Consider the following 110,488-nt stretch of genomic DNA (forward strand, 5'->3'; position numbering starts at 1 on the left):
TATTTTAGGGAACCGCTTAGCGGCTTTCATATCAACTTACCAGTTTATTGCTTAGTGGACGAAAGTTTCAAACTAAAATTTTATTAACTGAGGAAAAATGCCGATAACAACCAATAGCTAAGTCTTTTAAGAACTATGAAATTTAATTCTTAAAGAAATAAATTCCAGAAATGAACTTCCGAAAATTCGAAGCCTATTCACATTTCTCGGAAAAACAGAATGGCAGTTGTTTAAAAAATAGGAACTTCAGCAAAGAACTAGGACGTCATTAACAATTAATAAGTTGAATTTTAAATAAACCATCTATTTTCATAGCGACCATCAAAAGGAAAAAATATCAAAATAAAGAAAGTAGACGAATTCGAGATTTCTACTAGTACCAACATAAGTAATTGGTATGAAAATAGCATTACGATTTCCTAACAAAGCAATTCTAAGAGAATAATGTACACCCATCAAAATATTGTGCTGCCCACTGTTAGTGCTGCGATATTGACAGCCTTCAATCTCATTCTTTGTTACAATTATTCCACGTGCGTTTGCTGGTCATTTTGAACGTATTCGTGAAGGATCTAAGGTAAGGAGTACTGTTAAAATTATGAATAATCATTAGAACGAAGGAAGGTCATATCTAAAACTTACGATGCAAATCGACTGCAACCATAATATAAAAAACCGGGTTTCAAAACCATATAAACTTACTTTTACTATTTCTTCTAAATCCAGTACCTCCTTATGCTCCCTTTCATACCGTCCCTCAGCTTCTTCTAACTGCTTTTTAAGTGCCTGGAACATCAAGAATACTGGATATTATGCAAATACAAAATCTGTTACCGTTTTTATAGCACGTATTCGCTAAATGAATTGATGAAATTACTTATACCGAATTTCACATTTAAAAATAAAAGTAGATAACAATATAAAAATACCTCAATGAGTTCCTCTTTCTCATGCAGCGAAGAAACCAAAGTTTGTTCATTAATTACACTTGATCCAAGACTACTAAAATCATCTGAAACTTCAAAGCAACAACTCTTGCATAGATACTTCTATACAAATACAAGGAGGTACTGCATTTTGAAGCATAGTGAAAGTAAATAGGGAACAAATGATCACAAAACTGAACAATAAAATACGCACCGCTACTCTGAAGCTGTACAATTGTGGTCTGCAAAACTTTGATAATGTCTTCGCGCTCAATTTTGCTGGCAACCTCCTCGTCTACTTTTATCCTAAAATTTATTAGAAATTCCTAACAAGCCTGCTAAAGCGCTGTAACCCGAAATGCTAAAAAAAAAAAAGATAACTTGCCTGCATTCATTAAGAACGCGCTGAGTTTCTTCCAATTCCGCATTAAGCTGAACTTTCTGTGCAACTTCTTCATCCAGTCTGCGACGCAACATTTCAATTTAAATAAGATTATTATTATAATTTTCGGAAAATATACAGACGAGAAAAAGCTAGGAATGAAACGGAACAGACAAAAAACTTATCTGTTCATTCTTTTTTTCACACGCTTTACGTAACAACTCATTTTCCTGCTTAGCTGATTGCTGCGCTGCTTGATAGTCAGCTCGAATTGACTCAACTGTATTGATTGGGTCTTCTGTAAAATCGTCTTTTAAATTTTTTATTTAGCAGAGGCATCCGCTATAAGAAAAGTTTTTCTGCAATTCTCAACTTGGATATCCCATTGAGATTTGGAAGTGCACCTACTGGACAGTTTAAAATAATGAGGTACTGATCAAAAGCTATGAGAAAGAAAAAGTGTTTTTGTCCAGTTAAGCAGTTCGAAGTATATCTTATCAGAAAGACTTTAAAAAACTTTTTAACACTAGTTTTATAAGGCTTTTAATACTATCTTCTGTGCACTGCACTCAATTGACTATATATAGGGATGGTAATTAAGGCATTATAAAAACCCATCAATTTCGGATTTCAAAGAACAGTTTAGCATTTCTGTAAAACTACCGTGGAGATGCAACGGAAGATTTGTACGATCAATTAATGATGATTTAACAACATTCTCCATGAAAATATCAGTGTTCCGATCAATGTCATCGCTTGACATCAAATTCAAACTGTTATTCGCTAGTGGTGTGCTTTCATCAACCTCTTTATTGGCTACAACAGCTGCACTAGTACAGTTTTCGGCAATAGTGTCATTACGGTTACCAATCTCTATATCATACAGAGGTATGCCTGAACCAGTTTCCAGTGATACCGAACGAAGTGTATCACTCAAACTACCGATTACCTGAAATTGATAATTTTGGAATTTGCAAAGGAAGTTCAGAAATGCATAAATTAGCGAGAAAATCACATCATAATGAATTGCGCTATCAAACTATGTAACAGTGTATACACGGTTTTAGGGAAATTAATCATTGAACAAAAATGAGTTTGAATATTTCTGATACCTTTCGTGATTTGGAAGTAATAATGTTAGGACATGTCGAAACAAAGAGTCAACCATTCCATGATAGAAACCTTCACAAAAGTTGTGAACAAATCCAAAATACAAAATCTGGTGCGGTAGTTAGAAATGAATTAACAAATACCCAATTAATATATAGATGAAATGGTGATACCTGCCATATAAAATACTCATGTAATATTTAATGCAAGTTCAGTTTGACATGGAAACACAAAACACGATATCACAAACCCGTTGATACAAAACAGAATACCAGGTCCCAATAATGCGAATTTATTTTAGAAAGTTTGATTCTTATTATCTTAATGTCATGTAGTGACAATGTATGAGATCTCAAAAGCTTCATGCAGTCCAAAAAGACGTTGTAGTGCTCAGTGGAATTTTTCAAAAGCTGTCCTAAAGCACTAAAATTTCAAAGCGTATATGCAACTATAAGGTCAAAAAAAAAAGTGAATTTGGGACGCATCTCAAAATTATACATTTTGATGCTCGACCTCGAAATATTTCAAGTCATGAAATGATTGACATAATGTCTCAATATCGTGATGTAGCGTAAATTTTTATGGTGGAAATGAAACCATACGTTTAAGAAATCAAACCTCAAAATCATCATCAACCAGGGAACTGATATCGTAGCTTGTAATACCACTCTGTGCGTTAAGGTCAAGATGTCTCTGACATATATGATTGGCGTTCATCCTATTCTACGTTACCTGAAACACTTCCATTTAATTTTAGGATTATCATCATAATGCAGCATTAATTTTACATGAGATACAGAATAAGAACGGAAACATCCATGTAAAACAGATAAAGCAAGCAAACAGACAAAAAATTACTTAGAATTAAGAAAATTCTGCTCTAATTGAGCGATATTATTGCTACACGATTTCTTCAAATGATGTCACCTTAACTAAATATTCCTGATTCATGAAGAGAATTCAAAAAAGTCCGAAATGTAATATGGAATTGATTAACTAAAGGAAAACAATGTCTTTAATAACTACGGATCTTCATGATCTAAAGAATGCCTTCTCCAGCGTCAATGTTATAAATTAGCACGAAACCATGTTCAGTGCAGTGCAACTAACTCCCAAAATGCAAACGAGCGTAACACAGTTCACAGAAATTATCCTTTCTCAGTAAATCACACTCATATGGCTTGTATGCATGCATACGAGTCGCTTTTGTATGAATTAACGTTTGATGCGAGTAAAACATTAATGAGTCATTTAAGACTTGTATAATTAGTGGCCGTCTCCAACACTACTACTCAGCTTATATTTCCATTCACATCAGTACCGTTGTGCTCATTTTAATTGCATTGCACTAATCGCACTTAATTAGGGCTATTGAAAATAAGTCGAGATTCTTGACAATCGTCTTACTAGAACTTCCAGACGCACTAGAGCTTGGTTAATTTAATCTTAGTCTATCATTCTTCCTCTCCTCTTCCATCTCTATCCACTACTCTGGAACACTGAAAAACTGTACTAGTCACAGTGTTCATCTTCAAACTTTAGGAATGCTGTTTCAGAACATCACAAGAAAGGTTAAATTCAGTAGCAAACAAAAGCAGGAAGTATCTAAAATTCTCAAATCATCGCCCTTTCATGGCAAACTAGCCCAAGCAATCATAAGCTCAGCTGTATGACTCCAGCACGTAACTAATAAAAACTATCTGAGGTTGTCAATGACCATGATATCCCGATAATAAGGTTGCTGAAGATTGAAAACAGCATTGGACAAAAACCTAACTTCAGTATTTCTAAAAACTCGCTACTTTACTGATCTTCACCGAAACTGATTCTGGGAAGTATAATTCATTTAAACCTTTGCATTCAAACATTTTTTTCTCGTACAGCACAAGGACGGATATCTTTTACCAATATTAAAATATATTGATTAATAACGAGTGCATTTCTCGAATCAAAATTTGCACAAAGGGGATTCACAACTCAATGCACACTCAGATGTATGAAATCCTAACATTTTGTAATATCCATCATTAACTAAGCATCCGTTACATTACTTGAACATGTAGTTAATTAACTGCTATAATCAGAAAGTTAAAACATAAAATAACAAGATGATACCACAAATAGCCGGTAGAAATATAAATAAAAAAACATAAACCTACGATACAGCAAGGAATGAAGAATGAAGAATGAAGTACTGAAAGGCAATTATGACATTGGTAACAATTCTTACAAAAAAACGAAAATTTTCATAAAAGGCATTTCCAGAATTCCGGATTTTGTTGTAAACGTCGGGAAAAGTTGGTGTACCAGTTCTGCACCGCAGAAGCTGGGATAAAATCTGTGGATTCCCCAGGATTTGCTGGCCGAGGTAAACGAACAGCAAATGATTGCAGATGGTTAATAAAATTTTGCAACATCTTCTCTGTGAACTCCATGAATGATGACTGCAAATCCAAAAAAAAAAAAAGTTACATGGCAATGAATGGAATAACATTAAACATCAGGCCATTAAATCTGTCCTATTGATCAGACTAACAGTATCCCAAACCACTTACTTTTTAACAATTATTTATTAGCCAAAATGCATCAGTGTTTCCTTGGTCTGCTGATTATTTTGCCATTATTGTGTTTGCATATATATATCTCAACATAGTTTAACCAAGTCTAGCAGCATTCACTCCCACATTCTGTTGTCTATTTCCCAAGGTCATAAATACCTGCTGACTACTTGTTGCTCCTTCAGTAGGAAGTTTACTTGCAATAAGTGCAAGCGGTTCTACACTGATACCAATCTGAGCATTGCCAGCTGCATTTCCATTCTTCGGCAAGTTCGATATGAATAGACCACCATGTACAGCATTCATTTTATGAAGCTAAAACTGGAGAAAGCATGCTAAAAGAAATTTCTAAGGATATCTAGTTTCCTAGTACTGGTCTCCATGTATAGCTTCTAAACACCTCAAACACAACCATGCAAGTTACTATCTATGGACAAGTTTATTTCTCTCAAGAAACCTTTCATAAACTATATCGCATAAAGTATCTGTGAACACCTCCTAAGAATATGAACTTATACTTGAGCAACTCGAAATATAGCACTCGGCTTATCATTTGCAATGTATCCGAGGTAATGCCAGTTCGTTTCCGTTCCGATTTTCGGCCACCGAATATAAACTAAATATTATGGTCAAGCAATTAGGAAATATAGATGTGGGACCTTCTCTCTCTGGATGAAATTTGAAGCGACTTTTTTCTATGCCACGATGTTATTTTAATGCAAAGCAAAGTACAACCTGACATAAGATTAACTAAGACCACCAGCTCAATATAAGGAATTTAATAACTATAAAATTTACCGCGACAAATGTGACCACATACCGGTGCCGCCAGTATCTGCAGGAAATGGTGCAACGCCTGTCAAGAACACCACAACATGATTCACTGAACCAGAATCAGCTACCTCAATAACAAATTCCGTTCTGCTCATTTGAACAAAATCTGTTTGGATCTAGAAATTTGACACATAACAAAACTCTAAATTCCCCGTTTTGAACAATACCCAGAAAATGAAAAGGTAACTCCGGTAATACGGGTAATTTAGGCATTATGGTTTTAAGCAAACATCATTCGACAATCTTTGAGAAAACCACACACCTCAGCAATTAGTAATCTAGCTAAATCAGTACTACAACTACTTTCCCACTGGTAAGTGATGTAAGGCATGTGGAACGCGGGCAACTCCATTACTGTTGAAAAGATGCATATATCTTACCGGGCGACCAGCCACAATCACTCCGAACACTTTTAGCTGTTGATTGTCCATTTCACAAAGAATAAGCTAAGATAGTACTACCATGACAACTTGATCGCCATTACCTAAAGAAAGGTAGAAATGAGTCCGCACGAGACCCTCCAACCGTAACCATGAAAATGTCTCAGGACCAACTGGAATTTGGGGAACTGTGCAAGTACTTATGGCAAATCTTGCAAATGTCCACTCACCTATCCCTCATCGCTGTGTTCTAAGTCTAAATGATACACCTTTGTTGTTAAACGCTACAATCTTAAGCTCCCGTTGAATAGGTTCCGGATGATCTAATCACATGTTGTGTCCCTTTTAATTTATTTTGTCTCATCATGACTGGACAGTTTTAAATTTCAAGTTTCAGTTGATAGATTTGCAAAAGAAACATTGCGATCTCAAATTTAACTGTTAACAGTCACAAAAAGGTTGCAAAAGGAAGTATTAACTTTTATCCAGGGTTTTAACTCACCAAAGAAAGAATATCGTCTAAAAAATGAAACTTTGTTATTGCATGAATTACAACCATTTCTTGCTTGTCAGTTATATTTTTGTTCTCACTGTCAAGGGCTAAATTTTGTTGCCTGCATTGACATTAAAATGATACTTTTCCTAAAATAAAAGGGACTCTCACATCTTCCTTTTTTCTTTATCAGCTCTGATTTATTTATTAGTGAAGTGAATCAATTTTATTAATAAGCATATTTGCTGGTTATCCAATTTTGTGAAGAAAAGATTAGAAAGCACATCAGTCTTTAAGAATGAAAGTGTTTGGTAGCCATGTGTTATATAAAATTCTTATTTAAGAAAGTGCCAGATGCTATTTTTACCTGATACTCTCTGTCGTCTAATCGACAATCGTTACTCATTCAAAGTAATTTCACATTAGTGTAACAATAACAAGTTGAAGGAGAATTGCTTTGAATGGTTATTTCCGGTAAGAATGAAGTTTATGACTCGAAGAGAATATTTTGAATAAATTTCTCGAAGCAATAAGGATATGGAAACGGACAAAAATGCATGGCTATTATTACATTTATATGTTCATAAATTGTTTAAATAATCAGTTGAACTCTCCAAATATAATAATGACGCGCTGAGAATTTGTCTTCCCTGTCAAACAATATAGTTTTTTATTTGACGTATGTTAGCAGATTGAAAGGAAGGAAAAGGGAAAGTCTTGCTGACAATAGCAGGATAAAATATAGTTCGTCAACTATTTTTCAAAAGAAAAATAATGAATACTTAACACTACACCACTATTTACCACTTGGTTTCAAAAGAAACCTTTCAGTAATATGTTAATTTCATGAAGTAGCAGTTGGTACTTTTTAATTTTATCACTTTGCACCAAATGGTAAGTTTCTGCTGTGGAAATAAACAATTTAACATTCTAGAATTAATAAATTTAAGTAAGTGTCGTACACGGGTTGAGTGTTATTTTCTAACTGATGTCCATTTTTCTTAGAAACTATGTATTTGTTTTCTATTATAGCTACTCTTAATGTTTTGAGATTAGTTATTTTTTTCCAAAATATTTTGAAGAACTGTTGACAGCCTTTGCGTTTTCCTCTGCTACTTTAGAAGAGAATAATGAATAATATAATATTCCATATTAATTACTTTACTATTTTCACTTGTTAGCGTTGTTATCCACTTCCCAAGAATGAAGCTCTTTTTTCACCTATTATTGGATATAAATTTTCTGTCATAGAATCCATTTACATCAATAAAGAGCTGCTTTGTCATGCATTTTTTTTCTTCACAAGATTTAGAAGTGATTGAGATAAGCTGTTGAAATAATCATAGGGAGCATTGTAACTATCGATTATCTGCTTTCTGATGATTTTGAGGATTGTTGTTAACTCGCATGAAAATATTAATAATGTCTTATTGGGCATTTGATTTTTTCTCAGTAAGTTGGTAAACTTCCCCCAGCGATCGCTGCAAATTTTAAATGAGCATGAAACTTATCAAAGAGATCAGAAGAATTCATTATACAGCTGAAAATGCATATAATATTTCTGCTTGATTTGATATCAGAAGCACGACCTTAGAACAAAACTAGCAAGAATTTCTGTGTTTTATTGTGCTCAGCCTGACAAGAAGTTGTCATTGTTGAGTATTCCTGAATTTGAGACATGGTGAGAGCACTTCGTAACATACAACTTGCAAATTCAAACTTCAGCCTAAAACTATCCGTAAAGTGAGGTTTTACCTAAAATTCAACAGGTAGAAAAGAATGCCGAGACTGATGAATGCAAAAACATAGAACTGTAAATTATATTACTACATCTTAGCACTAACCACATAATTGTTCACCTTCCATTCTGAATGAAAGTAGTACTTATATATCTGAGGTAGAGTTTTTGGAACTAGGAAATCCAAACGAATAGAGGATTCTTTTTCGTAGAGCAGATACCTAAGCAAATCCAAAATTCCATATCACGCTTCGGTCTTTCTCTGCAGCATTTCGACACACCAATGAACCGACAGATGATACCACATTTATATTGTCCGTAATGATCCGATAAGACAGTCATTACTAGTTATTGTCCCCATTAACTATTATCCTCATTTTACCATGTTTCTTTTCTTAATTACGCCATACAAATTTTATAGAATTCTTTATTGAATTCTAAACATTCTTTGAACAAAAAAATTTTGAAAATATGATGTAACTGACAATAGTGTAATTACTCATCTTTTACAGCTGATTTAATTGTAGACTTCTTGAAAGTTATTTAAAAATTTTCATCACTGAGTGAAACGACTGATGAATACAGCAGAACGTGGTGGACATGGACAATATGCTGCATCATTTCCTGGAAGGCCGGGTCCACCAGGTAATCCAGGTTTGCCTTCTTCACCGGCATATCCATCTTTTCCTGGTGGGCCGGCTGGTCCTGCAGGACCTGGTTGTCCGTCTGCTCCTTTTTCGCCATCCAAACCAGGAGGGCCAGGTGGTCCTGGTGGTCCGGGTGGTCCTTGAGGTCCTGGTGCACCTTTTCCTTTCTCTCCGTCTTTTCCAGGTGGTCCTGCTTCACCAGGCGGTCCCACTGATCCTGGTTTGCCTGCATCACCGATTGGCCCTGGTTGTCCAGCTTTACCTTCGTTTCCTGCTGGTCCTGGCAATCCTGGTGAACCATCGGGTCCTGCCGGTCCTGGCTCACCATTCACTCCTGGTGGTCCAGCTGGGCCTGCTTCACATTTAATACAAGTGGTATCAGCAGGAGGACATTCCATTGGTGGGTATGTTACTGTGTTATCTTCTCCAGGAGGACCAGGTAGTCCAGGTGCTGCAAGTGATCCAGATGGATGTCAAATTGTATAAATAGAATTTATGAATATATAAATGGAAGAATGGACCGTCAATGTCCAAGTGGAAGACCTTGTGTATAAGCAAAATCCTAAATGAGAAAAATAGTTTATAAATTTAAAGAAACATAAAAACTTACGTCCATCCTTTCCTGGTTCACCAACTGGACCTGCTGGTCCAGGAGGACAACTAATCTTGATCGGTTCACAATGGCAATAATCCGGCAAACCGGAAAAGTCCTGTCTTTTCTTACGGAAAATGCTTTTGAAGGGGTTTTCACGTGCTTTACTAGGTGGTGTCACGCTAATTTGCACGTCCATCAGTTCAGTCCATGCTGAATCGGTCTCGATGCGAAAAACTTGCACACCATCTATTACCGCATCATGTACCTGTCAAAACAAATTCTGTATTCTTAGAATAAGCTAGAACTTAAGTCTGAAGCATTCGAGCCAGCCTTCCCGGTAGTATAGAACTTAGCTGAGAAACATAAGAAACAATCTTGCGTTTTTCGACATTTGATTCATTATAAAAGGTTGGATTTTCAAAATGGAGAAAAGTACTTTGAACCTTATTTATTTAAATCTAGAAATTATTATAGAATTATTTAAATTCAGAAATCAATTGTAATTTGGTTTATTAGAATTCCAAATGGTTAAAATTTTTTCAGGGCAAGAAAGGAAGATGCAAAGATCTATAATTCTTCAACTCAATATGTGAAAAAATGGGTTACGAAAATCTTCACGTGCTATGGCAGAGCTCGCCAATTACTAATGTGTACTTCTCCACTACGACCCACTTATTGAAACGAAAATTTTGAATCAATGGTTTTAGAGTTTTCAAAAAGTTTGTTTTTCAGCGTTATCCATTTGGAATTTAATAAAATTTGGCTTAATGGCATATTAATAGGGTGTGCTACGAGCAACGGTTTTAGGCAGGATAAAAACTCTTAAATTCCCAAGCAACAAACTACATTCATTGAACTCGAAATCCGTAACTGGAAACAGTTAAAATTTACTTAATCACAAAATAAGGGAATGCTATTTTTCGCCGACAGGATTTTTGCAGTGAAAAAATGCCAAAAATAGAAGTGGAAATAAAAAAACGTGTCCGTTAATGTTTTCAGGTATTTAACATGTTTTTAGAAAGTGGAATAAAATTTCCCGCTAAAGACAACTAGTCTTACAATTCTGTTGAGGAAAGTTTACAGTCAAATTAAAAGTGATAAAAACTGCTTCGCTGACTGAATTGCAAAAGAGTAACAGGTTGCATTAACCGAGTGATAAGCGAGATGAATGAAGATGATATTAAATATTTTGTGAATGAATTAAAAATTGTGGTAATTAAAAAGAGTTACCTCATTGATAGCGTTGTAGAGTGATGGTATCACCACCACGCATGACAAAATTGCCATAGCACTGCAAGCTGCAGCAACTAATGCGATGATTTTCGCCTCATGCATGACTTCCGAAAGTGCTGTTCGACCACTCCAGTTATCCCATTTTATAGCATTTTGCGGCGTTTCACTCTTTTGTCTGTATTTTGCTCTCCGCCCCAAAAATCTAGCCGACAACTCACCCTCACCTCAAGGCCCTCCCACTTTTTACTACAATTTAAACTAACCAACCACATCTCTCCTTTTTTTCAATGTTCAAAACGGTGAACAGAAGTACTGATCCTTTTTGAAAACTGGTTAATTAATCATTGGGCTATTCTCATGCAGCAAATAGTCACTCTTTCATTTTGTGTGTCCTGCCACTGTTGTATGTATGCCGCCGATGTGGCGTACTGGTGAACATCGATGAAAGTTACAAAAGCTATATTGGAGACTGCGTATTGGAGTAGGTGTGGCTGCCTGCTATTTCGATGCGACAGTTACCATCTCACAGCGCTCCTGATACCAGTTTTCCAGGAATGTCAACTGGCAAGACAAGAGAAGGGGTCCAACCATACTACAAATGTAGAAAGAAGACAAAGAGTTAGTTAAATACGTACATACATATAGCTTGATCATTCGGCAACATACATATATAACACACACACACACACACACATGAAGACGTACTTTCAGTCTCTCAGTAATCATTGATTGTTTGTGTGAAGCATTAAGCTGGTGGGCTGAATTTAGAGGTGAATTACTTAACTTTACCACAAATGAGATTCTGACAGTCATAAAACATTTTGTTAAATAATTCATTGAAATACTTTCTCCTCTTCCAATAGATATGATACATTCCTTTTTAAAAAGAAATGTGTATTAAAACCGAAGTTCACTATGTAAATTTAGCTAAATGAAGTTCGTAAATAATTAAGAATTCAATTTTTTTGATAAACTTAATTAGTAAAATCATGTGAATAGGTAGGTAACTTTGGCATATTATAAGCTATCTCATCAGAAATGAGTATATATGGAACAATGGTCCTTTAAGAAATACACTTAGTGGGATCGTAGATTATTGCAATTGGGAATTAAATGCTAGCTTAATTCGTGCTGACCTTAAGAATTGTCCATCATAGTTACAGTTTTTGTTTAGAACAATTTATATAATTTAATAAAAAATATAGGAAGTGAAGCAAATTGATATGAAAAGATTGGAATGCATGGTTTTGTATTAGTTCTTTCATTTTTGACAGAGAAAAAAAGCATAAAATGTTCGCTAGTTATCGAAGGACGCAGTCACGGTTTTTAACTTCTGAAGTTATGCTTTGCTGTCTAGGAAAAGATTTGAGGAATTTTCAAATTATGAGGGAGAAGAAATATTGACGAAACCAGTTCATTTTCGGATCGGATACATATTTATTCCGTTTGTCAATAAAAATTCGAAACTGGTCCTTAATTAGCTATTTTTACCATCAAAGAACATACGAGCATGTACACACAATGCATATACATCAGTACGATGTTATTACATACTTTATTACATTTTTATTTTGAAATTTAGCTGTTATTATATTCTCTTTGAAGTTTCAATTTCGTTTTTCTATTGAACTTATATTCGCACTTGAAATACGGAAGTTTTATTGGTTCCACCTACTGCTTCATACAAATTTTCTTCAAATTTAATTTCTAGTGGTTTGGTTTAGGGAAAAGGAAGCTGTGGAACAAATGAAGAGGGAAGGGAAAAGAGCAGTTTGACTCTCTTCTATTCCTCTGAGAGCAATTATTCTAATTTTAAAGATTTACTTTTTGGAAGAAATTATCTCACTTTCCGAGCTTTTTATTTTTAATGGACAATCAGTGAGGTGAAAAGGAATTTACATTTCTTTAATCATGAACGCAAAATAATGATGTTTAGTAATAGGAAACTTGGGTGTTACAAATCTGATAAGGTTTGAAAACGTTAAGTTTAAAATTGATTCCATCACAGTTACCACAAAAAAATTCTGGAGGAAAAACTTTTTCCATTGAGCCACACTTCCATTGTAATAAAAAAAAGATTTTTATTAGTGGTTGGTAATAATATCCTGCCTAATCATTTCATCTGGATAGAAACAACGATTAATAACTAAACATTACTGATAAAAATGAAGATTACCATAATGAATTTTTCAGATCTCAAATATTTTTCATTCTTGCTCGTAATTTTTTTTCACCAAATCAAGTTACTACCGTTGTTCAAAATAAATCCAGCGATAAAAAATGCCTTTTTTGAAAATAAATTCTCTTACTGGCATCCATAAATTTCTTTTAACTTCCTCTTTTCTTACTCGGTTATAATAATTCATAGTTTCTACTTTTCTCTTAGTAATTTTCCTATTGAGCATCTTACCTTGCTGCTATGGTACCAAAAAAAACTTTCCGACCCTTTGAAAATTGTTTGCAGCGTATTAAAACGTGGGGCGAACAAGCTTCACATCTCAAAACTTAGTTGTTCATCAGACGATAATTATGTTGTGACTGGGTGACGGAATCAAATTTATGTTGTGTTTGCAAAACTTTGGATGAGATTCATCTTTGTTTCAAATTAATTTTATTTTTTGGAGGTGTACTGCTTTCACGCACTGATGATTAAATGAACAACAGTGTACCAAATTATCCAGTAAAGCACATGAAAACGTGTTCGCCACTCCTCATAATTAGTAATTTCACAACGATCAATCAATATATTTCATTTTAGAAAATATCTGGGTAGAACAAATTATGTTTTCTTGTTATTTAAAATTCGAAAACATTGCCAAAACATCTTAAGAGTAAACTTTTTTATTTCTATTGACTTGTTCAATATCCTTCATGAGTAGCACTGATCAGTTTGGGTAAGTTAAAACAGGAGGAAAAGTGAAAATTAATCTTGTGACAGCAAATGAAAGAGATAAAATTGTAAAAGATATCAAGTGATTAGCTCTCAGTGAAATCCTTGTAACTTAGGATTAGGTAAATTTCTTCAAATTCCTCAATTTTTTGTACTGAAATTGTGTTGAACTCTTCTTTTCAATCAAAATTCGTTATGTAACAAGGGTGACCTTGTAGGAATGCCTTCTGTTAGCTACCGTGACTCAATCAATTATTCATTCCAACACGCTTCCGCTTGTTTCATCTCGATCATGAGTAAAAAACGAGAGCAATTTCTGCAGTCGAATTCTCTTCATAGTCATAACCCTATATATGAAATTATAAAATTACAAATAAAAAAAATCAGCAGCGAAATTTTAAAGCACTCTTCGACGGTATATGAAGAAAATTCGGCTCCATTCTGGAGTGATTTGCAAAGGAATTTCCAGATTTAGTAACTTCCAAAATTTGATGTTGTTCGAGATATGTCACTGCACAAATTATGTCAGAATTAGTCTTTGGTTACTACTGATTTGAATAAAGGGAAACAGGTGTAAACTGGAAACAGTGAAATAAGAAATTTATTGCAAAATAACAATAATAATAATGTAAAGCTGAAAATGGGTACTGTCCTAAATGTCTTCAAGTGTTTATTTGAATCTCATCATTGGAAATAATCTGAAATAAGTGATATATTATAATTATAAATGCTTGACCATATATTGCCGCCAATGGCTCCATCTTGACGATGTAATAAATAGAGACGACGGCTGTTACACTGATCAATGTCCACTGTATACATATATTCTAGGAGATACAGAAGACTAAAAAAAGACACTTAGGAATTCTAAAGTACAACCAACAATGAAAGATTTATTGTACTTACATTATTGCCTTAACTAAGTGAAATGGTCTAGTAAAATCTGGATGGAGTTTGCAACACATTTCACGAAAAACTTCAAATAAATAGTGCAGCAACTGTTTCTCAACAAGATTAGGTAAATGCTGTAACAAGTTTAGGCTTTTTTTTCTCCTTTTTAATTCTATTTTCTGCAGATTTTCGCAAGTCAACTTCAGAGCAAGATAAACTAGGTCATAATTTACAATTTCTTTTATAGTTTATTGAGATTGAGATTAGTTGTCAGACAAAAGGTAATGACATTACTTTTGGAAGTAGGAAGGAAAAGATGTAAAGAATCCCAAGATAAAGGACTGAAGTTTAATTTCTTTATGATACCTTTCGAAGCAGATTAATCTCTCTGATTTAATGTTTGGATTTGATTATTATAACCTACTAAGTGAATCGTAATGTTGCAAGAAAAAATCAGCATATGTGATTCAAAGTTAAAAGTAGATCAGTGTATCAAAAAGTCACTGGTTTCAGGAAAAACTTCAAATTTCTGAGTGTTTGAGTATTTGGATTATGATTATTCAAAAAATAAAATGGATATAATTTTTAATTTTATTAAATATCATTTGTTAATGTCATGACTGGATGAAGTTCCTCCCTATATTTAGCAAATTCCTTCAACTAAAAAAAAAATCTTTAAAAAAAGATATACAAGACATCGGCATTTCATCAATTGTTTTAGAACTGTCTACATTTTCCCTTGAGAAGTTTGCTCACAAACATCTACTATTGGATTTTTCTTCGTCGTTCAACGGATCATTTAATATTTAAAAAAAAAAAAAAAAAAAAAAAAAAAAAAAAGGAAAACTACATTATATTGCAATATTTTGGTTCGTCAATTAAAGCACTGAAAGAACTCAGTGAGTGATAAATAATAAGTAAATTTCAACAAACCAGCTAATGGTTGAACACTGGTGAACAGTTTAATATCAGACGAATTTTCGCATAGAATGTGAAGTAGATATTAAAGATATCAAGATCTTATTAGCTAAGGCATCGATAGTTATTGATTCTATTTATTTCGCAAAATTAGAAATTTAAACCTAATTAACACAGTAATTAATAATGATTAGATCACAAATGAGAATAACACCAGTGTTATATGGAGCAGGAATTTGAACTTATCATTTAGGCTAAGATTTGATAAAATAATAAGAGCAATAGTACTTAGAGTTCCCACATTTTAACAATATTCTAAAGACCTGTAAAACCTGTTTTGTTGCTCAAATGAGAAATTATATAAAGTTTATTTTTAAGTCGCCTTCAAAATTTCAGATCTGCTGCTTAACCACTTCTTAACTGAAATATAAATGCATTTTATGATTGCTCTCGGGAATTGGAATTAAACTGCACACTTTAAAATAAGTCAAATTTGTTGATAACTTTTATTATTTAAGCTTAACTGAAATGAAGCATCAAATGAGAGTTGTGAAAATCAAAGTTGGAACAGAATTTTTTAACCAAATATAAAACAAGGATTTCTTGTCAACAGTAAAACGTGATACTTTAATTGAATTTTGCGATTTAGTTCATCATCTCAAACAAATTTGACAATATAAACCAATTTCACTCTAGCATAGTAAGTACTCATGCTTCAAGGACTACTTGCTAAATAGCTCATTTTTATATGTTCAGCTTTATGTATCTAAAACGAGATCTAAAATGTCATTTTCGGCACTCATACATGAACAATCTGCCACCAGCAGTTACTCAGATAAAATTAAATGTTGAAAGCATTACTTCTACTTCCACAAGTATATATTTTATTAGAGAAATGCTAGCAGAATTACTTCAAATAACCATGAAGTCCTAGTGAATATGCGAGCATTTGTCAAATAAATTCTAATGTATTAATATACTTTCATACAGTATATATTAGAAAAGTGTTACAGATTGGATTAACTTTCCTTTGTATCTTTACTACCTAAAATACCGCTCATTTGAATTTTTCTTTCATAGAGTGCGGGAGAGAAAGAGAAACGTTCTTCATTCGTTCCACTTCTCTACCAATCCAATTTTGCAATTCCTATTTTCCAATTAACAACTGGGAATGAGATTTAAATTGTTTGAAATGTGATCCTTTATTCACTCAGACGTATTTTGGAGAATGAATAAACCATTAGGAGGAATCAACTTATACATGTAACTGAGAAGCTCTTAGATTAATATAATGAATTCCCCTTTACACATGTTATGCGAGGTCATAGATACTATGACACCACTAAACTATGGTCCAGACAATCCAAAGTAAACTACTGACTAACTCTCCAGTATTTCTATGAGAAATGAGTTACCAAATTTAATGAAAAATGAATGGCAAAATTTGATAAATAAATATGAAATCTTCAATTTGATTAAGACTTTAGCACTGCAGCTTCATTTCATATTACACAATTTTAGTCTATAATACATAACGCGTGAATTAAATTCCTGAGCCACAGTATACGTGAAAAATTCATTGAGCAGTGAGATCAACATTAGAATAACTGACACCAAGCAAGAAAATAAAAAAATAAATAATAATAATATAAAATATCAATAAGACACGTGCACAATTTGGTCGAAAAAACGACATAACTTAAAAATTAGGATACAAAATATGAAAACAAAAGGATTTGACAAAATGAAAACATGACAATATATTAAGGAACAATTTAACTGAAAACAATCATCGAAAATACTTAATTTGCTGAAATAAGTTATTTCAAAAAATATATCTGCAACAATTACTACTTCAGTGTTATCTCTCTCTTTCTTTTCCTCTGATCTTTAGATCAGGCCACTTAAGATATTTGTGACGCTTTTTTAATCCAGTAACCATATTTCCTCATCCAAACTCTGACGATGTCCATGAAAATTTTACCATCTGGAACACGATGTCCTTAATCTACTGTTCCTATGAAAAAAGGAGACTTCAATTCTCACAAAATCTCTGCAAAACGTTCCAATTTTCAACATTACACTGTTACAGATTTTTCATTGAAGGGAATCTATTCAGCCATGAGCGAATATTAAACTGCGGATGTTTGACAGGGTTTGATCTCCAGGATGGAGATGATCATTCAATAACATTGGAGAATAAATAAACAAACAGCTAAAGAATTTTTAGTAACACAGTTACGGCCCTATTAGTAGCAAGTCAATTGAAAATTGTTATCGATTACAAATACATGAAAATGAAAACTGTGATTTTTAAGATTGGAATAAAAATAAGATATCCGGGACATAAGAATAACAATATATTACGTTATATAATACGTCACCAGTTAGTTAATGTCATGAAAATAATAAGAGCTCAATTTAAGAACCATTTTTACCGGTTTTCATTTTCCACCACACTTTCACATTTTCATGTCCTTCTTCTGTAATAACCATCAACCTCTGTACATCATGACACCATAGTAAGATATCTAAAAAATCCGACATTTTGCATGGGAAAAAGTGTTGAAAAAAAAGAAGGCGTGGTCGGGCCAGAGATAAATACAAAACGAATAAAAATCTCTATGGAAAGTAGGATGAAAAATCAGATAAATGATTTCAAAATATTCTTAGAGATACTCTGAGATATGACGTATCCTTTCAAACCGAAATACTCTTTTTCAGATTCAAATGACGAATAAACAGCAGCACTGCAGAATGTTAAACGTCGCCTTTCGTCTTCCCAAAGTTGTATCTGATCTACCACAGTTATGGGTACACTCTGTATCATTCTTCCATATTCAGTTGTTACTGCACAAGTTATTGGATGAGCATTTCTACTCAGAAATGCTATAATTTGTGCTGCTGTTATACCAACCTATAAAATATTATGTCTCTTCCAAACATAAATCTTTCAGTAAATTCATGAAGTGATAAAGAATAAACAAACTACAATTACCCAGTTGATATACCTGAAATGCTCTTCTTACAGCTTCACGAGAAAGCACACCCACAGACATATCGCTGAATCTGAAATCAAAGAAAAATTTCTTGAAAAAAACCAAGAAAAACTACCAACAAGAACATCACTAATTTGTAGGAAAACCTGTAAAGCATTTCTGTAAATGTCGAGAGTATTGCAAGCTGTAAGTTTGAATCTGTGTATGCATAAACACGATAATTTGTTTCCACTATCACAAAACCGTTCTGATTACGGTTTTCCATGCCTGCTTCAGATGTATTGGAAATACCGGTCAAATGATTGAGCAAAGGAGTTAGAAAAAAAAACCTGCAAAGAACAATAAATGACAAAAACTTGTTATAACTAATCGAATAGTACTCGTTGTATAGTTGAAGAGAAAGAAACTTTTGAATATGACTATAAATTACCCGTCTTTTCGCTTCCTTATAAAAACTAATCCCAATTCCCTGAGGTGCATCAGAAAATCCTTGATAGTTTCAGGCCAGTTTTCATCGATAATAAATGCCCGACTACCGGTAGGTCGCTCTTTATCCGAACCATTAACCACTCTGGTACCACCACATGTACTACCAGAATATAAAGTTAATCTAAACACCTCTCAGTTACTGTTATCGAAACCAATGAAAGAGTGAATGAAATATTTATGGAACATTATGAAGAAGGAAGGAATTCAGAAGGTAGCAGTAAAACAGCTAAGGAAGATACTTGAATAAAAAATCAAGTTCCTTGACGATATCGATACCAGCTACTTCTTGCATATGAAAATAATGTAGGAGGTAGGTCCAAATTTGTTCCGGCCGATTTAATAAAAGAAATTGAAAACCGGCGGATGTTATTTCTATGTCGCCATCATCTAAAAAAGAATTGTTTTTTTTACAACATTCAGGTATAGATTAAAATCTGTGAAAAATTTTAACTGATTTCTTGATAAATTCTTGAAAAATTTTAACTGTTTTTTTGATAAATTCTTCGTACCGTTCTGTTTATCACTGTTTGAATTTCAGTTAATCTACCGCTCGTTCCTATTCATTCTGGTCCCCTATTATTTTTATTTTTCACTGCAGACCTTATAAAAAAAAAAAAAAAAAAAGCATATAATGTGCAGAATGCCAACTAATGCAAAACAACTGCTCACCGTATGCAGATTCCCACCACATACAATTTTCTCATAATTATAGCCATGATTCCGATATAAAAATTTGAAAAACAACAAAAAGAATAACCATTTCCACTGCTAGTTAGACCCGCAGACCTAAAAAGCCTTTTAGTAGTACCACTGACACCTTGTTCGCTTTTCTGAGACGGTAAAGCTAAATAATGTAATATGCATTCCCATCTTTCAACAGCTTTTTTTCCGAGATCTTTATTTGCCGATTTTCGAGTTTTCTCATCACAGTCTGTAACTACACTGAGTTCTGATGCTTTGCATAATCCAATACGAGTTGCCTTAAGGTATGCACGACGATATACCTGCTGGAAAAGTACATTTCATCAATTTCGACCGACCATTCAATGTATTAAACATTATGTTTAGAATAAACAGTTAATCCACCAAAAGAAATTTATTAAGACATCTTTTGGCTATACTAACTGTGCTATAAAATCTGTAGCTATAAAAAATTTAATAGATAAGACTTTCAACATATTTAAAACATGCATTTTTCCCAATCAATAAACTAAGAAAAAACAACAAATAAAAAGAGATAAACGCACATTAAGCATGACTTCTTCATCTCCAATAATTATCTTTAGTTTCTTCAATGCATTGATATGATTTATCACTGCTGCTTCGAAATCTGGAGATGACCACGCACGCCAACCGCTAAAAAAAGTAGTGACTATTTCGATTCTGGTGTCAGGAAATAAGAATCATACTACTGTTAACATGTACATCCAAATACATAGCTTCTGCAAGCGGCTCCAATCGTACTTTTCATACGTCAGTTTTTAGAACCAAGAGATGCAAACTGCACTGCAACGGAGATATCTGCAACTAGCCTTTACTTGTACTCGAAGAGTCCATTCCATTAACTGCTTATCTTGCTCAATATCTTCCAAAGCATTGGATCAAGAAAGAATTCACGTAGAAATCGGGAAACTCTTTAAGACAGCAAAACTTGGGCCCCTTTCAATTCGCATACCAAATTCGAAGCATTCGAAGAATCGTTTCGAATGCAGCGTATCTCCATGTTTGGCACAACCAGTATTCGTGCTTTGGTGATTATCTTCATTGATTCTGTGAATTTACAACCGAAATATCAAGGCGTACAAATAAAACCCGAAAGATCTAATGTACAAACACTTTACATCCCATTTTGTCGTAAAAACATCTCTCATCTCAAATTAGACTAAACTGATCTAAAAATGAATACCGTTTAGGCCACTTCAAGAAATGAAACTGCATTTGACTTAACCATCCATAAACGAAAGCGGCAATTCTCGAGTCAAGGATTTACAATCTCAAAGAAACATTTCAGAACGATGTCCATACTCATAGGAACAATTACAGTCACGCGATTGAACCCCACCAATATACAAACAACAAACACAAACCACAACCGAAACTTCCCAAATTTCAAAAACTTACCAATTCCTATTACTGCCACTTAACCACAGCATTTTCAGGATAAGCTGTTGTGAAAGTTCCGGCAAAAGTCGGAAAATGGCAAATGACACTGCGGGATACGAATACAGTTTATTTAGTTGGTCAGTGGCACGGCTACTCAGGTATTCCAGTAATGGCTGTCCATTCCAGTTCGACATTTGGACCACCTCATAAAAATGTGAACCAATTTTTCGAAAAAAATTAAGAATAGTTCGGAATTTTGTGATCATTAAATTATTTAAATTGTGAAAAATTTTTTCTTTTAAATCCGTATAAACGTCAATACCATACGCATCATCTTTACATAAAATTTATTAATTTGCAACACAAGTGAAGAGTTACAATCTTTAAAAGAAATCTGATTTGTAAGATTATATATACATACATCCGTATGTATATATGTATATATATATATATATATACATATATAGAAAACAAATACATATGGCCAACAAAATAAAGAAAATCAATTTATTCAAAGAGCACCATTAAATATAGACATAAAAAGTTAAAATATACAGCCATGTACATATACGATCATTTATTTAATGCGAGATAATATTTCTCAACGTACACCAAAAAATTAACTATCTCTTCAACAGACACAGCTGGATGTTGTTGATAAAACTGTCCAGGAAAACCTAACAGCCAAAAACTGCAATCAAAACATACGAAACTCCTCAAACTTATTTTTGTATTGGTATATATTTTGCTTGCAAAAAGGATAATTAATAATTTTAAAGTAGCATAATGCCTATTTTAACAAATTTTTTGAGCAGAACATAAAGCAGTAAGAGGACATGAACAAAAAAAGGACATGAACAAAAGCATAATCAATATACCGAAAAAGCAAAAATATTGAATCCCTCGGTAAAGATCCTCTAATCAAATACAAATCTAATTCAGATTAATTCTAGTTTCGAAATTTCTGTTGAAAATCGCGATAATACACCCATCACACAAAAAAATCCAACAAAAAAAAAAAAAAAAAAAATTGAAATCCAACATAAACTAGCGTGATATTTTTTTACTTGAGTGGAAGAGATGAATTTTCAATCCCTATTCTATTTCCAAGAAATCTTTAGGAAGCAGAGGATAGCTCATCAGTTTCAAAAACTGAAGCTATCCTATGTTTCCTGAATATACATACAAAAAACAAAAAAGTAAACTATTAACTACTATAATATGACGTGAATGAAAAAAAGGCTGGGATAACAAGTCTACAGAGAAATAATTCTTCACATGGCAGTGAGCAAATAACTTTGGCAAATGGTATAATAAAGTTTTTGTTTTGGTATCGATTTGGATTTCGAGACTTTACAAAACTTCCTCCAAGTTCAATCTAACGAACATTTAGAATATTCAAAAAAGAACTGTAAGTAACAAGAAACACTCACCAAAATCAATGGAACATAACAAAATTTGGTAAACGACAGCTACTCAGTTATTGCGACGACCATCTCTTCTGTCGACAGTAATTAGTTCACCAGAATTATTAGGAGTCAAATTCACCGCGATATTTCCGGATACTTTATTTGAAAGACCATGGGAAGAAGCAGAACAATCTGTCGTCGAATCTACAGATGGCTGAAGTGCCATTAAAATAGCTTGATATAGAGAAGCTGCTTCACGTACGTGATTAAACTTCAGAACAAAAGCTTGCAACTCTACTGATAACGGCTAAAAATAAAAATTTAGTCGAATCTTTGGTACAAGGTATTGCAAAAAAAGAATTTTCAACTCTTCAAATACACTCCAAACATTTCAAGCTATCATAATCTACTGCATATCGAGATTATGAGATTAAAATTTTTAAAATTAAAAAGTTATTAGCAAAATGCAATTATAACAAAAGAACATACACGAACATCCCAAGTACGACTTCGAATAAGTGCTGAAAGAAAAACGCACACCACCCGTACTTGACGGCACTGCATGAACGGTGTCTGATCTGGTTCCTCACAACGACGTACACATGTTGCAATATAACTGTTGAGATATTCTTGTGGAAATTCAACTTGCTAAATTTTTTGATCAGTTTTACATAAACAATGGAAAAATAATCAACTAGCAGTATGAGCATTCATAAATATTAAGCTCTATTTCTTCTGCGAAGGAGATGATACAAATGATGCCTTAATTATATTCTATACCAGTTTTTAGCCAGGTTTTTTCTAAGTCGACACTCCAATTACTTTCTCCACTCTTTACATTTCTTTCAGAAAGCTATAAAAAGGCTTATGTTGTGTGTGTACATTATACACACAAAACATAAGCCAGGAACAACATAGACTTGCGTTTTTGTTCTTATGTTGCTCACGTGACTCCTACAACCCTTATTTTTTGATCCGATATAAATCCTACAGCAATCATGAGAAAGACAAATTATTGCAACTACAAAATTCGAGATTACATAAGCTAATTTTCTATATTTCAATAAGCTGATATGCAAGTTCAAAGATTGAAAATGATCTTTTTTTGCTTTTATTCAAAGTGGTATATAAGACGCTCAACAAAGATGAAAAGTGAAAGAAATTGGAATAATATAGTTGTAAGTTAACAACAGCAAAACTGTTCAAGTTAAAATTCCAACCACAACTTTAAGATTTAAGACTATTCAAGTTATTAAATCTTAAAACATACGGTACACAATCTGTTTACTACTTCCATGGCTTGTACTGAGATCTTCATTCCAGCAAGTAATTGAAAAAACCTGTAAACAAATACAACAATCAATAAATACGATACAGAACTAAAAATGAATAATAAACTTCAGAAAAATAATTACTGAGGCAATTCGCTGCAGTTTTCGGTGATTCGGGTTACAATAATAGCTGCTGCAATTGCCGGGTTATCATCAATATATTTATCAAACTGAAATTTACAAATTTGGACTATGAGAACTATGATTCCTGCAATGTAAAATCTAAATTTTTAAAACATAATTTAATAATGGATTAAATACAAATGCAACCTTGGTTAAGGGGATATCTACAAATTTGGCCAACGAAGGATCTTGCGCAATAGCTTCAGCTAATCTCTGTGCTTCTGTTCTTGCGATGATTGACACCAAAGATTTTTTTAGCAGTTCTGTAGCCTCCTCACACGTCATCGGTTGTTTTTTTTCGGATGAAGATGATACAGCCGTTTGACACTGCAGTAGTATTATAAAAATATCATAATCGAAAAAGAAAAAAGAACTTCCATTTTGACTTAAATATATACTTCGGAGGTTGGAGGCGTTGCATCCGTTTCTGGCTCTACCAGAGTAGCACTGATGAAGGCATCAGTTTTTCCTGACATTAAGAGCGCTGAAGACGTGCGGCAAGGCTCAACCAATTTTTTATTGTCTGATACAGGCGTCACAATACCGGGAAATGAAGAGCCAATCTGCAAGGACAATATCATTTTTGGATAAAATTAATAAAAGCGAAAGCTTAAACAAACAGAGAGCGAATCAGAAGCATACAATTCAAATACATTTAAAAACAGATTACTTAGAGCAAACCTTATGAGAAGCATCCACAGAATCAGAACGTATTTCCTTAATTCTAACAGGAGATGTTTTCAACTCAACATTTTCTGGTTTCTCACTTATTATCCGGTTTTCATGAACAGTAATCATTGGGTTACAAACTCGAGAGACGATGGATAACGCTCGTACATTCTGTTTCTCAACGCTCGTTTCCACCCACATCGGATCCAAAATGAAAGGATACAGAAACTGAAACTGAAAAATATCGGCGTAAAACAAGAACACATATTACGATATCTTGCTATAGGATTAAAAATTTTCACACTGATGCTAAAACTGGAAATAAAAGATATGCAAACTTAGTCCTACCTCGTCATCTGAAGGAGGCATTAATGTAGGTGTGACGCGATGAAATGAAGGAGGAAGAATATCAAATAAATAAGAATTTGTTAACAAATTGGGAAGCAACATAGATGCCAGTGATTCGACGCCAATTAACTTGTCTCTAAAAAGGTAGTCCCTTAATTAAATCCATTTTTGAAGACTAAAAAAGATAATTTACTGAAATCACTATACTTTGCTATATAATAATAATACTGCAAATCTCATTTAAAAGTAAACGCAAACCATACTGATTTTTCATTCTTTCGTTTAATATTCTGATAACAGCTGGAGCAGTCACAGAAGCAACCGAAGGATACTTTGCTTGTCGATTTTTAAGCGCCGTTATATGCTGCGTTACATCAAAATCCTTAAAACAAGCAAATAAAAGTTTAAAAAAAGCAATAATAATTTATTTCAGTAAAAATACAACCTGCTCTGGAATTTTCATCATAGTAATGTCGACTGGAGTACGATTGGTAATTTTGTCCAACATTTCTGTTAATAAACAACCAGTAATGTATTTCTCACGAGCTCCAAGTTTTGGACAGCCCATCATTTCGACTTCTACAGAATTATCCTTCGAATGTTTGTCATATTCCTGAAAAATGTAAAAAAGTGCAAACTATGGTAAATTAAAATGTTTCAGTTTTTTAATTACGCGTCAAGCACGAGAAATTGTCCACATTACCATAATGGATAGGAAAAAAGAGAGAAAAGGATGTTGAAGAATATCGCCCTTTGTTGCTACGCCATCCAGTTCAGCAGATCTGGAAATAATAAGAGAAGACAGAATGAACATCAGAAATAACAACATAACTGAAGTGCTAACTAAGTAACAGAATTATCCAATATTAGGTGTCCTTTCCAATATTTTATACCAAATACTAATAAAATATTAATAAATACTCATAAATGCCGATATCGATACTATTAATAGTACTCACTACCAATATTAAAAACCACGAGATAAGAAGAAACCTGTACAACAAATAAATAAGGACCACTCGATTTCTCAAATTTTCAATACCGTCAGATTCTCTAAACGCCAACAATAAAGCATAACCAATAGAAAAACTACTGTGCTTTCCATTGAAGTTCTGGAAATTCTTGCTAATAGCAGATTCGTACGGAAAATCACTATCAAGAAGAAACATTTAATCAGACTAAGACGTTAGAGGTTTGTCAAAAAAAAAAAAAAGGAAGAAAAGGAAAATATGAAAGCCAAAAAGAAATGGTATGCATAAATTAAAACTTACAAAGAGAAAGACATCACCGATAGATTTAAACGTTTGTACAGTGCTACGACACAATCTAAAAAACCGCAGTTCAAGAAGTGCAGAGCTGTAGAGAAATCATACAATGTAAAAAAAAAAAGAGAAAAAAATTACTTCATTATCGTCTCCACATCCTTTTCTGTTATTTTAGGGCAGAATCGCTTTCTCGGTACCATAACTTCTTCCAAACATTTAATTATCTAGGCAAATCAATATCTGTAAAATCGTTAAATATTTAATCCTTTCTTGTTCTTGCCATCAATTCGATATTACCAACTAACATTGTACGTAACATAAAAAAGCTTCCAAACATCTTCATATAAAGTATGGATGAGAGTCTCTCGACGTCCAAAAGGTCGCCATCACTGACTCTCCAGACCACTTCAAACTCAAGGAAAAGGCAACTTATTCAACGATAGGAATTAAAATCAACCTGAAAATCGACATACAGAACTATCGTTCATCAGCACAGAAAAAGCTGAAAGTTGATGAAATCAAAACTTTTAAATCCAAGACTATAAATGCTAAAAAAAGGTACTTAAACTGTGTCAGCGTATCGAAACACACAAAATGAGCTCGTTTCCACCGCACACAACCATTCGTCACACACTATCAGTTTGCAACCACATTCGCGAATCGGTCATAAACCGAAGTGGTCATTTTAGGGGGTACGACTAGGCTGCTGAAGATAACATTTGCAGTAGTAAGAAAGCCTTTACTGCACTTCTCAGTTTCCACGTAGCATTTACGACTTTTCCTGTTTATCTTCGACACTGCGTTACCTTGTCGCTCCGTTATGTTTCTAGCAGATTATCATCACCCTTGCTCCGCACTTCTCTTCCGTCTAGGAAGAACAACCGACTTTGATTTCATAACATATTTGAGATGAAACATTGGGTTCATTCTCGTAGGTTTTTCTAATATCCATTGCCTGCGAGAAATCGAGTTTCTGGTCAAGATTGAAACAACTAGAAAAGTAGTTTACCAAGCTCGAGTAAGTTAGAAATCGGGACCTTCCTTCTTTGTCAAGACCGCATGCCGTGGAGATGTGGACATTTAGGTCACCAATTGTGACTACCAATTCATTTAGCTATTTTCGAACACAACTATGAGCTTCATTTTTTTATCATAGTTAATGATTACAAAGAAGAGAAGTAGATGCATGAAAAAGGCAAATGGTAATTTTGATCAAATTCGTCAATAACTTCAGCAAGCACGACCGTTTACTCCTTAATTGGTAAAAGGGATTAGTTAGAGATCCGAAATCGGTATTTTGGAATGGAATTGTTACTCATTTAGTTATGAAGGAACCAGAAACAAAAAAGACGAGCGGAGCGGAAGTTTCTTATTCTTATTACCTGGTTAATGACAGAATAAAACTGTATGTTAAATTCGGTGTTCCCTGAAACAATCGAAAAAGTCGCCAGATATTCTTCACATGTAACGAAAACTTCCGACCTTGGTTTTTCTTAAAACTGCAATTAAAATGGGAATTTTGGGAATTCTTCATATTTTGATTTGACATTCTAAATTTAATTGGAGGTGCTGTTGGCAAAAGATGGCGTTACGTCGAATTTCAATTCATCAGGGAAGTCATGACTGCTGCCATTCCTCCTAAGCAGGATACCAACTCCGTTCAGCAATCTTCAGCATCAGAGCATCCAGACAATCGATGCAACATGATTAAATCACATGAAAATTAAACAATAGCTGTCAGAAGCTTTTTAGTTTCATTCAATATCATCGGAACAACGATGCAAAGAATGAATACAAAAAAAAAAATCCTACAAGGTTTTGATCCGTTGTTACATTAGCTTCTCAATGAAACATGAAACCTCTTTCAGTTTGCTTTAGTAGAAGTAGTAAAAGCAAATTTAGAATTTCTTTCTTACTGCCCTGTTTCCTTGTCAAACAAAGTCGTTTTCTTTTCTTGATGGTTCAGATCGTTGACTTCTTTGTCCTCGATACTAGTAGAATCTCGAATCTGTACTGGTTCCGTTCTGTGTACGTGTACTGTGGAAGTCCTAATGAAATACTTTATTATTCAAACCTCAAACTTGGATAATTAAACCACAGATTAACATCAAAAATTATACAGCATTACAATAATGAATTGATACATAACACACAAATGTAACTTAATTATAAACCTTTTAAAGATACAAGCAAGCTAGACACCTCGCAACCGATCCATACCAAACAAGGAATTATAATCAATGGCTTTCTAAGGAAGAAAATTGGGAGGGATTTTATGGGTGTTAAGGTTACAAAGTAGATTAAAATCACTTAAAACAATAGCCTTTGTTCACTACGTTATAGCTTCGTCATTGTGGCGACAGAAGTACTTCCGCTGTGTTGGTAGTGGAAACAGATCCGGTTTCAGTGTGTTGCTACTTCATTGCGTAAATTGCGAAGCTCAGCTTTCTGTTATATTCCTAAATATGAGAAATTCTAAAATGCCTCATCCAAACACGTTTCTGAAACTTCGCATATCTTAATGAATTAGTGTTGTCAAGAAGCAGTGCTACTTTTCTGTTGAACAGCTATTGACATAAATGCCATCGGATCTCCTGAGACAAAACTCTGTAAGGATCTTCATTGTTTTCTGAAAATCATGACAAATTGCTAGGAATTTTCAGCGCAATTAATATACTTACCGAGAGGATCAAAATTCGTGACATCTGTGATTTGTGATCGAATTGAAGATTCACTAGCGCCTGATGACCTGTGAAATTTGCGACCTCATCCATGAATTTTCCCGCTAAATTATTGTACACTCTCGTCAGATTTGGTGCTCCAGTAATAACCTCAAAAACCATAACCGTCTTAAGAATTGTTTCTATATATGAACTCACCAAGTCCTGGAAAATTATACTAAAATCAAAAAGCTTGAAGCAGACTTTTTCAACAGATGTTCGTACAGGTGGTTCAGCAAATGTCTATGACACACATGCTTAACCATAGTAACATACTTTTCCTATTGTACATGAAATATAAACGGTACAGGACAGTCGTATAAAACTGCCTCATATAATGTGAATTCAAGTGAAAAGCTTTTTTCATATGCTGCATCTGGCAATCGATCCGAAACCTACATTTATAATACATACTAAGAAACATTTCATGGATTACGACCTGTGCAGCATCTTGATTTATGATCGCATCTTGATTCTTATGTACAATGAAATATTTTCGACACTAGGCCTTGAAATATCGGCATCATATTCTGTCAGAGTAATTTCGATCGTTACAATGAAATTAATCAAGAAATAAAGTGCTAATACTTGTTATGAGCGATGTTCCAGTTATGTCATATCCTCAGATTGCTAGTGTTAACTGGTGGATGATCCTTAACTAAAACTGACTCCTTGTCGCCCAAAATAGCAAGTTCAGATTCTAGCTTGTGATTTTCCCATGCAGAGACGTTTTCTAAACATTCAAGTTCATTTAACTACTTCCTGAAAAATTCAAACTCTATAAAAAACTTTTCGGTACCTATCTATCTCATCAAAAGCAATTGAACCAGCATTAGTTATGGAACGTAAGTTTAAAGAAAATAAATGTCCAGAATTTCACTTATAATTTCCAAAATTTCAGGATGTCAACTCACAATAAACTATTAAACATTTTACAGTCATTTCATCATACGTTTACAGCACTAGGAACACCACTGATATATTAGACTGTCAACTATACATATAATGAAGTATATTGAACATTTTTGGCCATACATGCCATCAATTAAAGGAGTAGGAGAAAACCTGCGTCCAATGTTGACGTGTCCATAGGTCCCCTAGAATGCTCTTCTGTCATCAGAAAATGCTTCATTCACAAAATCTTCGTTTTCACTAGGATTGGCATCAAATACTTCATGTTTTTCAGGTATGTTTCTCGGTTTTGTTTCCTATAATATCGGTAATTAACAGGAAAATTAAATCTATTTTAGATTTAGTTTGGCTTTTAGGACCTTATATAGATATATAAAATTCCGTAGGATGCATATCGCCATATGTATTATCCGACAAGTTAATGCATGAGAAATCTGAAATTTCTAAAAACAAAGAATTTTGTTATTAGCAAAATCTTGTTTCGCTGTGATTTAAGTTGCTCGAATGCTTTTCTCGCTTAGACAAATATTGATGCGCATCATTCCTAGTATTGAGGACATAATAAATTTGCCACTAAAATAAGAAGTTTTAGCTGTCTGATTTTTTTGTTCTGCTGATTTTAAAAAAATTAGTGGCTGATATTCTTAAAAAAGTGACATTTACCTTAGGCACATGCTGCGGTACTGAAATCAAATTTCTTTTTTAACAACAAAAAGTGCGATATATTTTCTGCTAAAACATATGAATAATTAATTGGAGAATATAGTCTCTGAAATGATTGTTATTCCAATTTAGGCTTAAGTCTCAAGCTAACCAATTCAAAGAAGATGATCTTGCTTGTTATTTCTACGATTCAGCTTCAGAAGCTAGAAGTTCCCTTTGTCTTTCCTATAAAATGTTCGGTTCGAAGATGTGCTGCATTTGCTGCATTAACAGTGCTGGTTTCTGGATAAAAAATGCGATATGTCATCGCATTCTGAAAATACATTTACCTTGAATTTTTGACTTCGTCTGATAACTGTTACCAACTTATTCGACTAATAATGATGTTACTACATTATCGACTGGTAACTATCTATAAATAGAGTAAAAAGGAAATTTGGAACCTCTTCTATGCAAATTCTAGATATACCAAAAAAAACCAAGACATCACAGCTCGTTCATCAAGATATGCAACAATCTTAGCTCCACAAATTTTATTATATAACACATCGGGCATTCTTTCACATAAATAAACTGAAAATAATTTAATTTCTAATTTATCCTAGTTTAATTTTTTTCTAATGTAAATTATAGTTAACTGCCTGGTCAACCAGTAAAGGAATTGCAATGATTCACATACTCATTGAGTCCTGAAATTGGCGACATTCGTAGATTTGAAATGCCGAAGGATAAACATCAGCTAATAATGATACCATATGCACTACAAACCATTGAAACAATTCAATTCATCTTGTACCGCCGTTTCCATGTCCTCCTATTTAGCTTCACATTTAGCCACTTGATTCTAAAAAAAAACCTTAACTATCGATTTAACTTTAGTTCTCTTAAATATGTGAATTGCCAATTCCTAAAAACTCATAATGGTTGGCAAATCTCTTGATCAAAATTTTTATGGTCTTGAGTATTCAGTATTTACACGAAATGCATACTGCGAGATATTCGGTACATTGGAAGCCATTACTCAGACCCAAACATGAAGAATCTGCAAAATCTAAATTTGTGCTGAAAGCTAATTCAAATTCTTATTTGTGAACAAGTAATCAATTTCCTGACATTTTCTGATCCATGCAGAAGGTAATATATGCCTTTAGACATATTCCCAAGTAGTCATATCTAACACTATTCTGATTTAAGTTGGAAACGCTTTATTGTCAAGTTTTAGTCGAAGAAAAGTTTATATTTGTACAAAAGTGTGTTCACTTTCAAATATTCAGTAAGATATAAGCACAAAAATATGCACCCAATTCTCTTTTACAGCTACATGCACACAATTTCTCAGTAAATAACTGGAAAATCAAAAATTTCTTGTTTCCTTTTTTACAAAGCCTATATTCAAAATGTTTTGATTCCTTTTTCAGGATCACAAAAGTTACTTGATGTCTGCACAGTTAATTTATGAACTGTAAATTGTATCCCTGATTCACAACACTACTTATGCATAACATTCAGTATTAGCAAATTGAATGATTCAATCTACTGATTGAACTTATCTTTACATTTTGCCTGGTTAATTTATATGAATAATGATAATCGTTAGAATAATTACTACTGTTTGATTTATCTATTTAGCAGAATAATTCATTCATATCTCTTTTCATCACTTTATTATATATTAATTAATACTGATGTTTTTTAATCTTTCATTTGATGCTAAAATATTTCAAAGAAAACTTAGATTTCAGTAATTTTTAAGATACCAAATGATAATAATAAAGTGATGAAGAACTGAATCCTAGAGAGATTTGAATCGTATCAACTATGATAAATTCAAGGTGATAATGAAGAAATTGAAAAAAGGAAAAGAAACTGAATTCGCAAACTGCAAGAGCATAAAATACAAGAAAACATGGTCAGAAATCAGCTGAACATTCCCAAATTAGGCAAGTTAAGGTTAATGTTAAACTAAGTGATCCTATTTGGTAGGTTTGCATTACATTTTAATTTAAGTGATATGCTTTACTAGAATTAGTTAAATACCAATATCATCAACGAATATATCACTGGTTCGTTGAACGCTGTGATATGCTATTTGAATTAATCGGTATAGTATTCAGCTGGAAAAGGTATTCCTGCCTTTCGGAATTTCTATACTGATAGAGCGGTGGCGAATTGTCGAATATTGTATGCAGTTATTAAGATGATAGAGCATGGGGATTACGAGATTATATCGCTTTGCAATATGATAATACAACAAATACGAAGTTATCACGTATATTTAGCATTAAAGGTGTCCGTATCAATCCTGCTGATGTGGTACAGCTTATTGTTGTCAAAACTTTTTATGAAGTTCTGCCGGAAATGAAACTAACCAAAACCATGCGTTTGAAATGGTTGTTTATATTCAAGATGAAGGGAAACAAACGGTTCGAGAACATGGAAGAATGGTTTTAATAATTTCTCACTCACCTCAATACCAGTCAACATTGAAGTTAACATTTTTAAATAACAGCTCGAAATTAGAATTTGAATAATATAATACTGTCTTATAAAGGGCTGGAATGATACGAAAGTGGCATGGACTGGTAATTAGCGGAAGCTATTATGGTTAAACTTCTCCTGGACCCAGATTTAGTTTCCACAACTTGCACAAATTTGTTAAGGCTTAAATTTTTGTTTTAAACAGCAAATAATCACGACCATCGTTATCACAATATTTTGATAAGAGACAATAAGTTGAAGAACTAGTTGCTTCAAAATGTCCTGATAATGATATTGAGGAATTAGAATCAGCTATCTACAAATCCATATTTCCAGAAACATCAATACATCCAGAAACTATAGCAAGGCATTCGTGGCAAACTATATCAAGTATATATGTGGTTGAATTTTGTATTTGTGACTTTCCATAAATCCCGATATGAGGATTAGCCGAATGATTACCAACATATGTGTTTCAAATTTGATTGAAACAATATTTCTCAGTAAGACTTCTTATTGTTGATGAAATCAAAAAATGTGAAGGACTGGCAGAAACTTAAACTACCGGTTGAACTTCTGAAATGTTTAGCTCGTCTGTTTCTAAGCTGCGGAAAACAAAAAAAATTCAAAATAGCAAATGTTAATACCCATTCAATGTTCAGCCATCTGTGAATCATGCTTAAATTTACGTCGTAATCTGCACTTTACGAGAGAAATGTTGTTACCAACTCATATGATGTACATTGTTCTAACATCATTATAGCCAGTACTCAAAGTAACGCTTCAGCTCTCATTAGTGGTAGATTAACGGCATCCGATATCCACACACCAACCATACGTTGGTTTCATTTCTTTTCAAAAATTAGAAGTCCTTATTCAAGGGGAGATAAATATCTACCGCGCTCATGAACGTTCTTCTGCGCAATTTCGATGATTTTTATTAAGGTTATCACAATCTGGCACCATCATACCACCACGTCATCGACCAAATCAACCTGCGTATTTCATTAACAGGACTGCTCTATAGATGTACCAGTGAGAAAATCAACGAGAAATCGCAACGGAAACATACTCCAGTAGCATCTACTCTCAATAACCTAACTCTTTAATTTTAGTGGCTCTTCGTGATTTTTGCTACATTTTCATTTTGTAGCTGGAAATTTTTTAATACTGCGTGTTCATATTGTGCTTTATGAATTATTGAACAGTTACCAGTCCTTAGGTAATTTTATAAAAATCAGGTACAATGTCTTGTGTAATTATGTGTCTAAAACTAAACTGTTTACAACCATAGTTCGCTAACAACGAAAATTCTTTTAAAAAAGTAACCAGTAGTGGTAGTGTCGAGATCTTCATCGGCAACAGGCCTTTTGAAGAGATAAAATTACTATTAGTCATTCTTTGGAAGGACCACCTTTGACGTTGTTAAAAAGATAATTTCAACAGCCAGATATAAGCAGCTTAGAGGTCTTTTATCAAAACTCGCTTTAGTCACCAACATATGAGGAATTTTCATATGACTTCTAAATTTACTCCTTATATCACAGACCAATTTCCCATCTCATCTATAACAGCATCACAAAATCGAATTGAGGTATTACTAGTTTAGCACAGCTGAGATATAGTCAGAAAACTGACCACATGCAGATTTAATAATGCATTCAATTCGTCACATCTGTATATACTTTTATATATTACGCTATTAAACACAAACTCCGCTGGAGTTTCAACATATATTAGCTTTAATAGTGTCAGGTTTTAATTTTCTCAAATTTTCCCGAGAAAAAAAACAGTGCATGTCCGGACAAAGATCCGCAAATATTTCATTTCATACTAAAGTGCACTGAAGTATTACGATTTGTTTTTAGCTTAAGAGAAATTTGGATATTTCAATTTGGACAGCAAAAATTTCTCTGTTCGCATAGAACAAAAGTGTATGATATTAAATGTGTAAAATACAAATACCAATAAGACATGCGACAATAAGTCGCACAAGGATGTCGAAAGATGCCCAGCAATGGTAATGCTGTAACAGGAGTAACTTACCTTTGATGAACTCCCAAACCGGGATCACTTCTAAAAACCTTAATAAACAGACAAATCTGTGATGAAAATTAGCTCGTATATCATTTCGGGTAATATTGTTAGCCAGTCGAAATTCCGCACTCGTAAACACTGAAATTAGCAACTGAAATCTACCGAAAAATCTGACCTCGGCACGGAATCATGTGAAAGCACTCAAATGCAGTGGCGGTCTCAGAAACGACAGAAAGAATCAAGCGAAAAAAAAAATGGTGGAATGAAAAAATTATTTGAGAATAAGTTAGCTAATGATCAACGCAAACAAACCTGATCCGCACCCTTCCTTATGTGAACGGCAAAACTAAAAAAACGCGCTGTTCCAGAATATCAGCATGTTTATAGTAACAAAGTGTTTGCTCAAAATAACAGCAGAATTCAAATCAAACAAGTATGGTAGTGAAATGTCATTCAGAAAGACCATGAAAAAATGTACGTGGAAATACAAATATATTAATAGATTTTCGAAATATAAGACGTTCCAAAATCTCATTTGAATTCAATTTTAGCCAGCATAACAATAAAAGCAAACTTCATAATTAACGATGTCCGTAAGCAGACAGAAATTCACCTTGCCGCCACACAGATTTGTTGTTGGTCAAGCAAATTATTAGCAACAGGGTAAATCCGTACATAGACCGGATAATGAAATATGAAAATCAGTAGGCATTTCCAATCTTTTTTTTTTCGAAAGTAAAGAATTTCAAAATATTCTTGCTAAAAGATATTACGGTCATTTAGAACCGAAATTCTGTTAAAAAATATAACAGTATGAATAGTACTAATTGTGCAAGAATTATTAACAATCACATGAATTTACGAATGAATGAGTAAATGAATAGGTATCGGTAAAAACAACGTAGCAATATTCACAGTAATTCATTTTTGAAACTTTAACTTTATAGTTGGAATTGGATAGGGAAACTTGCTGCAAAAAAAATTAATACATGCTATCAAACAATCATCAGGATGACTACATAGCTAATTAATAGTTATGTTTACTAATAATCCTCTCCATTTCTCGCATTAAATCTTGAAACAAAAATGCTATTTCTAAAATAGCACTATCATGAAAACCGTGGATCAAAACTGAAAAAGAATAATCTTAAGAAAACTCTACTTAAAATATCCAACACATAAATGCAATAATAGGTTAAATGAATCATACAGAAAAGTTACTTTTAAAGGATCATTACTTATGGAACTGTTTCAACAACCAAATTTGCTTACTCATGTATATCTATGAGCTCATTATTAAATTAATAACTCCACAGAAAAAAGTAATTAACTTTCCTTAAGAAATGAAAACACTCAACATAAGAACTTACCAAAATAGAAATGTAGAAATGAAGAGAAAGCTGAAATAATTACAGCGTTGTACGCAATAAACCAAGGAAAAGTTTCACAGCTAAACAGTTATAGGTGTCGAGAAAGTAGCACAGAATACAGCTGGTGAATTACCCCCCATTAGGAGTATCAGGGGATGCCTTTAGGGCCAATGCAAATAACAGATGACCACATTCAGGTGTCAATAAAGTTATGTTGCGTGCGCAAGCCTGAATTAATCGATCAGCCATATTACTAGCAGCAAAAACATATAATACACCGCTGGGTACAGTTACAACACCGGCAGCATCTTTCTCGGAAAGATAATTAACCAGTGGCCGAATAGGTTTATCACACGCTACAGCAACCATTAAGCTAAGTTGTTTCTTTGATGAATGAATTAACCGCTCCTCAAGTGCCTCCTGACTAATCAATGGCAACCGTTGAGTAATGTGCAGTCTCAGTGCACTACCATCTGTCGGATCACGAAGTAATTTCTGAAGCAAATGTTCTGTTCCAGAGATACGATGCAAACGAATCGCGTATTCAGTTTTTTTCAGGATAATGAAACCTTGCCACGTTGGTGCAATTCTTCGTTCTAGCTCATCAATAGTGTCGATTTCACCATCAGATGGTGTACTTGGACTTTCAGGTGGCGTACGTGGACCCTTGTTGCGCTTTCTCGACCCGGCAGACATGCTTCGTCGTCTTTTACGGTCTTCTTTTTGGTCATCTCTAAAAAGAAGAGACTCTATATACAAATATTTTTCCATAATTATAAAACTTCACTTATAATTATCTAAGGATTGGAACAAAGGAACACAGGAAATAATGAACTTGGCAAAGTCAACGATGATGCATCTATCTCTACCACCCAGTGGAAAACCTTTCATGGCACGACAAGCATCCATTGCTGCATTCTGATCAGTAAACCGTATATACGCGAAGTCAGCGCCTTCTTCATAGTCCAGCCGATCAATAAGTCCATATCGATCAAATTCCTGTAAACTAGAAACAGTCTACAATTTCTTTTGAAACTATTTCATAGTTAAAGTTTGCAATCACTTGTGAAACTCGAATATCCAAAGAAAAATATATTACAATACCAAAGCGTGGTTTGAGCATCCATATACATCCCGTTATACTTCGAAGCAAAAAATAAACCTAATTAGAAAATCACCTAGAATAATACACTGAAAATCGAAAAAACTGCCTTAGCCAAATATTCTGCAGATGTCCACGGTCCTAATCCACCAATCCATAAACGATTTGATGGCTGTGATTTCCCGTATCCGATTTTACAACGGGTTGTTCCTGGCCGTATTGGACGGTCATGTTCATTGGCTTTTGCATTCATGGACTGTTCCAAAGTCTATGAAAACACAAAAGTGATGACAGCATAATTAATATAACTGTCTCATCATTGAGAGAAATATAATACTATGAAGATTATGTTTCTCGCGAAAATCCACCTGGAAAAGTACGAAAGCATATGCAGCATTAGTTTCTGGAGGTGTTTTGATATCAACATCTTCAACTTTTCCATACTTTTCGAAAACACGACGAATTTCTGACTCCCGTATATCTGCTGGCATATTTCCCACAAAAAGTGTTCTTGTTGCATCACTGTCATCTTCTTTCAAATTCCATGTTCCTCCCTCCTCACGACGTCTGTTGGGAGATTTTCTAAAGCAACATTTCTTTACACATTAGTTCACTTTTTGCAAACAACGCCTCTGTGAAGTGGAATTACCTTCTTAGGGGATCCTTTCGTTCACGCTCCCGTTCAGCTTGCAGTGCTCGATTATATCGATCGGGAATATACTTTCCTTCTTGATCTCTGATGATGCCTGCGGGATCAAGATGAAGTCGCTTTCCAAGTAATTTCTGCAACCTTGGTAACATCGTATGCCGAATTGTTCGCGCCGCCTCTGGGCGTTCAAAATTTACGTAAGCAAGACGTTGCTCATCGCCAGGGTTGCGCACTATTTTTATCTGAAAATTAATTTGCATTTCAAGGAAAGAAGAAAACGAAAAAAAAACGGCAGCTGTGTTCGACCTATACGAGCGCATATGCAAATACCAAACAATAAAGGTCTCATTCAGTTGAATTTCCTAAAGTTAAAGAAGCAAACACAAATATAATATCTGAAAGACGATCACCTCAAATGGAGCATATCGACGAAATTCACGCTCCAGAATATCTTTAATTTCGTCCTTCGTAATCTTGTTGTCAAAATGCGAAAAGCGAAGATTCATATATTCTTCCGGGGAGTGACTACCAAAGCGATCTCTAAATCAAGGAGAAAAGCAAAATGTATGTAATATAGCTGACTTGCAACATTAATTTTATATTGAAAACATTTGTCGAGGACTGAAATAAAACTAAATGTTGTCGAGATAGTACTGTGAGAAAAGTACATTTAAAAGTACTTGGTACATATAAAAGGATTCTAGTGTTTATCATGAGTTTGGGGCGAACGTCCAAGATAAAGTGAATGCATATTAGTCCTATTGGTTACAATGTATTCCCGTAAATGGAAATCAAATCTGATATGATGGATGAGGAAATCGATTGGAGTTATGTATAGGGAAGTGATCATCACTTCATCGTAGAAGTCTAGCACACCTGTTTTTTGTCCACCCCTTAACATTAAAAATCATTTTTAACCTGTAAAAAGAGGATAGATTGGCATCTGGATCACTGCTATTTTCACGTCGGAACGATAGGCGTTGAACAGGCCTGGACTGCCTACCGTTAGCATTATACGCTGTACCGCGTTGGTTACGCCCATCACGCCCACCAGCATACCTTGTTCCCATATCTGCAAAATACTATTTAAAGCTTAGAAAACAAGTAAGCGAGGAAAAGAGTACACTTTCGAAAAACATGGGAACGTTTTTTCATTGCGAGACAGGGGTTAGTCGGGAGGTAACAGCCACCTTTTATTTGAGCTTTTTAATTCAGAGAGCCTTTTCTTCCTCCTGCCTCTGGACCACTCTATCAATCTTCTTACCAACATGAAATGAAAGTGATAAAAAGACTACCTTGCAACCACAAGGCCTTCCCACTCACTGTACTACTACTAATTTCTCAACATTCCTATACTAATTAATGCTATTTCGCTTCCAACTTTCTTATTACTCCTGGTATCTCTTTAGCAGCACTACTCCTTTTTTGATTCCAGTGTGTGACTGAATAAGGACATACAGAAACTAGCAGCGCTCTCACCCCCTTAAAGACATATAATTCGGCAGTCCCTGCTTCTCCCCCTCCCTTACCCAGAACATCCAATCAAACCACGTCCAAAACTACCTTGTATCACACCGTATGGTTGAGTGCCTGTTTTGCAATACACATTCCAACTAATCCCTGAAAATGCTTAGTTCAGTCCATCTGGAGTTGAGTGATTTTATATTATTCTTATTATTGCTTCTTTATGCATCTGGAATTAGGGATCCTATCGAAATTCAAAACTCAGGGTACAAGGCACGAACTGATGGCCAATTTTGCAAGGTAACTGTTCTAAGCATGCTCTGCATTTTATTGCAGGAAAAGTCTTTAGATCGAATTTCTCCATTGGGAACTTGAAAATGGCAGCAACTAGGAACTTTTGGCTTTTTTCATTTCCTAATTTCGGCTTGGGTCATTAAGTTTCGTATTTATCTTTGCATCTTCTCAGTTATCCTTTCCTTCACATAATTACTGAAGTTGAATGGGTTCAGATTGCCTTAATAGCATAGGAAGTGTTTTAAAATGCATGCCATTGCCATTGCAAAAATTTCTAGTCATCTAAAAGGTTTTCAAAAGTATTGAACAGAATATCTGCCTGGTTAAGTTTCTTTATAAAAATGCCCACAGCAGTGCCATTTACAATAATAGATATGTTAACAAATTCAATAACTAAATAAGTTGCAAAAGTCATTCTCAGCAAAATCTTAATTCAGTTATGACCTCTCTTATGTATTGCTGTAAATCCTTAATTTTCTTTCTTCTGTTTCATCCTCTTTTCTTCTCCACGAAAAACTTTTATTTTGCACAAATTTTATCGGAACACAATGGAAATAATCTATAAATGATTTCTACATTAGAAAAGTCTTGCAGATGGCGTTATCAGGAAAAAATGACTGAGAATGGGGAATAAAATTTGAGAAAAGAAACATTATAACGAATTCATCAAAGTACAGTTGATTGTACTGAACTTATAAAAACAGGAGAACTTTGACTTAGAATCAGTTGAGATGAAAGTTGTAATGATCGGTCCAGTTCTATCCGTTTACATTTGTAGCGACGATTTTGGAACCAAATTTTGACTTGGGTGGAAGTAAGACCCAGCGTCACTGCTAATCTATCCCGTTCTGCTGCATTCACATATCGCTGCAATTTGAAACGCTCTTCCAGTTCATTCACCTAGAATTCAGTTATCCGTCTCCTATCATTTGCGACTGGAGGAGTTTTGATCTGTTCTGTTTCTTGTAGCATAACAATTGCTAAATCAGAAAGTACTTTCTGTCGATAACATGCATTATGTATGTACGACATGTTAGGTCTGCAGTTCCCGAGTTCTTTAATTTGGCACACAGTTCCTATGGGCACTTGTTAATTAGAAAAATGTAAGGAAAAAAGAAGTCGTACCTAAAAGTATACTTTTTGATCTTATGGAAATCTAAAAAAGTTTGAAACTATGAATTCCGTTCACCAAATTTGAGATGGATTCAGCCGAATTGTGTACAGTGTACAAAACATAGGGTTAAACAAAGAACAAAAAAATATCTGTAAAATGCAACAAATTTATCAAAGCCACCTGAGACTGGGTAAACAAAACGCGGGGTTTCCGTCGCGTCTGCTGCGACCGGAGCTGTACAGAACATTTGAGATTACCATTACTGCCGGGACGGCTAGCGGTTAAATCGAATCGCGAGTCACTATGCATATCTAGAATTCTAATCCAAATAAACTGAACCATTATTCACCGGATTAATCAAGCAGTTAATGCTTGCAATAAATAAACTGTTATTATCATTATTTACAACTCCTTCATTACTAATACTGTTCGAGTCCGAATCAGGAAATTGTTCTAAATTGCTCATTTTAGACTGTAACATAACAATCAATCATTCCTAATTTTTTTGTCTTTTCGGAATTTTAGATTGAAAGTTATCAATCTATAATTCATAAAGTTAATATGCGAGTGATAAACACTTACTTAAATGTGCATGAAATGCAAACTGTGGTACAGATGTGCTAGATGGTAACCGTTCATTGAAATCCAAATATTGCATATCATTCATCGAGGTTAGCTGTTTCAACAAAAAGTTCCGTACAGGAAACATGTAAGACGACACGTTTGGAGTTGCTGATAATGATGATAAAGTTGTACTGTTTGTCATAGATAAACTCCAAGGGTATTCGAACGTTGACATTCGGAAATTAGGTGCTGATATTGAATTATTATCTAGATTCACTACATTCAACTCGGATTTTTTGGATGAGCGAAATTCCGGATGAGGAGTATGCTAGCAGTGAGGTTATCGAACCGTTTTGGATTTTGTTAACTGTTGTTTGATGATGCATGGCCATTAATGGGGGATTCGATGATTCAAATCATTGAATTCAATTGATGCGAGTGTTGGGAGACGCGTCTTATGTCTTTAAAAGATTCTCACGCGGCTAATTTTTACCTTGAAATGACTTTCTAGTCCTCTTGTCCACATGAGGAAAGAGTATGTGAGAGAGAGAAAGACAGAAAGGAATTCTAATGGGTTCAGAGACGATACGAATAGATGTTACGGTACTGAAGTGTATTTACATAGCCAATCAGTAGTGCTCATTTTCTAGGAATTCTGAATAAAGAAATTGGAAAGTGAGAAGCGAAGAGGAAGAAAAAGGAGAAATGGATTACATTACAAACTTAAATGCGCCTTTGCTTGAGTGAGTAGAACTTACTGCATTTCAAACCTTTGTATTATTTTCCATTATCCCTCAAGCCGTCTTTGATGTAAACAGAATTGATCCATTGAAGTGATATAAATCAATTCCGTTAATCTACCAATGAGAATGCCTAGTTGCCTACAACAATCACTGTCTTTCATACTTGGCATATTTTTTCGAAATTCCTATTTCTGAATTTCCCCGCCCTCCCTCCACCAGCACTTATCCTTAATTTGAAAAATAAGTTCCAAACAAATTGCATAAATAGTTTCTTAATTCCAACTAATAATTATCTACATTCAACTACTCTGCAAACAGCTGCTTTGTAATTTCACTTGAAAAAAAAGTGATATTGGCATAAACTGTTAAAATAATTTCCCATAATAAACACTGGATTTCTTGAAGTGGTGCTTCAATGTAGTATGTTTTAATATTACTATCAATCAATCAATTACTATTAACTATATCCTAGTAACAGCAATAAGTGAGGATATAGCACAAATCTTTTTAACCAGTTAAGCAATGAAATTTGTTTTGTAAAATTAAATGTCTTGAAAACAATTTAGAATGTTAGCAGGTCAGTTTATGCAAGTAGATGGTTCTCTAATGGTCAGTGTGAATTCAACTGTGAATAACAGTATGAGCAACAGAAAAATGGATAAAACTTTACTGTTATAAATTCAATATTCTTAGTGAAATAACTGTTAGTCTTGACACTTTCACTTTTAGAACTTTTGGATGGTAAACGAACCATGAATCAGAGAATATAGGATCAATTTCCAGAGCTTTCAATATTGTGCACTAGTTCAATTTGAAAGGCATTGACTTGATTACTGAAACAGTTCAAATCAGTAACTTGAGCATACGAAATACCAACAATTTGAACGAGCGATAAGCTTACTGAACAATATCTAACCTGTTCGTGCTCAACAATATCAAATAATAATCTCAATTTAGCAGTTCTTATATTTGATTACTTCATGGAATTTGTCTCCATCTTATTTATATTAAATTTCGCGAAACATGTCCATCACATGTCTTAAACCATTTTTAATTTCTCTTTCTTGTTCTCCTCATATTTTGATTTGTCGAATCATGTGGTCTTTTAACGATAAATTTCTCACAAATAGTTGCACCTCCAATAGACTTTCTAAAGATCACGGCCATGATTATTAATACCAGCAGATTTTTCGCGTTAGAAAATGAATATTGTGCTTTTATAATTGAAATAAACATAAACACATTTCGAGAAATTAGTTGCTAAAAATCTATAAAATTAATGATCAACCATATTTCCTTCTCTAAGGTATATGAAATGCGTTGATGAATGCACCCCAGTACTTTTTACTAGAGCAACAAACCATAACCACTTTAAAAAAACCAATACTTAGAAGAAATTAATTTCAAAAAAATTACAAACAAATCATACATCTACATGGCATGAACGTGCGAAGAATGTGGATATTACAATCTTTTAAGCGAAGCATGTGACAGAAGGATATGTACCTGCGTGATCGTCTTACAGTTTCAGTGCTGAAACTGTTGTACTCATTTTACACAATTTTTCACTTACTACCACAAAGAAGAAACTGAAAATATACTTTCTTTCTTACTTATAAAAATTATTATTCTGAATGGAAAGAAGCATATTCAATTCAATGTCATCAATTCTTTTTCGGAAAATTTCTTGTTGATGAATTATCAATCAATATAATCTACGGAGTGGTATCTGTCGTGAAACTCAAAATAAATTATAACAAATATGGCTAAATAACCAAAAAAACTTGTGTTGGAAAATTTCACCCAAATGATTCACCACACAAAATACGACTAATTAAATGTTACCATGGTCAACATGATGAATTTTCTATCTTTTTTTTGTTTATCACGAATCTTTTAACTAAATTCTCATCTTTATCACAACCATGCTTATCTTTAATGTTCAAACCAAACCACATGCAATGTCTCTGATCTGATAATCAATCGTATTTCAATTGTTATGCTAATCAAATCTTCCTTAACACAGTTTTCTTTGTTGATCACAAGCACATTTCCTGCCCATTTTAATTGAATTTTATATGCAACAGGATTTTCTAATCTATCTATCTAATCTATCTATCTATCTATCTATCTAATCTATCTATCTATCTATCTAATCTATCTATCTATCTATCTAATCTATCTATCTATCTATCTAATCTATCTATCTATCTATCTAATCTATCTATCTATCTATCTATCTATCTAATCTATCTATCTATCTATCTAATCTATCTATCTATCTATCTAATCTATCTATCTATCTATCTAATCTATCTATCTATCTATCTATCTATCTATCTATCTATCTATCTATCTATCTATCTAATCTATCTATCTATCTATCTAATCTATCTATCTATCCTATCTATCTATCTAATCTATCTATCTATCTATCTAATCTATCTATCTATCTATCTAATCTATCTATCTATCTATCTAATCTATCTATCTATCTATCTAATCTATCTATCTATCTATCTAATCTATCTATCTATCTAATCTATCTATCTATCTATCTAATCTATCTATCTATCTATCTAATCTATCTATCTATCTATCTAATCTATCTATCTATCTATCTAATCTATCTATCTATCTATCTAATCTATCTATCTATCTATCTAATCTATCTATCTATCTATCTAATCTATATCTATCTATCTATCTAATCTATCTATCTATCTATCTAATCTATCTATCTATCTATCTAATCTATCTATCTATCTATCTAATCTATCTATCTATCTAATCTATCTATCTATCTATCTAATCTATCTATCTATCTATCTAATCTATCTATCTATCTATCTAATCTATCTATCTATCTATCTATCTAATCTATCTATCTATCTATCTAATCTATCTAATCTATCTATCTATCTATCTAATCTATCTATCTATCTATCTAATCTATCTATCTAATCTATCTATCTATCTATCTAATCTATCTATCTATCTATCTAATCTATCTATCTATCTATCTATCTAATCTATCTATCTATCTATCTAATCTATCTATCTATCTATCTATCTATCTATCTAATCTATCTATCTATCTATCTAATCTATCTATCTATCTATCTAATCTATCTAATCTATCTAATCTATCTAATCTAATCTATCTATCTATCTAATCTATCTAATCTATCTATCTAATCTATCTATCTATCTAATCTATCTATCTATCTATCTAATCTATCTATCTATCTATCTAATCTATCTATCTATCTATCTATCTAATCTATCTATCTATCTATCTAATCTATCTAATCTATCTATCTATCTATCTAATCTATCTATCTATCTATCTAATCTATCTATCTATCTATCTATCTATCTATCTAATCTATCTATCTATCTATCTAATCTATCTATCTATCTATCTAATCTATCTATCTATCTATCTAATCTATCTATCTATCTATCTAATCTATCTATCTATCTATCTATCTATCTATCTATCTATCTATCTATCTATCTATCTATCTATCTATCTATCCTATCTATCTATCTATCTATCTATCTAATCTATCTATCTATCTATCTAATCTATCTATCTATCTATCTAATCTATCTATCTATCTATCTATCTATCTATCTATCTATCTATCTATCTATTATCTATCTATCTATCTATCTATCTATCTATCTATCTATCTATCTATCTATTATCTATCTATCTATCTATATCTATCTAATCTATCTATATCTATCTATCTAATCTATCTAATCTATCTAATCTATCTAATCTATCTAATCTATCTAATCTATCTAATCTATCTAATCTATCTAATCTATCTAATCTATCTAATCTATCTAATCTATCTAATCTATCTAATCTATCTAATCTATCTAATCTATCTAATCTATCTAATCTATCTAATCTATCTAATCTATCTAATCTATCTATCTAATCTATCTATCTAATCTATCTAATCTATCTAATCTATCTAATCTATCTAATCTATCTAATCTATCTAATCTATCTAATCTATCTAATCTATCTAATCTATCTAATCTATCTAAATCTATCTAATCTATCTAATCTATCTAATCTATCTAATCTATCTAATCTATCTAATCTATCTAATTATCTAATCTATCTAATCTATCTAATCTATCTAATCTATCTAATCTATCTAATCTATCTAATCTATCTATCTATCTATCTATCTATTTGAGAAGACCTAAAGTCTCGGCTCAGAAGCTGAAACAGTAAGTTCGCATATATTTTTTAAATAACTTGAATCAGCGATAATCTCCCTCTTAATAAAATAAATATTAACCTCAACCATATCATTTTTGCAAAGTACCTCCTTTTCGGCTCTACAAATTACTCCAATCCGATATTATTTCGTGACAGTATCCCAGCAAAGTATCTTTCGCAGTAATTTTCATTTACAACACAAAGAATATTCGTAATAAATCACAGAGATAATGGATAAATTCTAGAAAAATCCGTTATACTATGGAAAGAGGTAACGAATATAAAGCAATAAAAATAGACTAACAACACATCAGTGTTATACAATTCGACGGTATTCCAAAATCACTATAAATTTACTAACAAGGTATCCTGTAGTGCAGCGAATTTTGATCATAATTAAACAGAGCACACTGACAAACATCATAGAATTTAAGGATTACCGCTTTTTATACAAACAAGGCTTCAATATTAATCCAATAGGTCGTTTCTGCACCACTTTACCAGTTTTCATAAATTCCAAAATTACAAAATAACCACCATCTTTCATCATCTAGAAATCTTTCAATAAATAACAAGTGTACTATTTGAAATGTATTACTGCTATTAAACTCTTTTTCATCATCCAGGCGCTATATAATAACAACGAACCTTTCCAGTAATAGCAAATCCCATTTTTGCTACGGCGTGAATGAACCGTTTTAAGCTTATAAATCGACTCGCAATTTCGGCTATTTTCAAAAAACCACTGAAAAGAGACATTAGTCAGATTCTTTTAAAAAAATGATTAATTTGAAGGACAAATCTGCATTAAACTTTCACGTTATTATTTAAAAATATATGAAGCGATAACAAACCCTTTCTTCAATATTCGATTCGCTTCTATCAAATATTCGTTCAAATTAGTCCCCATCAATGAAAGACAAAAAATAACAATATCCACCGATTCATTACACAGTGGGACCTACACAAAACTATTTATCAATGGAAACAAACTTCAGCTAGAAAAAAGGTTGAATTAGGAACACAGTTAGATGAGTCTAGAGCATGTTCACATAATTGAAACTACTTTCAAAGTTGCTCCTGATATTAACTTGTTATGTGCTTCGAATCACTCTGATGATCTAAGGTTATATTTTTTTCATCATAAGTCTTATCATGCTCACTGGGATAACTTTTAAATTAAAGCAACAATTTCAACTTTTAAAGTTTGTACTTGTTGAGGATAGTGTACTTATTATTATTGCCTTCTTTTCTAACAGCTCAATGCAAAATAAGTGAAGCGTAATATTGCTATACGTTAGCGATAAATTGGTAATGAATTTAAAGATGCCCAATAATAGAAGATTAATGAAAACTATTATACTACTAGCCCCTATTATACACTACTTATACCAATAAAACCAATATTCTCATGATCAAACATACCATGGACATGTCACACGCCACAACGCGATCATTCACAGCAACCAAATCGAATGAATGTACAGTGGCTATATGTGACAGTGCATCAGCAATTGTTGCATTTCCACATCCCAAATCAGCAATCACTAAGCCATTATGCTTCAATGATTTTATCCATTGAATAATGATGCGAACTGGATTAAAAGGCCATTTGTTTGCCTATAAATGATCCCTTTAATAACCTCAGATACCATTCTCATTTTCTAAACATGCATAATTGCCTAAAGTTTAATTTTTTCCAAATACAATAGATTTACTATATCACTGCGGGAATACCTCTACAGCATATCAGCTATTAAATTAACTACATCGTACTTTGTATTCAAACAATTAGCATCCTTTTCATCGAGGTGGATAAATTATTAAACAACAAAATTTTTACATTATATATTGACACAAGTATTTGTGCATTAATTCCATATGATTCTCATTAGCAAACCTGTTTCTGATATCCTTTGTGGTACAATTTAAAAGCCTGTGGATCCTTTCGAAATAGTTCCATAGCTTTCGCACCACTCATAGTATATAACTGCTCGTTGATATATCGAAATAGTGAGGAACCAATCCCTTCTCTATCATTTATTTCTTGTCTATTCATTGCGCCATTTTCAGTTGAACCGTTAGAGTTGATCCTCTTAACTCTACTTCTCCTCTTTTTTCTCATTATTTGCACATCACTTGAAGAGATGGTGTATTCATTACCTAAAAGAACAAATAAATGCAAGAAGAAAAGTATTCGTACAGCTCTGCATTTAATGGCTCTTTGACGACACCTTATATAAATTATATATACATATAATTTTACCATTTTCTTTCTTCAGTTTTCTTTTCGCTTCCTTAGCAGCTTTCTTCCGAACTTTATTTCGCCATGGACGATGCTGTTTTTTCTGCCAAAACAACAAACTGTTGAGAAATATTTAGAAAGACTAAACTTAAGGTCACTTAAATCCAACAACAGTTGGCTGTTGCGATTTTAACTACAACTTAATTCATTACTGGACGGTTAATTACCGAACTCCCATCTAATCAATACAATATTATACTCCATCCATTCATCACACTATAATTATAACACAAAATAAAACTAACAAATATTGTCACCAAAGTTTCCACTTCTTCACTGTAATCGACATCTCCCTGCTTGGATGAAATCATATTATTTCTGCCCACCAATTTCTCCTCATGTATCATCAAACTCTGTCTCTCTCTCTCTCTCTCTCAAAAAAAAAAGAAAAGAAAACCAGTCCAAGTGTTATTCTTTGCAAACAATGAATATTCTAACATATTTAAAACAGCAAGCAAGACTGAAATTCTCAAATAACTGGATGAATTTTGGAAAAATGGGTAAAATCCGCAATTAGATGACCTCAAAAACTTATTAACGTCGAGAATTAAATCAGCCCTAAGAAGATTAACAAACGATTGGTCCATAATGATATACTGATAAGCTACCACTAAAGTTATCAAAATTAAGGTGTAAAATAAGTATTTCGATGTGTTACTTGTACAAAATGAATGTAGAGGAAATACAATATATTAACAAATTTTACTTTCAAACAATTAACTACTGTACCAGAAATGCAGTAAAACACAGGCTTAACATCATTAAGCATGGCGATAAAACAAACAGTGTAACAGATAACAAAATCAGTTCAAATTCAGCCGAACAGGGTTTTTTGATAATTACTACATATTAACGATACAGTAACAAATTCAGCAGTACTTCAAATTTACCGTCTATCTGTTTTCCCAAGTCCACGCTTGCCAGAAAACAAATGCTTCGGACGCTTGACAAAGATATGCCTGTCAGCTTCACCTTTCCTTGCTTCGTATTGTAAATTCCTCTGTTTCTTTCGTCCAACTTTCTTCGTTATCTCTCGTACCTAAATTAAATTTCGTTAACTAATTTAAGCAGAATTCTTCACTAACTTCACCCTACCAACATCAATGTTAGCACCAAGTTCACGAACATATATATGTTAGCCTTATCTTAAAGAAATGAGGTTACATATTTGAGCATCTTTCGCAGTAATGCTGATCTTTAGCTCACCATTATTAAATGCATACAAATTCAAAAAAAGAAAAATCGCTAACTTCATCATTCTTTATACCCCGGATATCACGACTTGGTGGTCGACTAGCAACCAAGCCTGGACTCTTTCCCACCCGTATTTTTTTGATAGTAGGTTCTTTTAGCTGTTCCTTAGCCAAATTTTTCAACTGCGATGGATCAATGTTAGCACCAAGTTCACGAAATTGTTCTTCTAAACATGCCATAGTTCTATCCCGTTTTCTTGCAACAGAACGACTTAAACGTGGCTTCGTGATACTTTTTTTGGCTTGTGAAATCTGCAATTCTAAGATTTAAATAAATCACTTAACGAGTTAAGATTACAGCAATAGTTGAACTAATGTAAAAGACAATACTAAAAACTTTTCATTATACCATTTTTAGCCGACTCTCTTTCTCCATAATTTTTCCGGCATTTTCAAACAATTTCTTCGTTTCATCATCATCCAAGACCAAACCATCATCATAGTACCTAAAACATAACTTTTTATAACTATACCAAAATGCCTCTAACGTTGATAAAAGTTGTGTAAGAGCAAAAATAAATATGAATTCCTTAATAAAATGAAAAAATCTCATACCCAGCTTGAATTTTTGCTTCTTCCTCTTTCCTGATTGACTTTAACATATCTCTAACATCTGATGCAATAAAATCGGAGATATTATGTCCTTCCCATATTTCGGGCACAACATCGTATTTTTCTTCATCATTCTTTAGTAAATAATGCTCTACAAGAAGTAGAAATATAGTTGCATTAATTATATATAAAACAACTTTTTGTCATTTATTCTGAGCTAACATCATAGCCTTGTAACCTACGTAAATTTATCAATATGCAAACTCTGACGATTATCAAAATAGATAAGAAAAAAAAAAAAAAAAGATGCATTAATTGAATGAAAATTTACTTTTTAAATCAAGTATGTATTCGTCCTGCATTTCCAGTTCAATCTGGCGTTCTAATTTTCGTATTTTCCTAAATTTCTCCTCATTAGGATTATTACTGCCAAAAAATTTTTTCGTCACAACTGCTTCCGGTATATGTGGTGCACGTACCTGAAATCCAACAGTGACCGGTGACAGTGAAAATAACAAATTACAAAACCTTTAAATTCTACAAAAAATGGACATACTTTGTCATCCCTCGGAATAGGGTAAGCAACAAAAACACGGCTTAACACACCATCTTCAATTGCTAACTTCCTCGACTGCAGTTTACTTTCAACACGTTGTGTCAAAAGATGATTGCATGCCTAAACGGTAAAACATCATTTTCTTTTCCAAACAGAAATCACATGGCAACTTTTTCTTACGTTTTAAATAATATTTAAAAAATTCGTGCTATGTTTCTGAAGAAGAGAATTTTAAATAACTACTTAAACATAAGCAAAGTGATGCATACGATCTAAACTAAAAACAAACTTTTTTCTGCACCAATATCAACTTTTTGACTAACATTGATTTTTATCATACGCTTGTTTAAGGTCAATAAGTACTTCACAATTGTCATATTTCGATAGATTTATTCGCGCTATTAGAATTCATTCAACCAACTAGCATTAATGTTTCTTTCACTTGATAAAATTTCCTTAAATAGTTTTCGACTCTACTTTAGCGTTGCACAATCTTTATGCTGTAAAATACTTCAATACAATAGAAATGTAACAAAGAAACAAAAAAAAAAAAAATACTGTATTTCTGAAATCCATGACTCCCTTTTGTGTTACTGTGCTAAGTTCAAACATAGATGTAGAATCGTCCTCTAATCTTTTCAGCTGTTCCATTTTCTCCTGCTTTAGTTCATCTCGCCTTACAATATCCACCTTATTTAATCCAATCAATACTGGTTTATTCACAAATAATGGACGAATACTTTCAAATAATGCTACCTGAAAAGCCCATATAGAGTTAACATTTCTAACAAACGTTGCATAAATATTATATCGAATTAGATTTATACCTGTTCTTCAATTGTATGATCACATGTTTCACTTATATCCATGATGAACAAAATTGCAGCACGCAAATGTGCAAGTGCAGTGATTGCTTGCATCTCAATTGTATTACGTTCTTCCAAAGATTGGTCCAAAATACCAGGTGTATCAATAACCTAAAATTACTCAGTTATGATAGTCCAAATATATCTCAGATTACAACTGTAACACATTTTCTTTCAAAACAATACGATTTTTTCTAGTCTTACAAACTTCTATCTTTGAAATTTGAAACTCGTTCAAAAATAATTAGAGACAAATCTTTCGGAAAAACGATCAGTATTAGCACTTGCCTGCCAACGAAGATATTTATAATCAAGATGTCCGACATAAAGAGCTTTAGTGGTAAATGCATAAGGCTGTACTTCAACGTCAGCACGTGTTAACAAATTCATCAATGACGATTTACCGACATTTGGAAAACCACACAATATTAATGTCCTAAAATCCAAGATTAACAATGTAAACTTTTTTTGCACTCCATCGTCGATAATATCTTTTTTTTAATTATAGATTATCGCCAAAAAAAAAAAAAAAAAAAAAAAACTAACTCCCTCGTACCTTGTGTTTGGATCAATTGTTGGCAAACGAGAAAGATGTTGTCGCACCTGTTCCAAATAATCAAAACTTGATTTCTGCCTTTTTAATAGCTTTACCATTCGTCCAAGTGCTGCACGCTTTAACATTTTACAACGATATAACGAGTCGCCATATTTCATTAGACGAACATATTCTCGTGCAATACTGAAACATTTTTCATCTATAATTCATATTTCAGTCATCGTAGATGAGCTCAACTGGAACTTCAACGCGATGATAATAAGAATTGTTAAAAATTACCCATCGATCAAATGACGAGCCATGTTCATTTGTCCTAAAGCAATCTTGTAGTGGTCCTTATCGTATAAAATGTTCATAAGATCGGCATAAAATGGATGAACCTCCTGAAAATATCCCACACTGTTCTGTAAAAATTCGGAAATCGGCATTTTTGTAATTCGCTTCAATTCATACTAATGTAATTTAGCATAGAGATTTATAGCTATGACCAGGATAAAAAACAGGAAGCCAAAGAAGCGATAAGTAAAAATCACCTCCATTTTTGGAAATTCATCAATAATCTGAGTCAATTTATCGTGTAAAACCTGCTGCAAAAATTTAATCTTCCGTGTATAAAATGATCGGATCCGGCTAATTGCAAAGTGACGGCGAATCACGGTCGGTGTTTTTCTTTGTGTTTTGGAAAGAACAATCTCCTTTAAATCCTGAAAAACAAATCTGCGCTTCACAGGATTTCACTTCTGCTAAAATCTTGAGTGTAATCAAAAACTATACAGAACTTTTTTCTTTTCCACATCATACTTAAAATAAATTCGATATTATATCATTTGAATAACTATCAACCTTCAATAACAATTAACTCACTGCAGCGGATGGAACGGCTGTAATCTTTTTGAAGTTGTAAATCGCCGGCATTTGAACCTAAAGTGGAATAAATTAAATAGAAAAAAAAAAGCGCAAAATTACTGATGTCACCTTTATTGCATACCTAATACAAGCTTACTGCAACTATTATTAAGTGATCTAGTTTACCTCATCTGATCGTATAAGAGTAAATCCCCTCCATCGTGATCAAGGGATTACGTATCACCACGACGACTAACTTCCCTAACACCCCAACCGGAACACCTCCATCCTCCCCACGTCCACGTGCCACGTTATGAAACGCTATGAAACCAAACCCATCAGAGTAACACACTACACTATCTGTGGTGATAGGAAAACGAATGTCTCATATACAAAACTTTGATAATACTTGGAAATTGAGGTGGCACAGTAGTGTTTATTGTAAGGCTTGGTTAGAGGCTAATGTTCGATTTTTGGCTAGTGGAACGGAAAATTCTTGAGAAGTTACATGCAGAGACAGATTTTGATCCACAATCTTTAGAATAAACAGGAAAATCTCCTGAAAAGGCGAATTTGTCGAAGTGAACGCAATAAGAGTCGCAGATGAGAGACACTCCTTATCACCCGAAGTATTCCTATAAAGTACCATTCCAAGATGAAGCAAATAAATGATCTCATCTTTTTTCACTTTCCTGCATATATATATATATATATATATATATATATATATAGCGTACGGAAATAAGATTCTCAGGAACAAAAATTGTGTTTGAAGAAATACTTTGTATGTGTAAGTATTACATACTGTATGTGTCTGTTTGTTTATGCTAGCAAATTTTCCGTTTTACCGGTTAATCGAGTTATCTTCTGATCGGTCATGCTGTGCAAGGCTAAATCCCACTGTTGGTAAGATTCTGTTTATTTTGTTGACTTTCATAATCAGGACAATACAGAAAGAATTCAGTAACAGTAAATAGGTTTGCTATTTATTATATAAAGGTTACGATTACTTGATATTTCTTGAATTACTAATTAGACATTAAGATGGCTTTCAAAGATAGTTCGTATAACGTTGCCTTCTTGCAAATATATTGTGTATGTATCCGAAAATGACCTTTTTTTTTCCAATAAATTCCCTGGATAATGATGAATTTTCAGTTGAAAGGTTTTGGGATTCAAAGTACTGAGGAGAACATCAAAACATCCATCATCTGGATAATTTGTGATATACAGAATTCCATTACCATTAGTTCAAGAAGGGAGTCATCGTGACGGGAACGTAGTGATGACAATAATTAAGCTTACACTCAGATGCAGACATAGCAAACAGCTCGAATTTGATTCGACATGACATCTTAGAGGCTGAACCCATCAGCTAAATTAGAATATCCTCGACTTACTTAACTATCGTCACTAGTGTGCGAACATAAACATTTTTCAGATTGCACTCACTTCTGCGGACTAATTTCAGTCGCTTTTCATCATTTTTTCTTGTTTAGAGCACAAGAATCGCTCAAATCTTAGATAGTTCCGAGGAAAAGAAAACTCATTTTTTGCTATCTGGTTATTCAGATTTTTTTTTTCGTTTCAAGTTATTCACAGTCTCATAAAAAACAAAAGAATCTCAAGCAGAAAAGTAATACGAGAAATCTAAAAAAACGGTACCTCCAATGTATTCAAGTGATTCAATAAATATGATTCTAAACCAGTACTAGATGAAGTGAGAGGGTAAAATAAACTGACAGTAAACGCCCGTTCTAAATGATGTACCTTACTGCTGTATCATCACAATCTCAATATAATGATTTTAATCAAATCGCTATTGCTTATAGGAATATAATGTTGCCATTACTACATTATTAGAAAGTCTAGAATGATAGAAAGAAATAGTACGAAGAGAAGGCTACTGGAAGCTTAAGAAGTCAGCTCAACTAAATGATCTTTTAATGTGTTAAATTAACATGATCGAATTATATAATTGGTTTCAGTGTGTTCGCCACTATATCTACCCAAACGTCTCCTTTTGCATAGCAGCCTTTAATTTCCTTCCCCCGTATTTTTCTTTCTTTCTGTGTTTTTCTTTCTGGATGTTTGATTTTCCTCTTCCTCTTCCAGTTTTCAACTCCTTCCACTCCTTGCCGTTGTTTCTTACCATAATACGGTAAATCTAGTATAAATCTAATATGATGTATGTTTCAGTCAAATATTTACTATTAATATATATCTTTTCATTAATTCTTCATCACGACAATAAAATTGGGAATTAAATAGACTTCAGGAAACCAATATTTCTCTATTAACACTATGATCTAATTTTCCTAACAGTTCGAAAATCTTTACGAATTTAAAAAATTTTGAAATGTCCATTAAATTGAAGAGCGATAAAGAACTCTGAAATGGATAGATTTGATTGATTGCAAAAAAAGTACTGACATAAATAATTGTAAGATAGCGCGAACCAATGAAGATTGAAGTTACAAAACCGAATTAAGTAGAGGTAATATATCAGGTAGCCTGAGGCATTTGCAACTAATTGCTTCGACGTTCCATTCACTTAACTGCAATCACAAACTTCTAGTTATCTGTTATGCTCCCATTTGTATTTGCCCATTATTTTTTTCAAAATTCCTTGACTTTTACACAAAATAAATATTCACTTTCAATTCCAAATCCAATTTTAAAAAACAATTATCCGGACCACATATTTGATTGATGAACACATTAATTGCAGCAGATTTACCATTACCGACGCTTAAAAACCATTTTAAATTAGCCCTCTAGGAAAATGACTTGATGACAGATGAACCAGTTCAAAAAAAATTTTTGACGTTTTTTTTCCACGTTCAAAAGCAATTTCATTATGAAAATATTTAGCTATGTATGCCGATTCACTCATTTCTATCTATTGCTCGTCCAATACCACTGTAAAATTTGTTTTTACTTTGCCTGATTCAAATTTACAAAATAAAATGATTGATGAAATTTGCAAAAAAGTTATTATGCAGTTATCATACAATTTATAATTATATTTCCTTAAATTTTAAACTCTCATCTTTATGCTATGTCCCATGAATTTCAGATTTTTCATCTTTTATCTTTTTTCATTTGTTAATAATTTAGTAGTATGAAGGTGAAATTTAAGCATTTATATCTCTTATTAATATCTATAAGCATCTATAAAACCAGCAAAATAGTTATCGTTTAAAGCCAATAATGATCTATTAAGTGATTTGTACAAACTGAGTGATGAATGCACAACATGCCAATTTGTTCCAATTTGAAAGCTATCTGAGAAAGAGCTTTCTATGATAAATAATTATCAACACTAATAAAAAATTTTCTGGGAATGTATCAAAAATATTTGAGTTGCATGAAAAATAGTAGAACTCCTTATAGTTCAAAAAAAAAAAAGAAATCTCGATGCTGCTATAATTTATTAACCAAAAATTTTTGAATTTTTTTAAAGTGAAATCGAGAATTTAAATCTAAAACACTTGTCAACTACTAATGATGTCCACAGAAAACGTTCCTAATAAATAGCTCACACGCAATGACATTTTCTCATTGGTTCATTTGCATTAATATGGAGGATATGAAGTGATATTGACCACTATCTCGATGTCCGAAAACGATTTGTTTGTTGAAGCGCTTTAAGTATGATTGTGTAAATAAACTATAATAATTACAACTACCGATCAATTATGTTGCATTAATTTGTTTTATTTTTCATTTATTATTATGTTCCTTTACTGTAGTAAGAGCTTCAATATGACAAAAATATCTTATGAATATTTCTTTTACGCTACCCAGAAAAAATAGTTGTATAAGATGAAGTGATCATTTATTTTTAGGAATAATAGTGAATAGTTAATTACTCGATAAACTTGTCAAAATCAAATTTATTACGTAAAACAAGTTAGTCAAAATTTGAATCTGGCTAATCTTATCATCAGTGCTTTTGAATAATGTGATGGCTTCTGTCGAACTGATCACAATTATCTCTTCAAGCAATCATAGAAACAATTCGAGTTTGCACAACGATATATCGAAAGAATTCAGATAACAAATAGTTTAAAAAGATGCATAGAAAAACACTTATGTTTTAAGAAATTGATGCCAAATTTTGTTAGATAGCACTATAAAATAACAAATAAATTTTAAATGAATTTGAATTTGGAAATCAAAAACTGAATTCAGTTTCGAAATTTGCTGCTAAATTTGACAACCTTTTCTCATAATCATCCATTATCCAATCCATGGTATGAGTATAATGCATTTGTAATAGCCCCGACGAATGAAATATGAAAGCCACGCCCGGAACTTCAATAAGTCCCACCCGTTAACAATGTGAACAGAGTGGTGACATTTTCTTTCACTTCCTTTCGAGATTAATTCTTGACTTGAAATCTTCTGAGCACAAAATTGACTCGTAGTAATTCGGGAATTCGTTTTCTTCTTTCTATTCGTCCATTTATTCATCTGTTTTCTTAAAATTCTTCCTTTTTGTTTTCTAACATTCCTTTTTTTTTTTTCAGTTGGTAACTTTTCAGATAAAACTACTACCTATTGATTATTGCACATCTAATTTTTGAAATTTGTTGCCCTTTTGCCTAGCTCCCTGAAAGTTTTCTGTAATAAAAAATTGAAGATGCGATTTGGAACTCTATGTGCATATGTTTGTTTGGTTTTTATAAAAGTGGTTCTCCAATCTATTATGGTTCTGGAAAACTGCTACCCCGTTATAATGTTCAACTGTTAACATAATATGTACTGTACTTGTGCAGTCTTATCAGGTATAGAGGGCATGGCTTATTGAAAAAAGCCAATGATAATAATTTCCAGTTAGTTCATGTGAGGAAGAAATCCAAAATTAAAAAAAAAAAAATTTATTTGGAAATTTTTAAAATCAAAGTTAAAAACATTTCATTGTGTGGCATAACCAGTGTTTATATAAAGTACTTTTCAAAAAAGTTTCCAAAAAACTATCGTAACTTAATATACTGTTATTCTCTAATGCTAAACATTGTATAGACTGTAATATTTGCAAATAATCACCAAAAGTTTAAGTTTAAATGAACTTTGAAAAGTATGGCATTTTAGAAAGCTTAAAGTACTGTATTATGAGGCACTCAAGAAAAAAGAGTTTGAACAAAAAGTGAAAGAGCTTAAAAGCCAGATGGTCTGTGCAGTTCTGATCAAAGCATTTTGTAGGGCTGATCTTGTTAAATTAAATGTTGAAAAAAATGTTTTTGTTCTACATTTTGAATGAGTTATAAATTTCTTATTATGACTCGAATTCTATACTAGTATTGGTATTGCTTTTTACACCTGGATACAAGTTAAGTGTAAAAGGCTGATTAAGTCATAGACTGGGAGATTAATCTGAATCGCCTGTTTTAATTGCTTACCAGTGATCTGCTACACTAATGTATTCAATCCTCACGATGCCAAGGTATCAATTAATTACCTGTTACTGCCCCATCATTACTGCTGACACAAGAAGTACTCATTTTTCTTCTTGATCCAGTCAAATTCACTTAAATCCAGTCTTTTTGTTGGTGGTAAAGGTAAAAAATAGCAATACATCACAGCTTCAATTCTTCCCTTTCTAAACAAAATTGGATGCGCATCAATTGCGTTGGTCATCTATTTTTCGGCTTTAACTGATCTTATAATTTTTGTAGTGCCTCCATTTAATCAATTCGCATATTTTTTGGCATTTTTGATCCATTAACATTTCTATAAACTTCAAAAGCATATTTCTTTATAATTGTCAGGAGACCTGAATGAATGAAATTAATTAACCTTCAAAACAGATGTTAAAGAGAAAAATGGTTACAAATATGCAAATTTTATATATTGTCTTGTATTGATCGTCCTGATTTTCCAAATGTTTGAATTTGTAGAAAATTCAGAACGACAAAAATATTGTTGTTTTTTGAAATTGTCTGTCAAAACTACATTTTTTGAGTTTTGGCCTCATAGAATTTGGTGCGCAACTGGAACTGATGGCGGATAATGAGAGTAGCAAGTGCGATGATGAATGCGAAGTTCAGCATTTGATACGTTTCGACCAAAGCAAAATTCATAATACAACAGAAGAAACTGTTAAATCTACCCCAAGTATGTTGCAATGTTATTCAAATTTTAGCTTGAAATCGAAATCATAATGCTTGACAAATTTTCAAGCTAATTAAATACGCTTTATTTTCTTTTATCTATCAGCTGCACAATTTTAGGTGATCATCAGGAAAGAAGCAATAGTCCATTAGAAGGAACGAAAAGAAATCGATGTCGATTTTCGATCTCGGATATATTGAGCGACAAGCATTCAACAAGTCGTACCAACACGTAATTGAAGTGTTTACCTATATCCAAGAATGCGTAAACATGAAAAAAAAAGATTTTCCTATATTTTCTTTTAAAAATTTATTTAACTGTTGACTCGCAAACTTTGTTAATTCTTTATTTGCTATCACATGAAAAATGAAGTTTTTTATTTGGTAAGCATATCCCTTACTGCAGCAAGAGATAGAGAAAGAAAATTCGAGTTAGATAAGAAAATAAAGAAAAATTTTTTACAATAATTCTGAGTCTTTATTTATCGGTAAAATGACCTATCAATTCTCAATTGTAAATTTGAGCTAACTGCTAACACCGCTATTCCAATAGAGTAACACTCAGCCGCATTAACTGGCGAATTCCATATATGTGTGCTCGTTATCGCTTCATCCCAATAATAATAATTATTATAATGACGCATTTTCACTGCATCATTACCACCATTTTGCATATAAGAAATATTCAGCACACATAAATTAGATTATCAGAAAAGTTGAAACTATTTCTTCCTGAAATAGCTTTATGTGTACCTAAGGATATTTTCCGAACGCTATGAAATTTGAGAATACTCAAAATTAATCTTATCATTTCAGCAGTTTCTCAACAGTCTGGAGAATTCCTTTGTATTAGCATAAGATTTGAGTTTTCTTCAATGTGCATCAGTATAGTATCTTCCAGTGAGTGTTTAGCCGGTTTAACTTACCAATGCAATTTAAAATATTTAGGAGAGTAGCCCCAAAAGCCGATATCACAACTCCTACTACGGGAAAGGAAATTGTCTCCATTTCTCTTCCTGCAGTAACGAACATTAATGATGAAGCATCACCATACATCAATTCTCAGTTACCACGATATCTTCATGCCGGTAACTGTGCAACTATAAGTTATTCAAAAATTCAATTTTCTAATGAAACTAACCGTAATTTTAAAGTAATGGACTTCCCTTTTTACAACAAAGATATGTTATATGTATATAGAAAGAAGAGAAACTTAAAATTCAAATAAAAATATATAAAAAATTTAAAGGTGTCTTACAACAGTCAGCACATAATTCATGGCTTCAACCTTGGTTGTCAACAATTCGCTCCTCAATTGCTCAAGAACAGAATTTGGTCCATAGTAATGATAAAAGACAAGTAGAAAGAGTTCATGGAATAAGTAAGTTGCTTTAACCTTTCTCTAAAAATTAAAATTCAACATAGCCGTTATTAAAAATAACTTTCATAATGCTTACAGAAAGAATATTCTAACAGAACCTGTAATAAAAAAAGATTCATATAGTATCTTTTCTCACCTTTTCTATACACTACTATGTTAGAATGAACATCTCATATTACGTTCCTGATTCTTGAGAATTTAAGAATACGGTTAGCAGAAGACCATCATTTTTATCCAATTATTTTAAGACCTTCTTTGAAGTGTATCCTCTTAACCGAGAAGCCGCCACTCCTTCGTTTTCATTCCTTTTTCCATTGCCGCAAGGATGTGATATGGAAACAATGAAAACGGCAGGAAAATATTCAAGTCAGGAGGGAACCAGAACATATTTCGTGTCATGTGAGTACTGAACGAAATAGGTCGGTACTTCACAAAGGACACGGTAACTCTACTCATTCGGATAATTTTTGGGTTGATTTCATTACAACATGATTCCATTCAGGCATTCATAACAAATATCTGGACATATGTAGCAGACAAGTAGAAAAAACATGTGTCAAATACAATGGCAATAATTATAATAGTCAGATTGTTATCTTTTTATCTCTCTCGACTTCTTGTGTTTATGTTTTAGAAGAAATCATATTATTTTTGTAAAACATTAGGCCGACAAATTAACTTCCCGACCCTCTCATGCATTCTTTTTTACTTGTTTTTTACCGTTGTTCATCACCTAATTAATCCAATAGTGTTCCTTTTGTAGTATTCCTTTTAACTCGACAATCACTTTTCTCACCAGATTTTACTAACTTTAAATATTTTTTTTCTTAGGTCAAGTACTATGTATAAAACCTTTTTTCATGAGAAGAAAAATACGTAACATTTTTATCTTGTTTTCTTTTCTCATTTCCTTTCTTAAATTATTTAAAAGTGATAGATCTTTGTTTCTTTCAACTTACAGCTTTCATTGAACCGGTTAGTTTGTATCCTAAGATTTTCATCCATGAATTTAAAATTTAGAAAACGATGCAACTCCTTAAAAGCATATTAAAATTATCCATTTAATTCCAATTCTATTTAGTTTATCCAGTATAAAATCTAATGCTCTACTGTTTTTGGTTTAATAAATCGAGCTCTTAGTCCGCAGTTTTTCAGAATTTTTATTATCACAAAAGATGGAAGTAATTCTAATCGTAATGATAATTAAAATTTTATTTATTAATGGGTTGCTTTCATTGTACGCCCATCACTAATTAGCTTGCCACAATTAATTTGAATATTGTTTCCTTTCTTTTTTTGCTTGGCTGAACACAGTGGGAAGCGGGATTTGTGATCGCTACTGCGATGAGTTTCTCTTCCTTGTTCAGAAGTGAGCCATCCTCGACGACGGATTACTCCCCATAATCAGATAATTACGGGTCAGACGCGTTACTGTAATTCTAAGAAATATTATAAGGCTCAGTAGCCATTGTACGATTGAACTTTCAGTTATTTCCTGTATAATATCTGAAAATGAACTTTCTTCAAACTGTAGGATTCTGTTAATGACACTCAAATTTATGCAAAAAGCTTTCATAATAATCTGGAATAAGACATTAAATCATAGCATCTCAAATGGTGGGAAGTTATCAACAACGTGAAAATGTGTTACACAGATGTGAGCCGTGCTTGTGTTCGTTAGTGATGCGTGTATTGAATTCACTGAGTACTCTTAAATTTATTACCTTCTTAATATACCGCTCTTTTTCCAACATCATACAAATTGTCAATTCATTTCTGACTTTTACACAAAAGGCTTTCATAATTTTCACTTCTCAACCATTTTAAAATATTTATGAGAACTTTGTTCATAGAGATCTGTTGCACATTACTCACGAGAGTACTGTATTCTTTCAAAATTGCATCCTTCGAATTCAAAAAAAAAAATTAATTCTTGAAACAGAATGAATAATGTAACAAATATGAGACATATGACCATTAGAAGATTGATCTATACTCGTAAAAGTAAATCTCTTTAAAAAATCATCTGCATTCGAAAGGTTAACGATTTCATCTGTCCGCAATAATCTAGAAAGAGAAAATTTCATTCTCTATAAAAATTAAGTATGATTTGAGTACTAATAAAGAACAAAACAATGTAGTAAAGAGCTTAGCTTTGATTCACCAATATTTTGAAGAATGAAGCGTTCATGTTCAAAGCATAGATAATTTCTCTTATCCTTGATTCTCTTTATTTTTCATATTGTCTTATTATGCAAATTGAGGTCATTTAAGTTCAAAGTTAATCCTTTGAATAGATTCAAAATGATTCCCCAATTCCGCTTATTGAGTGTCTTTGGACTTCTTAGTCCCTGTAAAGCGGACAGAGCTAAGGATCATCAAAGCGCTGCATTATCGATGCATTTTTCACCCGTATATCATAAGCTTTCAATCATGCATCATAAACTGATATTTCATATATACAGCTCATTAACTACCACGAGCGGAAAGTTAATAATGAAGGTACAAATTAAAGGTGCAAATTTCAGATACAGTTGCAATGGGATCTTTGTCATAAATGTCTTATTATCAAGCAATCCATTTCCATAGATTTTGCTTCTGCTAGAAACATTAATGGAAAGAAAAATAGTTATGAAAATCCAAACTTTCTCGGTCTACTTTTAACTTCTCTTGTCACTTTTCGAATCCATTCTTGAAGTCTCAGTGCTAACTAAGGAGAGAGATTCAAGAGCGAAAGAGATTCTTATTTATCTTTAATCGATTGGGCAGTATGTTACTTACTGCCAATGTTTACATTTATTCCAAATATATTATATGATCAATTTTAGTATCTAGTTCTGCGAAGAATCTCTTCCAGTTAGTATCCGCTTATTCACAGCGAAACAAAGATTTGCAGTATGAAACAGTTCAGGTAATTCCAGATGGCATCAGTGTTAGGAAAAATTTACCAGAAACTCACCTGGTATGTTTATTACCTTTGGATTTGAAAGCACATTTTATACTTCTAAACACCAGCTATGAAGTAAACCAATTTAAAACTTTTATTTAACATTTTTTTTTAGAAAAAATTTGGAAAAATTTTCCAAAAAAAAAAACTTTCAACATAAAATTTTTACTAGACCTTCCTATCCAATGGTTTTTAACATGTTTTATGGTCCTCAAGATCGGCTAGATACAAAAAATTCTTTTGATAAATGTTAAGCATCTGACAGCAGTAAAAACTTGCTAAGGACTGCTAAAAATCTTTTGGAAGTAAAAAACCATAGTTAAAAAACAATTAGTATAGATTTTTTTTACTTCGCAAAACTTAGGATGTTTTCATCTTTCATCCATGCTTCTGCTGATTTTAATTCTTATCTCTGTTTTCCAAAACAGCAATCGAAGGTGATTGATAATTCGAAAACAGTGACCGATCCAGTGAGCGAAGTGGGCAGTGATTGTGATGATGATGATAATGTTGATGATGATGATGATAATGATGACGATGATAATGATGACGATGATGATGATGATGATGATGATGATGATGATGATGGTGCTGGTAATGGTGATGATAATGACGGCGATATTGCAATACGTGCAAGTGACGATGAAAGTACCGTTTTATTATCTGGATCTACCATTCCACGTAAGAAAAAAACTCGAACAGTTTTCAGTCGTCAGCAGGTATCCCGGCTGGAAATGACCTTTGACATGAAACGATATTTGTCCAGCCAAGAACGTGCATATTTGGCCTCAACTCTACATCTTAGCGAAACGCAGGTAACTAAAACCTTAATAATCACTAAAAGTCTCAACAGAAGCTTATGAGATTTAACTACTACAGAAAATTCAAAATTCTCGTTTTTTCTCGTGTCATTATTACTCTTTTTTCCGAAATTTTGAGTGGTATGACTTTTTTTATGGCTTCCGAGTTTCTTAGATTGTTGGGTTTCTTACAACTACAAATGAAGTCACGCTATAATACTTCCCATTATCATCATCGTGATAGTTTTCATTTACACGACTCATTTTTGTTATGTTTTTAAGACTTATTTTCAAAAATCTTCAAAGATAAAGCTGAAAATACCGGGATGCAAACTTTACATATTAAGCGTACAACATCAGTGTATAAACAAGAAAAAAGCTAGCATACTAACTGCTCCACACTTCTCGTCAGTGAGGATTTTTTAATAGGCAGTGATAACAGTGCTTAACAGCAATTATGATAACGATATGTTGCAGGTGAAAATCTGGTTTCAAAATAGACGAAATAAGTGGAAACGTCAAGCAGCAAGTGAAGTCGACAGTTCCAGCGCGATGAATATTCATCGATCACACATTTTCGCTTCAAATATGCACCACATAAGTGATGCATCAGAACGTTTTTCTGGAAATCTTGCAGTTGCAAATAGGTTTTATTAATTTTTTCCTTTTCGAATGATTTCCAGTAGTACCACATCACATATCTTTTTTATTTTTATTTTTTTGCCAATAAATTTATCACTAATACCCAATATCCAGCTTTTCTGAATGCTCAGTGCAATATTATGAAACGTAATATCATGTTTGATTTTGAACTCACTTTTTTTCGGTTGTTCTTTTCTTAAAGTACATCTATAATACAAACTTCAAAAATATTTTAGCATACCCATAACACCCTTGGCAAACATCGCTCCGTCGCTAATACATCCCGCAATCCTATTTCATTCAAATCCTACCGCAACATCAGTATCCACGACATCCGCACCACCACAAGCAATTATCAATTTCAGCAGTGCAGAAAATGTAGCAGCTGCAGCGAAACTATTTTATGGCACTTATGACAGTAGTGGCACCGGCATTACGGGTCACAATGCACTGACGTAAGATGACATTACTCCAAGACAATGATGCGGGTACTGGTTGGTTTTTCCAAGATTCCGGAATTTGTACTGTTTCTCGTCTATTTCATAGCTCTCTCCACAGACAGATCCAAGAAACATTTATATATAACCTTTACATATACTTAACGTCCACCTCTGCTAACCACGTGAGTAAATGGATGCCGACTCATAAAATCTCACTATCGAATAATAATATAGCCCAAATTATTTCCTACAGACTAATCGGTTAATGGAATGTTTTTTGTTTCATTCCTTTAGCGACACCAATGCAGTTTTGGAAAAACTTTCCAGTAGTTTTATGTTTCTGATCCTCTGTTAACATGCATATGTTCATGTGTAAAAATTCCTTTTAATGAAATACGAACAAACAAAACAAAACACCTTAATCTAAAACACTGTGACCATTACTGTCACTTTACTTTCATTGTCATCCATCTAATATAACTGGGTACCGAAGTAAAGCAAAATCATGATGTTCGGCATAAAAACATCACATTACGTAGACGAAAAAAAGTGCGAAAAACAAACACTTCCGTAACAAAAAAACAGATTAAAGACAATGAAAAAGTCTGGAAAAAAAATTGTTTTCAACCAAGGATAACGTAGTAGAACAGAAACACGTTCTATTACATTCTACGTTATAGGTCATTCCACATATTCAATATCTGAATGGATAATAGTCGAATTAACCATATAATCAAGGTAGAGAACTTAATGTCTCTCAGACTAAGTGAATTTTCAGAAACCACTATTTATTACTGATAATGGGATTTACTAGGAAACCACATTCAACTTTTTACTGATTTTGATAATGGTCTTCGTTTTGACTGAAAGACCAAAAGTGCAAATTAAAACCCCTAGGGAAACAAACAAATTAACCAAATACCAACTCATTAAACTAGTCAACAAAAATGCTCTACTTGATAACTGTTATAGACAAAAAGAGTAAGAACAATCACTGGTAAAAGATAGAAGTGAACTGAGTTAAAAAAAGTTGTACTTCTTGTGAAAGCACAGATCTTATTCTTTGCATTTCCTTATCTGCCAATGGCAAGAGCAGAAATGATAAGAGAACGAAGGTTGTGCAGAGTATAAAAGGAACAAGGCGAACTACAATAAACATCTAGCAAAGACTACAAAATCAAGTTAGAGTTGATTGATGAATTAGGAAAAAGTCACGATCTTGCAGCCCAAAGTGGATCATTTACTTTTTCCACCTCACGTTCTGTACTAACTGTGATTGATACACCTTGCATTGTAGCTTCGCCTTCGTACTGCGCTGTCAGCTCAGCCATTGCTTGCTCTTCCCTAAAATTCAAAGAAAAAATTCAATTTCACGAAGAATATTAAAATGAATCGTTTACTTCCACAGAAAGGAAGTAATTTCACACGAGCACAAATTTACTCAGACTGTTTGTACGTCGACGCAAAATTCCACAACTCTTGAGAAAGAAGTGCATTGTCTTTGTTTCACCCTCTTCTCAACTATTATTCAGGTCAATTCTAGAAAGTTCGACATCACATCAGAAAGAGAACTGTTTTAAGAATTCAAAGCGAATGAAATTCTCACATGTTTATATCGGAAAGACGACAGCGCGCTTGTCGCATCGTTTCTAACTGTCGAGCTCGTTCATCTTCCATTATTTGTGCAAATGAATTCCCACAAATCACAGATTCATCCTGAAAAAAGTGCAGAATTTATGGATATGCTCTAGAGATGCATTCTCATATACAATGGGGTTACTTCAGCTTATATAAATCTGCAAATGATGAAAGCAAGGCAATTTTCGAATATTAATGGAGAAGACATGTCAAAATGTTCAATCGTTCTTATCTTCTTCAAAAGCTATGGCAATCAACTCAACAATGAACAATTTAATTAAAAATAATATACCAAATGCCATGAATACGAAATTCTCTGTTGAAGTTCACATGTATTTTCCGATGTGCTAGTTGGTGAAATATGAGGACACTTCTTCTCTTTCTGCTTTATTTTAACAGTTTTTCCTTCTCTCTCAGTCACAGCACCCGAAACAGAAGCAAACGCATATGTTTTACGAGTTCCACTAAAACAGGTAATTTTTAAACTAGAAGTGTCGTTAAAAGTAGATAATTTCAACTCAGGAGTACCATCAAAATAATTTTTAAAGAAAAGCAAAGAATGTTTAAATTCACCGAAGCATATCAGTCTCGCAAAACACTTGAGGAATGTACTTCGATGAAACTGATGCCACCAACTCCTATATTTTTTGATGACAAAATTAACATACGCATGTTTTTTTTCGATTTAATGTTCCTACAAACAATTTTCCAAACTGTAGTTCTAGGCAAGCTAAAGTAAGTCTAGCAAGCCAGCTAAAATATTCGAAAATAAATGAGGTGAAATCTATGTGGGAAAAAATTTTCTCGACAACATAAATATGTTTTAAGCTAACAGTTTAACAATATTAACTTACTTTTCGCAAACTTCATTTGTAGCAATTGCAATCTGTAAATAAATAAATAGATGAATAAATAAACACATTTGTTTCAAAAAGTGACATATCAAAAAATGAAGAGCAATAAAAGATAAATAAGCAAAAACTTGGATATCTGGTAGTGAAGGATATTTTTTCTTAATGTCTATGGGTTTAAAGGCCGTCTTGTTCAAAATATTTGGCATCTGAACGCCGCAGCCATCATTTTTCTCATTGATAGAAGAATCCTGCAATCCACAGCTTTTCACTGCCTCTGTATCGACCGTTCCTGAAAATGAGCAGTCTTGAAACTTGTTTAAATTAAAACTATAGCACTATATAAATAATCAAAATACTACTCCGTGATGATCCCATATGCTTGCGTCGTTTTTTCGGAAGTGAATTAATCTTTATAGTTTTGCAGAAATTTATTAATGACTTCATATCCATCGGTTCTTTCAGAACTGCCATTACATCCACAATGATATTTCTTACAGTTTGTTTTGGAACCACCAGTTTTTTTATCTCTGATTCCTGAAAAACTATTATAGATTGAAATCGAATAAATTTTAAAGAAGGTTGGACTTGTCATTACTGGACATTACATTAGCAAAATTTTCAAAATCGAAGCGATTACAAACATATCCACAGTGTGGGCTATATTCTGCAAAGCATGTGAACGAAAAGCATCTTCAATATATGCAATTTCATCGAGTAACAGTTCATTAACAAATCCATTTTCCAGAAGTGTTGGAAACATTGCTGCGCAAAGTTCACTCAAACTTTGATATAGCTCCATAGATGATAGATAACGAGCTAAAGCAAAAAGGTCTCGCAGATTCGACATTTCAACTGCAAACTTCAATCTTGTCAGCAAAATGTGGAATGGAAATTACACATGAGCGAGTCTGCATTAATTTATCGAATACATTGAAATATATAATTATTCGTTTAAAAATGGGGCACTTTTGAAACCTTTTCATAATAGTAAAATCTGTTCTGAACTTACATGGTGGTCTGAACAGTTCTTTCATGACCGCGTTGAAGAAACTTTTGCATATCAGCTTATCGGCAAATACCAATAATTCCATTAACTGCAATATTGTGAAAGGAAAAAAACTTCATTGAAAAAGATAAAAATTCTATAATTATATGATTATCGTATTGAACCAAACCTTAATTAGGAGTGACATAATTTGAAGTATTCTTTAGCTGAATACACAAAATTTTTTGTTGTTACTGTGAAATCAAGAGACCCAAGGAAAAATATAATCGATGTAGGCCGACATAAAACCATTTTACACCCATTTCAACCATGCAGCATGCATGCCATAATGTCAAATATTATGAAATGCCATTGCTTTTTCAAGTTTCGGTCTTAGTTTGTCACGGTTGCACGGTGACTTAATAATTACAGCGGTTAAAGCCGCTAATAGTTTGTCCCAAGCGAATTAGACGACTAATGAATATACGAACATTCTTTTAGTTCCCACAGATTCCAAACAGATATTAGTCGCTTGCTTTTTCAATCAATGTTTGTCATAGCTTTGTGGCTACAAAATCTTATACTTGCTCACTTCTTGGATGCTCAAATTTGAACGTAAACAGTGATCGCAACAAAAAGATAAGAACATCTCCATTAACTCTGGTTTGCCCGTAATTCGAATTTCATTATTTTGATTCCCTGCCCATCTTTCAAAATACGATGAGCAGACGTCGCTCTCATGTTTGAGCATTTCCCTAAAATGAAAAATCAGGCTATACTTGCGGATTCGTGGAAGTCTAAATTTCTTTAAATCCTAAATATTACTGTGTTAGGCTAAAAATCTTTTTTTACATAGCTCAACTGCAATTGAACTCGCTGAATATTAGCATGAATGCACTGAACCAACAAATTACTTATATATCACAAATGACTTATATATCCTTCTACTCAAATCGATAACTCTAAATTTCAACATTTATGTCTTATATCTATTTGGCGATAATCTTTAGTTTATATGGTATGGAAAAAAAATTAGTTAAGGCTTAATGAAATACGATGAAAATTTACAAAGAAGTTTCATAGCGTCCCAACTCATCACCATTTTCATCCATACATATGATCACAGCTATACTGTCACTTGGAAACTGCAAGAATATTTTATTCAAATTTGTCATTTCAACAATCCTAGACTCTCGCCATGAAAAACCGGATGCATCGGTAACACTACTACTTACATTCACAAGCTTTCTATGAAAGATCTAAAGATTCCATCAGAAGCCTTTATCTCACTTGAAAAATAATAGTGTTTTTTACCCAGTTAAGATCGGTGTTTTAACAGTTATTCTAAAATCACGTCAAAAAATGATAGTATCCACTATTTAAAGAAGTCTGCTAATCACAATCAGCGGAAGATATGCTTACCACAATTCTTGTAGGTACTGCAACGATGATAAGCAATAAACAAATCCGACTTCTTATTTATATCCAGAGAATACAGAAACTTACTTCACCTGTGATTAATTCTTGGAAATAAAAAATCAAAAATATTCCACTAACTTGTACTTGAGACACATTTCCTATACAACGAAGGACTGATCGTGGATCGATTTCCACCAAATTCAATACCATGTTTCTTCCATCTGGTGTTAAAAAAGCACTTTTTGCACTTAAAATCCCACGTAATCGATTAACCTTTACCTTTATTATATGATCAGTAGTATCCCACGACGAATCTACAAAATGCGACTACTTACAGCATTTCCAAAAATCAAACCATTAAAAAAAAAATAGCGTGAAAAGTAAAAATGATACAGAAAGAGAATTCCAGTATGTCCAATTAGTGTTTAGTATACATGTTGTTGGAAACAGTAGATTACTGTACAGTGATAATAGAAACTAAAGCAATCGGTGCCCAGTTCTATTTGAACGATGTTGCGATCAGAACACGTTAAAACAAGGGTTTTCATGCTTCGTCTTTTTAGTTTCATGAAAATTGCTTCAAATTCCTAAGATTAAAACACATACTGTCGTTACTGTTGCAGAAATATGGGTCCAAACAAAGCGTGTAATTTGCCAAGTTTCCTTCGTAAACATCTCCTTTCTCAAAAGCGATAATTCGAATACACAAATTATAAAACCATTGGTTTAGTTTGTGCAAAATGCTAAAGTTGTTAAAACAAATTTTGCTACAAACGAATTTCTTTTTTCAAGTGTTTTCAATATCCATTACGAGAACTTACGTAGTCAACGATGATTATCTGTCCATCTCGAGTAACATCCGCACTTGCCACCTCGATTATGCTTCTTTTCATTAAAGTGCTATAGAAGTATACGGGTCGAATAAGACCATGATATTCTGAATCGAATAAAAATATCCCTGATGTTATCGCATGAGGACGATTTTCGTAGAAATAGTTGAAACCAAAAAATAGAGCACCCTTCAATGTTGACCGATTGAAAGTTCTGATTTATAGTGGAAAATTAAATTCCTAACTATTTTAGATAAGCACGAAAGACGATGAACTTTTTAAGGCATTTAGGGCGGCGAAGTGAAGGCCTGCCAATTAACCAGTTTTAGAATAAGTTCACTGCAAAAAAAAAGTGAAGACTGCAGTATTACAACTTACCAACGCTGGAGTATAACAAATTCCAATGCATCGAGTAATGTGTACGGAACTAGTGATGTAATAGTTTTTACCATCAACTTTGATTGTTATCTAAAAGTAACGGCAAAAAAAGTACTGGATATAAATACAAAACAGAATATAATCGCGGAAGAAATGCTGGTACATCCACTGAAATTCATTTCACCTTCCAAAATTACCTTCGATGTATCCTCCTTAGCGTAGATACGTACCAAAGATGAATCTGTGACCGAAATGGATGATGTTCGGTGTGCGTAATTATTTTCGACATGTTTAAATATGTTTCCTGAATATCTTTTCCATAAGAAACCATTTGACGTCCCAGTAACGTAGAAATCGAACTAGAAATAGTAACACAATCATTCCATCATTTAAAATTTCAACAATTCCTGCACAATGCTTCCATCAAACTTTTTTCTGAATAAAAAAAATGCAAGAAGTATTTACAGAAAACATACATTACTCATGATGATCACAGATAGTGATTCAGCTGTTGAACAGTCAATAATGTAACCAGGATTTTCTTTAAAAGATTTAGCCACTGTTGGAGTTAACACAAGCTGTTTTGTACCCAATCCTAGTTGTCCCTTATTGTTCAGCCCGAATACTATGATCTGAAAAGCATAAGTAGGTTTACATATCGTACCTATGGTCAAAGCAGAAGCAGTTCTAAATGGGATCTTGAGAGCGATAACAAAAACAATCATTATACTTCACCAAAGACTAATAACTCTTGCCTTTTTTGCGAATGCAATTTGATCGCAAAAAAAGAATAAACACGTATTTTGACCAAAATTTAAGTAAATAAATAGATAAATAACAGTAAATAAGTAACGATAGAGTGAACTGTTAACAAATAAACAAAAATCAGAACAGAAAGCTGATTACTAAGACAACCTTTTTACGAGTACATACGACTGAATGTGTCGGTCCAGCACAAACACAAACGATTGTTTCCAAAAATTTTATACCCCGTATTTCTAACTGGTCTTTTTCGTCCCCATGACCCAATTTGCCATATCTTCCTAAACCACACGAATATGCTCGCCCATCAATTAAGTAAATGGTATGATATTTCCCAAAAGAAACCTGGAAAATGATACTAGCTAATAAGCTAGAAATTTTTTCTATCAATACAAAGAGAAATGGTAATTCAATTCATCTTGTTTTCAAACAGGACGACAGTCATTGTTTTGCTTCATTATGATGCAAGATCTGGACAGACTTAATGGCAAAAAGAAAAAAAAACACTGAAAAAGGAATAAGCACCTGTGTAACTTCCTTCCCGAAGCTAGGTTCATCAAAAAACTTCACGGGAACAGGATATTTAGTACATTTTCCATAAACAATACCCAAAGACACATTACTGTTGTCACCACAAGCATAAATTCGTGCTATAAAGAACCGTGAATAAAATCTTTCACGGTAGCATAGTGTGGAATAAGAGATAAATCGAAAATAAAGATGCAGATATTATAAGATCCAGATCGCTTCAGGATTAAGCGATGATTTTGCTATTAGCCTGATAAAATGGCACGCATTTATGTGCTTAAATTCGACAGCTAAAATCTGCAATCGCTTTTTCGGCCTATTTGAAAGCTTCTTCTATGAATATCTCAACGTGCAGCCCTCATCCAAATCAAATTTCCACGTTTTTCTGTGTTAGACAGAAAAGTTACATAAGCAGGGTAATTTCTCGCTTTCCTCGCGCTTCGTAAAACTTTTAAGAAATTCGTATGCATTAAATCCTCCAACGCAGCAGTAAATACTAATATCGACATTGCGATAGAGTATCGCCAATGCGCGCAAATGTCCTTTCATTGCGGCAAACTGTGCGGGCGTTAATCCATCCACAGCCTGTAAACTTTTCATTAAATAATCATAAACGAAACAACTTAGGAAATAGGATTACTTTACCATCGCTTCTTCATAACTGAATACTTCGATCAGAATTTCAAGAAGCTCAGCAGAATCATAGTAAGCAGCCAAATGAAGGCTTGAAGGTAGCCAAAGTGCTTTATCTGTTTTACATATTGCCTGGACACAAACCATAGCAATGGCCCGTACTTGAAGAGCTAGTTCATCAGAAACACAACCAAATTTGCTTAAATCTTCTGAAACATATGTGATTAAGAATGAACTAAAAAATCACAATAAATTTATGCCGAAATTAAGATTTAAATGTTTCCTTAAGCAATCGCTTGCACTATAATGATATTAAGCACTCCAAAAATCACTTACAAATATTACTTAACTAGGTATACTTGATTTTTTTTTGAAATACCAAACATTCCAACTTGATTGGTCAAATTAGTAAATAGAGGAAAATTTTTAGTGTTCCAGATAATAATTATTTCAAATTCAAAACGTAAAAGCAAATCTCACTCCCTATGCCGTACCATCTCCAATCATTAAACATCAAACATGCTGATGTTTTAAACAAGTAAATAAAAAACCTGAAATATGCATTCATGTCCAGAAAAAAGTCCAAATGATACAAAATTAAGTAGCTAAATCTTACCCTGAATGAGCCCATGCAAACATCCTGACATGAACCTGTCGTCAAATCGCAATTTCTAGAATCAGAATGCCTTGATTCAGTTCAGTTATAATTATTTTGACATACTAAATTTAAGCTATTTCCGTTTCTAATAGATGCTATCTTCTATCCCATATATATATAGCTATTTCCCGTTATCTTCATTAAATTATGCTTTAGCTAATTTCTCTTGTAAACACACTTTTTAACAGCGTTTGTTTAGTTGACATCTCCAGTGAAACTAATGAAAGATCAAGATAATAACGGAGCGAGAGCGAAACGACTAAGCTTTAAGATATGTAGGGGAAAAAATACGTGTGCAGATGATTTACTGTGACATACCGGATATTTTCTAGCGATGGTTTTCCATATAGCATCCATCATTAATAAAAACGAGGAATAATTCCTCCCACAGTAATCTTTATTGGAAGCGTAATTACCTAGAACTACACTAACTGATTGAGTGACGAACGTTACAAAACTACATAAATAGAAATACCGTTTAAAATGATTTCAAATTACTAGAAAAAAAGAAAAAAGAACGAATCATGCAAAGTTCATCCGGAAGCAACAATAATTAAAGGAAGCAATCAAAGGGTCTTAACAGCTGATCGAAAATAAGTGAATGCAGAGTCTTCAGCTTACATCCGAGCAGTCCTGTAATTCACTCTTCCGCACGCATTCCTCCTCCACCATATTTGACAACACCAACTGGGTGCATACCATATCAACTTGCTTCCAAACTTGGATTATTTAGAAACTTGTTGTCGCACGCACGGCTCTTGCCGTAAATAGACCGTTATGAACTGTGTAATCCCGTTACAGGAAGTCTTCCACGTTACCATCCATCCCGTAGTCTCACCGTTATTGATTAATGCTTCCCGTTGCTCAGAAGTAGTGGTTATTTTCTTTTATGATATCTCATATATTTCAATGCCTTATTTGCTTATCGAGATCTTCAGGCTCTCGCTGCTGTTCGAAATTAAATGGAAATTTACGTATGTCTAAGGGATATCTGATAGAGATGTAAGCACACAGTACATTTCTTATGGAAGATGTTCGTGTCGCTATAGGTGAAGTTTGTTGCACTCTCATCGATATCAAACGCTCTCCTTCATCTGTCATTCGTTGCATCCATGGCAACAGTTATTTTGTCGGTATTTACGTATTTTACTCTGAAAGTAATATCCGTTAAATCCATCAGTAGGAGTCTAGTGTATGAACATGAAAATTTTTTTTGTGATGATAATGTCCACTGCAGTAACGATGGTGGTTTTTTGGTTTTCATTCTAACCTGATCATTTTTTCAGGACAGCTATGCATATATTTGAAGATTATGATGACAGTAATCCAGACACTGTTTTACACTCATTACCACCATACAGCTATGCAAGTTTCTTTCAAGAATATCCCAAAATGTGTATTGTCATAACAGCGTTTTGTGCTTTTGTAGTTCCGATGTATTTCTGGGGATTGTTTCGAGTACGACGGGAAGGTATGCTATTCTTGTCAGTTTTGTTCCGCTGTTTTCCAAAATTTTGCTTATGTATTTTATATTCATTGTAGAACATTTCCGCCTACTTTTCTGAATTCTGAAACATAATAGTGAATGGTAAGATACATAAGCCAAATGCGACCTCTAAAGCTCTTGTAAGCTAGAAGCATGTTTTGAATGAGGAAGATTAAAATCTATTCAGTTGAATTCATGCACTGTTTAACACGTGCGCAGAAAGCACGTTTATTCTCATTACACTACTTTATTTCAGAACTTAACATAGCACTTAACGGTCGGTTCAGCTCTGCGGTCCTGAGCAGGGTTCGGTGGAGATTTACGAACAAAAACACAGATGCAACGCTGGAAGTAGTCTTTTTATTATAATTTACCGTATTCTCTGTACTTATTGAGATTACTACAGAAAAATACTTATGTGATCTCATTTTCTGGAGTGATTTTACGTAGTTTTCGAAGGATTACAGACTGTTGGGAAATGGCGAAAAAACTGGTCAAGGGAAATGGCGAAAAAAAAAAAAAAAAAAACTGAAGTCCGAGTCAAACATTGTTTTTCTTTATAATAAATTTTCTATAAAATATTCTATAAATTTTTACGCATTGCAGCTTTTGTGTAAGGAAAAATCCTTCAAGTCTGAAACATGGAATAATTTCTGTAACAACGAACTGGGTGAAGTAATTAGCCCATTTAACGAATTGTATGGAAAGTTAGCAACAGCAAAGCTACGAGCCAAAATTAGAAAACTGGAGGAAACTATGACTGATGAAGAGCGAAGAGAGGTACCTTGGATTGATTTTTGCCAAGGCTTTCAGGATTTTCGGAAGTGAGCATAAAACAGACGTATTCTATACATATTCACTTACTAGCATTCAAAAATTTTATGGTTTTTTAGAGTCTGTTTTCAAATTTTCAGGAACAGTTAATACAGCAAAAGCAATTGGAATCAATATGTGAAATGATCATGCATGAACCAGAAAAGTTTGGATTACATGACAAATCAGAAATCACGGAGCAAATGGAATTATATTCAGTTTGAATTGTCTTCTGGTCTCATGTTACTTTTCTGTTCAGAATAATTTCTTTTTAAAGATATTTTTGGATGGTTAATGCTTTAGGATGAGCTGTAATGTAATCACAGACTATATCTGATTGTATTATTCCGAGCATACGGATCGTCGAAGTGGTGATTATACCTTTGTGTGGTAGCCAATAAACAGTAAATGCATTCTTCACTTCTGTTTAATCCTAATACATTGTTCTGATAGTAATAGTTGTATTATTTTTGATTTCGCATTTTTGAAAAATAACTACCCATATGGGTAGGAAATCGTATGAAAAATATAAAGATCATAATTTCTTGACTATTTCGGTAATTGAATGTTACTTTTAGTTATTATGGTTACATAACTCCAGTTGTGTTAATTATGGACTACAATCGTCGGATTTATGCAATTAGTGATTCTTGTGTATACTTTGATAGAAATCTCTTACTTTTAAAGGAATTCACGCTTTCTACATTATCGATTTTGCCTGTTATTTGCTGCAAACATATGACAACTTTCCTGTCTTTTAAATTTCGGACAGTAAACAAGATTTTGAAAGATAGAATAACTAGAAGGAATTTGACAGGTTTCGAAAATAACTTTGTGTATAAAATTATTAGTTTCCTTTTCTATTATTTTTTTTAACTATGAATCACATTTTCTGTTCAATAGCAATTGTTATAACTGTTCCACATGGAAGTTTCCTTCAGTGCTCCGGCTGATAGAAATGTGGTCGTTGTTTTACAAATTTCTGGACTTTTGCACGCATTGTTGATCTACTTCGGAAAAAGGGATTTTGTGTATCTTTAGACAGAAGAAAAAAACAATTGGTGCATCAGAAAATGGAGTATTAATTTTCAAATGTGTACAAAAAAAGAGATGAATAAACTGGTAGCGACATATATTATTATTGGTTTTGTTCGTTTTTGTAATTGGGATATTTGGATAATTATCTCGTTTTTACTTTTTTTTCCAAGAAGAACTAGCTACCAAGAGGTAGAGGGAAGAAGGCCAACAAAGTACAGCAATTTTTTATTGTATGATGGGAATAAAAATCCATCTTTAGTCGTATTTTAATGCAATTTGGTTTTCCCACATCTGGTTTATTTTCCTGGGAATGTCCTCATCTAGCCACATCTATTCTGGCATAATTCTCTTGACTTTAATTCTCAATGTTTTTGAATAACTTCAGCTAATTATGTTATCCGGTCGTAGTTCAGTGAGCGAGTTAAGTAACAGTTTGGAGCAATTTTATAAATTTCATGGTGTAATGAAAAACAGTATCATTCGAATTATCAAATAGATGATGTGGTTATTCTGAGTTTACACGACAGTACTTTTAATGAAATGAAAATCTGTTTATTGTATACCCTGTTTAAATATAGTTACGTTTTTCGGAATTTGTTTTCCCTAAATCCGTTCGTTCTGATGTTGCTCCCAACACCTTAACCTTCTCTCTTCAATGAAAATAGTTACACATTGATTAAAGCACTGGCGTGGGCGTAGATTAATACGAATTTTGTTAATATTTAATACACTTCCGGTTCGATCTTATCATGAAAATATTTCTTCACGTCCTTTTTGGAAACACTGGAACAGCTAGTCTGCTAGGTTAAAAATCTAGTGGTCTGAAAATATTCTTACACCGATTCGATTGTTATATGTAAATTTGGTTGATTTGACAAAAATTTGATTTAATTGTTGTATGTAAACGTAACATGCTGCCACAGATCAGTGAATTGAATCGAGAGAGAAAACAAGATTTTTAAAGAAGTTTTAGAAGTTACCTGAAAGAAATGTAGACGGTACTTGTGATGACGGATTACTGCTAAGGAAGTAATAAATTTTATGTACCACGATGTGATAATGCTGGTTTCGTTCCTTGTACTTATGTGGGTTTTCATTTAAGTGGAATTCATATTAGTTACTAAAATCCTTATCTGTGTAATCAGCAGCGACTTCTGAATAGTATGAGCCATATCTTTTTGAGTTTTTTGAAAATCTCAAAATCGTTCCAATTTCTATATTATCTTCCCTTCAACTAATTAATTACCTACCCTTTCTGGTATAAATGGTATTATAGGTCTAAATAAGGAATAAATGATGAGAAAATGAATGAACTTATTTACATATGTGTTTTGTAAATGAAATAATGATGGAAATAACAATTATAGATGATTATGATGATAACAGCGATACGGAAAGGTTTGTGACAGCACTTCATCATCTCCAAGTCCTACTATAAAATTCCATTAATGAACCCACTAAAATCCCATTGCGGGATCTCTGATTGCTCTTGGAAGTAATAGGACAAGAGGCAGTTATCAAATCTATACAAGTATCGGGCCATGCAAGAAACATTTTTTCGCGACGATTATGGCTTAATATAAATGAAATTACAACAAATACTGATAATACCAGTAAAAAGAATAATTTATCAAAGTTCAGTGAAATAAAAGTCGTAAATTAATCATAAATGTGTACACGAAGGTGTTTCGTTTTCTCAAAAACCATTTTGTGACTAGTAGCTTTCGAATATTTCTTGTTTTTTATGACGCGACATGTTCTGTTGCGCAACTGTCTTCCATCTTCTCCTGCGTCCTCCCCGTGTGCTCGTCAACTGCTGTTGATCATCTGATTTTTTTTTTTTAAAGTTTTAATCTCATTTATTAAGCACCCTGCTTTAGTCTTCCAGGCACATCGTCTTGCTTCATTTTTCTTTCGTTTGTCTGTTTCCCATTTATTCAACTACTCATACATCCTAATATGAATGAGATTGAAATGAGATAAATAATATATCTTTCTTCGTCTCTTTGGTTTCGAACATAATGAACTTTTCACTTTAATAAAATATAATGCTATGGAATGTTTCAGAATCAGAGTGTGTTAATCGATGTTAAAAGTGACTGCTGGTGTCTCAACGACTTTTCATTGAATTCCATAAATATCTACAATAGTTTTACTTTCAACGTTGTCTTGGTACTTAAAGAAGCTACCAAGATGTAGTTATTTTAATCTTTATTTAAGTAAAGCACTAAATGAAATTAAGCGAAATTAGTACTTGAAACACATAATAAAATAGCTAAAATACAGCAATATACAGTAGTCGGACACCATAGCTATTATACTTGTGACAGATCATAGGTATACTTGTGACAGATCATAGGTTAAAATTAGGATTTAGAGAACATCAATTTGTGAGATCAGAAAGTTTGAGCACAATCAAACCGATAGCAATTCTGTATAGCACATCATTTTAACTGCACGATGTTTTCAAAGCAGTTTTGATAAACCAAGCTTTTTTTTCTTGCATGAGCTTGTGAAATGCAAGCTAGTAACAGCCTAGATGCTGGGTGGGGGAAGTTTGATGTGAGTCTAATCCGAAACGCTTTCGAATGCTTTCTAAGTGACATAGCTTAACGCTTAACAGGTAGCTGCACTAAGCACAGTGAATTCTAATGATATTTGATAGATGTTTAGCAAATTGATCTAAATTATGTATTTCTAGTAGAAGTAAGATAGCGACTATATTTCAGCTGGTAATAATATCCATATTTCGATATATTCTATTAATTTTTTCTTCATTTTTTTTTTTTTTTTTCTTTACTCTTCTGCACCGTTATTTCGACAAATCAGAAAGTAAATCAGCTATGAAATTTCCGACAAACCAGATAAGAAATTTTAGATTAAAATGTCAGTTCAAAATTGTATCTTTATCAAGTAAAGTAAAATAATTCATTTATTCACATATTTTTTTTTATCGTCGTTTAGGTAAACGAGAAACGTGCAATAATGAGCATATAAATTTTAGCAGCAGGAATGTGTTTCCGATATTTGTATTTTCTCAGCATATGTGTTGTTTTGCTTATGAAAGCAGAGGAAAAATCCGAGTTGAAGAAAATCTTCAAATATATATTCACGCACCCCAAAGAATGTAAGTATCCAATAATTTTTCCATTTATGAAGCGTAAGATACTAAACTTGGGACAATATTAGAAAACCGCCGTTGTTTCCAACAAGTCGAGAATAAGTAAGAGTTTGTAGAAAATCTCAAATTTTGGAGGGAAAAGAATTGGGAAAAGAAGGATTTAAAATACAAAGCTTAGATAAGCAAGACAAAATGACTGACGATACCTTAGTGAAGTAAGACATGAGCAATACAAAAGCAGTTGGTGAGTGAAAGTTTGTGTTGCGTCATATTTTTTTTTTCTGTTACTTATTTTCCATAACACAAATCATTTAAGTCTTGCGCGTCTTATTACAAATTCACATATTCTTGTCTTATCGTATTCCACATTTCACATAGAGCGATGGATCGCACTGCATTTCCCACCTTATAAAAATATTCTTGCCCTTGTCATTTACTCGTTTATTAAAATCTGTTCTTTTTTGAGAGAAGATAGTAATGTCATTTTTATGGTCGGTCCTTACTAATTACTTCGACAAAACTCATCCATAACTCTTTATTGAGGATGATAAGGCTTGTCATTTTTCAAAGCTGTTTGTTTACTAAGAGCCTACTGTAAAGCTGTCATTCTGTTCTACAAGTCTAATATTTGGTTCAAATTTAATAGGAAGTTCTGCTTGAAAATTCCAACTAGAAGTCGCTAAATAACAGGTTGGCAGTTATTTTTAAATATGTTCTCCTTCCATTCTACACAGCAGTAATAAATACTGCTACATACGATTCGTTGATGACCACTGCATTGATGCAATTTATTTTCCAACACCGGTAAAGGCATAAATCTAAAAAAGAAAACATGCTCAATAAATCGATGGGATGCATTGAAAACTTCATTATCTTTAGATGGCAGAGGTCATCAAAAAATAACCAGTTGTTTAGAACAGCGCACAATTACATATCAAGCAACCGATGTGTTTTTTTTTTTTCTTTGTGGAATATGCCTTCTACTTAATCGTTTCTGGCAATCGGTTGTCATTTTGGCCACTTTTCCACAGTGATAATGTTTTCCAATGATCGAGTTCTGAATACAAGTTTCTATACTGCAAGAGTAAACACATTTTCCTCCGTGGTTTTTATTTTGATCAACAAAAATGTATTTGGATTATAATTGTTTGAAAGTTACAAAATTCAAAATCGTCACTTTATTATCAATCTATTGTTACAACTTTATTCAGTTCTATTTTGATCCTATGAAAGATTTATAAATATTTTGGTATGCCAAAAGATAAGCTGTGCAAAACTTATTGAAAATGGGAATTTTTTTGTTCTTTTGCTTCTTGAGCAATTGATAAGAATATGAAGCTAAATTTCTGATAATTATAGTTTCCACGCTGTAGGTATAAAAGTTAAAAAACTCAATCTTCATTGCTATTTTGCGGTTTTGTTACGCTGCAGCAGTGTGACCCAAAAGATGTTTTCTTTAAAATGCGCAAATCGCAGCGCAATATCAAACCGTAAATAGTTGAAACAATTGCCGTAGTTTCTTTCACATAGACACACAAACAAGAAAAATATAATTAATTATAAAAGAAAATTGTTGGAATAAATTGCAAATCAATGTGACATCTGCAAAGAGAATGGTGTAATTTTAAACACGGATAGTATGTTTGGAGAACATGAAAAGTTACAGCTTTAATAATAAAATTCAAATTTTAGGTGGTGATCCTTTTGAAAATGACAAAGAATGGATACCGGCACATCGACTATGTACAACCAAATGCGATATACATGTTGACATCTGTATGAAAAACGTGAAAAGCGACAAACAAAGATGCCAGAAATGTTTGCACTTTTTCTTTAAATTAAAGTTAAACGAAATCTTAAGGATGGGTCGCAAGAATGCAGTAATTATTTAATACTTGATTTTAAAAATCCAATATTCCTTTTAACTTCTCTGAGTTTACTGATCTCAACTATGTTAAACAGGTTAGTGGGAAGAGCACAGATGATGATGTGATAGGAAAAGAGGAAGGAGTTATCTTCTTATAATACACTATTTTCTTAATAAAACAAAATCTTATTTTCCTTAGTTAACATAATGAATTAAACAAATAGATTATAAAGTAGGTCACTGTATTACTTCCAGATTTTTTGTCATAGATTTAACTTTGGAAACTAAATCCAGATCGTAATTCAAATTGCAGCGCTATTCAAACACGAATTTTATTTATTTGGTTCATTTATGTATGCGTGTGCAGGAAGAATAAACATGAAAAGGGGAAATAACAAACGAAGGCTTCTTAGGATTTTTAAGGCCCTTAACACAATACTTTCCCTTAATACTATCGAGAAATACTTAGATCCGACTCCAAATGGGGTATAAGTCGAACTGAGTTCAAAATTGGTCATTTCAGTGCCTGCAGATTGCATAAAAGGACTGAAGAACCTGTGATAATCATTCTGCTTCCGCCATCTTTTCCTTCGGTCGTCGAAATAATTTTTGTCCTCACTCGTGCCATCAGATAAATGCATTCGTTAATTCCTATCAAATATGAATCTATTGAATTGTGAAGTGAAGCAACATGACAGCAACTAGAATCCACTGAATTATCGATTTATGGACACTATTCCCCCCTGAAATCATAATCCTCCTCCTATTGGAATTTAATCTATCCGCAGGCTTTGAACCACAAACCTGTCGAGAAACCAGAATTGATGGATTCTTAACCGCTTTTATTTACCATACAGATTCAAAATCTTTGGATATTGTTAAAAATCAATTGAAACATAGAATTTATCCAATCAGTTGCAAGTACTAAATAAAACTTGCGCCAAAATAGTAAGTATAAATCATGATAGTGTGTAAAATAAAAAATGCAGTAAACTGTATTTAAATTAAAGAATAAGGGGATAACAATCACAGAAAAGAGAACGATAAAACTGCAAGAAATCTAAAGATATCGAATGAGAATACATTTGTAGTTCATTATATTCCATCAGGAGATTAACTTTAAGGAGAAAATCAATAGCACAGTACACTCAAAGAAAGCTTGGAAGTCCGAAAACCCCCATAATTAGCAAGAAACTTTTGTTTTCTAGTTAACGCGATATTAACACAATTTAGCAAACAATTTTAAAGCACATTTTAAGGTTCCGATAAGTAACTGCCGAATTTCTAGAAAAATTGTCGCTTCTAAGGCCTAATGAAATATTCAACGTCCTTTACACTTCGCTAAACATTTACGAAAAGATAAAAAAAAAAGAAAGATTTGCAAGTACTAAAACCTGAGAAGCGATTAATGTGCCATGCTGACAATCAAGATGATAAAAAACAGCTTGTCACAAATTGCCATAACAATTAATGATAAAGTAACATATATAAATGTTAAAATGTTTCGAAGGATGCAGCCCTACAAGCGCCTCATCTTTGAAAATATTCTATGAAGCAGCCACTGAACATTAATTGGGATAGCAGCGAAAGAACTGCAGAGCGAACATCAGTGCAAAACACCATTATCTGCAGCTGTAGATGGCACATAATACATTTCCATTTTCCCGATGAAAACTTATGCTGAAAATTTATCAACTATTTCACCGAGTTCCACTGAACGAAAATCATTACAGATGTTGCAGAAATTCAAGAAAACTGCAGAGATGCAACAATAAAGTACAGAAGCATTGGATGCAACTTAATGTCAAAAGCACAAAAATACACTTTGACAAGCAAAGAAATATATAATGATTATATTAAGATTGACATAAATGAACCAATAATTTGAAAACAAAAATAATCTGTCTCCCATCAACAATCCTACTTCGTCACTGTGTAGGAATCTTATAAAAGTGATTCAGCAAGCATCTTTGCATTGAGCTTGAAATTAAACCGAGAAATTTAGGCTTTGTTATCAAAAAATGAATACGTAGGATTTTCATAGCCATTCACTTGCATTCCATTAACATGTCGCTCTCCTGGAGTGCAAACATCAACCTGAAATTTGGGCGATTTTTTGGATAAGTCTACGACGATGGCACATTTTTCCATTAAACTCTGAAATTTCAAACTCATATGAAGCATAAAACTTAGCTGTAATTTATACCATACTGTATGAAAGTCTAAAAATGCACGAAAAAAAAGAACCTCTATGAAGCCACGATGCCGCGGTCGTTGACGGACTAAAACGGTTGCAAACACGATGAAAATAACAGTAGCAGCAGATACGAAAATTAATAGTAAATTTGTTGAAGTTTTGAGCATACTTGCCGAGGCATCTTCCGCACTCATCTGTAGGAACGCTAATTTAAGGCAAAGTAAAGTTCTAGAAAATGAATAACAGCCACTGAAATACACAAGAATCTGCATAGAAGTGTTATAAAAGTAGTCAGGAAAAAAAAAAGCTGAACCTTGAAATGCTGTAGTGGCTCATGTCTAGCATAAGATGGTTTCGGCGGCAAATCGTGCACTCTGACTGGCTCACTCACAATTGGTTCAATTTCAACGTGAAGTTCTCGTTCAACTGATTTGCTACTCGATAAAGGCTCCTCATCAGTATCTTCGATGTCGTCCTAAAATTGATTTTAAAACTTAAAAATTTCTTTCCAGGATAAAAAAAAAAACCTCAACAACTTTAATCCTAGTTTTTTATCACAACACAGTTACAGTGAATTTGCTACAAATATATGAAAACATATCATATGAGTCTTTTAAATTTTTGAAATAGTCCGAGATTTGAAACTGACCTCATCATCCTCATCAATATCATCAGTTTCATAGGCGGTGGGCCTGTTTTTGTCGAACTTGTTGCCAGTTCGCCTCTGTACAATTTTCTCTATTACAATCTTTTTGGTATTATGATATGATTGTTTTTTTGCTTCAACGCTTGCGCCATTGTTTTCCTCCTCATCATAACTGTTACCTCCCTTATCCAAATCATGCAGCACTTTTTCTGGCTGCAAAGTTCGACTCCTATATATACTCTTACTACTGTAATCAACATATTTTCACGAAAGTCACATATCTAAGTTTTTTAGATATGTTTTTTTTAGATACATTATTTTAGTAAGATACAAAGAAAAAGCATCTCTTTTAAGATAACTGAATAAAATGAAATACTGGACATCAAAGCATTTCAAAACAGGAAAAACTAAGGACATTAATGAAAGGAACAAAATATTAGTTTTTCTAAAAATATTTCCTCGAAAACAATTTTGAGCAGAGCAAAATTAGATTAAATGTTACCTACAAAATCACACATAAAGCATCAGAATTCACCTCAGAAACAGTGATCATTGATAGTGTCGTATCACGTGAACCTGAAGGATTGTGTAAACGATCGTATGAATCCTGAAAAAAAAAAAGAAAAAAAAATTCTACTTCTTGTTTCGTTCTAGAGATTAACAATAATTTCTATCCAAAACTACCTTTTCCTATAAAATGAATAGCTCCTCTTTCATTTTATTTCATTCAAAAATTAGAAATTACTGTAAAAGTCATATATAAACAAGAAGTAGAAAATACATAATAACAATAATTCAAGAAATGGTAACTGACTAAACTACAAGCAAACACACATAAATTATCAAAACTCATTATAGCGGTAACATCCATTGATATAAGTACACACCTTATAATAGTGCACAAGTTTGATATTCTGTTCATCCCCACCAATTACTGTATACTCATCTCCTGCAACCTCTGGTGTGTTCTCTCTACGATAATCCGTCCAAAATTCAACTGCAAATGCATTAATCAGTTTTTTCGAGATATCTATGCACAATCCAATTCACTATATAGAAAAGTTGGCTACTAAATACATAGATAACCCTAATAAGTGACCAACATATCAAATGGGATAAAACTGCATCTAGAATGAAAAGAAAAACAGTTTTTTTGAACATATACCGCAATTTTTTGATGATCAAAGTATTGAATATTTACCAGCAATCGGTCGAACTTGTCGCTCAAGTCCGGGAAAGTCTCGAAGCATTGCAAGCGTACCATTTATTCGAAGATCAATATAACGTAATTGATGAATTAGGATTGGCTCGTATGTTTCTGCTTCGTCCTGGAGAGTTGTATATTTGCTTACAATGCCTTTTTATGAGCAAATGAACGATTCCGTCAGTAAACAAGAAAAAAAAAGGTTACAAGTAATAATTACTCGATCCGTACGAAGCAAATGTCGGAATCGATTAATCATATGTGTTCGATCTTTTTCTTCAGCGCGAATATACGTCTACAATATGAAATTTAAGACTAATGGAAAAATATAAAATTTCAACTTAACGAATTAAACTAGTGCTGTTACAAAACTAAAACCGTGCGTTGTTCACCTATTAATCATGAATATTCAAAAACAAAACAGATAAGAATAAACCTTAAGTGTTTTGAGTACATTATGTTTGTTCGGTGCACCCACTTGCATGGCCAAAGAGGCACGATAATCATGAGTTGCCTGAAAATTGACAGAATTTTCTGTATTATTTTCACTATTGTTAGTCAGTAACAAAAACAAATCCTTATTTGCACTACCCATTATAAATTATAAAAATTAAAAGAATCAAATGCTCCTCGCCATTCTAATTTAGGTTGCTAACTCCTCCGAAAAAGAAATGAAAATGCACCCTTATTCTGGAAACAATCAGTAGATGGGAGAAGTGAAATTATCTCTTGCTTGTAGGCTTTTGCAGAAAAACTACTTTTTTGTAAGAGTGCCAGGAGCACAACTGTGAAAAGCAATACTATTTCCTATAATGGAAATTATTGATTCTGTCGCTATAATTTGCTAGTGTCTTTCACCTAGACTGCTAAACAGAAAATGAAAGTGAAAATTCACACCTGTCTTTTCTTCTCATTAAGATGTGCTTGTACGCGTTCTTCATGAACATCTTCAAGTTGCTTTTTTTGTTCCTTATTCTCTTCTTCCAATGAAGCAACCTGAAATCGAAAACAGGTCACATAAAAATTTCCTTCTTAACTAAAGCTTCTTTCCATTAGCAATAGCTTGAAGTGAATGAACCGTCTTTTGGAATCGCGATGTCATTTCCTTTTTAAATGCTTCAGCACCCTTTTCATCCGTCTTCTTCATTTTCTTGTAACGTGCTTCAAGATCTGACCATTCTCGCATAACCTAAATAGTTTGAATTGTCAAATATCAAAGAAAGTAATTTAAATTACAGATTGTGGGCAGGTACTACCAATCACTACTTAGTGTTTACAATTCTTTTTTTGTCATTCTTTTTTTTTTGACATACATAAGTTTACAATTCTTTTTTTTTTTGTCATGGAACTCACAGAAATACCTTATACCTTATTAATTCTAGCACGATGTCGTTTTTCCATGCGTTGCTGAGCTTCCTTGAAACGTTCATGCTCGTTGACAGGATCAGACATCTTAAAATACGGGTCTTGCAAAACGCTGTTGGCCGAAAGACCCTTCGCGCCAGCTAAATAAAATAAAGTTCAAACAAGAGCCAGGGATTGGCAGACGATTTATTCATAAATTGAAGAGGGAAAAAACTAGGATTCTTACATACCATCATCCGAATCTTCGGCATATTCATCATCATGATCATCGTCCTCATCATCATTACCATCATCGCCATCGTCATCATCATTATCATCATCATCATCATCATCATCATCATCGTCATCATCATCATAGTCATCATCATCGTCTTCAGTTTCCTTCCCTTCCACTTTCTTTTTCTCTAATTCTAAACCTAATCTCATTAAAAAAAGTCTGTTGTATCACTGCTGACCAATAGAAAGAAGCTGAATTTACTGTTACACGTTTTGAAGAATTCTTAAAAGTAGATGATACCTTCAGTTTTATCATCCCCTGGACAGCAAACAAATTCAACCCCAGTGAAAAGATCTAACCCACAAGGTTCAAGAACTGCAAATGAACGTACTGCCATCCGTTTATCATTGACAACCTAAAATTAAGAACCATTCGGCAAAAATTATTCCCATGAGACATTTAAAACAACACTAGAAACTTCTGAAGTTTCCCGGACACAAACCAACTGAACCTTTTGCAAAGGTGAATAATACGAGAAAAAAAAAAAACATAATAACACCAACTTTAGTAAATGGAAAAACTGACTTTGGTTTTACAGTGTTTGTAAGCAGCATCCTTCCAGTGCGCATAATCATTGCATGACTGACGATCATTAATATGGCCAAATCGGCAACCGTGTGGTACTTGAAGTGCTTCCGAGTGAAACTCTCCAACTAAATATAATTCAAAATTAGTTCCCTGACCAACAAGAGTATAATGTAAACGATCGGGTAATAATTTTTAGAGATAAAATCATTTTTTATATTATGCAAATCCTAAAAAAAATGAATTAAATCCGATGTCAAATACAGAAATACGGTGTCAAGTACAGAAGTAAACTTACCAATGCACTGGTAAGGTCTCACAGTATGTGTCCATCTACATGATGAACCTTGTTCACGACACCATCCAGGAATTTCTACTTCATGTGAATATTCTACTATGTTTGTGACGTCCAGTTTTGGATATGACTAAAAAAGACATCAAATATTCTTATTATTGCAACAGCGCAAAATCACCCGAGACTTAGGAGCTTTTCTTAGTGTTTCTCTTTCATTTACTGGATATCGAACTGCAGCAACTAGTTATGGCTATATTTCCATGCATCTATAACTTAGACTGGTCTTGAAGTCTTTAAAATTAAAATTCCAATATAAGTTACTAAATTTCATGGACTTCATCACTAAGATGTAAATAAAAATGCCTTACTTCCAATAATTATAAGAAACAAATCTACATTAAAACTATATGCAATTGCCACGCACACTCAGCAAATAAATTTAATTTTCTACCAATTGCACATAACACTATTTTACTGAGCGACGAATATGAAACTCGTAATGCATTATTCCTCACTTTGCCTTACTTTTTGTGAAGACTACTGAATATTTCAAAGAATCCAGCAAATGAATAAAGATTAAGGTCAGTTTTCCATAAAAAATGTTGAGAACAAATAAATGGAGTAATATAAAAAATTGAAGTTTTTTTCCAGAGAATTGTTCACATTTACGACGAAATCAGCCGGTCGCAAACAGTATTATAACTGCTAAGAAAGTAAAAACCAATCACATTGTAAAAAGCAGCCGAGGAATGACTAAAGAAAATATTTTAACTGATCGTGATTTAGCTGCCAATGTAACAATTTATTTAATCTGTTGGGAAAACCAATAGGTAAATAGTGAATATACTTTGCAACTTGAATTATCTGTGCAATAAAAATTGATCAAAACCTCAAAATGAAAGAGATTTACACTGCGGAACATGTTCTAGTAAAAAGAAAAAAAAAAAAAACTATGAAGTAGTTTGGAGAGAAAATCTATTTTAGAGGAATGAGAGCACCTACTTTTCGGCAATATTTTAAGATATCGAGTTTTCCACTAAAGCATGTTGCAAGAGTACTTGGATCGCTCAACCATGCTCCATCTTCGCTCATGAATCTGTTTCGGAAACCACATTGAAACGCAACCAACGGAACAAACTTCTCGTGCTTCTTTCCTTTCCGTGAGTCCACATTAGCAGTAACACTCTAAACTATCATAAAACTTTGAAATTCCGACAAAACATTCTATTTAAAACTGAGTATTTCAAAAACAAACTTTTTAAATAACATTCTTACGATTCAATAAATTTGTAAAGTCAAACACCGGATTTTTTCGAACATTTACAATAATGTTAAAGATTACGGAAATTCTAATCAGTTGTGAGATTGTCAAAATTGTTATACTCGTTAAAATAAAGTTATTGGATACAAACTACAAGTTCCGTTACTTTTAGCTCACACTGAAAACTGGTAATTCATTCCCTTTCTTTTGGTAAGCAACAGAGGAAACAGTTTCCAGTTTAGAGTTAACACCATAACTTTTAATTGCCGTTCCAGCCGTATGAACCAAGCAAAGCTTCTGCATGAATTCCAAATGGCTATCAGAATACTGTTGCAGGAAACACTCACAATATAATTACAATAATACCTAATAAATCCACGGCAACTTTTTTTCTCGATGAAATTTTGAACCACAGAAAACATGCTTACAAATTTATGAGATTGCACAGGGTACTACTTATGTTTAATTAAGAAGCAACAATACTGTTTTTATATTATGTTTAATTAAACAGCAATAATACAATTTTCTAGGAAGTGTTGCAAGTATAAATACAAGATAATCTGAAATAGTATGAAAAAAAAAAAAAAAAGCAAGCGTTAATTACCAATCAGTCACTGTCACTATTCGATATTCATTTCTTTGGATTGTACATCTGTCATTAACAAAGTTAAATCAAAGTAACAGGATTTTTGCAACTCCCAAAACAGCAATTTCTAGACGCATTGGACAGATGTACCACATACTTTACAAGTTGCTTAATAAATATAGCCAAGTTTTCCTATCTCTAACAGTCTCAGTAAGTCTGCCTGTCTTAAACTCCACCGTTCTATCTATGCCGCCACAATCCCGACTGCGCACACTGCTCAACTCTAGAAATTGCAATGTTGAAAAATGCAAAGCAATCAAAGAATCAAAAATCAGTTCCTTACAAAGAAAACTTTTAACCACTTTTTCATACAGTAGGTAACCAAAAACAAAAAAATGCAAGTATTGTTCACGAAAACCGAGATTACTAAATATTTAATTCTTTTATCAACTTGTCCTTAGGCATAAACACCTACACGCCTAAACTAATTAAAAGCTGTATTTCTTGATCATAAAAAATTTTTCATACTTCAAAAAAGGATGAATCATAAGATGTCCTCCGATATGCCTTTCTTAGTAGTACATTTCAGTCATTTCATCATTTACAAATTAATTCCAATGTATAATAAATAAATAGAAAATAAAACATAACAATAAAAAAGTACAAATAAAAAATAAGAATAAATAAACAGACCTCGATGTTTGTAAAGAATGAGAATTGAACGACCAACATTAGAGAAATCATCAAACTACCATCAGCCATCTTTCTAAAAAAGAAAAATTGAAGAAGCCATAACCAAATAATTAAGTTCCAACGCAATAAACATCGCTATTAGATAACACAAATTAAAAAGGAAACTATTAAAATATTTTATCGCACTGGATAAAACACGAAACACTGTTTAAAGCAATGAAAACTAGTTGATAAAAAGTTAAGGATAACGATAGCTTTGACAAATGCATTTCAGCATCCAGAACTTCTAACAGCGATGCTTACACTCACATTACGCTCACACATTTTACATACATAATGTACGTACAATATGCACATGCACAAATATAATGCAAATAGTAAATGAGTTCCCAAACTTATTCAAAAATGAAATTAATGACATGGGAACACGTTAAACTCCTTCCAATCTATATTTCAAAATGAAGAATAGAGAAATTTCTTAAACTAATGCTCATTTAATGAAAACAACGAAACTGATCGTAGCTCACATTAAATCCTTCTGAGAGCATATTTATTATCCCTGCAACGTAAAAAGCCAATAGGCGGTAGCCTACATTTTAATGCATGAAAATCTCGCCAACGTAAGAATTAAAGCATTACCACCAACAAGCGATCAATTAATGTATCCTTAACCGTAAAAAAAAACCAATCAAGTCTAGGAATTTCTCGTCCACTTGCTAACGTCTGAATTATCTTCAAGGAGTCAGTGGCAATGATGCTGCTAGGCATTATAGTCTTAACCCAACTTCACAGGAATGATGGATAACTCTAAAGTGTACGCTAATTATTTATATACGTTAATGTTTGCTAGCATAAAACTTGATTGCCAGTTCTCCACAATGATCGAAGAAAAAAAAGAGAATGAGAAATGAGGAAGGACTACAAAGTCAACTTGCATAATATCTTCTCTGTTCCACTACTTTATCCTTAGTGCATTTACCCAATCATTCTATTTCGTTTTCCGTTTATGCAGGTACTGATTTCTCATCACAAAGGCGAAACCCTTTGTGATGATGAATCAGCCGATCTGTCTCTTTTTTTCCTTTGTCCTTTTTCTTTTACATTTTTCTGAAAGCCAACTAATTTTAAATAAAACTATATCCAACACAGTTGGTTCTATATTATGTTTAACACCCAGTTACCTCCCTTTCGTTATGCTTTGTAGGTTCCATCACCGATATTGCTGGTTTTACTGAAGTTCGGTCAGTGTGCCAATCCCATTTCACTAGGCAAATTAGACTATGTCCTCATTAAACAAACTAAACTAAGTCAATTCCAGGCTCTTGTTTATTTAGCGTGGCTTAATCAGCTGTCAAGATTATCCAATTCTTGACTTCAAACAGTACCTCACATACAAATAAGAGAAAAAAGGAACAAGAGAAACAAGAACAGGACAGATAACAAATATGTCGTCCGAAACGAAAGCAGAGATATACGAATCAACCGCTCAATCCTTTCTCTTTCCTTCTTGAAGGCATTGATGCACGCAGCGCGCGCTTCATGTTTGCATAGAGCACCTTCTCTCATAGTCTCACAGACTATCTTCTATTATACGTACGCTCTGTCTCAGATCTCTTCCTCGCGGGATTTGTTGTCACTTCCAAATATTATTCTTCTATCCTTTTTGTACGCAGTTTAGTCTCTCCGGATTGATTATGACGGGTCTTAACCTGGAATATACGTAGCGTACTTCAGATACATGCCTTCATTCTTCTTAAACGATTGTTTACAAACTGATTATTTAGGTTGGAATGCAACACTTTTCGATAGTTTACATCAGTATTTGTGAGTACCAAATTTACCTACTATACTGCATTGTCTTTCACACTAAACTATTGCAAAGTGTTGCATTCTCGAAACAAGCATTTGGGAAAATACTGGAAATAGTTAAAAGACTCTTTTCAAATTAAAAAATATCGCAGTATATTGATGATTCCTGTTATAACAAGACTTTCTTGATATGTCTATTTTTAACATATCAAAATGAATGTTGATTTTTTCTCCCGATTTTAACCATAACTGTAAATATCGAGCATGTGACGACGCAACATTTTTCTCAAAGTTGTTTTTATATGAACACTTCCATTTTCCGAAAAAAAAAAACTGCTACTTATGAATGTTAACTTTGAGACGCAGAACGATCTAAGGGAAGTTGAGGTGACGAGAGAACTTAGGTTTAATAGCTCGAGTTTGAGATCTAAGTCTTATATTCAGAAAGCATTTGATTTCTTACACTATTTTCTTCCTCTTTCTAGTTCAATTAACATTTACCATATATAAAGAGAACAGATGGTAGAGAGCGAAAAATATGTTAGCAAATACTCGAATATGATGCGGGAGAATTATGAAGAAGACAGAGGAAAGCAAAAAGTAGAATTACTAAGCACAGTAAAAGCCAAATATTTGCGAAAAAAGGGAGCGCAAGTGAGCACTTCTTCACTTGAATGCCTATTTTCATCTAATGAAAATTTATGAAACTACTAATTTTGATATTGAGAAAATTTATTAACTGATGAAAGCTTAACAGATGAGACACAAACCGAAAACGTCTCATGCAATGGGACAACGACATCCTGAATTCGAAAATGAATTGATTTTTGAAATTATCTATTTAAAAAAAGTAGAAAGAAATAGATTTCAATGGGATTTAATAATCCAGAAAGCTGTTTTTCCTTCCATCCTGTTTTCAGTTCTGCATCCAGCTACATTATTCTTTCGAAATAATTAAAGCTAATTCTTGAAATGCTTACATGCAACTTTCAAAACAAAACTATTGCAGCCCAAATGAAAATTTTCATATTAAGAAACAAATCGAAAAAAACTTAAATATCTGCATAAGAAAATGAGATGTTTTCTCCCAAAATTAAGTAGTGGTGATGCGCTCTACAACTAATTAAATATGTCTGAAATACCAACGAAATTAATCAACTTGTTAACGAATTATGAGTGAAAGGGAGCAATTGCTAATAAGGATGCACATCTTATTTCTTGTGTGCCAATTATATACGACGAACATCTGTTTCCAACTTACTTTTCCCTTCAGTTTACCATCATATTTTACTTTAATAAGTGCATGTACTGTTTATACCGGGAGCCTGAAATTCTCTCAGAACAGAATTTGAAGCGTTACAAAATTAATTTGAAGTGCTTTTAAAGGAGCATTGACATCTTGCTTCGAGGAAAAACTTTAAGTGTGGCTGGCGCCAGCGATAAGAAAGCAAAATGATTATCGTCACAATCATTATCATCCTGAACACCACAAAAATAAACGGAGAAAAATGATGAATAATTCAATGCGGTAGGTGTTATTTTCTGCATCATCATATGTAAAGTGCATCAATCACTTGAAAACTATATTGTACTATACAAAGTACATATCTGTCATATCTAGCAGCCAGTAAATCGACTGGAGTATCACGACGAAGAAAAGAACACCTTTTGATATGTACCTGCAATCACGAAACTTGATGGATAAACAAGCAGCGGAAATTTCACACCTGAATGGTAGAAAGTACATCAGAAAGTGGACATTAGCTAAAAAAATCCAATTCAACAATCACGGATGTGAGGATGAGGTGGGACTAACCTATATCGTGGGCATGAATATAAATGATTTCCGCTATTGAAAGCGGAATAACTACAGGGATGTATCCCAGAGAGCCAAGACTTCTAACATTATTAATGTCTCAGTAAAAAGCCTCTTTGATAGAACTAGGATATATAGAATATAAAAGAGAAGGGGTTTCACGAGTGTTGTCAACTGTACCACCTACAAAGTGACTGGAGAAAGTGGTGAAGGCAAATACTGAAGACTAGAAACGTCGTTCTATGGAATAAAGAAAACGATGTGCTGCTCCACCAACTTCCAATGTCATATTGGAAGAAAAAGTCATTTTTCCCTCTTCTCCTACATTAACCAACTCCCGAGAGAACGTGAACGAAATGGAAAATGGGAGACAGTTTTCATCTAGAAACTACTACTTGCACGAAAAGCTGGGTTATACAGAACACAAATGGAGTACATCTTCATATGTAAAAAGCATGAGACGCAGAAAGAAATACAGCTTATGGAGAAGAGGCAACTATATTAACTAAGGGTCAAATAGGTAGAGAGACAGGTAGGGAAAAACGATATAATAGAAGACAAAAACAACATGTAGACCGATACCTGTTTTTCAGCATTAAATACCAGTCAATACTTTGTCGACTCTCCCACTTCAGAAAGAATCTTTTTTGTAAAGTTGATATAACTACCTATTTGACACCATGAACTCCTTGTAATGCTGAAATATAAATAAGGCACCTTCACTCGCAAAATAAACCTGTCCATTGATCAGTGCGCTATTTCATTCTAAAAACATTAAGGTACGCATCTAAATAATGGTTGCGCACCTACACCTAAAAAATCTTCCGGCAGAAAGACGCCTGTTTTCGAAACCTTCTTAATACTATTTCAGCGTGAAATAAAATCTAATGCTGAAATGTTCCTCATACAACAAAATTTTCTATATAATAGTATTAAACAAAATAGAGCATATAATTCTCAACAAATGATATAATATATTCAAATCTATTCCATAAAGCGTTTCAACTTTTCCGTGTAATAAGCAACAAATTAAGAAATAAGCATGAAAGTTCTTATATAAAGTCGATTGCTTTCTCATTTTTGTTTTTATAATAGCAGAAATTATGTAAGGTCAATGAAATGTAGAATTGTAACATAAAAATGTGAGTGAGATAATTAAATGGAACTGTAATAGGTATGCAACACAGATTTTAATATATGCTCTTGAGGTATGAAATCGATCGGCATGAATGGTAAGAAGACAGTGAGGAGTGATAAAGATTGTGATATGGGGAAGTATGAAGTGAGAATTTCAAGTATAATAGCTAACAAAGTGGGGATGGTTAGATCAGAACAATGAACTTCCAATGCCCTCGTAAAATCCATACAGATTCATTTCTGAGATGCAAAGATGTCCTAGTCCTACCGAAAGATCCGATGAAACTTGAAGGCCTGAGGATTATCACGCATAACTGCTCAAGGACTTTTATAAGCAAAAAGATAAAAGTAAACATGTGAAACATATTTAATAAGCTTCAAAAAATAACCTGAAAGCATTCTTTTAAAATTTCGATAGTAGAGAAAGAATGAAACTGAAAAAGAATCAAAGCCAAAATATAAACATAAAAAAACTGATTAAATTAAATATATTGTGACAAAATTAAAATTTGAAGTTCAAATGATTTGAAGAACAAATTAAAACTTCATCCAGAATTAACAAGGGATAGCAAGTAAAAAAACCAAATCATGTGAAACAGAATGTGGATGGCTGAAAGTCAGTTTGCTGAGATGATGAAAGTTAAATGAAGAAAGTTGAATATGGAATTACTATCTCTCTTCTTCTCTCTCTCTCACTTTCGTTCTTCAAAAACGAATGAATATATTATTGCAATGCATTTATATACAGACACACAACTCTTATATAAGTGAACGGCAACGAATGTTGAATGCATGAAACGAACGATACCGCCGTACCACCTCATCTAAAGCACTACTGATAAGCACATATGTTTAACTTTCTTGCTCTTTTATTCCACTATCACTTTCACAAATATTTCATATATGAAATTGGAGGGTAACTGAAATGACAGCATTTAATGTAGTACTAAATCAATGGTGACTCAGTGACACGTATCTGAATCCTGCATGTTTGGGAAAGAATTTCAGTAATTTAGGAGTAACTTTTTACCCTATGTTAAAGTCATTGCTCGAAACTGGGAAAATAGTAAAAATGATTTATAAAACATAATACAACAAGTTGCTGGAATAAAAGAGACGACTGCACAACTTAATCTTTCCAAAATGAATTAAAAGCGAAAGCTTGCATTCCACAGCATGACGCAGTGGATGAACGAGCCTGAAACACTCAAATTCTTTGTTACTGATAATATATATGCAAATAAATGAATGAATGAACATAAGACAATTCCCTGATCCTATCCATACGGTAAAGCCTTGACCTTTGCCCCCTCCCTCTTCCACATCACAAATTTAAAGCAGCAACTGTAAATAGCAAATGTATTGTGGAAAGAATCAAGAAGCTGAAACAATCAACTTACAGCAATCGTCCAACTGCCACGATTAATATTCGACCAACTTTGCAACCCTATAAAACAATGCAATTTTTCAAAAAAAAAAAAAGGCACCTTGACTTTATTTTTTCTGCACCGCTTTTCGAACCAAGAAATAATATAGTGCTGATGAAAAAATATTAGCGGTTGCTCGATGAAAGCACAAAAAAACGACTCTCAATCACTTATGTTCTCAGCTCTATTTCGTAAAAAAAAACTCGAAAAACTCCAAAAAAAAAAAAGACAGGTAGGACAAACCAGTCTCTTATCCCTTTTACTATTAGCACCTCACAAATCTATCATAAAATTTAGTTGAAGTAATTTAGTCCATAGTAAACACTTGACACCAACAAAGCATTATTAAGTTTGAGTATTCATGCATTTAAAAACTTTAGATATGTTTCAGAAGAATTCAACATTTGTAATTAATACTGTCGAATTCTAATTTTAACGCATTCTGTTAAGGTTGAAAGTTTCAGTAGATTTTCCCAGAGAAAAGATCAAGAGAAACTGAGTGATTACAGTTTCAAGAAACACCGTATAGAGGCATTTTTCGTTGCTTACAGAACGTTTTCCAAATCTTTCAAGGTCACCTGCTCCAAGCAAACATTGTCGTTTATTCCCAGTAAAAATCACATAGAACATCTACCTAGTATTCTATTCTAACGTTCAAGCTAAAGTAAAACAGCATTATTTAGAGGTTAATAGCAAAGTTGGAGTAAATCAATTTCTCTTTTTCGAAAAGAAAGAAATATTTTCAAGCCTTTTAAACAAAGACAATGGCATCTTTGAAAATGATAGAAAAAAATGCAATAATACTGCCATGGATTCTTACTCGTTTCAAATCCTACACAGGTCCCACTCTTTCCACAAAAAATGTGGAAACAAACAATCAGTAAAAATTACGAAATGCATAAATTTCTGTTTATCGTACAACCCGCTCACCGACTTATCCACAAAAAAAGAAGAGTAAACTTCAAATGGTGAACTCAAGCTTTAATTCCAACTTCCTCTACTGTAAGACTATTTCCAACTTTTATTAACACCTTATTTTCAATAAGCAGGGGTAGAAAATATAGATCTCATCTGAGACACATTTAAATCCTTCAAAAAAAGATAAATGCTGAAAAATTTCACCTCTATCCGGAAAGGTTGGAAAACCAGATCTTTCACAATGTATCCGGTTTAGATGACTCAAAAAAATACCCGTCCTTACACTTTCCAATTTAAGCATATAGTATACCATCTTTTCAATCTCTACTGCAACTAGAAAAATGACAAATTCGCGTTCAGTAGAGGAAGTTGGAATTGTGAAACATTTTCTTTTTTCTATTACTTAATAATGACTGTTAATCTGGCAGCTGGCCAGCATGCGACCACTTGCTTACTCCAATAACCTTGAGACCGAAACTCATCACAGACATAGCAAAGTATCTAATTTTTCGATGAGCACTCTTGAAATCACGGTCTCCAATTCAAGTCTTCGAAAACAAGTGAACAGATTTCTTCAATTCACACAGTTCTTCCAATCAATTTGAGACATGGTAGTCGATTATTGAATGCTGAGAAAAATGAATAGCAGTCCATAAGCTTTGCCAAAACTTTGCCGACATTTCGTATTTTCTGATTGTTTCACTGTCCAAAGTGAAGTGTTTCTTTGCTAGACATCAGCAATTACCAGAGGATGATATTAATGCGGGCTTTGTTGGTTTTTTTTCCTAGATGTACATTAAGACAGAACGAGAGGAAGGGAGAAAGAGAGAGAGAGAAACCTGCCCTCGCTGATGAAAATGGAACCGGGAATAGAAATTGCTCTCTCTTCCTCTCCATCTGTCTCTTACTACACTTATGTTACTAAATGGCTTGCATTTTATAAACCGAATAGATAAGAAATTCAGACAAATGGGACCAGGAATTGAAGTACATATTAACAACAGTGGCAAAAGAAAGTCACCTCTTTGGGTGATGAATTAGTTCGAATATTAAAAAATAAGATGAGATGGTAGGATAAAAGTATGAGAGCGAAAAGAGATCTGCAGTGCCAAACAGAATCAGTTTCTACGTCATCATGTGGAACATCGATTCTGAAGCAAACTTCACAATTGAAAGCAAAGTCTCTCTTTCTCTCTATTCCAACTGATGACTCCATCTATTATTTGTTTTGTGAACTGACATTTTGCAATATTAATAAAAAACAAAAAAAAAAAAGGTCCGAACTTATAACGCATTCCCCTACTCTTTAATTCCTTCAATTGCTTCGCATGGGAAAATGTAGTAGTAAGGTACATATTTCCTTTTCATCGTCAAGATCAGGAAAAGTCTACCTCATTTCATCTAAGTATCCTATATTTTTCAAACAAATTAAAATAACATCTGAAAGTACTAGAGGGATCCGCGGAGGAGGAGGAGGAGGAGGAGTAGCAGTAGCAGTAGCAATAGTAGTAGTAGCAACAGTGGTAGTAGTAGTAGTAGTAGTAGTAGTAGTAGTAGTAGTAGTAGTAGTAGTAATGCGACTGTGAAGAAGGGCGAATTAAGGATAATGGTTAATATGGGTGGAAGTGAAGTGTGGGTGAGGAGATCGGCAAAGAGTGCTGGCAGAACATTGTCCCCAATAATTTGGAATGCAAAACACTCAGACGTTTCGTATGGCGACGAGTGCTCATGGAAACAGTCAAAAATAACTGTAGCGAAGGAATTAACTAACTGATTAGTAGGAAAACATCGAAGCATGGCAAAACGTACTGAACTACATGCAAACCTCGTCGGCAGAGCATGTAATAACAAGGTTGTGAAATTCGATAGCATCAAAATGAAACACTTCTTCCTATGTGCGCTACACATTGATTACACTGCAAAATGCAGTAAAGGTAATATAGCGTGTATGTACTTGTCTGTTTGTGTATCTGTAAACACTCTTAACCTCATGCATTTACATCGGGGAAATAAGTGGTGGTTGGTAACTGCAGAATAAATTCTAACGCAACATCTTCCTTCGCACTCTCCCGTTCTGCTTGTAGGAAACTGAGGAAAACTGCATGAGTGAATGAATGCGTTTGTCCTTTTTCCATATCATCAGTAGTGAAGGTACGGACTAGTTCGTGTCAGCGACCTGGAATATCTTGCAAAGCTGGCAGAACGGACGGAGTTAGAAAAAGAGGTATAGGGGGAATTCAGCTATGGATCACGCATAACTTTCTAATTTCAGTGTTCATTAACACCACAGTATCTCGTTTAATGCTGTATCAGTAGTTAAATTCATTAATTTTGCATGCGTTATTTAGTAGTTAATAATAGTAATTATTACTTATAATGCCTATTGTTTTTGCAGGAACTGTCATTGTAGTGTTAGCTACAAATAGTTTGGTAAAAATAGTGAGTCATTTACTTACTCATATTTATAGTGCAGTAGAAACTGGACTCTTCTAACACTTACTTCATTGACGTGATCATTGCGAATGTAGTCTCTTCGATATGTACACTTAGATGATATATAGCAGATCGTAATAATTCATTGACGCAATTCTTTCTACACGTATCAATGAACCAAATAAAAATAGTTTCTGTGCAAATATGTTCCACTTACGATATCTTGAAAACTCTCCAATTGTGATGCGATGAATACAAGACAATAACAAGTGACTTGAGAAATCTACAAGTACAAAGAAAACAGATCGATCTTAAAACCGATAGTGATATAGATTCTAATACATTAAATCTGCATGTCTCCTACAATTTATCTCTATAAGGTTTCAAAATTTTTTTGGCTAATGGATCGCTTGATCCCTGGTATAGTTTCAAAGAAAAATAGGTGTGATAAAACTCGACAAATTTTGAATATTGTGGCTAGCTCTTTTTCTCTGAGATGCGGATAAAGAGGAAGCTGATGTTACTATTATGAGGAAGCCTAGGGAACCAAAATAGTGTAATTAAGAGAACGAAATGTAGTTTATAATGCTATGTATCTTCCACACTTTCAATTTGTGTTTGAGAAATACATACTGGAGGTAATGGAATAAAGAAGTAATTTCCGATGTTTAATCTTGAGTTTTTTCTGACCTCGATTGTTGGAGTCTAAATTCAGGAGTAATCATTTTTCAGATCATATTAAGAACTTTTCCACAGTAATTTTAATAAATGTGAGGGAGAAATATCTTTTGATTGCGTTTTTCCAGATTGAATTCTCTCAATACTGTTTAAAAATCAGTTCATGAGTCTGTGATGTCGCGCTAGAAACTTTGAAACATCAGTACAGTGCTAAAAAATTTTTTCATCTTGATTCTGCAGTTTATATTGCAATACAAATTGAACGACCCCCAGAACTTCTGATCTATAGCCATAGTTCATAAATGATGACTTTTATAACCAATGATGATTTGACTCCACAATCTGACATCGCACTGCATACCACACAACTGTCGTGGATGATTTAAAAAATTATTATATTGGGAGAGGTTTACTGATTTCGGGGAGATTCGTTGGATGTAGATGTTAATATGTGGGTAGTACAACAGTATAATAATTCCTTTATCAACAGAAGCAATAGTACAGTAAATCTGATGGAGAAGAATTGAAGTACAAGTAGTGAAAATCCCTTTTTATGGTCAAATAGCTGAATAATGTTTAAAAATATACAATAACGATCGCTCAAAAATTTTTCGGCAAAGCGCTAAGTATGGGAATGTCTATTATATTGCATTGTTCTTTAATAAAATGAATTCACTGAGCAGGAGTGAAATATTGCTAATGATAAGTATCGGAAAAATCGCATTATAATATGTAGAAATAAAATTGTATTAAATCCGTTTTATTTCAACATTCCTCACAAATGTTTCAATCTCATGTTCCAGTCTCATTCAATATTCAGTAGCTATGCACTTTTAAAGTTCATTAATGAAAAACATGCATTGAAATTTGTCTCCAGTTAGATTATTTGCAGTTATCAGCTTATTTAGTTGACCTCTTTTGTTAGTTGTCGGCTCCTTCCTAACTGTAAATTATATTCGAATTCGAATCTCCTTTGCAGCTTGTAGCTCATTATTTAGATCTGATTATTGACGAAGTTAACAACACTTTGTTAGTTAACCACCACTGTAAATCACGCGTCTTGTTATGAGTTGAGTTATTGTTTATTATAAGGAGTTATTTCCTTTCTGGACTGCTGTTTCCTGTCATTCGCTGCTCCTCTACAACTCGCTCAAAATTTCCAATGTTATTCAATAACTTCGACTAACGATAATCATTATCTCAATAAAATAAAGATCGGTCCGAACTCTAGCCTTCGTTGCAAATTGCAAATCAAAAAAATTATCAGATGTCTTGTTATGCTGGTACTTTCGAAATAGTTATTCAGAACTGGTCAGATCTCATGCAGAACACACCAGTCGCAAGATGAGGAAAGACAATGGTAGATGATTCACAAGATAAATTTAAAAAAAAGGAAGCCATAATTACTCTGGAAATATATAGCGAGGACTATGAACAATTATGTAAGGAAGATGTTGGAGAGTCAACATCAAATAAAAGAGTGACCGCACCAATCACGCATCAGTGAAGACCACCCAGAAATTCAATGAAAAGCTTCAGCACTATTTGACATTGGTTCACAGTCATCCTTTATTTGGAAAGATCAAAACTTGAAATTGGTAACAAAGTTTCGAAGTCAACCTAGGAATCCGGAATTACAACTGTTGAAAATGACGTGTTAGATTACCTAACAGAGAAACAGCAAGTAATTAAGTCGAATCATCACGATTTGCCATGTATGATATCTCAATATCAGTAGAAAGGAGGATATTCGAAAAAGCCCGATATTCTTATTGGGACTTTCTTATTGAATTCATGTCGCCGAATCAAATCCACAGTATGGTATGAGGATTCTCGCAACCCTCGCAAAAGTCGGTTTTATAATGGCTAAAAATGGATACATCAACAAATCTCTTGATTATGATAAAGATATCGCAAAACTCTAAAATATTATATAACAATTATGAGTAAAAAATATGTTCTATTAGATCTTTGAAAATAACGTTTATACTTTGGACTCTGTTTCCAATCTTACGTTTAACGGATAAATCTCTTATCTATTGTTTACACGGTATCAGTTCCTCATTTAGTTGATCTCACTGTTGTGTCGCCACTAATTGTAAATTATCCTTGAATCTACGAGGTTAACAACTTTTACTTAACTATTGTCCTTTACGGCTTGTCAACTAGCAATTAGATTTGCTTGTAAACCAGGTCAACAGCTCATTGTTAGATCGATTACTCTTTCGGCAGGTCAACCTCATATTGTAAATCATATACTTTGTTTATGCACATTGCTTGCTATATAACGAGGTCATCCTTGTTGAGAAGGGGCATTGTGTGTTTTTACCAATAACCAGGAGAGTTCAACTTCAATTCTTCTCTATAAAGTTGTTGTGTTATTGCTTCTACTAATAAAGGAATTATTATATTTCTTTGATACTCCACATATTTACATCTACATCTAACGAATCTCCCTGTGATTAACAATCCCAAAATAATAAATTACATTATCAAATCTTCTACAACAAATGTAAATAGTGTCAAATACAAATACAATCCCAAAATAGATGTTATCCAGGTCATCTTAAAACCTTAGAACAATTTTACAATTCATAGCGTCTCAGTACGACCCAATAGGATTCCTCGTTCCGGGTGTGAGACATTCAAAATTTATGGAGAAAATAGTGCTTGGAATCATTCTGTAATTAAAGAAGACAAAGAAACATGGGAATCTCTGATGAATGAATGACCAGCAGACATAAAACAACTACCACAATTTTTGAGACATTGTTCAGAGCAAATGCAGCTCCATGTCATCATAGATACATCGACCGTGACCTATTCTGCAGCCATATACACGCGTGATAATTAAGAAATTAAAATGTCCTTGATATTTGCTAAATCCCGAATCGCATCAATTAGAGGTATTGCTATTCCTGGAATTATTAGCTGTACTTATTGGAATATGAGCAGCTCATTTTGTAGCAAATCAATTAGAATTCAAAACGCGTCAGTAACTTTATGATGTGACTCTAAGTGTACACTACACTGAATCCAAAACCATTCTCGAGTACGATGGAAATTCGTACAGCATTGGCCTCAATATACTATTAATTATAAAGACAACGAGATAATTTTACCGAGAAACAAAATGGTACCAACTATAACTCCTGTTTTTTTTTTGATTTTCCATTTTATTTCTCCTCCTCCTACTTCTACAGATCGTGATTGGTAAGTACGTTCAGTAAAGAAATTATTTTATCACACTAAATAAGAAAATCCTGAAAAAATTCTCTTCCTGCACACACAATTCTCATTCAAAAAACAGAAGTCACATAATGGCCTCTTGTCTATCAATGCAAATATACTAGTGATAGTATATATATTCTGCAATATTAATTAATACAGCACATTTGTACGACCATCTCATTTTTCAAACTGGATGGTATTAAAGTAATAAAGCAATTAGTCAAAGATGTTTTCCAACATCCTGTAATGTGACAACATAAATGATCATATAAGAAACACTATACATTACAACCTATTAAACAAAAAGTTTGCAATTATCAACAAGTAGTGTCAGTGATCACTTTCAATTTCCTTCGTTGTTAATTCCTGATAATAAGATGATAGAATCTGCAATATCTAGAAATATTAACGAACAACAATTAAACTGGACAAAAAACGCAATAATATGAAAAGCAAGAACATATCAAAAACTATGATTACCTTCCAAGCTTTGGGAGCCATGAAACCCTCTGGTGGTTCAACACCATCACGAGCATATGACCGCATTTTCGTTCCACTTATAAACTTAAAGTCTTCACTTCGTGAAGGATCAAAAAATGCCATTTTGCCTTTCGTTTTATCGTACGCAGCTACGCGAAATGGTATTATGTCCAAATTCGGCAAACCGGGAGCCATAGATAATACCTTGAAAACTAATCAATGAATTAAATATTTCTGATCCTCAAATATCTTGCCTAAAAACATATCAATAATGAATAAACCACTAGCAATTGAACGCGATAATTAAAGCTAACTTTCGAGCCATGTGTCGGATCATATAAGTAGTCGCCAGTTTCGGGGTGTTGTATGCCTGCAGGATCTCGTCCTACTATGTAAGTTGAAACACCTGCTGCTAATCGAGCCCTAGCATGCCATTGTACCTGAAATTAATCAATTTATAAAAACAAATACAGTACAATCAAAAAAGGAAAATAAAAATTACTACCTCAGTCGGTCCAGCATATAACATTGGGGAAGGAAAAATAGCAAGAATGGTCCATTGTGGATCTAAAACACCTTCCGATAAAATTGCATCATACTGTCTCATGCGTACATCTAACGGCACATCGTCTTCCTAAAAAATAGAAATCGCAAAACATCGAATGAGAGATTCTTTTTAATTTTATGATAAAAAATGAAAGCTGAGAAATTTGTATTCCTCTCAAAGAGATCAAAACTCTGCGTTATAACAAATACTAAAAACACAAGAACAAACTTTTGTCCAACCGCCTAATGGATGAAGTAACAACATGGGATTTTTGTACTTTGTCAGCAGCTGTTCTCTTGTATTTTGCATAAGAAGAGCATGGCCATTATGAATAGGATTTCGCAATTGGAAAGCAAAAACCGCATCACAATTGGCTTTCGCGAAAACATTTCGAAGCTCTAACGGTGACATCCTATAGCAATCCAAACCATCATTGTACTGAATTCGTTTCAGCACCTAAATTTACTGAACGAAGGAATACAGAAATACAAACTTCCGTTTCGGAAACAAATTAATTTCTAGGAGGATGACAATTACTTCAAAGCTGCACTATCAGCGAACTTAAATGAAGAACTATTGTAATGTTAAAGTTACAAACAGATGGAATTAAATGATGCATCAAAAAAAGTTGCCTGTACATCACCGCCAAGCAACCAATTCCCACTTTCCAAAATTTGTTTTATTGTAGGATGACGAGGATCGATAATACCAAACTGACGCGCAATTCGTTCCTCTTTCCTATGTTCAAATATTTCTCCATCTTTCACAACAGCAACCACGTCATTGTTATACACAAGAGCAATTTCGGGACTGACAGAATGTCCTCGAAAATTTTCACATATCATGAAGAAGTTTTAATATGACACTGTTCTCGACAAAATAGTCCAAATATAGTATAGGTCAAACTAAGCATAAAAATGCCAACCATCCATGAGCTTGACTTTTGTGTCATCACCAATCGGTAATACGATTACTATCGACTGATTCAGTGGTTCATTAAGTGGCCAAAGTGAATCTTCTTCAGTGTTTTCTGGAAGCGACACATCAGTGGTTAAGCATTTCTTTTTTAAATCCAAAAGGAGACCATGGTGTAAACATTGCAAGTACTGCCGTTCACGCATGAAACCAGGCAAAGGAGATGCCCAGCCTTCAGCCAATACCTAAAAATACGAAACAGCACGTAGCATAACAACGATACATATAAATTAGAACTGTTATCGACTAATATATTAAAATATTCACGCAAACATTAGAAGTTATAGAAAAATCTATACTCCTGAAAATAAAAGAAGAATGAAACCTGTAACCACTCTAGATCAATTTTCGTCAACTGCACTCTTGGAAAAGAGTTCATGCGCTCTAGTAATTTGTCTTTCGATTCCTCACCAATGTATAACTCTCGTATAGGTGGCCGAGAAATTTGCTGATAAGCTTTTACGGGCAAAACATTCTACAATGCAATAGGTGGTTTTTTTTTTTTTTTTAAATAAAAACATATTGCAGATTTCTGGCACAGATATGTGAAGCAAATTTTATTGATAAAAATGAAGTTACCAAGAAATTTCAGTTAAAGTACGGACATGTGATTACCTTCTGGAATAAGAAATCCAGTACTTTCCTGACAGACTCGGCTTCAGATTCAATGCCCGATTCAAGTATAAGATCTGGTTTTTCTGGCGCTTCATAGACACTATCAATCCCTGTGAATCCTTTCAGCTCTCCGCAACGTGCCTTCTTATACAAATCTACAGCATGATAAACTGCTCTTTCATATTTATTTCTGTATAGATTTAACTCTAAAATAAATAAGAGGTTGTATAAAACTTTAATTCTTGAGCACTAAGTCGAGACAAAACTTACTTTTAGGATCGCGAAGTTCACAAATTCTTAGTGGTGTATTCACATACACTTCAAAGAAGGTCAAATTATCCTGGAATGAAAACCCTTGTGAAAACTATAAAACATGTCTAATTTCCCAAATAATGCAATAGTATGATTGTTAACCTGATTATGAATAGATCTTGCATCATCTCGATCATATTTATATGGACTAATGAATGATGCCAGAACCACAGTGCCCATATCAGCGAATAATTTGGCTACTTCAGCAACACGACGGATATTTTCTCGTCTTTCTTCTTTGGAAAACCCAAGATTTTTACAAAGACCATGTCGGACATTGTCACCATCTAAAGCGTAAGCAGGAATACCAAGCTGCAATGCAAGTTGAAAGAGCAATTAAATAGTGTAAGATACTTCCTAAACTTGAAAAGATCGACAAGAAGCACAAAATTAATTAAAGAACCTGTGTCAAAATTTTCTCCACTGCAAATGCAACTGTTGTTTTGCCAGCTCCAGACAATCCGGTGAACCATATAGTACAACCTCGGAAACCGCTATGACGTCCAAGAACTCGTGCACGTTCCTCTCTTCCTACTTTATGTTGTTGGAACGTTACGCTTGTAGTACCAATTCCATAATCCTCAAACAATTCCGATAAAAGCTGAAGCATATATATTATGGATAAAGAAGAGGTTTAAATCGGAAACCCATAAAATAGATATGAGAAAGCATATTAACCGAGTTAAACCCAGGCGTAGTTTCGGAAAAAAAAAGTAAAACTTCTATAAAAACATTCTTACTATCAACAAACTGACGGAAGGTTTTATTTTGCAGCGTCATATTTTCAGGGATGTAAGTAAAAAAAAAAACCGTCAACCGTGTTTGCATTTTTAAGTGCACCATCTCGGAAAAGGTCAAGCAGTGCGATCAATAATTATCAATGATTTGAGAGTTGCATAAAATTCGCAGAACTCTCTTTATCATTACGAACATTCTGATCCTCAATTAAATCATGCTTTATGGGCAAAAACGATACCTATGAGTTAGACACAGCAATAATAGCATATCGGCAGTGTGTTCAGAAGATGAGAAAATAAAAGTCAGAACAATCCATAAAAAAAAGTGGTCGTCCTTTTTCAATTTAAAATGAAATAAGTAACTAAATATGTTCCATTAACACATATGTAAAGAATTCCTGATCTCCAGTGCATTGTTCGGATATAGTGAGATGAGAACATAAGTTGTACAAAATGATCTTACAATAAAAACACCAACGGAATACTAATCTAGGATGATGAGTCACAGACTGTTTCAGAGAGGAGAGTAATATTTCAATAATAGTAAGAGCAACACGTTGGAAAGTCAAGGAATCTTCAACAACGAGTTATGTGCAGCAAGAAAGTTATGCAAGCAAGCTCAAACCTGCGGATCGAGATGTGGTCCAATGCGCATTCTGGTGTAGTTGAAATTGCTGAGAATGTATTTGATTCTAAAAAACCAAATCAGTGTAAATAAACAACAAGCAAATCTACAAATATTCACTGCGTGTGTGTGAGGAATACCAAATAACAGGTTGAGCGAAGTGCTTAAAGTGTTACCTCCAAATATCAAACCTGTTATCAAACAAAATGATACTTGTTGAAACACTAGTTTACTCTCAATACAAACATTCTTTTCTTTCTGCTAACCTGAAAAACAAGCCACTAACATCGATATAAAAGTCCTTTTTAAAAGAAACAAACAAAGTCAAAATCATTTCTCATTCCTTGATGTCAACTATTTTTGTATAATGTGCTGCACAAAGACCTTATAAGAGAACACATCAATAACAATTTTAATATCCGATTACAGCACCACTCCCGATATTTTTGCTGCCGTAGCTTACTTCGACGTAATTAAGATACACAAACTGACAACTGAAAGTTAAATCTACTTACTCATAGTATTGAAGTAATTTTATCTACTGCTTCCTCCTAATCAAAAAATAAAACACGAAAGTTTTGTCAAATGAATTCTACGAAAAAAATATTCTGTGTGCTCATAAACTGGCACATTTAACAACAGCTACTCAACAGCGTCTGCCCAAGTCTCGATCCAACATTCACCATTAAATGCTTGACAGATGTGACTCACTTATTCAAACGAATCATATTAATAT

The 110,488-nt window shown here is 33.3% G+C and overlaps 16 protein-coding genes across 17 annotated transcripts; 4 read left to right on the top strand and 12 right to left on the bottom strand.

The window, feature by feature from the left end:
* Positions 1-524: 524 nt before the first annotated feature.
* Positions 525-3,135, bottom strand: Bm11014 (Uncharacterized protein; the record flags this gene model as incomplete). Its single annotated transcript, XM_043073730.1, has 8 exons — positions 525-572; positions 703-786; positions 930-1,012; positions 1,141-1,232; positions 1,258-1,389; positions 1,483-1,606; positions 1,972-2,257; positions 3,037-3,135. The coding sequence occupies 8 exons, from the start codon at positions 3,133-3,135 to the stop codon at positions 525-527; spliced, it is 948 nt and encodes a 315-aa protein (XP_042929664.1).
* Positions 3,136-4,664: 1,529 nt separating this feature from the next.
* Positions 4,665-6,241, bottom strand: Bm4011 (Uncharacterized protein; the record flags this gene model as incomplete). Its single annotated transcript, XM_001899230.1, has 5 exons — positions 4,665-4,862; positions 5,136-5,291; positions 5,495-5,592; positions 5,797-5,926; positions 6,191-6,241. 5 exons carry the CDS (start codon positions 6,239-6,241, stop codon positions 4,665-4,667), a joined length of 633 nt encoding a protein of 210 aa, XP_001899265.1.
* Positions 6,242-8,977: 2,736 nt separating this feature from the next.
* Bm1714 (Uncharacterized protein) lies at positions 8,978-10,998 on the bottom strand (the record flags this gene model as incomplete). The annotated part of the gene is made up of 3 exons (XM_001899228.2): positions 8,978-9,519; positions 9,679-9,928; positions 10,894-10,998. 3 exons carry the CDS (start codon positions 10,996-10,998, stop codon positions 8,978-8,980), a joined length of 897 nt encoding a protein of 298 aa, XP_001899263.1.
* A 7,018-nt stretch (positions 10,999-18,016) lies between these two features.
* Bm7120 (Uncharacterized protein) lies at positions 18,017-21,380 on the bottom strand (the record flags this gene model as incomplete). The annotated part of the gene is made up of 9 exons (XM_043073731.1): positions 18,017-18,126; positions 18,275-18,512; positions 18,607-18,664; positions 18,741-18,923; positions 19,025-19,204; positions 19,323-19,470; positions 19,841-20,090; positions 20,331-20,439; positions 21,205-21,380. 9 exons carry the CDS (start codon positions 21,378-21,380, stop codon positions 18,017-18,019), a joined length of 1,452 nt encoding a protein of 483 aa, XP_042929665.1.
* A 1,282-nt stretch (positions 21,381-22,662) lies between these two features.
* Positions 22,663-26,531, bottom strand: Bm11015 (Uncharacterized protein; the record flags this gene model as incomplete). Of its 2 annotated transcripts, none has more annotated exons than XM_043073732.1 (14): positions 22,663-22,809; positions 23,085-23,243; positions 23,866-23,935; positions 24,011-24,096; positions 24,197-24,376; positions 24,448-24,612; positions 24,731-24,946; positions 25,067-25,202; positions 25,330-25,448; positions 25,512-25,679; positions 25,770-25,848; positions 26,060-26,178; positions 26,338-26,392; positions 26,470-26,531. In XM_043073732.1, the coding sequence occupies 14 exons, from the start codon at positions 26,529-26,531 to the stop codon at positions 22,663-22,665; spliced, it is 1,761 nt and encodes a 586-aa protein (XP_042929666.1). The 2 variants fall into 2 exon arrangements, with proteins under 2 accessions (XP_042929666.1, XP_001899261.2); XM_001899226.2 differs by having other exon boundaries at positions 22,663-22,902.
* Positions 26,532-28,866: 2,335 nt separating this feature from the next.
* Bm11016 (Uncharacterized protein) lies at positions 28,867-30,183 on the bottom strand (the record flags this gene model as incomplete). Its single annotated transcript, XM_001899225.2, has 5 exons — positions 28,867-28,938; positions 29,013-29,216; positions 29,342-29,446; positions 29,693-29,784; positions 30,117-30,183. 5 exons carry the CDS (start codon positions 30,181-30,183, stop codon positions 28,867-28,869), a joined length of 540 nt encoding a protein of 179 aa, XP_001899260.2.
* Positions 30,184-36,640: 6,457 nt separating this feature from the next.
* Bma-grld-1 (uncharacterized protein) lies at positions 36,641-39,332 on the bottom strand (the record flags this gene model as incomplete). The annotated part of the gene is made up of 7 exons (XM_001899224.1): positions 36,641-37,244; positions 37,347-37,510; positions 37,720-37,881; positions 37,982-38,195; positions 38,263-38,504; positions 38,673-38,802; positions 39,181-39,332. The coding sequence occupies 7 exons, from the start codon at positions 39,330-39,332 to the stop codon at positions 36,641-36,643; spliced, it is 1,668 nt and encodes a 555-aa protein (XP_001899259.1).
* Positions 39,333-47,126: 7,794 nt separating this feature from the next.
* Positions 47,127-49,306, bottom strand: Bm17929 (Uncharacterized protein; the record flags this gene model as incomplete). The annotated part of the gene is made up of 7 exons (XM_043073733.1): positions 47,127-47,240; positions 47,339-47,435; positions 47,545-47,651; positions 48,116-48,310; positions 48,591-48,853; positions 48,957-49,038; positions 49,241-49,306. 7 exons carry the CDS (start codon positions 49,304-49,306, stop codon positions 47,127-47,129), a joined length of 924 nt encoding a protein of 307 aa, XP_042929667.1.
* A 575-nt stretch (positions 49,307-49,881) lies between these two features.
* Bma-nog-1.1 (Uncharacterized protein) lies at positions 49,882-53,693 on the bottom strand (the record flags this gene model as incomplete). Its single annotated transcript, XM_043073734.1, has 13 exons — positions 49,882-50,034; positions 50,246-50,500; positions 50,598-50,694; positions 50,804-50,951; positions 51,132-51,279; positions 51,357-51,476; positions 51,915-52,112; positions 52,184-52,333; positions 52,511-52,658; positions 52,779-52,961; positions 53,058-53,161; positions 53,312-53,482; positions 53,643-53,693. The coding sequence occupies 13 exons, from the start codon at positions 53,691-53,693 to the stop codon at positions 49,882-49,884; spliced, it is 1,926 nt and encodes a 641-aa protein (XP_042929668.1).
* Positions 53,694-59,632: 5,939 nt separating this feature from the next.
* Bm9607 (Uncharacterized protein) lies at positions 59,633-61,616 on the top strand (the record flags this gene model as incomplete). The annotated part of the gene is made up of 5 exons (XM_043073735.1): positions 59,633-59,747; positions 59,864-59,975; positions 60,692-60,831; positions 60,993-61,124; positions 61,492-61,616. The coding sequence occupies 5 exons, from the start codon at positions 59,633-59,635 to the stop codon at positions 61,614-61,616; spliced, it is 624 nt and encodes a 207-aa protein (XP_042929669.1).
* A 2,820-nt stretch (positions 61,617-64,436) lies between these two features.
* Bma-mls-2 (Uncharacterized protein) lies at positions 64,437-65,972 on the top strand (the record flags this gene model as incomplete). Its single annotated transcript, XM_001899222.1, has 3 exons — positions 64,437-64,886; positions 65,349-65,518; positions 65,750-65,972. 3 exons carry the CDS (start codon positions 64,437-64,439, stop codon positions 65,970-65,972), a joined length of 843 nt encoding a protein of 280 aa, XP_001899257.1.
* Positions 65,973-67,164: 1,192 nt separating this feature from the next.
* On the bottom strand, positions 67,165-74,627 carry Bm9608 (Uncharacterized protein; the record flags this gene model as incomplete). Its single annotated transcript, XM_043073736.1, has 21 exons — positions 67,165-67,297; positions 67,560-67,669; positions 67,884-68,055; positions 68,446-68,477; positions 68,574-68,734; positions 68,805-68,979; positions 69,083-69,297; positions 69,455-69,539; positions 70,023-70,185; positions 70,499-70,575; positions 70,988-71,163; positions 71,456-71,531; positions 71,671-71,868; positions 72,058-72,147; positions 72,255-72,416; positions 72,534-72,689; positions 72,973-73,164; positions 73,345-73,469; positions 73,755-73,932; positions 73,993-74,189; positions 74,597-74,627. 21 exons carry the CDS (start codon positions 74,625-74,627, stop codon positions 67,165-67,167), a joined length of 2,904 nt encoding a protein of 967 aa, XP_042929670.1.
* A 612-nt stretch (positions 74,628-75,239) lies between these two features.
* Bm9609 (Uncharacterized protein) lies at positions 75,240-77,161 on the top strand (the record flags this gene model as incomplete). Its single annotated transcript, XM_001899219.2, has 6 exons — positions 75,240-75,273; positions 75,624-75,687; positions 75,925-76,109; positions 76,381-76,475; positions 76,731-76,904; positions 77,039-77,161. 6 exons carry the CDS (start codon positions 75,240-75,242, stop codon positions 77,159-77,161), a joined length of 675 nt encoding a protein of 224 aa, XP_001899254.2.
* A 3,826-nt stretch (positions 77,162-80,987) lies between these two features.
* On the top strand, positions 80,988-83,524 carry Bm4797 (Uncharacterized protein; the record flags this gene model as incomplete). Its single annotated transcript, XM_001899218.2, has 3 exons — positions 80,988-81,102; positions 82,789-82,914; positions 83,487-83,524. 3 exons carry the CDS (start codon positions 80,988-80,990, stop codon positions 83,522-83,524), a joined length of 279 nt encoding a protein of 92 aa, XP_001899253.1.
* A 1,440-nt stretch (positions 83,525-84,964) lies between these two features.
* On the bottom strand, positions 84,965-92,081 carry Bma-apl-1 (Uncharacterized protein; the record flags this gene model as incomplete). Its single annotated transcript, XM_001899217.2, has 18 exons — positions 84,965-85,060; positions 85,211-85,354; positions 85,474-85,635; positions 85,810-86,019; positions 86,342-86,413; positions 86,694-86,803; positions 87,008-87,134; positions 87,231-87,305; positions 87,447-87,524; positions 87,908-88,006; positions 88,089-88,199; positions 88,379-88,515; positions 88,606-88,785; positions 88,893-89,007; positions 89,178-89,305; positions 89,476-89,602; positions 90,475-90,657; positions 92,013-92,081. The coding sequence occupies 18 exons, from the start codon at positions 92,079-92,081 to the stop codon at positions 84,965-84,967; spliced, it is 2,223 nt and encodes a 740-aa protein (XP_001899252.1).
* A 13,710-nt stretch (positions 92,082-105,791) lies between these two features.
* Positions 105,792-109,782, bottom strand: Bma-pps-1 (Uncharacterized protein; the record flags this gene model as incomplete). Its single annotated transcript, XM_043073737.1, has 13 exons — positions 105,792-105,848; positions 105,942-106,145; positions 106,256-106,381; positions 106,447-106,575; positions 106,717-106,944; positions 107,121-107,311; positions 107,414-107,648; positions 107,789-107,938; positions 108,079-108,233; positions 108,349-108,418; positions 108,493-108,702; positions 108,794-108,970; positions 109,753-109,782. The coding sequence occupies 13 exons, from the start codon at positions 109,780-109,782 to the stop codon at positions 105,792-105,794; spliced, it is 1,962 nt and encodes a 653-aa protein (XP_042929671.1).
* Between the last annotated feature and the right edge of the window lie 706 nt (positions 109,783-110,488).

This window comes from Brugia malayi (assembly GCF_000002995.4).
Source record: "Brugia malayi strain FR3 genome assembly, contig: Bm_v4_ChrX_scaffold_001, whole genome shotgun sequence".
Lineage (NCBI taxonomy): Eukaryota > Metazoa > Nematoda > Chromadorea > Rhabditida > Onchocercidae > Brugia > Brugia malayi.